At 44.2% G+C, this 115,014-nt stretch overlaps 3 protein-coding genes and 1 long non-coding RNA gene across 8 annotated transcripts; 3 read left to right on the top strand and 1 right to left on the bottom strand.

Annotated features, from left to right (window-relative positions):
- The first annotated feature begins 226 nt into the window (after positions 1–226).
- On the top strand, positions 227–18,932 carry epc2 (enhancer of polycomb 2). Of its 3 annotated transcripts, none has more exons than XM_088606262.1 (14): positions 227–648; positions 3,027–3,186; positions 3,667–3,812; positions 4,799–5,005; positions 5,553–5,701; positions 6,271–6,403; positions 6,563–6,751; positions 7,542–7,631; positions 7,862–8,001; positions 8,497–8,837; positions 15,695–15,825; positions 16,232–16,391; positions 16,939–17,272; positions 17,671–18,932. In XM_088606262.1, the coding sequence occupies exons 1-14, from the start codon at positions 496–498 to the stop codon at positions 17,741–17,743; spliced, it is 2,406 nt and encodes an 801-aa protein (XP_088462388.1). In that variant the 5' UTR covers positions 227–495; the 3' UTR covers positions 17,744–18,932. The 3 variants fall into 3 exon arrangements, with proteins under 3 accessions (XP_088462388.1, XP_088462386.1, XP_088462387.1); XM_088606260.1 differs by having other exon boundaries at positions 15,689–15,825; XM_088606261.1 differs by having other exon boundaries at positions 15,689–15,825; positions 16,939–17,276; positions 17,675–18,932.
- A 2,828-nt stretch (positions 18,933–21,760) lies between these two features.
- Positions 21,761–70,474, top strand: kif5c (kinesin family member 5C). The gene is made up of 26 exons (XM_088606255.1): positions 21,761–22,339; positions 33,448–33,535; positions 35,222–35,295; positions 37,371–37,475; positions 38,461–38,509; positions 39,066–39,121; positions 39,312–39,399; positions 39,700–39,824; positions 40,220–40,324; positions 40,997–41,145; positions 47,927–48,075; positions 50,853–51,028; positions 51,819–51,887; positions 54,128–54,334; positions 55,028–55,174; positions 56,079–56,267; positions 57,643–57,760; positions 58,189–58,265; positions 58,658–58,767; positions 58,900–59,001; positions 59,698–59,758; positions 60,624–60,695; positions 61,117–61,221; positions 62,172–62,388; positions 62,580–62,699; positions 66,566–70,474. The coding sequence occupies exons 1-25, from the start codon at positions 22,214–22,216 to the stop codon at positions 62,690–62,692; spliced, it is 2,877 nt and encodes a 958-aa protein (XP_088462381.1). The 5' UTR covers positions 21,761–22,213; the 3' UTR covers positions 62,693–62,699; positions 66,566–70,474.
- Positions 61,466–71,120, bottom strand: LOC148649485 (uncharacterized). The gene is made up of 3 exons (XR_015926368.1): positions 70,992–71,120; positions 64,051–64,119; positions 61,466–62,796 (listed from the first exon to the last, which is right to left on the bottom strand). It is a non-coding gene; the product is annotated as an uncharacterized LOC148649485 (long non-coding RNA).
- lypd6b (LY6/PLAUR domain containing 6B) lies at positions 71,110–102,234 on the top strand. Of its 3 annotated transcripts, none has more exons than XM_088606256.1 (5): positions 71,110–71,262; positions 98,643–98,788; positions 99,008–99,106; positions 99,347–99,477; positions 100,252–102,234. In XM_088606256.1, the coding sequence occupies exons 2-5, from the start codon at positions 98,668–98,670 to the stop codon at positions 100,420–100,422; spliced, it is 522 nt and encodes a 173-aa protein (XP_088462382.1). In that variant the 5' UTR covers positions 71,110–71,262; positions 98,643–98,667; the 3' UTR covers positions 100,423–102,234. The 3 variants fall into 3 exon arrangements, with proteins under 3 accessions (XP_088462382.1, XP_088462384.1, XP_088462383.1); XM_088606258.1 differs by lacking the exon at positions 71,110–71,262 and adding an exon at positions 77,516–77,634; XM_088606257.1 differs by lacking the exon at positions 71,110–71,262 and adding an exon at positions 91,995–92,406.
- The last annotated feature ends 12,780 nt before the right edge of the window (positions 102,235–115,014 follow it).

Genomic DNA, 115,014 nt, shown 5'->3' with positions numbered 1-115,014 from the left:
CGGGGCAACGGATCGGGACGGTGCTGTGTTGTGTCAGCGCACCTCAAGACTACAGGAGTCCTGTTGGGTCAGCTGGAAGCGGACTGGTCCTCCACGAGCGACTCGCTCCGAGCTCACAGCGCAAGCGGCGGGCTGCGCGCGCCCGGCCGTCGGAGCTCGTGCCGCCTGCCGCCGGGGCTGCGCGCGCAGCGCCCCGGCCCCCGCCGCCCGGGTGTCTCGCGCGGGCTGCCGGGATCGCTCTGCCGCTGTGTGGAAATGTCCGCCATGTTTTCCATGGCGCAGGGAGCGGATCGACCGAGGGAAAACCGCCTTTAAATCCGGGAAAACTCGACCGAAAACGGCTTCCCTCGCTGGATTCCGAGCAAAGGGGAACCCATGAGTCCGGCCGCGGCGGAAAGAACCGGGTCCCCAGTGGTTTTAGTCCGAGTTTTCGAGTGAACTGTGGCGGGATAAATGTTTCCTTCCAAATTGATGTTATTGTGATCGGCGACAACAATGAGTAAACTCTCGTTCCGAGCGCGAGCGCTAGACGCCGCCAAACCTCTCCCCATCTACCGCAACAGAGACCTGCCGGACCTCACCGACTGCGTCTCCATCAACCGGGCCGTGCCGCAGATGCCGACGGGGATGGAAAAGGAAGAGGAGTCGGTATGGCCGTATTTTAAAATTATATTTTGTTGTTATTATTTAGGGAGCGAAGCGGGGTGTTGGTATTCCTGGCAGGTTTACGCAAACGTCCATGCGTAGCAGTCCATGAGCGCCGCTGTGGTCTGCGTAGTCTACGCAAACATCGTTTCCGTATCTGGCGGTGGTCGCCATTTTTACACTCGGTGCGCAAGTTACGCAGATGGCGTAGGGCAGCGGGTCTATTTCTGAGTAACGAGAGGGAAGTAATACGTAGCTTTCTTTGTGAGTCCCTAGGTATTTTGCTTTTGGGGAAATGCTTTCCCGGTTCAGTGTGTCTGTCTTTGTGCTTACGCAGCGCAATTAGCGTAAGGAAATCAGTGAGCCAGTTTCATAAGTGAAGTTAGGTTTGCGTACGTTGCTTTGATAAACAAGGTTTGTGCGTATAGTGTTCCGCCATTGGTCCTGCGCTGCTCATGTTGGACCGACAGAGATTTGTGCATTATTACTTGCAGATGAACAAGCTCGTAGTTAACAATATGCAGTTCACATGCGGGAGCCAGCGTGCCTCTGTGATAACACTGCACAAGTTAGAGGTACTGGCTGTGCACACGTTTGCTCATGCATGCATGCAATGTGAAAGACGTGATTGGTGTAAGTAGGCTTGTGTCAGATAATGGCTTATTAATTAATCCTCTCTGATCAGGATGGCTTGTGCATTGCAGCTGAGCTCGTAGCGTGCTTGCATTTTTTTTTTTAGTTGTTGCCGTTTCTCATTAATATTCTAAACTGTTACATTGGCGGGGCTGCGGGTACTCTTGCAAGATGCCCCAGCCGTAGTAGTAATCGCCACCCGTGTTGTCAGCGCAAGAAATTTCTCAATGGAATTTGTCGTACCTGCAGGGGCCCCGCCCCCTCCGCGCCCTCATTGGCCAGGCGCGCCGGCGCGCTTTTCATTCTGTCAGAAGTCGAGCTGTGAAGCCCTCTGGGGTGAACGAGATTTACACGTCTTTTTTATCATTTTTGTGCCGAACACAAAGTTTCATTCTGTTATGCTGGCTTGCAGGGCGCATCGAGAAGAATCCTGCTTCGTTATACATCTTTATGTTCCCCTAAGCTGTCTTGAAGTATAATGTTTTTTGATCAACCTCTGTTTTCATTATTATTGCAGCCCGGTCTGTTCTAACTACAGGATCTGGTAGTACAGTGTACATTGAGGATGCAGAATAAGCACTTGCTCACTGGTGTAGCGCTTTTATAGCTTTTCCACCAATTTCTTTTTTAATGGTTCTGATACAAAAGAAATCAAAAGGTGATTTGGTCTAATCGTTTGAAAATCTTCATATCAGGCACTTCTAAAATATAAGTTGTGCTCGCCAACAAAGACCTTTTTTTTAGTTTTGCGATGCCACTCAGCTGTAGCACCTGTGAATCACAAACCACATCACCAGATTTAGTGAATTAAGTTTGAATATGTTCCACTGTTTGATATTCAGATGCTTTGCAGCCCTTAATGAATCTTCTAAGGGGAGGAGCTGTGTGCTTTTGATCTCAAGCAAAGTGCATTTTTTTTCTTTTACTCATTGCAAAATAACCTAGATGTCACATCACATTCTGCTTTGTATTTTTTTAACATTTTTCAGCACAGGGTGGTGTGCATCTGTAATCACACCTGCTGCAGCTCTCGGTAGTCACAGGCAGGAGGCCCTGTTAGTTAGCTCTGCCGATACCCCTGGCCAGTGATCAGCCTTTGCCATTTGAGGGCATCGAGATCATTATTGATCACTAGTATTCTAGCAAGCCTCTGCCATGTCTAGTGATTCAGGATTTTGAAGATTTTGAAGGGATTGAAGATTAACTGGAACGTCTGACCAGATCCGTGACACAAATTGCCATTCGTGTGCCAGCCAGTCCTGATCTCTGAGCTCGGACCCAGCTGTGGCACTTGGCTCAGATGGTGGGTCTCTGAGAAGGAAGGCCCAAAATCAGTTAAAGTTTTATGCACGTAGTGATACTGTGCTCCAGAATCGTAATATCTGGATATGTTTTCATTTGCGATACATTTTCCTGATCATTTTATTCAATATTGATTAGGCAAAGCAAGCTAACTGTTGAGCTGAGGGACACGCAGCTCCCAGCTCCCGGGAGCAGAAAACATACTTCACATTCTTTAGAGTCGTCAGTTTTAGCTAAAATGCATCCCATATCACGAAGAGCATAAAGCTAAGAGTCGAAACTGAGCTTAGAGATGCCATCAAGTCTGCAATTTTTAAACATTTTTAAAATTGGGATGTTTTCACCTGTTGTGTTGAAGATATCGCGGTGGATGGTAACCGCCTCTGTGACGAGTGGTCGATGCAGATTTGTCTCTTACAGTACGTCTGGTTTCCTTTCCCTTCCAGGAACACCATTTACAGCGAGCCATTTCAGCACAGCAGGTCTTCAGGGAGAAGAAGGAATGCATGGTTATTCCGGTTCCCGAGGCCGAAAGTAACATCACCTACTATGACCGCCTTTACAAAGGAGAGTTCAAGATTCCCAAACAGCTTATCCACATTCAGCGTAAGTCTCTCTTCGATGCTGCGTGTTTAAATTCCAGCTGTTACTTCTTTCCCCACTTTAATTTGTTGCGCAGGTTTGTCAAGAATCAGTGGTAGGCCTGCCAGGAAACGCATTTCACTGCCAGTGCAGAGCATAGCGAGTATGTCGCGCTGTTCTAGTTCCCAAAGAGAATGCGGGCAGCTACAACTTCAGAATTGTTTCTGCAAAAACTGCCTTAACTGTTAAAGGTTTCGCACACATGTGTTTTTCTTTATTTAGGGTTCCGAAAGTTCCATTGGTAAACCTGAAATCTGTTAAATCTAACACTTTAAGTGATAATACTCTAAATGTGGTAAAAAGTCCCAATTATATCAATATAGCCATTTTAGAGATTGTATAATTTTTACATTTAACATACACTTTCCGGATAGAGGAATGCATTGCTGCCTCCTCACAGTGTGCGCTGCGCGGAAACATTAACTTTCAGTCTTGTCTTCTCAGCTTTTAGCCTGGATAATGAGCAGCCGGATTACGACATGGATTCTGAAGATGAAACCTTGCTCAACAGGCTGAACAGAAAGATGGAAATTAAACCCATTCAGTTTGAAACAATGATCGATAGATTGGAAAATGCTAGTGCGAACCAGGTACCCATGTTGTGTGGCTTCATTATTACTTTAATTTATTGCGTTGAGTCTCGGTAAAGTGTATGAGGGCCTCTTGGGGCCCGTGCTTGTTTTCTTGGCCTTCCGGACACTTGTGTGCATGCAAACAGAAAAGGTTTGGTAAAAGGTAGTTTGTTTATACCTGTTAAATCGCTGTTGTCAGAGCACAGATTGAGCTCTGTGATCACGGGTTCGAGTTCAGGTTAGGTCACTGTGACTGGGTTTCCCCAGGAGGCGGCGCACTGTTCGTTGAGGTGCACTGAGGGAGGGGTGGGATTAGTCAGCCAGGGCTCTTTCTGACACAGTGCCCCCTGTGGACTCCCTGGCGCTTGCAGGCTTGCGGTGTGGTCGGTGAGGGAGGTGCCTCTCCTCCAATCAGCACTGAGCCTCCTGCATGGGGGTGTGGTCGGTGTGACGTGCTGGAAGATGATTGGCTGGAAAGTGGGTCGTGTAGGAGGAAGCTGTCTGCTGTTCCTCGTAACCCCTCCCACCCGCAATCATGGGGAATGTAGATGGGAGCCAAATTGTGAAAAATTAAATCCTTCCAAATGACAGATTAGGTAGGCATACTAAAAGTAAATGGCAATTCTAAATTAATGAAAAAATAGTTAAAATTGGGATTTCCACTGTGTGTAATCCATCACGTCATATTATGCGTGTTGCACAGCTAATTTGTTTTCTTACCCCCTTGTCAGGGAAAGGCCTTTGAGTTTCTTGTTTTTGTGTTTCAAAGATCTGTGCAAGAAATTACCCATATAGGAAGTTCTGCATGCACTCCTTTTACATTTTTAGGTAGAAAAAAGGAAGTTTGAAGAATATATATATATCCAGTTGTCCCGTACTGCATATTTAAGAGTTTGTGTTTTATTTTGGAATGTACTTTTATTAGCGATGCATATATTTTGAGGGCTTGGTCAGCGGCGGCCAAGTTTAATAGAGCTTTTTCTTTTCTTTTTTTTTTTTTAAAGCTCGTCACCCTTCAAGAAGCCAAAGTGCTGCTGAACGAAGATGATTGTCTTCTGAAGTCCGTGTATGACTACTGGGTGAGGAAGAGGAAGAACTGCAGGGGGCCCTCCCTCATCCCCCAGATCAAGCAGGAGAAGAGGGACGGCTCCACCAACAGTGACCCCTACGTGGCCTTTCGCAGGAGGACGGAGAAGATGCAGACTAGGAAGGTGAGCCCCGTTCCTCCTGCGCCTGGCATGTGACTGCCACAAGAGCTGGGGGGCACAGCCTTGTGCAGTTATGTGGCTTTAAATTATTTTTGTGCTCCTAGAGCGGTTCTCTTTGTAACCTTACCAGTACGATGGTGGGAACTGTGACCGGGAATTCAGTGACCAAGTCTGATTGATGTGGTCTCGGGGCACGCATTAGTTGCGCACACTGCTAGTTGGTGCCTTTTCTTGCGGGCGGAATAATTGTGGACTGGTTAACTCCCCTAGAGCAGCTCACAGGAATGTGATCATAAACTGTGCAACACAGATCTGTAGCTACATTTCTGCCTTTGCCCCAGCTCAAAGGTTTGTTTGCAGCCTGGAGCTTTGTGCTAATAAATATCATTCCTGTATGCGATTGTTTTTATGCTTATGTACGTTTCAGAAGAACGTTGTGAAATGCCCCGCGGGCTGTGTATGCCTTTTGGCTGTATTTCAGCTTCGGCTAGTGTCTTTTCCAGGCTTATTACGCAAAGAAGCCTCACACACCTTCTGTTTTCTGCATTAGAACCGTAAAAATGATGAAGCCTCTTATGAGAAGATGTTGAAGCTGCGGAGGGAGTTCAGCAGGACGGTAACGATTCTAGAGATGATCAAGAGAAGAGAGAAATCTAAACGGGAGCTGCTGCATCTTACCTGGGAGGTGGTGGAGAAGAGGTATCCAGCCCTTACAAATCCAAAGAGTTGTGTTAAGCGTTATACCCTTACCTCTCTGAGAAATGTTTTCTTGTAAGATGATGTCATTGGTTATTTGATTTTTGTATGACTTAATTTATTTACACACACATTGTTGGTAGTCAGTTGCACAAAATGGGCTTGTGGCTTTTGAAAGTCAACAGTCTAGTTTTGATAATCTAGAACAGTATGCTTTTTTTGTTATAGTTTAAATATTTGCATTTTGTTGCTGGTGAATCAGTTGTTCAGTTGAATCAGTTGCAGAGGAGATACTGTTTTCAGTACGTCTGCAGCGTGTGTGAGGTGGAGTTAATGTAGTGAGCAGGTCAGTTATTATCCTTGGTGCAAACCTGAAAATTTTACTGGTGCAATGATTCAATAAAAACATTGTCCCCTATCACTCCCCCTCTTCTGCCATGACAGTTTGACATCTGAAAAATGGATATGTTGTTATAGAGTGGCTCAGGAGTTTTCTTTTTAACAGGTCATAAACTGGTGCTTTAATGCAGGGATTAAATAGGATTTTACATTTCCCTCTGTTCTTTGTGTAGATATCAGCTTGGTGACTTTGGAGGTGAAATTCTGAATGAAGTTAAGATTCCTCGAGCAGAGAAACCTGTATATAGCACTCCGGTGTCTCTACACAACGGGACTCATCACAAAACTTCAGAAAGTAAAATAAAGGTAAACAGTGTTTGGCTCATAAAAATGTAGCATTTAGGTTTAGGACTGAGAAGGTCCACCAGTGTAGGTTTATTCAATTTCTTGTTCTTAATAAAAATAATCAAACACATTATCTGGCTTTTTATACTAATGTCATATTGAAAATTTCCCATTCAACAGCATTCCCACCACGTCTCAATCAAAGATGAATCTCATTTTGATTTCGTTCGACCAAAGAAGAAATACTCCCAGAAACTGAAATTGGACTTGTTGCACCAGCAGTCCCATTCTGAGCACCAGCCTGCCGTTAATAAGTGCGACATTAAGCAGTACGACTTCCACAGCTCAGGAGATGAGGAGTATCTGCAGGTAAGGGAGTCTGACACTAACTTGGGATAGAGCTTAAACAGGGTTTTTTTTTGCAGAATTAGTTGCTGAAATGCTTCTGTTAAAGAGCGAAAGAATAGGAGGCTTTTAAGTCCATCTACTCCATTTGGTAGGTAGTAGTTAATAGATCAGTGAATCTCATCCAGCTGTTTCTTGAAAACAAAAAAACAGGTTATTTTCTTCAACAAGGGTAGAAAAGGGTTTATTAACACTAGACAAAGCATCTCCACAACGGTTTAAAGTCACTTATATTTGATGCTTATTTTTAATTAAGTTGACGTCTTTAGACACATCACTTTTCACTCAATTGTCAAATATTAATTTTGCAGGAAACTGGAAACCAATTAATACAATCATATAATACAGAACAAAATAAAAAACTGCAGGCTTATAATATTGCTGTCTGCAGGAGTTAAATAGAGCATTGTAATGCCAGACCACTGTCAGGGGCACCGATATAAAGATGAATCCTAGGGAGGCACTGTCACACTGCGTAAAACTGAATGTTGGAGGCTTCTAGATGTGAGTGCCTATTATATAGTGGCTATAGAAAGTCGCCACCCCCTTCCAAGATGTGTACCTTTTGTTGTATGACACTGAAAATAAAAACAAATTAAGTTAGGCTTGTTCCATTTTTATTGACACGCATTAGCCAGGTGAAAATAAAATTCTAAAACATTCTGAAAATTAATTAATATTGCAAAAGTAAAATGTCTTATTCGGACAAGTGAACACCGACGGATATGAGTTTCCGACGTCCTTTTCCCCTCAGGTACCGTCTCCTACGTCGGAACCGGATGAGGAGAGCGATCCGGATGGGCCTTTTGCTTTCCGAAGAAAGGCTGGGTGTCAGTACCATGCTGTAAGTACTAGAGCCGCAGACGGGGGCTGTATCTCTCCTCTAGGAGGTGGGGGTTCCTCCTTGGGATGGGGTGCACGGAGACGCGCGCCGTGCTGCGCGCTCTTCTCCTCGGGGCTCCTGTGGGGCTGTGCCGGCTGTCCTGGCGCGGACCTTGCCCCGCCGAGCCCTCCAGAACGTCCGGCGCGCCCTGCCGCCGTGCCGCGTGTCTTACACTTGTCCCTCGCCCGCAGCCGCGCGCGGACCAGGCCGGCGGAGTCCTCTGGGAGCAGCCGGAGCTGGCGGGGCTGCGGCACCGGCACTGCCTGACCGCCCTCACGGTCCCCCGGAGGTGCATCGGCTTCGCCCGGCGGCGCGTCGGGAGAGGGGGCAGGTACGGAGGAGGAAGGCGTTCGTCTCGTTCCGGCGTCCTGTCTGTCCCCCCCCCCCCATCCCCCCCGTGTACAGGCTGAGGGCGAGGGCGCCTGGTGGAGTCACCCTCCCTGAGCTCTTTCACATCCCGACTCCACACCTCCTTCTTCAGGAGGGCTTTTCTCCTACTGCTTCTGTCGGCCCCTTTGCTCTCCTGCTGTGTCCCGAACCCTTACTTTGATCGTGTCACGCCGCTGTCTCTTCTCATTGTGTGCCTTTTCTTCTTACCGTGCAGCGCTTTGAGAAGCCACTTTTTATCACATCAGTTTTAGTGTTGTTGAGCGACATGGTTGGTGCAGAACAAGTCACTATACTCGGGAAAACAAGTCCACCCCTACTAAATGACATGTAGTGCTCACCTGCATGCTTAGTTCGTCTTAAAAAAAATGCAGTGAAGTTCTGCCACATGCTTCTCATTTACTAATGGGCTGTTTCCCCCCCTCCCCTCCTCTCAAAGGGTTATAATGGACCGAGCATCTTCGGAGCACGACCACGTTTTAAAGCAGTTGGACCCAGAAGTGTTGGCCTCTACCCCCAGCAGCATGGTCTCAGACTATTCAGACACTTCCACATGGACCAATGCTTCCAGAGCACATTCTGGGAATGTGAACTCACTTACGGAAATTTTGAGCAATATTAAAATGTGCAGGTGGCGGTATTTTCGACCGCAGCCTACACAGGCTAAGAACAATGGCGATAATGGCAGCACGTTTAAGAAACTGGGACAGACTGTGAACAATAAGAGGATAACTGGAGCTTCTGTTGCGTTGTTAAGCCCTAACAAGAATGGAATTACAGGTGAGTACGAAAAACTTTTGTTGAAGTTTTATTTCCGTTTGGAGGTGGAAAGATATTTTCTTGAACCTGTCAGAAGTGTTTCAGAGTGCTCTGTGGATTTGTTTTTGTATTCCACCTTAAACGTGTTCATCTGTTACACAGCTCCTTGCATTGTCTTAGCCATCCTGAAATTGTATGAGAAGGTAAATATTTAAACCACAGGAGGCTCCTGGGTCCGTGAACAGCACTGTAGAATTCTGTTTCAACATTTACACTTTTACTGTTGCTCCTGTACCAAAGGCCTCTTCGGTAGAAATACTTTTATTTTATTTAATGAACTTAAATATAGTAGCTGCATGAGTAAGCGTAAAGAATGTTAGCACCAGTCTTTTGCCTAAAGTTGCTGTTGTATGGTGTACAATCCAGTACCGTATAGTAAAATTAAACATACTAATTAAATTATATGAATAGCGTTGTAGAGCTGAGACTGGTTCATGCCTATCACCAGTGTCGAGGGTGATGGATTTTATGCTGCAGTCTGCATATCGTTGGTGCCTTTTGCTCTTCCTTCCGACGTTTTCGGACTTCTTTTCTTCAGAAACTCCTAATCGAAGCTTTTGACATCCCATTTAAATGAAGAGAAACAGAGATGGACAATACCAAAATGAGATTCTTGTTTTCAGTTAAGTAAGATGGTGATGTCGTTGTAGCCAGGATGATTGCACAAATTGAATCCTATGGATGTTGCGGACTGTATCTTATACGTACACTGACACTGTCGAGGTTCCCAGAACAGAAATTGATTTTAAAACAGTTTGCTAAGAGCTCATGATGCGTAAGAGTCTTTTTACACTAGCAGGTTGTACTGGTGTAGCTCAAAAAGAAAAGAAGTACACTCTGAACTCCTGAGAGAGAAGTGTGAAGAGCGTCACATGGTTTGGTTATTGAGCGGCTCTACTTATCAAAGACACAAAGCAGGTGGTCGCAGGGCTAAACATCTTGTCCTTTTTGTGTCTGAAAAGAATAACCTGTGTCATATTTCTTGCTAACGTCTCCTGGCATCACTGCACCAGATAGGTGAACTAAGAAGTAAGGTCAGGTCTCATTCACTGCCACCATGGATGCGCATTTCAATTCAACTTTGTCATTATACTCATACAGGTGCATAGTATAATGAAAAGTGTTTCTCATCCGTTTCTCAGGTGCAGTATATACAGAACAGCAGACAAGACAATAGAGAGCAAATACAATAACGATGTAAACAACGAGTATGGTACTAGTGTGACAGTACGCATATCTGTTAAAAACTGTGCAAAGGTATGCAAACAGTGCAAAATAATACAGCGATTATCAAATAGGACAACTCAGTCAAGTACAGTTTTAAGTGCAAGCTCGTCTTACATTCAGTTGTCGTCATATTGAAGAGCTGTACGTTTTGTTCAGAAGAAAAGGCTGCTGGTCGCTGGGCAGGGTGCTGCTTCACAGAGGAGGGTTAGGCACAGGGCAAATGAATTCTGGCACCAAACTAACATAGTTTGAGTGTGCTTCTTATCTGTGGTGTTGAGCCTGCTGCCTCCTTACCTGCTTGGGACGACTGGAGCTGCAGGGGCTGGTGTAGGAAGTGTTTCGGACCGAACCTCTTGTTCCAAGGACAGCCATAGCTTTCCTAAGTGTGTGGGTGCCCAGGGCAGCTTCACTCACCCGTGGAGCACATCGGGTGGAAAATGTTCAAGTTCTGTGACTTGACTTGACTCCTTGGATGTGCACTTGTGCAGATCTGTCATTTACGGTTGTATTTGTAAGGTGACCAGATTAAAGCAGTTGAATTGGTGAAATGTACGTGGTCGTAGTTCTTTTGTCTTAACTGCCCTGTGTGGCTGCAGGCTCTTTGGCATACTGCTAGCTGTAACGCAACTTCAGAATTTCATCCGTCTGTAACTCGTCAAGTTACGAGTTTTAGTGGCTGTGCGGTAAATTGTAGGACTACCGTCGCTGGCTCATTTTACAGGCCTTTGGGTGAACAGTGATCTTGACACTCAGCATTTGCTTCAGCACGACACGTTGCCATATAAAAATGAAAAGGTAGTGTGAAATAGCAAGATGATAAACTTTATTTTGTCTAGCACCTTTTAAAAGTGGCTTCTCTAAGTGCTTTACAGAGAGAAAAGGGGTTTGAAATACAGAAGTAAAGGGGCAGGCGGGACCAGTTAAATATAAACCCTTCTAAAAAAGAAGGTTTTGAGTCTAGATTTGGTTAACTCCCCTAGAGCAGCTCACTTACAGGAATGTGATCAGAAACTGTGCAACACAGATCTGTAGCTACATTTCTGCCTTTGCCCTGATTATGCTTATGTTAGTAATAGCATACTATCATAATATCTCGCTCCTCTGTATACTTGGATATGGCTGGACTGACCAATGAACTTGAACACAGCTCATGAACAGTAGAAGCTATTTTGATTGTCACAGTTATATCAAGGTTTACAGCGTGGAAGTTTTGCACTAGTTACCCTAGCACAAATGGGGAAAGACATCACCTTGAAATGGCATTATTGATTCCTACTCCCCTCAGAAGGGTCGGTGTAAAAATGGATGTGTAACTGAAAGACTGTGGGTTCAGATCCCAGGTAAAAGCACTGCTGTTGTTAGAGCAAGGCACTTCACCCAAACCGTTCCAGTAAAGTACCCAGCTAAGTGCAATTGTATAAATTAAATTTCTATAAAATCTAAATAGGTGCAAATGTAAAACGCTTCAGATAAGTGTTTGTGGATCAGCCGAGATAGTTCTACAGAGAAACATTCCTTTTGTCCACTTTCATTGTGCTCTCTTCTGGTACAGCAGGCTGAACTACTTGCTGTAGTACCTCAGTACCTTTAAGATGTCCAAGTAAGTGCAGAAATCATATTGCAAGCCATAACATTCTCCATTACAAAAATAGTTACTCAAGTTGTTTTGTAGAATATTCCCACATTTAATTTGCAAAACCTCAGATGTTGTACCGTGAAGCAACGTTAGAGTACTTTTCTTTTGCAAACTAAAAAAAGGCATTTTTATTGCTCCATTGTTTTTTTTCCCCATATACTGTTTTTCAGTTACTAATATGTCAGCACATCTCATACTGGCTGATAAATGTTTCTAACTGGTTCGGTCCCAATCAGAGCAGTCCGCTTGTTCAGCTGCGATCAGCGGCTCGAATGGTGATCGCCGCCTTTTCTCTGTCATTTTACAAACGGGATTTTCATCTGGCATATTGTGATGACTAATTAAAAGATTTCAGTTGTTTTAAATATATTCATAACTATTGTTACATGCAGGCTGGTTTATTAAACCAAAAGGTAACGAATATGGTAACATTGTAATATTCTCGGTATATCATTGTAGAAGCAAAAATTTCACTCTTTTTATTCCATATCTTGCTTTTCCACAAAGCTCAAAGTCACGGACTCTAGAGTGTATTCCGACACTGTTTTTTAACACTTGAGTCGCTGCCCCACTGTGGCGCTTCTGTCAGCATGTGCACTCTCCCTGCCGGTGAGCCGGTCCAGAATGTCCCACAGGAGCGGCAGCTGACCAGTAGAAACCAGGGAGGGGCTGGAACCGGGATCAGGTTGCGGCAGTGGCGCAGGCCGTCGTGCGCTTCCTTGTGGTGTCATTGCCTTGTGGCTTACGATGTTCTGGGTGGCTCGCTGTGGCTGCAAAAACTCTCGCTGGTGACCACATGTGCAAAACGCTCTTCGGGTCGCGCGTGACCAATAGGGTGACGGTGTATCTGTTTCCCGTATCGCCGTTTTTATATCGCTTAGTGTTCTCCAGCACGGCCTGTTGGAGTGGCAGGCATTTTAATTCATTTCCTGAGCTGCTCACCCAGTAAAGATGCTTCCTGGGCTTTGCTGAGGAATCCAGATGTTGCTCCCATGAGCCCGGGTCTGGGCACACCAATGACTGCTGGGCTGGTGTTGGTATGCGCTGGCCAGGGCTCTCTTGGCTTTCTGTGATCGGAGAGTCCTGAGGCCTGTGGGTTCCTCGGTGACGAAGGGAAGGGAGGCCAGTGACAGCAGTACCTCTCCACCCGTCAGGTGCCGCGGAGCCTGCCCATGATAAATGGCTGTACGGGCTAACGTGAGGCCCATCAATGTCTCCTGGCTCCTAGGCAAGGTACAGAGGTTGCTGCCTAAGAGTCAAGTTTAGGACTGGAGCATAATAATATTGGTGCTTTTGAATATTTTTAATAAAGTGTATATGTTAATGATGTAGTTTAAAAAAAGGTTCTTTGCGGAATGCACTGTCAAACGAGGATGTTTTACTTGTGTATTTATCTAGTCCTTTTTGAATGGTGGTTAGGTGATCCGAAAGATAGGTTTCCAGTTTCAGGAAAATGGCCTATGACGGAATGATTGTTTGAGAAAATGGTTTCATAAAGAAAAATCTAAGGAGAAAAATAGCACTAGGTGAAGTGATTAAACGGAACAATATCCAGTTCAAGGAGTGGAGTGCAGTAAATTGTTACTGATGGGAGGAAAGTGTTACAGTGGAGGCTGGAGTATGCATTTTCTCAGTATTGCAAAAGAACAATGAAGGATGGCGTGTGGTTGGCAGTAATGATGAAAAACTGTTAGACCATGTCCCAGGTTGACAAAGACCAAGTGCAGATTTTATCCAGTATCATCATTGCTAACAAAATAAGCTAATTAATAACAGAGTAAAAGAAACAGGAGCATTTTAGTGATTAGAAGCACTTATGGTAAAACGTCAGTATTCTGTCAGTCATACTTAAGTCTCGTTTTTTTTGCAGAATTAACAAAGCTCTTCATGCACACAAAACAGGACTAATAACCATTGAGTGCTGAGTTGCTAATGTAGCACTCATCCATAAAAAGGGGCAACAATACGGGTTCAAGTTCAGACCAGTTTCCTTTTTCATGCGTGGTTACAGAAGGCGATAATTACACCTGCGCTAGAGGATTATCTGCGCTGCCAAAGGATTCTTGGGCCGTGTTTCCTAAACTGTGCAGTGGAAGTTTGGAATAGTTGCAACTGAAAAAAGTGACTAGAAGGAACTGGTTTTTCAGGGAGTTAGGAACCGGTATGACTCAGATTTTTGTTGTTTGGAGTCCCTGGACCTAACACCTGCTTGGCGCGCGTTGTGCATCATGAATCGCTCGTGTTTGTGACCCTGCCGAGCTACAACGCCTGCTGTGAGACAGGAACCACAACAGTTTCCGTCAGCCTGCATCTGCCACAGCGACTTTGTCATTTCTCAGAAATATTTTTTTTCAGGACAGAACAGATATTAGACCCAACTATTCGTGTTTCTTGATAAGTGTGATTTCATGAAGAGTAAAGACAAACATTTAAAATTATAAAATTAAGGGCTCTGGATACTAAGTTGTGCCAAGACATCTGTTGCAGCTTGCTTTCACATTATTTACCACAGGTGTTTGTGTTAGAACTTACTCAGATCTGAGGGACACATCAACTTAGTTTGTCCCTTCAGAATACACAAAAAAAAAGAACTAGGTTAGAAAATTATTTTAAACTGTGATTTATGCCTTTCTAATTTAGGACTATTCGAAGGAACACATTTCATATAAGTGCTCTGAAAACCAATGCAATTACAGACTCACAAGACTGCTTTGTGATCTATTCGTTTCCTCCTTTTGAAAATTGTGCTGGATCTATTCTGCCATGAAGATTGTTTTCAGGGCTGTAAACGTTCCTAAATTCTGATGCTGGTGTATGGCTCTCACTCTTTGAACAGCAGAAAAGAGATTGCTGTAATTTAAAAAAAAAAAAAACTTAAACTGAAATACAGAGCTGAGGTGGGGATGAATAGTCTCCGGTCCTCATAGACCTGCATAAAGACCTAACGGTGAACCTTGACTTGGAAGGATAAAAAAAACCCATGTACTCATCACGGGGAATTCAAAGTCATTATTACATTTTAAAGGCTTGATTGCAGTGTAGAACTGCAGCACAGTTACATTCAGTATTAACATCTCTGCACTGATTATTAAAGCAGGACGCTGTAGTGACTTGTCAACAATAATGAAAGGAATAGTAGCTTTTGGCTTTTTCCCCTCTGCAGCTTCCATTTGTCTGTAGTTTGTGATCATTAAGTAGAGGGTTATTTTTGAAATATGTCAGATTGGTGGCACTCATTATCTGGGCCCCGGAGAATAAAACCCATCACATATGAAAATGTATGCAATGAAAAATGGTCTGTTGAAGGCTTTTGTTAATGATTCTTATGATAGATTCTTAAATTGCAGGTGGTAGGCATTCACATAATCCTTGTGTATAGAACAGGGTACAAATAAGGGATGAGCGCTCGAATTGTGAATTACTGGAGTACCACAGGGTTCCGTATTGAGATCCCTGCTGCTGTTCCTAGTTTCTGTAACTGATCTTGATTCTGATGCATAGTAACTAGTCAGGTTTTCAGATGACGCTAAAACGGCTAAATTAGGGAATGCTGCATGTAGAAGCTGCAAGGGAAATTAAATGCAAAGGTCAACACCGGGCAAGCACCTGGTAGATTACTTTTAATGTCGTAGAGTGCAGAATATTAGATGCAGTTACTTAAACCAAGTTTTACACAATGGGTTGTGGGAGTCTGGACCAAGCTACCCAGCCATGTAGTTGAAGCTGTTACCCTGGCCTCTTCAAGCTGGAGGTGGATGAGAGCCTTGAACCAAATAAGTGCTAGCAACCAAATGATCCAGATAGGCAATAACCCAGCTGAGAATAATCATGCTTTCTTGTGTCATGAATGATCAGTCTGCACTTTGAGTGGGTTTTCCTAGCAAAACTAAACACGGTCTCTGTTCATAAGTTCAGGTGTTTGCCTTGTCTCATTGATGCTGCTCGTCAGTTGCAGGAGGAATCACGGAGGAAGAGTTCCACACCCACCAGCAGCAGCTGGTCCAGATGCAGAAGCAGCAGCTGGCACAGCTCCAACAGAAGCAACAATCCCAGCATTCCTCCCACCCCGAGCATCACACTATACAGGTATATCAGCTCAATTTTCAGAACTTTTAAGTTATGCAATTTTTATGCTGCGATATGTCTTTACCAAAGTTCTGCTAATATTGAAGTCACTCAGCGACTAAAATGGAACAACACAAAAAATACGTGTAAACTTCACTGATTTGAATGGAATTGGCAACAATAAGCCAACGTAATAATTACGATTTGCATCACTGTCAACATTCAAAACATCTGTTCATCATACTACGTATAAAGAACATTGTTATACCTTTATTTTGCTGATGCTGCAATCCTATCGCCAATGAGTAGGAGTAAATGGAACCAGACGATACTTCTGGTCTACAAAAAAAATGGACATTTTGCGATTACTAAGTGCAGGTTTCCACCAGGTTGCTTTACAAGCTGCGTTGGGTTTGGTGTCTTACAGGTATCGGGCACTTCTGACTGCATGTCCAAGACCCTTGATTCAGCCAGTGCCCAGTTTGCTGCATCGGCTGTGGTCACTGCCCCAGGTCCAGGCTGCAGTGAGGCCAGTAAAGACAACAGACTGCACAGCATCAGTGTCAATGGTGTTGTCCAAACTTCAGGTGATTCTTGACTGACGTACCCCGCCGTCTCCCAGTCGGACTCCGCGAGGTCACGTCTGAGGGCTGAGGCTCGTGCCACTGTTCTTGTAAGCAGTGCGTGCCCTGCTGTCAAGTTCAGAGAGAACTTAACGAGTGTCATGGCCAGCATGAGTCTTGATCGGCTGCATGGCTGAGGTCTTGGATGACGCTGCAGGAAAGGAAAAGCCAGAATCCCGTGTGGTCTTGAGGACGAACCGCGTAGCTCCGGGCTTTCGCAGGGCAGGTCACATGTTAATGGCACATTTGTGAATGGAAAAGAAAAAAGAAAAGTCTTAGTCCCTTTTCATCAAACCTGTCTGTTAATGCACATCGCCTGTTGCAATTGTGTTTGTATTACAAGAAATCATTTTTAAGCTGTTAAGTGAAAAATTATGAAATTCCACTTTTCTTCTTTATAAACGGAGTATATATTTATTTCTTTATTGTTCATGTAAGGGCAGATTTGATAGTCCGGTGTGTGGTTGAATCGCGTAAAAGCTGTTTGGGTCTGTTCCTGTTTGCTTCCCAGGGACGTCTAAAACTCTTCATTCCACCAGCACAACCTTGAGCACCACTCCAGCAATCTCCTCTGTCCAGCTGTTGAGGACTGTCCCTCACAGCAGCACCAGCCACCTCATCCCAGCATTGTGCACAAGTACCCCCCAGTCGCTGCCTGGGAACAGCTCCTGCCTGGCTACTGCGGTTCACCTGAGCAACGTCAGCGTGGTCTCGCCCGTGAACATGCACCTCAGCACAAGGACTTCCGCGCCCTCGCCATCTGCCTTAAAGCTTGCCACTGTGGCAACTCCCCTGGACAGGGTGCCAAAGGTGACGCCCAGTAGTGCCATCAGCAGCATAGCAAGGCAAGTCAATGAGATTTTTTAATATATATCTTAGGCGTTAAGTTTTATAACTCCTTGCAGCGCTTTTCTGGACACTCCACTCCAAAGCGCTTGACAGGCAATGGGGACTCCCCTCCACCACCACCAGTGTGCAGCCCCCAGCCAAAGTGCACCAGTCCGCTCCCCACACACCAGCTCTCACTGGGGAGGAGAGCAGAGTGATGAAGCCAGTTCAGAGATGGGGATTAAAGAAAAACAGATCATGCTGTTTATGAAAGGCAAAGGCCGTAACTGCTTTGTAAGGAACTTATTTTGCCTTGGATAGTGGAGATGTAATAGTCCAAACAGTTAATGTAAAGTCATTTTATCGACTTGTTGGATGTTGGATGTCTGAGGTTTTTTTTCCTCTTCTGTTTCAGGGAGAGTCATGAGCCTGAAAGACTTGCTTTGAATGGAATATCGGAGACCACAGTGGCGATGGAGGTCACATAGCCCACATCACAGACCATGCTCCCATGTCCAGCAGTTGACACATTTCCCAGAATGAATGCAAAACCTGTGCGCCCTCTACAGTTCGCAGGGGGGCTTTACATGGACCTATATGAAATAGCAGCATATCAACATATTAAGTTAATTTGTCAATATATAAATGTACATTTTGTAAAATTGGGAAGATCACTACCTTGTAAAATAGTATATTTGTATCATTAGTATGTTATTTCTGTTACTTGAATTCTAGATATTTGTCATCATGCTTTTGCACTCGAAAATGCAACTGAATGGAAAGGAAAAAATGTGCAACAGTTTGTTTTGGGATCATGAGCATGAGAAAGGATCCTATGTCACTTGTTTTAACTATTTATTTTGCAATGTTTACATTTTGTATCTTGTACAAATCAGATTTTGTGTCTACAAAAATATTGAGATTCGCATAGTTAGCATATAAAGTTCTTGTACTTTTTTTCTAAAAAAATGTATTTCACTTGATTCATTTGGTTTCACAAATTGAATATAGATGGTCTTTTGGTAACAAGTTTAGTGACATTTTTCATTTAGACAGGTATTTTCTATTACTTTGAAGGGGCAATGGGGAACGGATTGCTTTTTAATTTTTTATTTTAAATTTTTATTTGTCCTTTTTTTGAATGTTGTAAAAGTTACAGTAACACAGTTTTTGGTGTAAAAACAAGCTGTTGTATCCATAGGACCTATTTAAATTTTTAATGACAGATTTATGCATTCTACATTCTCATTCTTGCAAATGTATAAAAACAAACTCATTAATATATTTGCATTTTAAAACTTGCCGAGGTCAAGCCAATAAATCTTCCACAGGTAAGGGCAATACTAGTATGTGGGGTATTTGGAGACATTATCTGAAACCTGTCGAACCAATCTTGGGGGGGAGGGGGGTACTTGTCACGACTGCTCATCCTTTCAGATTTTTTGTATTCTTTCCTGTGGCGACAAGGCAAGTAACAGGTGAGGAAGAACATGTCTGATGATCAGCGCTAGGCCTCCCTTAACGTAGTGTAGTGGTGTAGTGAGTTCCTGTAAAAAGATTTATAGAAATGTTTAGGCAACTATTAGTTTATGCACTACTTCAGACACATTTTCCCTGTTACTTGTACTTGGATATATTACGAAATGCAGGGAAATAAAAAAAGTATACATATCAGAATCGATTCCATGTCTTCATTCCTCACCGAAGAATAACTCGCCCTGGATTCTTTTGTTTCTTTAAAGAAACGCATCTAACATTTCCTTGAGCGCCTGTTGGTGGGGTAAGAAAATCAGTTTTGGTTCTGGGAAGCTGCGTTTTTGATTGTTGTTCGTTTCAGGGGTGAAAATTCGGTTTATAGGGATGAGAGAATTGCTGCTAGGATACAGTGCTTATTACCTTGGTTCCAATTTCATACCGATGTTACTGAAAATAAATCCAGTCAGCTATGTTATTACCAGTGGTCTCTTATTATCCCGTATAGCCGTTCTTGTGCAGTTTCAGGAAGATTAAAGTTTCCAAAAGTGTCCGTTTGTGTTATCCTGCACTTCAAAGAATTACGCTTACAGATTTTTATTTCTGTAAGGTGGGAGTGGGGAATATTTGTACACTTGTGAGACGTCAAGAAAGAGCAGGTGGCATCTCCCTGAGATCAAATGACATAATAGAACTTGGCAGTTTTATCCATTATATAGCAGGGGAATTGGGACCACAGAGTTAAGCTTACAGCTAAAGACTCCACATGTTAGAACGATGGACAGTTCTACCGTCAGTTTACAACGGCTTTCTGGCTTTGCTGCCACCTACTGTTGTAACTATAGCTTTAAATCCCGTTCTCTCATTCTGGGTCTACTGGTGCTCAACTACTGATAAGTTCTTTAAGCTTCTTCTCCATGCACTCCAGTCAAAACACGGTGCAGGGTAAAAGCAGCAGTTCTCAAAATGCAGTTGCAACGGGGCTGCTGTCTGTACATTGATGGTTGTTCCTCAGAAGAGAGACGGCTCCTAAACGTAGTATCAGATGGTTTTGCTATTTGGCAATTTTTAAGTTCACCTTTTTTTTTGCATGGTATGGTTTCCACTAGCAGAGAAGCCGAGGTATGATTTTCTGTATTCAATTCCGAATGAGCACCTTGTCATGCAATTTAACCAGTAGGTGGCACTCCTATGAGGAAGCATTAAACATTCCTGATTAGTACTGAAATAAATCTGGATTTGAACAGTATAATTTCTAAACGGCAAGTACTTTTTTTTTTATCTTAAGGTAAAATTCAAGTCGTGCTTTTCATATCACGTTTGCTTCATTCAAGCTCGGCAGCAAGGGGGTGTCAGTGTGGCAGAGCATGTTTCTAAACCTGCAATCGGAGAGACGTACCTGCACAGTTCTCCACGCTGCACATTTTCTCTACAATACAATTTGCTTCAGGACCTCTAGCTGTTTCCAAAGAGGCCTCTTGTTTCAGAGACGTGTCCTGTAACCTGCTGAAAGATACAGTCTAGCTGTATCTGCTAGCGTTCGAGACAGCGCCGGCAGCGAAAATCCCCGGTTCCTGGAAATTGATCCCTTCACGTGGAGTGGCGAGCTTTTTTCTTGTTTGTTAAGTCTTTAAAAACTGTGGCTTTACCAACTGGTATGTAGAAGTGCAATATTTTGTTCATATGTATAACTTTCTGAATTGATATAAAATATATGAGCACATTCCTAAGAGCTCCACATACAGGAGGACCCTACTGCATTCCCCACCTTGGGAACCATGTGGCAGCCATTCTGTGCAGCAAAATGCTTCCTAACTGAAGGGGTCTTTTAAAGACCGAGTAGCCAGGACCTCAGCTGAACCACACGGATGCTTCTACAGCAGAGTAGTGCCCTCTGCTGTGATCGTGTGTCGTTGGTTTGGAAATTCAGAACCACTGGCTGGTCCACCAACACCCTGGTCTGCCATCCCAGGCCTGATCCAGCCAAGCCTGACTTGGCCTCTGCAGTCAGTGAGGTAGACCTCAAACCTTCAGAAAACGCACAGCTGCAAGAATTCATTAATTAAACATTACTTTCCTTAAGATGTAAATCTCTCCGCTTGGTCCCCAAATCCCAGAAAGATCATGGAATTTGTCTTAATTACATAAAAGCCACATCAAGCGAACAGGCCAGTTTCCGCATGTTAAATGATGTGTTTCTTGTGTTTCTAGTTCCCAGAAGGTTTCTGCCTCTTCTGTGCTGATACAGAACTCTGTCCCTCCACTGCCAGAGGCCCCTAATGAGCAGCTGAGTGAAAAACTTGTTCAGTACATCAGCCATTTCCCTCTCCTTGTCTAGACATTTACCAGTTTTGTCCCTAATGGATTTTACCTCATGTGCTTGTTTTGCTTTTGTGGTACTGGAAGAATTTATTCTTGTCTTTGTTAGCCTCTATTACAATATTCCCTTCAATTTCTCTCTTGGCCTTTCTGATATCCTTGGCTTACAATATCCTGTAGCATACTAATTTCATTAACCTGCATCCTGTTGTTTTTTTTTAATCCCTCTGTTTTCACAATTGAGTTGCTGAACCTTTTCAGATGCTGTATTTTTAGCTTTTGCTTTTCTCACTCTCCGGATACATGTCCCCTGTACTCCGGGAGGAATCCGTTTAGACTGTTGTCATCCATTTTCCACTGAGCTTAACACCTGGGCCGCTGTGGAGGACCTGGCGGCTCCTTCAGAAAGGCTGCCGTCTGAGTCCAGGCGAGTACGCCCTCTCCGCTCACGACTGCACAGCGAGACACAGCGGCAACCGCGTCATTACACTGGCGGATGACACCTTGTGTTTTACACCTTTTGTTTTTTGGACAATGGCGAGACTTTCCGTAAGAATCCCATTGTACCAGAACCGGTTACCCACGGCAGTAAAGTTCACGTTCAAGGAAGGTCGCACTGGATTCTGCAGAAGAACTACGTTGCCCAGAATACCTAGGTGAACCGACGGAGTTTATGATGTAAGGCGACGCCACGCCAGCCGGTGTGTGTATGTGTGTGTGTGAGAGAGAGAGTGAGGAGGAGCAGGGGAGGAGGCAGATCCAGAGGAGGGAAGGTGCCCGGTGCTGTTGCTGCGGGGTGACGGAGCGCGAAGGAGGATGCGATTTCTGAACTCCTGAGCTCTGAGCTGCCACCGGCTTCTCCAACACAGGGGGACACTGCATCCCCGCCTCCCGCGGCTTCAGCCTGCCTGCAGGGACTTGAGTGCTGTCCGCAGGAATACATGTCTGTATAGATGCATTCTTGTCACACCTTTCAATGCAAGGAGATTGCAGAGCCGAGCGGCTGGTGGGCATGAAGGGGAGCAGCTGATCTGCAGCAGACGACCATGGTGTTCTGAGGCTGACGCGACTCTCCTGGGCCTCCCCGGCGCAGTCTGTCCGTGCTTTTGCTGAAGAGGTTGTGAAGGAAACTTTGCATTATTGCGCTCTTGCTGGGGTAGACTGAGATGGCGGACCCAGCCGAATGCAGCATCAAAGTGATGTGCCGATTCCGGCCGTTAAATGCAGCCGAGATCGTAAGGGGCGACAAGTACATCCCCAAATTTAAGGACGATGACACGGTCGTTATAGGGGTAAGACCTTTATCTCTGTTTCTCACGTTAATTACCGAACGATGGTTGAGGGCATTGTTAATAAACGGGGTTATAGCTGGAAACAAGGATCACGCTTGCTTTAATGATAATCGGGACGCTTGCGGTCCTATTTATTTTGCGTAATCCGTCAAAAATCACCGTTATTTGTTTCGCACATCGGTTTGATCAGTTAGGTATGTGATTTTGTGGGCATTTAAATCTCCTTTGCTTTTTGACAGTTTCTTGGGCAGCAAGGGCAATGAAATACTTCCCGCTGATCATCTTCACAGCATGAAAATGATGTTTGGTAACGCGTCTCTACCTGGGTGTTTGCGGTGAAGAGCACGTTATTGGTTTTATCGTTATTTTGTTATTTTCTCCAATAAAGGGGAAGCTCAAACACGTGCTTGGTTGATTTGGTAAACGGTTAGTCAAACATTGAAGTACAGTTTGTCCGTGAGGGTCTAAAGTGTGAATCGACGCTGTTCGCAGCGGTAATGGATGTGGGAGAATAATTAATGGTCTGTGAAGTTTGCTTGTAACGCCGGGAGCTGCATCTATTCACAAACGGGAGCACGGAAAAGAAAACACTGTGTCGGAAATGTCCACTTTGTTGCGGATGTCTGTCCGATTGGTCCCGCAGCTTGCAGGAATTGCCTAGTGATGGAGGTGTTCGCTCGAAAGGACCCCCAGGCGGCGGTATGTCGAGAGCGGTGTTGCGGGGTTGCCTCACGGCCCGGCCGGCCTGCTCGGTTGCGGGTCCGGGCTGTCCGCTCGCTGCGGCAGCTCTCGCGCCGCGGTCCGGAGTGACGTCATGGGCGGGCGCTGGACTCTCGCCCATCTGGGTGCCCGCCGGCTTTGTGCTACCTGATGAGACTGCTTTCCATTTTCACTTTTTTTCAAAAAAAATTTGGGGTTGGTGGTGGTGGGGCTGTTAGATTACATAAAATGACGGCTCCTGGACCACCGGCATCCTTTGCTGACAGAGACGGAATATGCGTCTTTCTAATTTAGGAATTATGACTAAAGCGCGCTTGACACAGTGAACCTGCTGGCAAACAAAATTAAATAAACACAAAGCTGTACATTAAATGGTTGATCGCTTACTACAGGCGATGCTGACAAGATGATGGATTTTCGAAAGACTTCTGGAGCGATGATGGATGTGCGCAGATATTTCTGTTCCAGCAATACCAAGAGACTGTACCTTACACAATATGGCCGCACCCTGCCCTGGAGGTAGAAAACACTGCTGTCTGCTGTACAAGACACCCCCCCACATTCCCAGGATTGCCCTTGACAATTACAGTACTAATTAGAGCTAGAAACATTCACGCTGTAGTGACGCCATGCTTATTACCTCCTTCACAGAGGGAAAAACACAAGCAGCAAGTTGTTCTACTTCAGCCAGGAAGCGCTGAAGCGGTAATGGACTTTGGTTTGTGTTATTATTGGGATCTGTGCGCAGGTACAGCAGTGAGAACAAACACCATCGCTTCTGAATCCATTCCGTTTGAGGTTTCATCTTTAATTAACACCTTTGTGTTTTTTTTTTCATGCTGACACTGAACCGAAGCCATAACTTAAAGGCACAACTGCCGTAAATTAACATTGCAGAGACACTCGGTCCATTCTAGGATTCAACATGTCAGTGAATGGGCTGAGATCTAAAGAATGCTGAATCAGTGAGGCAGTCTAACTGCAGCAGAGCTCACTGGTCTGTCACAGAGCACAGACAGTGAAAACACTTATCTCCCCACTGTCAGGGTGAGGTAATTTCGTTGCATTTTGAACTCTTATGTAATAAAAATGAAACGAGTGACTATGAGCACAGTACTCTACTGGGTGCAGAATTTTGCCTCGAGAACTTGGCAGTTTTGTTTCACGTTTAAAAAAATCTGTGTCAGTTTTAACACATGAGATACTCTTTGAGTAAAGAACTTGCAGAAATGCCTGAAAGCACACACACCAGCCTCCTGGACCAGGACTGGCTGACAACAATCTCACCGTCGGACAAAAGGAGACGTTCATCCAGTTTTTTGGGGAAGATAAAGGAAGGCCAAAGGATGCCACAGTGGGAAAGAACATTTTGGAACAGAAGAGGAGGAGTAAAGATAAGGAGAAGCCAGAGAAAAGGAGGAAAGTGCGAAGATGCAGAGAGGAGCTGGGATATGTGATGTGTGTTAGCAAATGTATCTGCCTGTGCGGAGATGGACTTTTAATTGATGATTCTGGACGTCTGCTGTTGGCTTTGGCAATCGTAGCGAATGGAAAGTGTGCTGTTGAAAAAGGCTGTAAAGATGGTTGTCATGGTACCTGAATTCAGACGAACATCGCTGCACCACACATCACTTCTGACAGTCCTGTTGAATTATTTATTTTAATTTAGAATTTAATAACCGGAGAACAAAAGCAATGACCATTTCTGATGTCCATTGTGTTCTGTTAATGTTTAATATTTTGAATTATAGTGACTGATGATTAATAACACACAACTGAACAATAAACTTTCATTCACAGACAAGATTCACGGTTAATTAAAACATAAAGGAAAAGGGAATTCATATTGCTTTATATTTTCATTTCTTTCTTTCACTGGAAGGGTACTGGATATGCATTGAAAACAATTAACAAATAACACAGGTCCACAACAAGGGACAAGCTGGGTTTTTTAACAATACTAGAGTCACAATAAAACTGTGCCGTTTTTTGCATGTCACAGAAGTTAAAATTAATATCCCTCAGCTACCCTCTCTAATGGTGAAGAAACAGCTTTAATTTGCTTTCTTTCAATTGTTTTTGTTGTTTTATCATCTCAGCAATGAATTACAATTATAAGGCAATAAGAATATATTTTAAATATCTGTATAATGTTGTGCAAGTCCAATAATACACTGTAGCTCTTATACCACTGTACATCAAAGACATATGCATATGGCAGTTTTCATTCCCATGCCTAAGTTCTATTCATTTCCCCCTCATTCATGCTGTTAATTATGATTTTAAACCTAATTGAGATGTGTATATCACAGCAGTGAAAAGGATGCTTGCTGCTTTGGAGAGTATTTTAAAGAATCCGATAATTACGATGCTGTGATCAGAATAAGAATTATTAAGATGGAAAAGCCTCCAGGTTGAAAATAATAATGTGATATGCAGTACTTTTAATCTACCAATGGCGAATGTCAAGAAAGAGGTAAAAAGACATGATAACTGTCTAACTCTCCTCTGATTAGTTTTTAAAGTGACCTCTATTTTATCAGCTCGTGGCGTTTGTCCTGTAGGTGCTTTTTGCAGTGTTGAAATGAATCAGAATGACTAGGAAGGAGCTGATTCCATAGAAATATTGCAATTAATATGAATGTGATGGCTTCACTGACTCACGGCATCTTCAGTGCTGTGTGTGGACCTATAGTGTGAGATCTAACTTCATTAGGAGTGTGTTGAAATTATAATTCCTATGCCTTGGGCTAGAAGCCATGTGGGAGAAGGGGGAATAATGAAATTGCTGTTACCTTCCATTGCGACTGCAGCAACCAATATGGAAGAGCTCCAGAGCTGTGTATCGTGAAAATGTCCTCTTGCACAGCCTTTCATAGGAAGAGCAGTTGTGAAGTTGTGTATCGGAGGGACAGTCCGTTACTGCGCCATGAGCACATCCAGAGGTCCTCAGCTGAGGCAACAGCCCAGTCCAGGATGATTTCCGCCTGCCTCCTCACATACTGACAGGCTGACAGATGACTGTGCTGTTGAGGGAAGCACTGAGGACCTCGTCTTGCCCTTCTCTGGTGTTCTGCGGTTGTAGCTGGACCCGGGGCCATTAGTGTTAATTGTGGAATATGACATTGAAATTGTGACCCTCTCCCTCCCTCCCCCTTCAGCACATTCATTTTTATATTCATTTTTCTGATGATCAATTAAACAATTAAGGATCTGAGAGTAGGAACGTACTGTAACACAGTGGACAGGACTGGAAAGGCTATGAGCTGAATAGGTCAGTCCTCAGTATCAGTTTCAGACTCTTACTATAAGGTTATTTCTTTGCTTATTTCCTGGGCACAGAAACTTTATTGTTGAAATATATAGTAAAAGAAGCAATTCTTTATTATGTATTGTCTTGAATGTAAGTCAACTCAAATAAAGGTGTAATCCAAGTTCACATAATCTATAAATCAGTGCACATGGCCTTCAGTTCTTCGTTCGTGGTGAAATCTGCCTGTTTCATTGTGATAAAGACTTGCTTTTATGCAGGAGCGTGATGAACTAATAAAAATCACTCCTACTCTTTCCTTTAAACCCACACAATGACATGCTTGCCTGGGCTGTCTGAGCACTCTGCTGTCATGTGGAAAGGCTGATTAAATGGCGTTTTCAGGATCCTGCTGTCACAGTTCTGAAGTCAGCTCCTGAAAGGGGGAAGGAATGGTAAACATGTATTTGATGTTAGACGGTATTTGGGTCAGTCATTTATCCAGTGCAAGATACTCCCTATTGCCAGTCCTCACTGGCTTCATTTATGTCGAAGGTGTGTCTGGAAGTTCCTTCGAGCTTGGAGTGGAAGTGAGAAGATGGCACAAGTCTATTCGAAATGGGCTTTAGAGCACTCTCCTGTTCTGAACACGACCCTTACAATCAAAGCAGAAGTAAAATAAAGGGCTCGTCACTGAAAAGTGAAGAGAGGAGACTTGGCGAGGAGACGTTGTGTAGCGTTGGACCCAGGGTGTGGCTTCGGTGGGCGATAGAGATGTCGTTCTGCACTTCGCTGCTTCAGCACGTTCTCCTCATCCTCCCCCCGACTGGTCCGGGGCACGAGACACCTGCGCGACACCGGCTGGGGCTGGGAACGAGACCTCGCCGTCAGAAGCCAACAGCAGAGAAGAGACAGAATAGATCCCCAGCCCCTGGGGGGATGAACGGCAGCACGTTCCTGCCGTGTCAGGTGTTGCTCGCGTAGGCAGATGCGTCTGCGGGTATTAGTGGGGACCTGGAGGAGGTGAGCAGCTGTGGCGCTCTGGAGTCTCGAGTCCACAGTCTCTGGATGTTGGCGCAGGTCTTCCTTGCCTCTTGTGCAAGACCTGTTTAGAATTGTGCTGCTGTGGCTTTCTTTTCAGCTTAACTTCTGGCTTTGCTACGGACTGCCTCATTAAAAAACGTCAGCTAGCTAATTGGAGCTGCGGCCTGCTGTGCGGCGATTTCTTATGAATCTCATTAGAAAGACGCTGGGAAGAGCAAGCCTGTGCCCTTTACAGGCTGCAGTCTTTGGCTGATGGAGCACGGTGCCCGCTCTGCTTGACGGCGGGAAATGTAGTGTTGTGGGTACGCCTCTGGCCCTCACTGCAGACAGTACTGTGGCTCTTTGCCCGGGTGTCTCCGGTCCACCCAGCTGTATGAATGAGCACCAGTATACCCACCATAGGCACACATTGGAGCACCAGTATACCCACCATAGGCACACATTGCAGAACAAAGCATGTCAATAAAAACAGAAAGATGTGCCTGGTACCTCATATTAAAGACTTCAAGTCCTGGAAGCCCTGGAGCAAGGACCACCCTCCTTAAAATGAGACTTGTATCCCTTTTGTTTCTCCATAGTGGAGAAATGACCTGTAATTGTAATGTATTGCCTGTAAGCCTGTGACGAGAAGGAGATAGCGAATGGGATCTGATGCCCTTTAATAAACCTTGTCCGATCGTGGTGCACCTGTGCAGTCATACAAGCCCCCAGGTGGTGTGGTAGCACCTCAGCGCACCTCTAGGTTTCAGAGGAAGTCAGAGAGCCAAGACGATTCATGAGCATGTTCTTGTGGAGCCAGCTTGGACTCCAGCTCTGTCATTTTCCAAAAGACATGATGTATGTAGTTTTGAGACAAAAATAACAGAATGATCTTTACCAAAGACTTTGACAGAGACTTTTCCCAAAAAATGCGTAAAAAGTCCACCTGCAACTCAATTGCTACCATCTCATTTTTAACATTTTAGATTGTTCAGGAAAGTCAAATTATTCCAGGTTGTGGGAAGGAGTCAGGCAAGACATCTGTTTTGTCTGGAGAGTCCCTGAAATGTTGGCCGTCATATTGATGCAAAGGTAGTGACAACAAGGAGACTGGCAGCAGGAGCTCTGGCCCCAGTGTACCAGTCACAGGATCTACAAAAAATAATTCACAACTTAGCTTGCAGGAGGAAAAATATGCAGATTTGTGTTGGCAGTAAATCAAACTTTGCATAATTGTGAAATGGCAATGTAAGATACCAGGTATATATTCATAGTTTGCTTGATTACAGAAAAGATATGTTGAAACATTATTTAAAAATGCATACTGTATATCTTATTTCCAGATACTTGTCAGCATTTAAATGTACTGATTGAGTTAAGCTCCGTTAAACTTTTAACCAAAATGTAAAGACCATCTTTGCTGGCTTTTTAATTCATGCCCATAGCTGCCTGTGTTCTCCTCCTGGGATTAGGCAGAGAGCTGTCAGATATTGAAATTGTGACACAAGAGGCTTAATTAAAAACAAAATAAATCAAGCAGCTGGCACATGTACAGGCTAATAACTGTGCTTGGCCTGTATAGTTTGTAATGTCATTACAAAGACAGGAATGAATATCAGCTAAGTGTTGGGGCAGAGCAGTCCTGAAGAGGGACACAGGGAGACTCTGTAGAGTGAAGATCTTGTGACTTATGAAATAATCACTGGCATCATTAACAACAGCATCTAACAACATATAGATTTGCAAATCACTTGTAATATCCCTCTCCATCTGAAACCTTATTTTTTATATCTTGCTGTCCCTCATAAATCAGACCATTTTAAATGTATTATTCATGACTTTATTTTAAGATAAACACTATTTCAATGTTAATTGTCTGCAAGATTGACATATTCTTGTGCCTGCTGCTGTAGCAAATCTAAAGCCATTGAATGAGTTAAACCAAAAAACTCCTGGTGGAGGTGATTTATAGTTATAATACTAATATAAAATATACAATAAAAACTACATGTTAATTTCCAACAAACAATGTAAGTTATGAAGTTTGTTTGATAATGAGCAATATATCCCTGTGAGAGAGTTTTTAAAAGATTAGTGGGATGACTGTAGCAGAAAATGTGTTTTTATTACCCTGTAATCCTTAGATCTATGAACATTATTTGATGTTGAGCAGATACACACCTGTGGATCATCCGGGACTGTGACTGGAGGCCTCCCTGTGTCTGTTAGCTCTTGTTCCACTTGGGCCCTTGATCACCAGTGTTAATTGCTGCCTGTAAGTGATCTGCTTGCTGGGGTAGACTTTTTTTTTATACTCGGCTTCAGAAATACCCTAATAAGAGTGCATTTATAATAATTATTAGCAATTTCAGCACACAGAGCTTCACATGGTCATTCCTCAACTTTCTGATTTATCATTTGCTCCCTTGTGTTTGACTAGATGTCCAGCTGATGATGAACAGCCACGGGAGAATGACACTGTACCAGACCTCACACAGTGATCCAGTGTCGCCCTCCTGCCCAAGTCCAAATAGTTATATATCAGCTTTGCTCACCTGAAACTCACCAGTTAGCAAAGCACTCTTTACCTGACAAACCTCATTCAGCACCCGGAGAGCTGAAAGCGAATTTAAAAAGGGGCAGCAAATAGAAGATTGAAATAACTGCACCTGTGATTATGTAAACCCAGAAGACACAGTGATTACCCTCGACCAGTGCTGAAAAACTCTGTGCTAGGGTATTTCTGAAACCTTCACCTTCTGAATCAGTGCAGTTTAGACTGCTAGTACAGTACAGCTGTTTCAGGCACTGTTTAGTTACTGGGGGTTAAGGGCCTGGTTACAGCAGAACCCAGCAGACAGACACTGTATTTTTCTACCCTTAACTTCAACCTTGGACTACAAATTGTTACAATTACATCAAATAGCACACTTGCACAATGTGTTTTGCAAATCTCGCCTTATTGCCGAGACAGCCAGTAAAAGGAGGCTCTACAGAAACTGGGCAGACCAAACCGGACATCAGCCAGACCAGTAAGAAAGTGAGATCTGCAGCCCACAGCCTACAGCACTTTCACTCTGGGCTGTGTCTGACTCCAGTAGGCCTGTCCCAGGTTCAATCAGGTGTGTTTGTGTTTCTGTTTGAGGTTAATGGTTTGTAAATTGTTAAAAGAATTATGAAGGAACTGTAGTACTGGAAATTGGGGAGCATCCTTTGAGAATATATAGTGAAAGTCATTTACATCTCTTTGTAGTGGTTGATATGCTGTATGTACAGTGAGAGCCAGTTCTTTTCATCCCATGAAGGTGTACGCCTGCAGTGCATAACTTGAACACTTTTGAACAGTGGATTGTGAGACAAAAAGAAAAAATGCATTGTCGAGTATTAGCCTTGCTTCTTTTTTAAAACCTTATTTTGCGGAATGCTGGAGCAAAGTAGAGTGATACTGACCAAGCCCATTCCCTTGTCAGCAATCTGAAACAGCAGCAGCGGTTTCTTTGAGGAGTCTTGCTGTATTTCTGTGCTTGCGTTTGGTCAGCATATTTATCGAACAGATAATAAGGTGTTTTTGTTGCCTTTAAATTGAGAAGCTGTTCAATATCCCTCAGACTGTGCTTCCCTGGGGGGGGGGGGTAATTTTCTTTTTGGATGGCTTGGTTGAAGTGAGGCTTGCAGCTCCATCTGTAATCTGTGTCTCCATGGAGATGTAGGCTGCCATTAAGCATGATTACAGGACATTGCAGTTGGGGGTTTGCGCTGGACACCTACTGAATATGTATTCTCACGATCGATTCCCCACTCTGGCTCGTCTTCCCTGCTAGTGGACTAACTAAGGTATCGACAAAATGGTGTAATCTTTTTCCCTAGCTATGTGAGACACACAAAAGAACTCCGGAAACAGAGCTTCTGAAAACCGATTTAAAGACAGTCTGTTCTGAGCGTGACTTGGCTTCTTTCTGACATGCACATGAAGGAAGGAACCCAATTAGGTCTCATTAGATGGCTCCTGCAGATCTGTCTAATGAAGGATAATGAAGAATAATTTTGAAAAAAAATATTATTTTCATTTTTCATTCCTTTGATGAATGAAGGCCAAAAGAAAGAATTTCGTAGTAAATTATATTTCGTAAAGTCAGAAATATGTTTGCGATATATAGATCTGATGTCAGCTTTGTTTTTTGATGATGATCTGATGTCTGAAAACCATCTGATGTCAAGAGTCAGATAAAGTGTTCAGTGTCTTTTGTGTTCAGTATCTGTGAGCACATTGAGAATGCACTCAGTAACAGCTAGCACGAGGAGCTGGCCAGACAGACTGCTGGCGCAGAAATGGTTGAATCAGAAGCAAAGCTCTCGTTCAGCTCTCAGTCAAAGGTGCTTTGACCCCTGATATTAGACTGGTAGGTGTTCTTGATGAAGCATGCTGATGAAGGAGTTCTGCAAGCAGTGGGGGTTATAGAGTGATGCAGTGCCAGTATAGCCCACCTGTTTCAACAGCATTGAAAACTCAAGTGTTAAACAGCAGACACCAGTGAGGGGAAGTTTATATCATACACAAGCTTGCCACTGAAATTCAGTTATTAAATATCAGTGTGATCTAATTATTTGTTAGGACTTTGGTGTTCTTAGAACATTTGAAGATTTGCGTACCATGTACTGGTGACAGAAAGTACTTAAGTGTTTACTTCATTATTGCCATTAAAGAGTTGCACTGCCAAATACCTTCCTTCATCACTCTTCACTCATTAACCTCACGAGCGTTTTTGTTTTATTGATGTTGGAGTTGTTTCTGGGGAAGAAAACGGTGTATTCCTTTGCTTCCTTGAGAAGGATGTGGTCAGTATAGGGTCACTATGTGGTCAGTGAGGAGCTGCAATTGAACAGCCACTGGTTTTTGTTTCTAACTTATCCTGGTAAATAACGTAGAGAGCTTGCGAATATGAAAAGATACAGTATATAAAATGTTTTAAACCGAATTGTGATTGTCACGGAAGGAGGCAATGTTTTGAAGGGTTCCGGGTGCAGTTACAATGGAGTGATAACCATCGTCTGAAGACAGGAGTCCTAGGAGCTGGAGGGCTCCTCTCGTTGTGCACTGGCAAAGAAAACACGAGCCGCTTTCAAGACAGTGGAGGCAGCTCAAAGAATCCAGTGAGGAACCACGTCCCTGTCCGTGATTTTTCCATGGTTTCCGAGTTGCCACGGGTTACCTGAAGTGGATGCCAGCGGCCTTGTGAGAAGCTGTTTCTATGGCAACGGGGCCCAGCCGGTCTGCTGTCACCCCTGTGACCCCCTGGCAGCGCCATGAACTCGAGAAGCAGGGAGCACAGCAGCCGGCAGGACCCTGTCTTTCACGCAGAGTACACATGGCAGGAACGTTTTTTCTCTTGGCCATTAATATTATATTGCATTTTTTAATCACTGCATTAAATCACTGCGGTTACAAACGAGAGGATTCCACCCATCTGGTCCTTTTGGTAGTTAATTGATCTCAGGATCTCATCCCGCTGTTTCTCGAAAGACCCCGGCGTTCAGTTTTCAACAATATGGCTGGGTGTCTTGTTCCACGCTTCCACCACCCTTTGGGTAAAGACGTGCCTCCTGCTCCCTGCTTGCAATTTTAATTTTAATTATTTTTAAATGGTATTAATTAAGTGTTTATTGGTAACCAAATGGCAGTCTAAGAAATCCTGACTACGTTCTCTGTGTTTCTGCATTTCTCCAATTACTAAAGTAATTAAACGGTAAAGGTGATTAAAACCATAAAGGTATTTTTAAAGTGTTTTCTTTGTTTTCATAATATGTGAAGTAGCATCCCTTCTGGGGAAAAGCTGCTATGCTCAACAACTTTTCGGGATTTATTTTTCTTTGTCGCATGGGGAGAATGGGCAAAGTTATTAAAACGAAAAAGTCTGATGTGCTTGTCGTTCTGACTGTGGGTATGCTAAGGAACAGGTAAAGGTTCATTCCACGCTGAAAGGGAAAGAAAAGAAAAACAACGTTTCAGTGTACTCAGATGACCACCAGGCATAGTCTTCTGTTTTCAGCTGTGTCCTGGCTCTGTGACATGCTGTTATATATGTCCTTTGACTAATGGCATTTTCTTATCTGACAGGGCAAGCCGTATGTCTTTGACAGAGTCCTCCCTCCCAACACGGTTCAGGAGAACGTGTACAACGCCTGTGCCAAGCAGATCGTTAAAGGTGCGTAAAGGAAACAACCTGGATACAACCTGCCTGGTCCTGTCAAGTCTTGAGGCTGCTGTCGGACTGCATGAACAGCTCGTGTACTAATACAGATTGACTGGCACTCTTTGGAAGGTCTTGTCTGGTATATTAAGATACAAGTTTATTAAGATGGCTTTTGGTCTGATAGTGATTGAGGTACTCTTAGCCCCTTGTTCTGACTATAACACAAAGTGATAAAGGGAAAGCAAAACGAGTCCAGAATCCATTAAGGTCTTTGCGTTTACTGAAAATGTTTGACAAACAATACTGGTGAAACAGCACTACTCTGCACCTGGAATACAGCTCGTGTTTTGTTTTAAAATGGGAGCTTCGCAGGGAGTCACCCTTTGGAAGTGTGGCACTTGGCCACAGCTCAGCTGGGTGTCAGGACCCCTCACACAGTGAAGCTGTCCTCTTGCCTTCTCCCCTCCTGACTGCACCTGCTGGACTCAGAGAGGACGTGTTGTTCTCTCGCAGTGGTTTTCCACACATGTGGTTTTGTTTTCGGTTTTACATTACCACACATCCCATGACAAAGGCTGCATGCCCCAGAGCCCGACTCCTTCCCACCGGAGCCTTCCGGGCTGCCATCCATGTTAGACCCACCCTCTTCCCCTCTGAATGCCGGCAGCTGTGGAGTATTGCTGTACTTGTGGAGTATTGCTGTACTTGTGGAGTATTGCTGTACTTGTGGAATATTGCTGTACTTGTGGAATATTGCTGTTCTTATGGAGTATTGCTGTTCTTGTAGAATATTGCTGTACTTGTGGAGTATTGCTGTACTTGTAGAATATTGCTGTTCTTGTGGAGTATTGCTGTACTTGTGGAATATTGCTGTTCTTGTGGAGTATTGCTGTTCTTGTAGAATATTGCTGAACTTGTGGAGTATTTCTGTACTTGTGGAGTATTGCTGTTCTTGTAGAATATTGCTGTACTTGTGGAGTATTGCTCTACTTGTGGAATATTGCTGTTCTTGTGGAGTATTGCTGTTCTTGTGGAGTATTGCTGTACTTGTGGAATATTGCTGTACTTGTGGAGTATTGCTGTTCTTGTAGAATATTGCTGTACTTGTGGAGTATTGCTCTACTTGTGGAATATTGCTGTTCTTGTGGAGTATTGCTTTACTTGTGGAGTATTGCTGTACTTGTGGAATATTGCTGTTCTTGTGGAGTATTGCTGTTCTTGTAGAATATTGCTGTACTTGTGGAGTATTGCTCTACTTGTGGAATATTGCTGTTCTTGTGGAGTATTGCTTTACTTGTGGAGTATTGCTGTACTTGTGGAATATTGCTGTTCTTGTGTAGTATTGCTGTTCTTGTGGAGTATTGCTGTACTTGTGGAATATTGCTGTTCTTGTGGAGTATTGCTGTTCTTGTAGAATATTGCTGTACTTGTGGAGTATTTCTGTACTTGTGGAGTATTGCTGTTCTTGTAGAATATCCCTACTTGTGGAGTATTGCTCTACTTGTGGAATATTGCTGTTCTTGTGGAGTATTGCTGTACTTGTGGAATATTACTGTTCTGTGGAGTATTGCTGTACTTGTGTAGTATTGCTGTACTTGTGGAATATTGCTGTACTTGTGGAGTATTGCTGTTCTTGTGGAGTATTGCTGTACTTGTGGAGTATTGCTGTACTTAGCTGTCGCTGGTGTTTTTCCACAGATGTTCTTGGGGGCTACAATGGGACCATCTTTGCGTACGGGCAGACCTCCTCAGGAAAGACACACACGATGGAGGTAGGCTGTGGTTCGCCCTGTGTTTTCCTCTTTGCTCTGTCTTACAGCACCAGCTGTAGAGGAGTGAAGACAACACCGCAGAAGATGACAGGCAGCAGTGGGTAACAAAGACAGACCTCCACTTCCTGATTTGTACTATTATTAACAAAAAGGCTTTGTGTGCAAAACTAGAAATCCTGTTCAGCACCTGAATAGCACTGATGGGCCGGACACACTGTTCTCCCGGTGTCCGCTGGACAGACCTAGTCATCTGAGTACGGCAGAGCCAATGGGAAGGTTCTTTGGTTTCTTTTTAAAGCATTGCGCTGATCTGGTTGCCTTTATCCACAGCTGCACTTTGTAGAATTGGCACCTTCATGTATAGTAACAGGAGAAGACATGGATTTTAAAAAAGCACAAGCCAAACACAAGAGAACACCTTTTTTTCTGCAGTGTTTTGACAACCTTCGTGAATTTTGTGGTCTTTATGAGGAGTTGAAGACTTTGTCTTCAGTTATCATTAAAGAAAGTCAATGACGTTCGCTGTCACAAATTTAGGAATTGGGGAAATTCTGTTTTTTATTTTTTACTGTTATCAACTTCAAGTTTCAGCTTTGCTACACATTAGGCTGGATAAAGATAAATTGGATTAAGTGTGTGGTATTCTTGTCAGCAATATTTGTGATAGTCTGGTTTAAAGCTTACATTCTTACACTAATGAGAAGCTATAAAATGTAATAAAAGTGATTGTATTGTTGTACAGAATAAATAAACACTCTAACATTAAGTATATCTGATTAAGAAATCAGATCAGGAAATATTTTTTCAAAAGGCAATTATTCTGCCCTTTGTTTTGCTTATAGTCTGAGCTCAGGAAGCCCTGTAGCTCTGTTATAATTAAAGAAAAACTCTACAAGGATTGTAGCTGGTGCAGCACTCTGCCTTCCCACTGAAGGAACTATTTTAACTGTCTTGTACACACCAGACAATAGGATTTCCTCCTTTTCACTGTGCCTCAGATCAGCAGCCTCCACGATTCAGGTTTAAAAGTGTTAAAAGTCAGCAATACGATTATGATGGAACCTACATTGTGAGTGGGTATTACATTGAATCAAGGAATTCGGTTGAACTACTGAGAGCTTTGCTCAGCGTAGAACCCTTCACAAAGTAAAGAGGACAGCTTTGTTGTGTTTAGCTCTAAAAATCCGCAGCATGCAGGAATATAGTAAGCCATTATTCGAGAAATGGTAATGATTGACAGCACATGATCTTGAGATTGTTTCTACAGAGGCTGGAATGATCCTTACATTTTCATTGGCACTCTGTAAGCCCTAATGCAGTACATTCTTAAAAATCATTATTGTGTGTGTGCTGTTCACACAAGCAGATTGTTGACAAAGCAAATGAGTGAGGGCCCTAGGGTGAAAGTCTGGTGCTCCCGGCATGCTTAGTTAAATGTAATTATCCCTTCATGCAACACCAGGGATCTCAGGGTAATCACTGTGAGGGAGATGCCAGTACTAAAGAAAAATATTGAGAGCTGAATTCTACTCGAAGTATTTTTAAACGCCCCTCACAAACCCCAGCACAACCACCTCCTTTCCCTTCAGGCAATACAGATACTTACAGTGAGTTAAGATTTTGATTGCACTGGGCCACTGAGTGGCTGATTTGATGGAAATCAAACCTGAACGAGGCAGCAGTCCATTCCTGGAGCTGTGTGCGTATCTCACTGCTGTGCAGACAATGAAATCAAAACTCCTCAGAGACGCTGGGTATTTTATGATCCATTAATATTGGAAACTGGATTCACAATAGGTTCTTTCAAGAACAGTGGGTTAATTTGTTTTTAGTTGTAGTGTTTAGCTGCATTTTGCCATAGTTTTGAAGCATTGATGAGCTGACACCATTTTGTTGTTCGGTTCTTCAGCCTTTTCATTGGTCTCATTTATTCCCTTTGCTGAGCTCTGGCCTGTTGGTTACCGTGCTGTGCCGGTCCTGTGTTGCTCAGTTTCACGTGTCCAGTTGTTTCTCAAGACAAGCCGTCCCGCCCCGGGATGCTTGTGTGTGAGCTGCTGTCCTGTCCTGTTCCTCAGGGGAAGCTGCATGACCCTCAGCTCATGGGGATCATCCCCAGGATCGCACACGACATCTTCGATCACATCTACTCCATGGACGAAGACCTGGAGTTTCACATCAAGGTGAGCCAGGTGTTAGACAGTGGCTGGAGTGGAGTGAGAATAAGCAGTCTCCACTCTGCAGAGCTGGGTTCCTCTGGTGATGCCTTCATAAGCTGTCATGCTGAATTACTGTATGTGTCGGGGCATTTATAGGCATTTATGTACTGTATTAAGTATGGTGGGAATTTTTCCCAAGTTTTGTCCATATCATTGCAATGGAAGGTGAAAAGTTTCCTACTGATCAAACTGAGTACAAAGCAGGAAGAGGTGGTTTTGCATTTAAAATCAGTGAGCAGGCTTGAGTGTTGTAGACTGAAGATCAGTGAATGGGTCCGAGTGCTACATAGCAGAGCTAAGTGCTGACTGCTGAATATCAGCGACTGGGACTGACTGCTGCACTGTGCACTGGAGACCAGAAACGGGGACTGACTGCTGCACTGTGCAATGGAGATCAGAAACTGGGACTGACTGCTGCACTGTGCACTGGAGATCAGAAACTGGGACTTACTGCTGCACTGTGCACTAGTGATCAGGGACTGACTGCTGCACTGTGCACTGGAGATCAGAAACTGGGACTGACTGCTGCACTGTGCACTAGTGATCAGGGACTGACTGCTGCACTGTGCACTAGTGATCAGGGACTGACTGCTGCACTGTGCACTGGAGAGCAGGGACTGGGACTGACTGCTGCACTGTGCACTGGAGATCAGAAACTGGGACTGACTGCTGCACTCTGCACTAGTGATCAGGGACTGATTGCTGCACTAACGACTGATGATTGAAGCTGAGTGCATCCTGGGTATGTGTCATGCAGTATTACTCATTAGCTGTAAAGTTGTGTTTAGCTTGTTTTGATGCATTAAAACTAGGGTGGCAGTCTCAGCTCATGGAGGGCTATAGTGCTTTCTCAGCTTATAGCCCTAACATCATTCACCTTTGGCTAGTGCCATTAATTGATTCATTTGATTGATATATTCTCTCATATGTTACATTTCCCTTCCTTCAGGTGTCTTACTTTGAAATTTACTTGGACAAGATAAGAGATTTGCTAGATGGTGAGTAGGTGTCCAACAGACAACTCTTTTTATCTCTTGGGTTTGGAAAAAAAAATCCTAAACAGAGGTGCACAGATGTGGAGTGCAGGGAGCCAGGATTACCCCCTGTAGAGGCAGACTGGAGAGGGAAAGTGACGCAGGCAGCACACACCGTGGGCACAGTTCTGTATGTAACACTGGCATAACAGTGCTCTGCGCAAATAAAGTGACCTGACAGATGTAAAGCACAGGGAAGATTGTGACATGTTGAAAGCTGTGAGTCCCCCTGATCTTCAACAAGCTGACATCAAGTAGTAGGAGCTGTTAATGCTGCAGGACCTGACTGTTTTTGCTTGCACTAATGTGAAAATCGAATGACCAAATGAAGGGAAGCACAGTATGTCTATACCAACTTCTTTTCTGTTTCTGTTCCAGCTTCCACAAACATGGTTATTTTAGATGCACACACACGCACAGAGTCTCAGTAGACTTCAGGGTCTAGCTCAGCACTGAACTAGGAGATGAAGATCTTGATCTAAATTAATGCTCATGTGGTTTCTCTTCTGTTTGTTTGAAGTTTCCAAGACCAACCTCGCTGTGCATGAGGACAAAAACAGAGTTCCCTACGTGAAGGTAAGCAGGTTGTGAGGGGTCTACTCGTCTTGTTCCAGGCTGAAAGCCCCACGCTTGTTACTTATTTTCTTCTTTGACCTTGAAGAGTTTTTTTCTGGAGAATCTTGAAAGCTGTAAGGCAGCTCTACAAAGCGGTGTTTGGACGCTCTGAGAAAGTGGAGGCTGACTGGAAGCTGGTGTTTTCCCGCAGGGCTGCACAGAGAGGTTTGTGTCCAGTCCTGAGGAGGTGATGGATGTCATCGATGAGGGCAAAGCTAACCGTCATGTTGCTGTTACCAGTATGTATCACTGACAGTATGTTGCGTTATCTTCACTGCTCTCAAGAAGTTATTTGCTGACTCATGAATTTTCTAAGGCTACAGTAATGCTGGGGTTTTGTATGTGACTATACTAGAGGGGCTTGGTTCTAGGCACTTTTAACTCAATCTAAGAATCTGCCATATTCTAGATTATAACTAAAATAAAAGGCTTTATCTTTTATTAAACTTAACAAGTTTTAAAGATTGCATACTTAGAACATGTAGTTATCATGTTAAAATGACAATTGCAATGCGCACTACTTTGTTTGATTTGCGTAGATATGAATGAGCACAGCTCCCGGAGCCACAGCATCTTCTTGATTAACATCAAACAAGAAAACGTGGAGACAGAGAAGAAGCTGTCTGGGAAGCTGTACCTGGTGGACTTGGCTGGCAGTGAAAAGGTCGGTCTTCTGAACGTAGCATGTACACAGCATCATGATGGCACCACCTTACAAACCTGTCTCTGGTTCTTGTTTTTAATGAAGAGAAGATGTGCATACTGCATTTCCTGGCTGCTGTGGGGCGCCCTGTGAACTCATTGAAAGGAACACTGTAAATCAGGAAAGCTGTTAGAGCTGGACTGCGTTGTGTAATGAGGAGCTGTGGAACTACATATGGATCAGTGAAATGTCAATCTCTGCTTACATCCGCATTGTCTGTCCTCACAAAGCCAACAAATGACTTTACACTGGATGTATTGGAGCAATAAAGTAAGGCTTGTTTGCCTTTAGGAGTGGAAGAACCTGCTCTCTGTCTCTTTCTGGCATCTTATTCTCTCTGTTATTTATGTTCTCAGGTCAGCAAAACTGGAGCAGAAGGAGCTGTATTAGATGAAGCTAAAAATATCAATAAGTCTCTGTCAGCGCTGGGGAATGTCATCTCGGCACTCGCAGAGGGAACTGTGAGTCCTCCCGTCTTCACTCACTGTTATCTCATCATTATTTATGTCTGAGCCTCACAGTAATGAGAGACTGAGGCTCTTTGCTGCTTTTATATACAAGAACGACAATATTTCTACTGAGAGACTTAATATGGACATCACATACCAGGGCAGTGTGATAAACTCTCTCCATTCTGCATGTAAATGTAGAAATATTCTGTACGGTACTGTTTGTTGATAACAATAAAAGGACTAAAATTATTTGCATGTCTTCACGAATACAGGTACTGTAAGGTTGTCAAGAGTAAAAGAGCTAAAACCAGTTCAGTTAAGAAAATGAGAGACTAAAGAACCGAGAGACATCCTCAGAGAAAACTAGTTGATCATTTTGATTCTTTTCCAGCAGTTACAGCAAGAAACCAACTCTTAAAGAAACTCAATGTCATTAAAGCAAAAAGAAAATACTTATTTGAATGTCTAATATAACTTATTATTGGAGCTACGATGCTTTCTTGATGGTAGAATCAGAATTGGTGTTCTGTGAGCCATCCTATCCTTACAGAGCTAAACCAAGTTTTAACAGAGACAGAAAGGCTTAGAGTCCAAGTCCAGTTCTCAAGAATCATAAGACTATGAAAAATTTCCTCTCTAATATGTATGTTTCTGTCGGTGGGCTTGTCTTTTTGCCTGTAGAAAACCCATGTTCCGTACAGAGACAGCAAGATGACCAGAATCCTGCAGGATTCGCTGGGAGGCAACTGCAGAACGACCATTATCATCTGCTGCTCCCCCTCGGTCTTCAACGAGGCTGAGACAAAGTCCACCCTGATGTTTGGGCAGAGGTAGGTGGGGTCCCTGATTTAGACCCTTGAATTATTGGGATAAGGCTCTTAACAGGCAGTGCTGTGTGTTCAGAAAGACAAGTAAAACACTGCTGCCATGCATTTCAGCTTTCTCTCTTCCCTCTCGACTCCCCCAACGCAAAGTATGTCATGAAGATGTTACAGCTGTTAGCCAACAGCTGTTTTTTCCCCCGGTTTGTTAGAGAACCGAGAAGGACTGTGTGTGTTTTGTTCTAGTCTTTGCCAATCCCCAGGACTGGAGTACGAGAGCCACTAGGAAGCGGTGATCTACAGGATAGTTCAGCTGGATGGGCACAGTCTGGCTGCCCTGGAGTTCCCCCTTGATTCAGCAGGTGCAGCAGTTTCTCTCGCCTGTCCCAGATCTGCTGTGCAGCAGGGCTGTGGTGTGTCGCCCGGGTGGGGGCTGAGCTTCAGAGGTGCATAAACTGGGTCCTCTCCCTTATATTAACTGCTATACTGCATTATATTATATAGTAGTTCAGGTGGGCAGCTGCGTCAGCATGCGTAGTCTACAATGGAACAAGTAACAGGTTTATTCCATGATGAAAAGAGAAGAGAGAAAACACAACATTTCGGCCGTGGAGCCTTCTTCAGGTGTGTCATTATATTATAGAGCTGTTGTCAGTTCTGTACTGTAATATAATTTTCAGTTACTGTTTATCCTGCAAGCAGGGCGATGTGTCAGTGTGGGTTGGCTGCAAAGGCACAAGCAAAGGTTAATTCCTTGCTGAAAGGTACAGAGAAGACACCTGAGCAGGGTCCAACTGTTTTATAGGTAGCTCACATCCCCAGATTTGCAGAAGCGACTCTCTGGCAGGGACTGGAGTGTTGTTTGTGCTGTTTGTGCCGGTGGGGAGGCAGAGCTGTTCTGAGTGACACTGCGGCTCCGCAGGAATACTCGGCTGTGAGTGTCTGTCTGCTTGCCTTCGGGCTCAAGAGTCCGTCTGGGCTGATCAGTAATCAGACATCTCCAGCAGAACCCCAGCTCAGATATAACAGTTTCTCTGGAGAGCAGAACAATGATGGGGATTTGATTGGTGCTGAATTTCAGAAGTACCCCCTCTTCAAAAATGCACCTGTCTCCCACTGTAGACTTTTTTATATCTCTGTTTATAGGTCTTTCAATAACAAGCACCTGTGCATCTAACGGCGACAGTCTAGTTTTTAGTCCTTATAGTCCTTATAGTTAATTGATGATTAGTAAATGAGTAAATGAGACCAGTATATTCTCACTCCCTAACACACTGCAGACAGCTTTATAGTGTTCTATAGTGTTTACTCTGTTCAAACACTTTGCTGCAGCAATCTTTGTCTATAACTGTTGACGTGCAGTCTGCACTATCAGTTTAATAATAGAACAGTAACATTTAATTAGATTTTGTCCGTTGTCAATCAGTGTGATATTTACAATGCTGTGCAAAAGTCTCAGATGTTTTGCACAGTTCTACTTTTTTCATGTTCTTTCTTCTTTGTGCAGCAACACAATTCTGTTGTGATCTGCTGAAATTCTAACCATGTTGTTTTAAGATAATCCTGATAGAGCTGTGTTTTACAGCACATAAAGAAGAAGTCGAACGTTATGGATTTCTTAAAAAGAAACAAATTATGTTAATTTAACAGACGCACACGTTCACACACTCACACCAGGGCCAATGTTCACAGAAGCCTATGAACCCACTAGTTTGTCTTTGGAGTGTGGGAGTAAACTGGTGCACCCAGAGGAAACCCACACGAACACTGGGAGAACATGCAGACTCCACCCAGACGGCTCCCCAGGTCTGGAATCGGACCGAGGACCCCAGAGCTGTGAGGGAGCAATCGTAACCACTGCAGCACCATGGCACCCTAATAAGAATCCGAGTTATTTGAATACTGTAGTAGAAAACACTGGTGGAGGAGATGTTGAGTAATTTGTTGGTTATCATAAATAGACATATTGTGACTCCTGATTGTGTCTGAGAGTTGTGCACAGGATTGAATGTAGTCTGTCGTAAGCCAGAGAAAGGGAAGGGTTATTTAATTGTTGGAACTCCTTCAGTAACAAGTCACGGACCAGCAGTAGGCCTATGCTGTGATGTGTAACCTGATCAGTGTAAATGTCATCTGATTTAAAGGATGTCTCACTGTCCTTCAATACAAATGCAATAAACAGGGCCTCTTTTGATTAAATCGGCAATTGAGATTTAGGTCATATACTGTATTTTGAAAGTTCTGGTTTGCCACTAGATAATATGAAGCTATTATGATTTTTCTTTGTGCTCTAAATTTAAAAAGCTGCTCAGTACAGCGTTAAGAGGGTCTCTATGTCATCCTGCTCGGGGAGTCAGGGCTGTTGAAATATGCAGCAGCTCTGGGAACTGGGATGCCTTTCAGCAAGGTGAAGCTTTCTCAAACCGCCCAGCCGATTTAATGGAATTCCTTCAGACCGTGAAGCACACGGATGTTGTTTTTGCTCATGTAGATACAGCAATTAAAGTAGCTCTGTCTTCTAGCTGTATCGTATTAACTATTTGGATTTCTCACGCTAAGCCTGCTGTTATAAAGGAAGGGGCTTCGAGTCCTAAGTAAGCAGCCAGTGTTGCTCAGGGGCTGCAGGCTCGGCCTGGTTTCTGGCTGTGGCTGTTTCCGTGGGGAGACTATGCTGCTGCAGTGACAGGGACGTGTGCTGACGCAGACCGTGCTGCAGAGGTGGCTCGTCTCCTGACGGGGAGCCCAGCACTCCGGCAGTCAGTTACTAAAGAGAGAGGGGAGGCATTCAGATTCACCCTGAAATTAAGTCTGAGATTTTATCGAGCAAGAAGCCGGAGTGTTAGTGAATGGAAATGACTAGAAAATTACTTCCCCGTGAACGTGCACCGGTGATTAGGATGCAGTACATCAGAGAATGAGCACACAGCAGGTTTAAATGGGCTTTTGTTGGGCTGTGAGTGAGGAACTCAGCCCCCACCCCCGGGGACTGAATACACACAAGCTGTAAGCCTGCTGCAGGTCCGTACAGTAAGGATCGCAGGGGGAGGGGCGGCTTCTGATCATCGATCTGATCAGTCATCATTTTCCCTTTTCACTCTGGTCAGTTCTTACTGTGATTTTTTTGTGGTTGCCATCTAGTGAGATTTGCAAGCAAAAAATAAAGAAAAGAAAAGAAACACATATGCTTGAACGTTTGTGATTAATTTGTTGATAAAAATATGATGAAGGAGTCATAGCTGATATGAAGGATGTTTTTCAGCCAACAAAATGGAGACATCTGTAAAACAGGCAGGATTAAAGAATACTACTGGCTTGTTTTAGGATTTTGGCTTATCCTTTTTGCATTTTTACTAAATACTGTCCAGGGCTAAACATGAATCCTTTCCCTAGTCCTGGAGCTCCATGCTGTATCTGTAGTTGTGCACAGGGAGAGGTTTTCCTTTAGAGAAAACAGGGCAATATGATGACACTTTGGCTGCTCTCTGTAGTAAGTCTGTAGTAAGACGAGGAACACGGTTTCTTGGGGACGTTGCTGTGGAAGGGTGAGTGGGTGAGATACTGTTAACTCTTACACCACTAACCCTGCAGCCAGAGATATGGGCTTGGAGTTAGTCCTTCAGGCTAACAGCAGAGAAGAAAGTAGCACAGCGCAGGCTGCAGACTGAGGTACCATTAGAGCATGCCTCTGTGGTTGCCTTCCTTTCCAGGCAAGAGTCCCCCGAGGAGCCATGCTGCCTGGATTCACAGAGGCACCTGAAGCATCTCCCTGCTGCTCCCAGCTGGCAGCTCACTGGAGCTCAGCAGGTGTGAGCCTGGCCAGTACCTGGATGGGAGACTCCTGGGAAAAACTAAGGCTGCTGCTGGAAGAGGTGTTAGTGGGGCCAGCAGGGGGCGCTCACCCTGCAGTCTGTGTGGGTCCTAATGGCCCAGTATAGTGACGGGGACACTGTACTGTAAAAAGGGGCCATCCTTTGGCCTGACAAAGGGCCTGACTCTCCGTGGTCATTAAAAATCCCAGGATGTTTCTCAAAAAGAGTAGGGGTGTAACCCCAGCATCCTGGCCACATTTCTCCCCTCGCCTTTACCCATCATTGCCTCCTAATAATCCCCATCTCTGAACTGGCTTCATCACTCTGGTCTCCTCCCCACTGAGAGTTGGTGGAGGGGATCCCCATTACCTGTAAAGCATTTTGAGTGGAGTGTCCACAAAAGTGCTACATAAGTATGAGGATTATTATGAGTGCCTGGTCAGTTGTCTACTGAGACCCTGTACAGTTTATTCTTGGTAACAAGATAAGCCATTCATAGCTCTGTTATGTGTTGCTTATTTATCACATGAAGAAAGAAAATGGCAGTGTCGTGTGGTTTAGAAAAGTAATTTCTTTTTAAAATTGTTTCAAATGTTCTACATAATAATTAAATCAGAAATGTATCACCTTACAGTATGTTAGTTGGCTCTTTATGGCTTCAGTCATATGGATCTTTAAATTAATTTGTGCCATTAATTAGGTGTATCCTGTACTCCAGCAGGACTGCTCTATTTTCCCTCCACTGTAAAACCAGACAGACTCTGTGTTTGAAGGTGTCATTGAATCAGTAACAAGCAGTAATCATTTTTCTTTTATTGCCACAGCCCAGAGATACAATACTGCTTTTCCCGTATGCCAGTCCCCTGTTTGGCTCTACTTCCTGAATGCTGTGACTAGATCATCTTTCTGACAGATTTGTTTGTGTCACGATTGTATTCCCTCCTCTTAAGGGCGCTCCGGCTCTTTCACATTTTTCTTGATCAAGTGCACCTGCCTCCAATCCTGTCCCTCCTTAAAAGCCAGAAGCTTACTCTATTCCGGGCTCTGCATTGGAAGACGGACGCCCAGAGGCCCGCCTACCACCAAGTCGCCCTACACCCGCGGCTTGAGGTCCCAGGTCTCCTACCGGCGTCCTGACCCAGCTGAGTCCAGGGCTCAGAGCGCCTGCCCTCGTCAATCCCATTTTTATTCCCTGTCCCTGCACCGGATCCCGTTCCGGTTTTTAACCTCGTCTTGTTTTGTCTTGGATGGATCACCCAGTACTGGACTTTTGGACTTCTTCCTGGTTTCCCCTTTCGGATTGTTTTGGACTCATTCGCCTGGACCACGCCCCCCCGAGCACCAGGGCACAGTTGTCACGCTCCCCTGTTCATCAACCTGCCTAGTTCCTCCCATCTCCTCCCCGTGTCTGTTGCACTCCCTTCCAGATTCTATCGTCTGCATAGGGTCCTGATCTACGCTTCGTAACAGTTTATGCTGTGCCTTTTAATTGAACAGTGAAGCGTATATGTGCCATGTACATTCCTCAGCAAGGAGAGTAAATCACTTGCATGAACAATGGAAGTCTATTCAACAGAAGGAAGATTTAATTTGTTGCTCTTGTTTAGTTATAATAATTGCCCATTATTATCAGTTTTATTCCTGATTTAAGGGTGACTTAAAACACATCTCCTGCAGGCTGGAACCAGATTAAAAGTACAAAATACTGTACACATTATGGGAGAAGAATATCATGTCTATCTGAGTAAAAATCCTGTCTCACCACAGCTGCCAGCTCTGTGCCACACAGAAGACACTGGCAGTCATGGGCTCCCAGGTCATGGGAACACATTGATCAAGACATGGTGCTGTGATGCTGTAGTATGGGGTTTCGTGGTTCTGTATCTGTTCTTTGTACTGTGGCCCTTGGGGTGAGTCACTTGAATGAGTCAGGCACTCTTAACAATCCAGTGAGGAGGCTCGTGAGAGTGGGAGATAGTTTGGCAGAGAAGCTGTTCCAGGAATCTGAGTAGGAAACCAATGGCCTCCCCCTCCAGAGAGATTGACAGCACTACTGTCATATAATCCCTCGTGTGACTTTTGTCTGTATTCTAGGCAATGTGCTGGACATGAATGCGCATGGCACAGGTTGATTTGAGTTTTGTAATAATCCTACAGGTTTCTGAGTAGAATTTGCACTAATTTGCAGTAAGTACATTTGAGACAGGCTTCTTGTTGGTACTGTAGATTAGATGCAGTGTCTGCTGGATCCCTGCCTCTTTTCATTCTCTGAGATTCTCCTGTAATGTGAAGTAACTGAAATGAAAAAAAAAAAATTTATTGGCCAAGTTCTGCTCCTCTGCTTCCTGCTCATTAAATTCCCAAGACTGTTTCATGTAGACACAAGAAAGGGAACAAACAGAACACACTGAACAGTTGCTTGTCTGCACGACTGATGTTTCTGTAGCTCTGCATTACACTGTATCATTTTCCTCTGAGTGGTCTGTTCAAGATAATGGACATGGTTTCATTTTATACACTGCTGTACCTAATGGCACATGTCTCCTTTATTTAAATGAGGATGGCTTTATCCCTCTTCATTTTTCTAATGACAGAAGCTCTCCAAAATCTATTATCATTGTTTTGGGTGTTGAAGGTTAAGGGACTGTTTTAATTAGTCCTAGCTAATGTGGAGAGAGAGAGAGAGAGGCAGCCCTTAATGAATACTGTTTAATTAAAGGGACTGCTTGCTCCCTATTCTCAGAAGTATTGTATCCAATAAGTACACTGAGCCATTTATAGAATCTGCCTCAGAAATAAAATGCATTAAAATGATTGAGTCCTTTCAAAATAATAGTTACAGGCCTCTCAGACTGGGTCACAATAACTCTTCTCAGTCCTCCTGTGGGCCAGTCGTGGGCCGTCACTGCCGAGCGCTGGGCGCGCTGTCAGGCGTCTGGGGCCGAGGGGCTGATGGGAAGGGCTCTCCTCTCCCCCCGCAGGGCCAAGACCATCAAGAACACGGTGTCCCTCAACCTGGAGCTCACGGCCGAGGAGTGGAAGAAGAAGTACGAGAAGGAGAAGGAGAAGAACAAGAGTCTGAAGGCTGTGATCCAGCGCCTGGAGACGGAGCTCAGCCGCTGGAGGAACGGTGAGGGCGGAGGGGATCCGTGTCCGGTGGGCCTCCTGGCTCCTCACCCACGTGTGAGGCTGAGCACAATGCAGTGCAGAATTTAATATCCAGGGTGGGGGGGCGTCCTGCCGTACTTTAATTTGTGTCGAGGTTTTCTGTAAGATTGTTTCCTTCCTCTCGCTGAACGTTTTCGGGGTCAAGGCAAGTCAGTCCCCTGTGCCCTCACCCCTGACCAGCGGCGTTCGTTACGAAGGAAGAGCTCCAGGAAGGCTCCGAACAGACGGAGGCTGCTGCACCTGTCTGGCCTGTTTAGTAGTTTCTTGAATTAGGTCAAAGTGTCAGCTTCAACCACGTGGCTTTGTAGCTCGTTCCCCACCCCCACAACCCTTTGGGTAAAGAAGTGCCTCCTGTTCTTGGTTTTAAATGCCCTTCCACATAGTTGGCACTCACAGTGCGTTTCACTGGTCGCTCTGAAGAGGTTCTCTGGGTGGACTCTGTCAGTGCTTTGGAGTACTTGTATCAGGTGCTGTCGCAGTCGTCTCTGTTCAACAGGAATATAGAAGCACAAACAACTACGACGTTTTCTACTTTTTAGATCAACAACTGAATAAACCAGGAGCCAGCTTCCCAGCACATGGGCTTGTCCATTATCTGTGGTTGGAGATGAGATTGTGCATCAGCTTCACTTGGGAGGGAGGGTAGATTATTATAGACATTACAGCCATTGTTTGATTTTTTTCCCAAATCCATTAGGTCTTATAACTGTATAAATGGGACAGGCTGCTGCAAGCAGACAAACATCGTCTTAATGGTTTGTGCACAGTTTTGAAATTTCAGAATTTCAGTGGATTACACTAAAGATCAGGCTTTCGAAATAGTGAGAAACTATTACAGCTCATCATCCATTCTGAAACATGCAGTTGATAGTATGGCTGATGAAATTGCTTTAATGACAAGCAAAGAGCAGGATCCTGCTCATGGAGAACAAGATTGTCAGTCTGGACAGAAACGTTTATCCAGATGGGACAGAGAAAAAACAATTGCAGTGATGCTTCATGCCGGAGCTAATAATTTCCCCTGATCAGTGTAGCAAAAAACGATTTTTTTTCAGAATGATTATTGTGGTTTTGTTTTGAAGTTATTTTTCAGAATAAGATTCTTTCAGATAAGTGTAGCTTCAATGGTTGGGATTGAAATGTGTGGAATTGTAGGTCACCAATGCGAATGGCTCAGATTGTGAGTGTAATAGATGACAAAAACGTCTACTCTCTCAGAAGAAGAATAAAGTCTGAGAGGCAGTAGTGAAAGTTCCAGACCCAAGAATGCAGATTATTCTTCGTGTTACTGTTAAAAACAGCCAGTATATTTCAGGTGTAGGGCAGTGAGAGATTAGAATTTGAAAAACTAAGTCTGGGGATTAGAACTTCTTTGAGGTCTCTCTAAAACTTCATTATGAGATGATTAGGGACCTACAGCTGTGTTTACTGCCTTCAATCTCGCCATGTAACAGTAAGGGATACATAACACCCCGTGTTATTTCCAATTACTCATTACACCTTCCTCGGGTTATTTGTCATTTCGCTAACGCTGCTTGGAGAGAAAAGCGCCATTGTTGGTTTTCTTGTCGTCGCGCTTATCCTAGCCGTTCTCATTGTGACTTTTGAGTTACGGTGTCGAGGGGAAGTGAAGAGAGATGGGCTCTGATGTAAAGAGGGATGCCGTATTTCCCTGGTGATCGCTGTGCTCTCGCAGTCCCGGGGGGTGGACTGCTGTCAGCCTGGTTGTGAGGAAAGGCGTCCCGACCCCCTCCACCGACCCGACGTCTGCTGCACAGGGATTTCCATCATCTCCGCGCTGTGCTGCAGCGTTGCTGTGGAAACCGGCTGCCTTTGGCCTAATTCAAATGCATCGGTCTTTAGGGCCAATTTAGCATTGAGCGTCACTGCAAGAAGGATTGACATTCGCTTCTCTTGCGGGTGTATTTACGGGTTTTAACACGTGATCAAAGCGTTATTTATTTTTTTTGTAAAGGGAGGTGACAACAGACGCGCACCCTTCATCAGCCTTTAAAAAGACGCGCTAAACCATCCCATCCGTTTTGAAAATGACACCGCCAGTGGTACCAAGACCACCAACGGTCCCCATGCTCCTACCAGCGCTGTTAAAGGTTCCTAAAGTAAAACAGCAGATAAGCTGGGGAACTTTTTTTTTTTGGTGCGTGAGGAGCGAGCGGTCGGTAATGGGCCGTGATCAATAGAGAGTGCAGTGCCGTCAGATCCACTTTCTGCTCAGCGCCGATAAGCGGCTGTCAGGCCCCATCCTCATTCTTCCTCCCGGGCTGGCTGCTCGGCTCAGGGTCGCTGTATCTTAATAACATCTGTGCTGGGAGGAGGATTAATGCGGGACGCGCCGGAGAACGCGGTGTGGGCTTTGCAGATTGCACAGCTGACTCTGCGCCGAGCATCGCCAGCTATCTCCCCACGTCCTCTGTTCTTGCGACTTTCTTATGTCACCTCTTTAATGTGGGATTTATTTCGTTTTTATGTGCGATTTATCTTTTCCGCGTGTGTGCTGCGAGGAAACGGTGTCTTGCGCCTTGATCAGAATATCATCTTCGTTGCAGACTCTACGGGTAGCCCGATCGGCTCTGCCCGTTCAGAACTGAAACGACTACTTCTCGACGGAACAAAAACAAAAAAGTGCGCACAGCAACTCCGACGAGTTTTCGTCTGTCGCTTATTCAGAAAGTTCCGCAGTCTCCCCAGCGGGTTAGTGTGAAGTTTACTGTGCCGCAGGTGAAGCCGTCCCCGAAGATGAGCAGCTCAGCGAGAGGGAGCAGAAGAGCTTGGAGACGTGCGACAACACGCCCATCATCGACAACCTGGCTCCGTCCATCGCCCTCGTCTCCACGGAGGAGAAGAGGAAGTACGAGGAGGAGATCAGCCAACTGTACAAACAGCTGGACGACAAGGTGCGCACCGCGCCTACGCGCCTTGTGCCTAAAGCACAGTAATAAAACCGACACTGCGAGAGTATCCCACTGCCACTGCCGCAACTTCCAATAAGGCAATGCGCTTCAACTATTGGGGCAAAACCTGTAAAGAAAACGTTTAACTTTAGTTTTTAATTAAAGACATACCACCATCTCTGCCCGAACCGTTTCTGTTTCCAAGAAGGAAAAGGAGGCGGCTTAGGATCCAAAACCTACAGCTTTTAGGCCCTCCTGATTTGGTCAAACCCCGGAAGAAACACAAACAAACAAACAAAAAAACGTCATACAGCAGATTAAGTTATGGATTGGATAATATGTTTCCCTTAAAAAAAGTTCTGTTGTTATTGTAATTATAGTCATAAAAGAAAATGTCAAGAGCTAAATCATTTTTGTCATGATCGATTTCCAGAATTTGTCCACACCTCTTAGTATTCCTTCAAACCCAGTTGAACAAGCGCAGATCTGCAGAGTGCTGTAGATCACTCTGGAGGGTGCTAATAGCTCCTGAAACATGTGACTTCCTCCTCGGTGAAACCCAGTTGTGGGAGGCAGTGGTGGAGAAGTCTTAAGACTGGCCCTGCTGCAGGTTCACGGCCCTCTTACCTTCCTGAGGCAGAAGGGGGGAACGCCCCTCTGACTAAACCTGCCTCTGTGCGTGTGAACATGGAACCGAAGTATTGCCCGGTACCCAGGAGCCTCGCTGATGACGTTTCCCAGCTCCCAGATCCGTTTTGCTTAAACGAGCTGTGGTTTCTTCCGTTTGCTGCAGGATGATGAGATTAATCAGCAGAGCCAGCTAGCTGAGAAACTGAAACAACAGATGCTGGACCAGGAGGAGGTGAGGTGGGAGTGGCTGTTAATCCCGTTAACAGTCTTGTCAGTGAAAACGGGGGTTTCTAAGAGCTGTCTTCTGAAGAACAGGTAATGAGCGCTGTGCACTGGGTTGTGGTTTTTATAAAAGATGACAGAATCCCCTCGGATTTGATCGGAGCGAAATGTGCTTAGACGCTGAGAGGTCCGCTCAGCTGTGCTAATTGATAACAGCTCACACCATCGCCTACCAACATCAGTCACTCAGGCTGGGCACGTCAGTCGCTGTTCTGATTCTAATCCAGCACAGACACTTCAATCTGAATTATTAGGTGTCGCCTCATGAAGGCTGGAGGCATCTCTGTGTTCAGACACATTCATATTAAACAGTAACACAGAGGTGACTGAGCAGTGCTTAGGGTTCTGGACTGGAGGGTTGTGGGTTCAGATCCCGAGATGTGACACTGCTGCTGTACTCTCGAGCAGTAAAATATTCAGCAGTATTAATGGATGCACTTTTAGAATAAAAGCATAAGCCAAATAATTGAGTAATTGTAATTAGTGAGTTTGGTGAAAGCTTTTGACAAAATAGACATTAGTCCCCACCCGGCACTTCCTGAGACAGGAAAAAGTTAAATAAATGGGCTCTTCTTTTGAAACAGATGAATGAATGGATGAGTTTTTTATAGTGATATGTAGTTATTGGAGGGGTCATGGTGGCACAGTGGTCAGCGTTGCTGCCTCACAGTGCAGGGGCTCTGGGCTCAGCTTTGCTCCTGGGGTGCTGTCTGTGTGGAGTTTGTATGTTCCTCCCGTGTTCAGGTGGGTGTCCTCTGGGTGCGCCAGGGTGAGTGTGTGTATGTCTGTCAGCCCTGTGATGGACTGGTGTCCCGTCCAGGGTGAGTGTGTGTATGTCTGTCAGCCCTGTGATGGACTGGTGTCCCGTCCAGGGTGAGTGTGTGTATGTCTGTCAGCCCTGTGATGGACTGGCGTCCCGTCCAGGGTGAGTGTGTGTGTGTCTGTCAGCCCTGTGATGGACTGGTGTCCCGTCCAGGGTGTACCCCACCTTGCAACCCGGAGCCCGCTGGGAGAGGCTCAGCCACCCCTGCAAGCCGAAGTTAGTAGAAGCAGTTATACTTCCAGTGAGACCTGGGGTTTCTCCTGTCCACGATGCTCTTGATGATCACAGTGTGGTCAGGAGGGTAAGGATGTCGGTGGTCTTCACACACAGCCCTGACAGAATCACATGAGGACCCACCACACCCATATACATGACACATCGGTTATTTACAGAGCAAGGATAACAGTGGCAGGCTCTCGCCACACACTTTGTCAATTCCCTTAATTTCACAATGATTAAAACACGTGAGGGTGGCACATTTTCTTTAATAAAGCCATTACTGTGTGTTTTACTCCCTCTAGTGGATATAATGCACAAGCCAGTGCACTTCCATTCCCAGAGATTGTTCATTTTTCTGATTAATGAGCACAGTTGGCTTTCTAGCAAATGTTTCTAATTCCTCCCTTCTGTGTAATAATTGTTCTGTTAGTTTTAAGTATTTAACTTTCTTTAATAATTAAGATTCACGCTTTTTTTTTTAATCATACACCCTCCTCAACTGGAATCACCAGTTGTGACTTTGTCTCGACCCACAGCAACGACCCCTCTGCTCACAGGGGGAGAATGAGGAAGTGCAGACAGGCTCCTCCTACCTGCTCTGCTGTAGAGCCAATCATCTTCTGGCCCACTATAAGCGCTGCAGGGATGGCTGTGGGCTGCAGGGGGCGCCGTGTGGCCGAGAGCCATGGCCGACCAATCCCACCCTACCCCTGGCGGTGCTCAGCCAGTTGTGCGCCACTGCTTGGAGAATCCTGGCCACAGTGGGCTAGAGTCACAGCCCAGGCCCGAACCCTCATGGTTGGGATCACACTGACCTTGGTCACCGCAGTCTCCCTTTACCGACTGAGCCTCTTCTCTCAGGAAGCAGCTGGATGAGATCCTTGGATCAGTTAGTCACCAGTGACCTAGATGTGCTGAATGGCCTCCTGTCGTTGTGCTGGCCGGCTCAGTAGCGCTCAGCAGTCTCCACGTCAGCCGTATACTGAGCCTGAAGGAGAGGAGTCAGGGAAACTCTGTCCTCCTGACACACCTGGGACTGGGGAGCCGGGAGGAAGATCAGACTGATGTGACCAGTTCGAGTAAAAAGAGTGCGAGGGGGCTGTCCATACCGCAAACGAAGAGTGGTTGTGTGTGCGTGTCTGTGGCAGCTCCTGGCCTCCACCCGGCGGGACTACGAGAAGATTCAGGAGGAGCTGACGCGCCTGCAGATGGAGAACGAGGCGGCGAAGGACGAGGTGAAGGAGGTGCTGCAGGCGCTGGAGGAGCTGGCCGTCAACTACGACCAGAAGTCCCAGGAGGTGGAGGACAAGACCCGCGCCAACGAGCAGCTGGCCGACGAGCTGGCCCAGAAAACAGTAAGGGGAGTGTGGCTGGCTGTGGCGTTGGTCTCCCAGGGAAGAGCACGCTCGGATGACCGTCAGTTAGATAGGTCTGCGAGGCCTGGGAAGAAGTCAGGGCAGCCTGTGCTTGTATTTCCTCTGGCACTGTCAGAGGCTGAGCAGGGTGTGCGCTTGGGGGCCAGAAACTGTATTTGATGTTTTAAAGTTTATTTTGAAAATAACAGTGGCTTTCCTTCGTCCCATAATGTCATTCATTTTGGTTTTAAAAACCTTCCAGTATAGTGTTGTTATTTCAGTATGAATAGATTGAAGGGTGGGAAAGGAACTCCCTGCTTACTGTCGTATGGTGAAACAGCTCTTTGCCCTCCCTGACATTTCCTCTGGGGTGCAGTCCAAGAACATTTTAGTGGTTTTTAATCTTCTTGACTCCAGGAGCACTTTGGTGCTTCAGGATGTTACAGTATTTGTGCGTATTAAGCAGCGCCTTCCAAAGAGAACACTAGAGGGAGAAGTGACATATCAGACAAATCATTCGGTCTTTATAAGCAGGAGACCTGGAGGAGGCAGAACACAAGCAAACACAGTAGGCAGCAGGAGTCTGGGTGGAAGTCCAGCCTGGAGCAGAGTGTTCTCACACTGAATGCCCTGAGGGACCCGGGTCGGACCTGTGTAACCACTGCTGTTGTTGTTTTGTTCACCGCGCCGCAGACCTCCCTGTTGTCAGTCCAGCGGGAGCTGCACCAACTGCAGGAGCTCAGTAACCACCAGAAGAAGAGAGCAGCTGAGATCCTCAACCTCCTCATGAAGGACCTCAACGAGATCGGGGCCATCATCGGCACCAATGACGTCAAAGGGGTGAGGGCCTTGAGTCTCTGTGGGCACCAAGGTGCCAGGGGTCGTGGTGAGGGCTGTGGCTCTCTCTGTGGACACCACTGTGCCAGGGGTCGTGGTGAGGGCTGTGACTCTCTCTGTGGGCACCACTGTGCCAGGAATCTAGAGTGCTCGACGGTTGTTTTTTTCTTTGTTTCCTGCTGTTTTGTGCAGGACAGCTAATTAAAGTGTCTAAGCTACATTCCCTGCTGCAGTTCTGGCTATCAGGCCACATGTGGCCATTGCTTCTGGATCTGGATTAGCTTCTGCAGTCAGGTTTAGAGATGTTGCATCCATCAGAGTTGACAAAAGTCCCAGGGCAAGTGTCCTGTCTGACTGGGCTTTCCGGGCTCAGTCTGGGGAATTCACTCTGTGTTTCACAGAAATGTGCAGCATCTTGGACTGTAATAGACATGAAATTATTAAAAATCAAGGTAAAAAATTCCAACAAAATTATCTGTATTTTTAATCTGTATTTTGACAAAACAGAGCTGAAATCCAACAGTGAGAAGTCCAAAGACATTGAGGAACAAAGTCAACAGACAAAAATTAAGTGGCAGGGAGCTCTCTTGTGGTAGAGAAAGAGACTGCAGCCTATTCACAATTGTCTGTTACTGTTACCCTCGGAATAAGAATAAGACGTCATATTTTGTATTTAATTGATCTCAAGTGTCCGTACAGAATAAATGTAGGAGGTTATTTTCCAGTTGTGGATTCACCTGTGAAGTAATCTAACCAATCTAATAGATCTGTTGGGCCTTCAGTATAAATTGATAGTTTTAATTTTTTAGCAAAGCACTCCAGCGTGCTGTTTGGTGTTCCGAGCCTGGAGCCCCCTGGAGTGTCTCCGCCGCTCGAGGCGAGTCTGACTCTCCCACAATGCTTCCAGATGACGGAGGTGAACGGCGTCATCGAGGAGGAGTTCACCATGGCGCGCCTGGCCATCAGCAAGATGAAGTCCGAGGTGAAGTCGCTGGTGAACCGCTGCAAGCAGCTGGAGACCTCGCAGGCCGACACCAGCCGCAAGATGCAGGTCAACGAGAAGGAGCTGGCCTCCTGTCAGCTGCTCATCTCCCAGGTAGCAGCCGGGGGAGACATATCCAGCAGGCAGCCCGAACGAGCTGTTCCCTTCGCCTCGGCAGGGTCTGCTCGTTAGAGCCAAGCAGTGACGTCCTAGTGTCTCGCTTTAAATCGTTTCTTGGAGGATTTAAGCTTCTGTTTGTCCAGCAGATTTCGTTAAACCATAGACTTCCTGTAGGAGAACGCATGCCTCCAAATGTGTTTTGTTTTAGTGCTTTGCTACAAGCACACCAGGTTATCTTAACACATATGTTGAGTTGTGCTCTTGTACTTGTTGAAAATATCACCCTGCGATACTCAGGGTATTTATCTGGTGAAACATCATCTGAACCTGATAACACCCTCCAGCTGAAATACAACGGCCTGTTGACCCAGATCGTTATGTACTGTAGTCCCAGGCTGGACAATTCAGGCAGTGTGTCTTGTGCTTGGCTGCTGAAGTCATCACTCAAGGTAAAAAGTATAATTAACAGAAACAAACCTGAAAGCTGAAGCTTTTTCTACCATCATTTCACTTTTTTGTGATGACCTTGTGAAATTAGTTTTTTCCCTTGATCTTTATGCACTTTATGCACTTTTTATAAAAAACCCTAGGCGTCAAACATGAGCCAGGCCGTTACAGCACTGCCTGTTGTCTTTACCTAGATCCTTGCTGGAATGATGGGGAGAGGAGTTTATTTCCTCATATACATGTACAGTGGGATTCCTTCACGCGCCTTTCTCCCAGGACGTGCACAGTACAACAGACAACACCACACATTGTCGACAGTACCTTACAACAAGTAAACTGAACTGGCTCAACGGAGTCTGGGGTAGTTTATATATGACAATACCAGTCTTTCCAGAGCTTCATGACCAGTGGAGTGAATGCCACTGGACGGTAATTGTTCTAACAAGTTACCTTGGTCTTCTTGGGCAGTGGCACAAGTGTGGTTTTCTGGAAGCACCCTGGTATGACTGACAGAGAAAGAGAGAGGGTAAGAATGTCTGTGTATACAGGAGACAGCTGATCGATCATCTGGTAGAGATACATCGGCAGAGGAAATAACGCTGGTGATGCCCCTGTAGTTCGTGACAGTGTGCAACCCTTGTCTCATGCGCTTTGAGTCGTACTCAAGCTGTTTTTCCAGTTTGTCCTTCTTTTCTTGTTTTGCCAGTTTGATGCCTTTCTCCAGGTCATACCTTGAGTTTTTATATACTGTAGTTCTCTGTCGCCTGATTGAAAGGCAGCAGACCGCATTTTAGGTTTGCAGTGAATCCAGGGCTTGTGACTGGGGTATATCTTCCTGTTAGCTGCCGCGGGTGGGAAGCACTTCTTCAGGCGGGAAGATGCGCTTGCGTTGAGTTCTCGGTGTGCTGGCTTGCTCCCACAGCACCAAGCCAAGATCAAGTCCCTGACGGATTACATGCAGAACATGGAGCAGAAGAAGAGGCAGCTGGAGGAGACGCAGGACGCGCTGACCGAGGAGCTGACGAAGCTGCAGGCCCAGGGTAAGGCGGGGGAGCGGAGCCGCACTCTGGAGACCCATCCAGCATATTCCTCGAGGGGTTGGAATACCAGCTCGGCTGTCGTCTTTAGAGGATCCAGATGTTTTTCGGCTCTGATTGTGTGAGGAATAAAGTGGAAGTGTGGCTGCTAGCAATGAATGCTGTCTGCAGCTCTGGAGTCGTGGTAGTCTTGAGTTCGATTCTGGGCTCTGGCTTCTGTGTGGAGTCTGCATGTTCTCCCTGTGTGTCGATGTGGGGTTCCTGCAGGTGCTCTGGTTCCTCTCATCTGCACAAGGTGATATCGGTTCAGTTCATGAGCGTCTCTCAGTTGTGCGTGTGCGTGCGCCCCATGCCGTCCCCACTCGGTTCCCTTGAATGTCTCCATTGTGCGAAAAGGATCATGCAGAACGAAATATACTTGATTTTTTCAGAGAAAATGCATGAAGTCTCGGTGATGGACAAAGAGAAGAAACACATGAGCATGCTGCAGGACGCAGAGGAGATGAAGGTACGTTTGTTGTATTATAAATTTCATTCTGTGTTCCGTGGGAAAGTGAAACTAAATATAAGTTTACCCTTGTGCTTTTAAAATAGTCAGACAGTTCTTATGCAAATGAAATGTAGTGAATATAAATTTGGAGCACATTGCCTGCTACTTTTGAGAACTGTTTGATATTGAGGTTAAATTTGAATCGTATGTGTTGCTGGTTTAAAAAAAACTGCTTGTACACAACCATGAGGAGTGTTAAAAACAATATATTTGATGAGGGTGGTTTTATTCATTCAAGAGGTGACTTTTCAATATGAATGGCGGTGTCTTTGGACAGCCTGCTGAAGGCAGAATCTGTGTGCGGACCAGACACACTCGTAACTGAACATGACCCGTTTCTCTATGTGCAGAACACTCTGGAGCAGCAGATGGAGAGCCACAGAGAAAGTCACCAGAAACAGCTGTCCAGGCTGCGGGATGAAATCGAGGAGAAGCAGAAAATGATTGACGAGTTGAAAGAGTAAGGAGACTCCAGGGCCCTGAGGCGCATGGCTGTGGTGTTTGCACCACTCCTGGCATTTGCTCATTTGTACAGATAGTACCGAACTTGAGGTTTCTCCTCCTTTGTGACACCTGTTGTTTGACAATTTAGCTTGAACCAGAAGCTGCAGCTGGAGCATAACAAACTGCTCTCGGACTGCGAGAAGCTCAAGGAGGAGGAGCAGGAGAAGGACACGAAGCTGCAGAACCTGATGTAGGTTTTTACACAAATCTCTTCTTGTTGCCACTGGAGCAGCTCGACCCTTGTTGCCTGTGTGTAGCTGTAGCCTTGGGAAACCACTCTAGAAGATCAGGCTTATTAAACTCTGCAAATTCAGTGTGAGTGACTGTGCATGCTCTGAGCTTCTTAAACTCAGATTCATTGTACCCTGTACCTCAGGAATTTAGTTTAGTTAGATAAGGAGCAGTTGGAGACAAGACATGTGCAAGTGCAGGAAACAGGATACCATGACATGTATGAAATGCAGCAAGACCTGTACCACTGACGTCAATGACTGGAGCCTGGCCAAGTACTCGCTGGCTGTGACCCCGGGGGGTACCGTCCCAGGTTGTGACCCCTACATGTGAGACCCCATGGGTTTTGTAGGCTTTGGGTTGTCAGTGAGAACTGCACCCTTCACCTGGTGCCAACTCTGCTGGGCTCACAGTGTGCAAAAAAGGCAGATGGCACCAGAGATGTGTTATTGAGGAAAGAAGCTTATCCTCCCTGGGACAGAGTGAGAAGCACATCTGGAATTTCAGGCGGTAATTCCCCGTTGAGAGAAAGAAATAAAAGGATAATATGAGGTATCAAACCGGCGGTTTAAAAAATGAAAACTGGAAGAAAGATAACTGCTAAGGAACACTCAGTTTTTATTACAGCTCCTGTTGCTGTTTTTCTTTTATTCAGCATCCTCAATGAAAAACGAGAGCAAGCAAAGCAGGACCTCAAGGGTCTGGAGGAAACAGTGGTAAGAAAGCCTGACGTACAGTATGAGGAAAACCTGTGGAATGTCTTGTGTTTTAAAATAACTCGTTAGGGCTGATGTTGTTGCCAGTGTGAGGTAGGGCTCTTACTTCACCCTACAGAGCCTTGAACAGAGCTCCCTCCGATAACATAATTAGTGCGTCAGTATTGTGTCAGCCCTGCAGGCCTGGCCTGGACCAGACTGGACAGATACCAGCAGGGTCTTTAAAGGACTGAAAGCTACTTTTGAGTTTGTACTTGACCAGTATTTATTGACTCCTGGGGAAAATAGGCATAGTGAATTTGGAATATTTATGTAATAGAACGCTATTGGGTTTAAAATCTTGCAATATCTGTGTGGTCTTTATGAGGGAATTAGAAATTATTCTTAGGAAGTTTAAAGTTTTTTTTTTTAGAATCTTTACCTTTGGTTGAGAACTAATTTTGAATGCTATACCAGCTCTGCAGGTTTTCTGCCACCAATCAATGTTTTTTTATCTAATTTCTTCATTTGTATAAACCTGCTGTATAATTGTATAGGATGGGTACCGATTAGCTGGCATTTAATGACAAAGTTTAACGCAAATCTCAAGGACATTCATTGTATATACAATGAAATAGTACACAAACTAACACAGAACTCCTCAAAAGAAAGAGTGAACATCACTAACTCTTGCAGATTTAAGGAAATGTTAGATCTACTGCAAGAAAAGCACAATTGCTTAATTTCCTCTCTTTCAACAGGAAAATTTCAGTACCCCTAAGGTCTTTGTTATCATTGATTTGTTGGTATGATTATTTTTCCTTAGTGTTGGACGGATGTGCCCATTTTCTGAAATGATCTTCAAACTCCTGTGTTTGTTTTACAGGCCCGAGAGCTCCAGACACTCCACAACCTTCGAAAACTTTTTGTTCAAGACCTCACAACCCGTGTCAAGAAAGTATGTTTTCATTTTTTTTAACCAGGGAAAGTAATAACTCTTGCTGTCAGTCCCTTCATGTGTATTTCTGCAGGCATTTTGGTAATTGCCCTTATTAAATGTTACAGACTCAAGGCAGGGATTCCTCTCTGTAGTTTTGACCTCACTGTTCGTCTGACAACACAAAAAAGCTAAAAATAAGCTGAAAACTCAATATATGTTATGATAGAATTTGTTCATTTGAAAATTGCTATATAAAGTTAAAATTATTCTAATTTTGATGACGCAATAGTTCTGCCCCGTATTTTCTCAGACAGTATGAATGTCGGCATCCTTGAGCTGTATACTTCTGTATGGTTCTGTGCCTGTGGGCACTCAGGGTTTTCTCTTGCTTGCCTCGGTGAGTCATGCCCCGTGTGAACAGCGATCTTCCTTCTCACAGAGTGCCGAACTGGACTGCGATGATGGAGCCGGGAGTGCCGCACAGAAACAGAAGATATCCTTTCTTGAGAACAACCTGGAGCAGCTTACAAAGGTTCACAAACAGGTATGAGAGCACAAGTGCAGCCTGTTCTCCCAAAAAGGTTTTTGTGGGGGCTGGCTTATTTCAAAGTCAGGTTACTATTCAGGATAAGGGCTCATATAGCCCATTGCAACAACCACGAGATGATATAAATGATATAAAATGATGCATGAGGAATACATTCACCTTGAATATTTATTAACACATTAGAAACATGCAAATATGATACTCTTAGATGCAAAAAATAACATTTTTGCAACAGTAGGACTCTTTTTTTATATTTTATTTATTCTTGTAATTGGCATGTACAGTATTTACACATGAAGGGTTTCTTAATTCAGGTGCTCAGTGAAGACTTTTTGTTATTCATGAATGTTTATTAAGGTAGTTATGATTTAACTGTTAAGTCATACAGGTTTTCAGTTGTATACACAGTATGATAGACTGTGCTAAATTGCCTTGTGGTTGAATAAAGTATTTTGAATTGAATTGGACAGACCTATTCCTCTGCATCAAAGTGGGATTTTCTCTTCTTCCAAAGAACTTTATTTAAAAATATATAGAATCACTTAACTACAGCCTTGCTAATAAACACAACTTAACACTTTGTGTAAAATGAAAAGCGCAACCTACCTTTAAACATGCATGAAAGTATACATACTGGAACAGATCAGTGTTCCTATGTATGTAGAAAGGCGGTTCAGCTACAGTAACTGTTTTTCTAGTTGTAGTAGTTTAAACAAGGAAATAACTAAGCAGCTGAATAATGTTACTCTCAAGGGTAACAGCAGTGTCTGGTTCAAGGGAACCTGTAAGTTTGAGTGAACCAGCTTACTTACAGCGCAATGCTGCCACACAAGCCAGACTCCTGGGCGAACCAGCAGTGTTAAGAGTGGCTGACGCCTGTATTTACTTCACACACGTCTGTACCCACGGTGTGAGACCCCGCTGTGCCCTCTCCTTCCTCCGCGCAGCTGGTTCGTGACAATGCAGACCTGCGCTGCGAGCTTCCCAAGCTGGAGAAACGTCTGCGAGCTACAGCTGAGAGAGTCAAGGCCCTGGAGACTGCACTGAAGGAGGCCAAGGAGAACGCCATGAGGGACCGCAAGCGCTACCAGCAGGAGGTGGACCGCATCAAGGAGGCCGTGAGGGCCAAGAACATGGCCCGGAGGGGCCACTCCGCGCAGATCGGTGAGGACCGCCTGCTGAACCTGAGCCGGCTTCCCTTTCTCGCACTGTGTGCAGCTGCGGAGGTGGAGCTCCGAGAATTGTCAGGATGAGCCTTTGCTCTGCTCGGAGACAGAGACGAAGCTCTCCTTAAGCGGTCCTCGGCTCGGCCAGCAGGGGGGCTGCGTGTGACGTGTCTGTTTCCTTTCCTGCAGCCAAGCCCATCCGCCCAGGGCATCACCCAGCCTCCTCACCCACAGCTGCCCACGCCCTCCGGGGAGGTGGAGGGGGGTCATCAGGCACCAGCTACCACCACCACAACAAGTAGAGACAGAGTGAGTAGGCAGCGCAGAGCCGCCGCCGTTCCTGGGGCTCGCCGGAGAGGGGCCTGCGCTAATCGCTGCTCCGCTGAAACTTCCATCTTCCAATAGGCTGCAGTAAAAAGTTTTGAGGGAAGTATGAGTGAGCATTTGAGGAGATTTCAGGGTAGAATGTGAAGCGCAGCAGGTGTGAGCCTGGTCAGTACCTGGATGGGAGACCTCCTGGGAAAAACTAAGGCTGCTGCTGGAAGAGGTGTTAGTGGGGCCAGCGGGGGGCGCTCACCCTGCGCTCTGTGTGGGTCCTTGCCTTGAAACCCCAAAGATGAATTGCTCAGCTAGTTTTTTGTGTTTCAATGATTTTAAAACCATGTGAAAGGTATTAATCAATTTAATCCATTTTGATATTGCGTTGTAGTATGTTTGTTTATTGTTTTGCATTTATCTGAATAATTTATATTTTTAAAAGACTTTGTGCAGCACAGCAATGTCTGCTTTAGAACAGGTCAGTCACAATCCGTAGATGTATTCTGTATAATATAAGAAGACGTACAGTGGACTCAGTTCACAGGACCTTTCTAAATTGATATATCACAGAATTCAAATTGACTCAAACACATGTCCTACTCTACAGCTCTGATAGGCCGTATAATTAATTTCATGGATCTTAGAAACTATTTCTTCGTGGAGTTTTAGTGGAAATGTACTGATAGAAAGAGTGCTGTGTGCACGTACAGGATGCACACCCAGGGCTGTTTCTGCAGCACGTGTTTGAGGAGTGTCTGTTTTCTGCTAGGGATTAGTGACAAATTAACAGATTGTCCTGCAGGCTTGTCGATGGGTCGGCTTTTTCTGACAGAGGCTGTGTTTAAAGACTCGGGGAGATTTGTCAGGCATGCAGGGCACTGCGCTGTTGTGTAATGATCCCATGCTGCTGTCTAGCTGTTGATAAGGATACTCTGTGGTGCTGACTCATTACAGCGCATTAGACACTGATATGTGAGGTGCGAGGTAGCCCTGCACAGACAGGAATTACAGGTGGGGGGCAGCCCCGTCTGTCAACAGACTGGCTCCAGACTCTCCATCTGAGGCGGTGTGTGGAATGTGTGTTGAAAAGAAAAACACATTCACTCCCATTCTTCAAGAAACGGCTCAGTGACATCTTCTAATCGCTGAGCTATTAGCAGCCAAACAAACAAGATGGGCCGAACAGCCCTGACCTTAACCCCGGCCCTCTCACCTGTAACCTTTCATTTAGGTTTTGTGTTCGTTGAAAAATGAAAACAGAAGGTCTGTTATTAAAACAGAGTTTCAAAACACCACGTTTCTGTCTAAGGTATAAATTTCACTTTTGTTTTTTTATACATACCTGCCAGTGAGATACAGACACAGACTGTTGTTGAAAAGTCCGATGCTGGCTGATTTGGAAGGGAAGTAGCTGAGAAAGACAATTGAAGGGTATGGATCAGAGGAGACCAGAAACAGGGCACCAAGCCCTTTTATTTCCACAAGTCTCCACATGGGGGCAGCAGATCGTTGATATACCGCACTTGCATCCATCCGGTGTCAAAAAGCACTTAAAAGAAGAGCTGCAGACCCAGGGTCTCAGACCGGTTATTAAATCTCAGAAACAAACCAAATTCACCGACGGTATAGAACAAATTCACAAATTTTGAATTGAACACAAAATTGAGGACTTTGTGAAAGTGCTGGATAGTCGCTGTGTTGTTGAAAACCCCTGGTCTCACAAGAACAAGAGGTCCCACAAACTGCGATGTGAAGCAGCCCTTCCTGCTCACTAGTCGCTGTAATGACTCATGTAATTCCAACACGATCTGCATGCAGAGTTAACAAATAAGTTGCATTTATTGGCAAAACCATCTCGAAATGAAAAGCAATATTTCTATTGGATGTAAAGAGGTGTATTCACAAGCCTTCTTGTTTACAATGTAATAAGGCTGCTTCACCTCACCGGAAGGTTTGTTGCCTCGTTCTGAATCACAGACAATGGCAGCAATATGGTGCTACGCATACCTGGAAATTTCGTCTATTTTATTATGTAAATTTGAGGTTTTGTTAGTGTAAGTTAGTGTGTACATTTCACTTGTATTGAATTGCACTCATCAATGCAGACTCTCTTTAGCCCCGAAACATAAAAACAGCGTTGCAGTTCTAATCTTTAATCCCATACAGTGAGCTGGAGGTCATCCTGCAGTCCAAAAGGCAGGATATGCCAGTCAATCAGAAAGCCGAGGGAAAAATTATAGAGGCGGCAGCAGATCTTTTGACTAGGTTATGCCGACGTCTCTGTAATTCCGTTCCGATAATCACCAGGTCCGCCAGTTTCCTATGGGAACATGTGAACACCTCACAGTAGGTACCCCAGGACTTGAGAACTATAACAGCAGCTCGGAGCGCCAGGTCGAGTCTCCACCCTCATCTACCACCTCGTTTTCTTCTCTGTTCTGATTTAAGTGGAGAACACGTAGCGTACAACACCGACCTTCTCCACAAACCTTTGAGGTGCTATAAAATGGGCAATTTTCTGATAAACCTTTCGTCATTATCGGTTCAGTAATGGAATTGTACAATACAAATTCAGATATGACTTAAGTGTCAGTGGTGTGGCTGTTTTCTCACACCTTCATGTCTTGAATGAAAAAACGGAAGCTGCTCCTAATTACTGCCTCCTTACTGAACGAACTGATATCACACAGTTCAAAAACCATCCATCTGTCTTCTACCCTGCTCCTGAATGCATTTTCTCAGTGATGCCATTCAATTTCCAAATTTCGGAATCTAAATGTTTTTCCTGGTAAGCTCTTTTTTCTTTGAAATCGGCTTTAGAGAGTAAAGACGCAGGAGGATAATAAGCATAAGGATAAAGAGGACAACATCCTGTTTCTTTCTCTTCCCACATCACGGTGTGAAAAACCTTCTTTTGTGTTTTATGGCTTCCAAACAAAGCTCTTACTGAGGGGTGATCCTTACTGCCTGCATCTCTTCCTGTCTGCCTGGGACTATGGCAGGCTGAGCAAAGGTTAAGGGACAGCAGCTAGGTTTATCGTAGTACTTCACGAATGGGAGGTCTTGTTTGCCTAGGGATTGTATCCTGAGAGTGAACAAAGTGTGATTTATTCCACCTGCCTTTCTTACCTGTTGTTATATTGTAAGAGGTGACAAAGATTATCTTCATTGTTGTCTGTGCTCCAGCTCTTAGCTCCACTATCTGTTTCTGGTCAACACTAATCAGAAGAGTTAACCTTCCCAAAGACTTTTGGAAAATTGAATTGATCAGTGTGCAGGGGAGGGGAAGTGGTGTTGTATTACAGTCCACTGAAAAAAGCAGTCAGTGTATTGAAAGTTTCCCCCCCAAGATCAGGATTTTAAAGTTTATCAGTCAAGCTTATGCTTTGGTTGACCTGAACATGTCTTAATGCATTTAATAACCTGACTCAGCTTGTGTCTGTACAATTCCTACACATAAAGATCGCTGCCTGTGAGAGTTTGCCAGTAGCCTACACTCCAGCAGTGAAAGTCCTGGTAGTGGGGGAATGAGGCCTCCTGTCTTCCAGACAGGGAGATAAAGATCTGAGCGCAGGGAGAGGCCAGCAGACCAGAGATACGGCCTCCAGATGATTCTTCCCTGGATTTGCAGGAGTTTTCTCCGGGAGCTAGTTTGTCTCCTCTTCTCACAGAGCTGCGGTCGAGGCTGGGCTACCTGCCTGCCATCGTGTCTTTCTCTTCCCGCGATGGGGAGTGCACGTGTGAGTGGCCAGACCCCTCTCGTGCCCTCGGTTTCCGGGGCGGGCCTCGCTGTGCTCACGACCGATGGGCGGAGACGAGCTCAGTACAGTGAGGAATCTTTTCTTTTTCTTTTGCAGATAGAATCTTGAAAACACACGCACAGAAACACCTTCTCATCAGATCACATTCCTTGCTTCAGAGTCTGCTGTCCTTCCTTCTACCCCAGACTGTCGGCAAGTCTTCACAGTGTCTACAGAAGCTGCATTCCCTCTCCGCAATCTCAATGAGCCATCTGACATTGCTGAAACTGTAGGTTGTAGCCCCTCATGAAAAGATCAGTTCAGCCTTTTGTTCCTGAAAAAGTGTTTTTTCTCCTCTAACTTTATCAGAAAGCAGGAAATGAAGAAAGCTCCTTATATCATTAGGCAGGTTGGTGTCTTTTAAGTCTCTCTTGTACAGTATATTAAACGGGTGATTTTCATGTGTTTGGTCTGATTGGGTAAGTGTGTCTAGTAATGCTGCTGCTTATCAGGGTGTGACTCAAGTTTGCAAAGGTAAAAACATACATTAAATTGGACTGGGAACTACTCTGTTCTGTTTGATTTCTTGTTAAATATTAAAAGGGTTTTATTGGTCATAAGCGCCTGTTTGCAAACTCACTTAAAAGGAGTTGGATTCTTTCATACCGAAGTAGGGAACTGGTTACAAAAGCTTGGCATTAAGAAACAAACAGCAAACAGTGTCTTTATGTCCTTAAATCAAGATTAGAGGGTTAGACTGGCTCTCTGTTTTATTGCCAGGAGGCTGGAAGATTCCCCAGCCCATATTCCAGCTTGCAAGTCAGGCAGCACTTTCAAATCCTTTAAACTCTTGGAAACCTTTTTTTAAAATTTTATAGTTTATATTTTATCTTGGAATTCGTTTAAATTTTTTGTATTAAATTGTACATTCACATGTTTCTGATATTTTTGCTTTTACTTTGTTTTATGGTAAAGTGCCTTGAGATTATGTTAGGAAAGGCACCATATAAAATAAAGATGATTATTATTTAAGCAGCTTTTTTAGACGTAAGTACATTTGAGAACAACAAAAACAAGCAAGAAAGAGTAGAGTGGGAGAGATTACCATTATTGAGGCCGTCAGTTATCTTACAAAAAAGCTGCTCTTCAGTAACCTCTTTTTTAAAGAAAATTACATAATCTGCATATACAGTATTTGTCTTTTATTATATTAATAAAGATGTCATATTTTTGTATGTTTGCTTTCAAATTATTTTTCTTTAAAGACTTTAATGTTGTACTTTTTGTTTAAAAATCCCTTTTGCCTCATTGCTAGAGAGGAGCATAGATCACTTTCACTGTATTGATTTTAAGGTTGAGTGTAATGTTTTTAAAGATACTGAAGAGTATAATTACATCAGTCTGTGAACATTTACTTTGGTATACAGTACAGGGCATGGTAAAAGACCATATGGACAAGCACGGACAGGTTCAGGAAACCTTGGTCCAAAGCATGGATGACACAGCAAAGCAGAGTTAAAGTGAAGTTTCGTCATGGTAATGCCATGGGAAACCACTAATGTCAGTCAGATTTACCACACTAAACTTTAATAAGTTTCTAGATGTGTCTAGAGGTTTAAGGAGGTGACTTAAGTGTTTTGCAAAAGTACTGCAGAGAAAGGACAGAAGCCCACGTAGTGATAATTTAGGATGCTGTCAGCCCTGCCCTTGAGAAACCATTCCTTTTAGGGATTAAAGGCTCTTTGTGTTTGACCATTCCATCTTTCATCGTTCAGAAAAACACACCCAGCCGGACACTTAAACTGAAAAATGTGAGCCGGGATCTTGGTATGAACAGATAATCCTCAGAGCCTAAAACCGCAAAAACACGACCGCTTGACTGGTGTTCAGGTCTTTAGAGGAGGAAAAAAAGGCTCTCGGTCTCAATCAAAAATAAATCCTCTTCCACTTAATGCATTCTTTTACTGGAGATATAGGATTTAATATTCTGAGACTGTGTAGGGCACTAGAAAAATGGCAGAAGAAAATATGTTTTGTTTTAATACCAGAGGAGCCAGATGTAGTCTCCACTGAACCAAGTCACTATTCACAGCCTTCCTGATAGTTACAGAGTATAGATCCAAAATGTCTTTTGTGCTATGATGCTGATCAGCCATTCAGTCCATCAAGCACTGAGCTGAAAGGAGGGTTTTTTGTCACTTAGACAGTAGTTACTTGAAAAGCCTTGAGCTTCAGAAAGAAACTGGCATGTTTCAGTCTGTATGACAAACTGCACATTGGATAGCAATTTGTCATGTAATGTGCCGACCTTTCCAATAGGCACAGGCTGATCCAGCGACACTTAAGACTATCTGCAGTGAAGCCGTTTTGGTTCGGTGCTCCTGCACAGATTGAAATAGCCAGGCGAAAGAGCTGTAACGCCCTGCCATGCTTTGCACAGAGCTGTGTCTCTTTCCTCGACGGGCTACGGAAGGGGCCTGTCTACCACAGAGCGTGCCCAGCAGGCCTGGCCTTGTGCTGCGGCCTCCAGTGTGCTCCTGTCCCCTCTGTGCGCAAGCAATGGGGTCTGTCCAGCTCTGCCCATCCTCAGATCTTTGATTGGGTTTTTGAACCTCTCTGCTACATGGTCAGTGTTTCATGCGTTCAAAGAAAAGGAAACTCTGGAGATTAGCAGACCTGGGTGTCATACTGCCCTAGTCTATCAGGGTTAATAGGGTTGTTTAATGCACTGAAGGACAAGAGTGGTATTGACTCCAGAACGACCAATTTGTGAGTTTCAAGAGCTTTGCTCCTCAGTTGTACTGTTACAGAGAGAATCTGGGTCCAACCCACATACAGTAGCTACTACATGTTCACAAGCTGTCCCATTTTCATTTCTTCCTGTACAGTTCTTTCTTATTCACAATAACAATGACAGACTAAATTCTATTAGTTACAGGGATTCATAAGAGTGAACAATAAAAATGTAAACTTCACATAAGCAAATTATTCAGGGCCATATTAAAATGGTGTTTTGATTCTATAATATATTATTGTAAAACTGTAATTTTGATTTTGCAAAGACAATGTTAAAATGGCAACTTCTGAGCTTGCTTCAAGGACTCGGTTAAAAATAAAAATACCTTTTACATGTGCAATAGGCAAGGAGATGGTCAAATTAAAATCTGTGCAAAATGTATATGTATTATATTATATGAAGAAGCAGTGTTTTGTTTTTTTATGAAAACGTTTTTATTTTTTAGAAATAGTTTCTGTACAAATAAACTAAGCCAACCATTTCTCATAACTCTGAATTTTTACACAAAGAGGGCTTCTCAGCGAATCTGATCTGTGCTGCTCTCTGTGTCTGATCACTCCTCTTCGTGCCATGACCGATCTTTGGGCAAAAACTGAAAGTGGAGTCCTTTTAAAACGTCCTTTGGAATGGTGCAACAGTAATGCAATGTTGATTTGTCATGATGTTTCTGAGGTTTTGTGCTGGAAGTGAGTTCTCTTTTTCTACTTTGAAATTTGCCAGGAAAAACAATCTACAGTTCATTGTGTTTCTGCCTTTTCTGGGAGAAACACGACGGTAACAAAGCAAACTCTAGAAGTGTAAAGATGCAAACAATTCTCCATGGTCTTTCCAGTAATCAGCAGGCAGATAAAAGATGGAATTAAAGAACAGAATCGAATTCCACATTCTGTTCTTGTACAGGCTTTCTTTCTCTGTCCAGAGTAGTTTGTTTCTTCAAAACGAATTTCAACGTGTTGTAACATTAGTCTGTTCTCATTTGTGAAATGTGTGCTTGTGTGTTGCAAACAGAGGATGGGAGGGGGGAAAGGCCAATTCAATTATTTATTCAGGCGCACGGTCTGGTCCTTACAGACAAATGATGCTGTAAGGTTCTGCTTCACAGCTGAGTTTAATAATTAACAGGTGGATGGCTCTCAAACCACGCTGTTCAGTAAATGGGTGGACTACTGCATGGTGTAAAATTCCTTTTGAATTGTCAAAAGTACTAATAAAGTAAAAGTTCAACTTTACAGCTCCGCATTTTTTCCTGTCTCCATCATACGCATGTTGATCGTTCTCTGTCTCTTCTGCAACAGGGCATTCTGGCTACAGCTGTGGGTTTTCAGATCCTGACCGCTAGAAGATTATGGTCACGGCAAATAATGGATCATAACATAGTGCCTCACATGCACCGTTTACAAGTTTCCAGCAAGCTAGAACGTCGACCAAATTCTAATTCTATAATTAAATAAACGTAATACAAAAAAGAAGTTTAGGAATTAAGAACTCCAGCGGTCCGCACTGGTTATAATTCAAATAAAGTCGAACAATGGAAATAACACGAGTGTAACAACTTCCCAAGTCCGGCAGTTTAACAACGTGAAGTGCACGCTGGAGAATCGATGTAAGAAATTCAATGTTTTATACCGTGCGCAGCGTACTCTGCTACAGCCATGCGAGACGTGCGCTGTCAGAGGGAAAGGTAAGAGAATTCAGACACGTTAGTCTTGCTGGTTTTCCTCCTGCCGTGGCTGTCAACGAGCCTACCTGTTTCAAAAGGCTTCCGTGCGCCCGCTCGCTTGGTATCTCGGTGTGGACTCCCATCTGAGCCAGCAGGTCTGTAGCAACTCCCCTTCTCCGCCAGCGCCGCCCCGCTCGGCCTCACCCCCGTCTCCCCTACACCTTCCCGCACACAGCCCGGGGATCTGCGCTGAGGACCGGACAGCGCAGCGGGCGGGCTTGCAAGATCGGATCCTGCTCGGATATCGCCGGTTAACCAGACGCTTTGTCCTATTTCGAGGTGTCGAACCTCTGAAAGGTAAGAGTAACAATCTTACTTCCCCCTTCATCGATCGCATCGGGTTTCTGACGGAAAGCTGCAGAACGGTTCAGGACGAGCGTAATGTCACTGCGCTTAATTGAGCTGCTGGGGATAATTGTTCCATTAGGAAAAAGCCTGGCTATGTTTTTTTTTTAACGTGCCTTTTTCCAGAAGAAACAAAAATATTCTTTGAAACGACCTCAGATGGTACTACTGGTTTGAAAAAAGCATAAATAAGTTACATCTCTTTGACTTTTGTTTATTTTTGTGGGTTTTTTTTTAAAGTTTCACTTTAGCAGCTCAGTCTACATACAGTACGGTGTAGTTGAGTGTTTTGCTCACAACATCTCTAAGGAAGAAGCTTCATTAAAAAAAAAATGTGGAGTGGGCTGAATGATAGTCCACTTATTTCAGAAAGGCGTACACTTAATAAGAAGCTCGTTTGTTTACACGTCTGTGTGAACTGGCGGAATAGGAGACGACCCGAGGCTCGAAATACGAGCTCCTATACATATATTAAGCTTAACATTTTAATGTAAATTTTTCTGCTAGAGCTGGGGACAGGCCTGTCTGACCAGAACTGCGCCGTGTGTGCCTTAATAGTCAGATCCTGGGTTCACCAGAGACGGGAGTCTCGTCATTAGCTGGTGCATGTTGTATCCTGAAAGAGGGAAGAGTTATTAATTTCTAGTGAGTTAAAAGCCTGTGTGAAAAACAGGGCTGTGATGGACCCATTTTCTGTTCCTGCGGTGCTTAATGTTCAAACAGTTAATGCCGCTAAGGCGTCACAGATGGGATCCCTGTGTGAGGTTTGTCAGAGACGCCAATGTTAAGCGACTGCTGACTTCCGGGGGACTGTTCACTACAGTTGATTAATAAGAAATTCACTCTTTACTACAGCTGAAGGGACAAGAAATCATTTTCCACCGCTTTTAGAAAGCTGTTACCTTTGCGAACAGCCTGCGTGAGAACTCTTTTTAGGGAATTTTTAAGCCAGGAAATGGAATAAATTTCCACGAAGTGTTGGGCTGATCGTTTTGGGTTAGGGATTAAGTTCAGTCTCTTTTTAATGCAGGCTGTAAGCACATTGGTAATAAATCAGCACCTCTGTTGTATTGTGTCAGTCGGCATTGCCAGCTATAAAAATAGGCGCTTCTTTCAGTTGTCTGTGTCAGTATCTGTACGGTAGAGATGAATTGGCTCTTTAGTGACATGAACTTGACTGGTGAAACACTGTTCACAATCTGCAAGTAAGATTAGAACATTAATTTCGGGCCAGTAAAGTATTTAAGCAGTCTCAATACTTCACGCTTGTTATATAGTAGAAGGGAAACACAATCGTTCTTATTATCGTATTATTCTAAAAATAATTACTGAAGAAAATATTAATTCAGTTCAGTTAGGCTATAAAGTAAGCTGTTTAAGTTAGCCGTTACAGTCATGAGAGTTTGTGGATACAGACTCCTGCTTTCTAAGGGTTCAACTATGCAGAACCAATTTTAACAAGCGAATCAAAACAGGAGATCGTTTGATAAATGTTCTTTAATAAACGTTTTTCACTGTACGCTCTGGTTTATCCAAAATAATTTAATATCCTGTATCGCAATTTAAAAAAAAATATTTTAGCTTTGAAGTGTGCAGCGTTAAATTAGTTTACACGAGACTGGCAAATACCGGCATATACTGTATATATATATATTTTTTAAAGATCTGAAATGTCCCATTTTGTTCCTGGTTATACAAAATGCAAAGCTTTTAATTTAAAGGACAAATGTTGGTACATGCTCTTAACATCCGAAATGTGTTTCCGAAGCCAAACGTTCTCGGATCTGCCTGGCTAAGATGTCGTACCACTCTTGATTTTCCTGTGCTGTAACTGTCGAGCACTAACCAGCAGATCGGTTTAGCCTCCTCGCCGACCGCCTCGTCCTGGTTAGTCGAGTTCTGCCCCTCCAGTATTTGCTGATCGATGGGCAGCCCGAGACTCACTCGCTGTCAGTACTACACTACTGTCAGTACTACATTGATTGAGCGGCGCCGCAGCTGAACTAACTGGCTCTGGTAAATATATCTCTGGAATTCGGCAGCAGGTCTTTTCTTTTCATTTTCTCCCCCCCACCACCCCAACACACACAAACACACATTAAAAACAAGTGTTTACGATTCTAAACTTTTTTTCGGACATACCCCTGTCGTTATCCGAGATTAAACGGTGTGGCTCGAAACCTAAAAACTAAAATGTGACGTCTTTTGACGATTTTCCACGCGTATATTACGGAGGAGCGCAAGACGGCGGCTGTCAGGACAGTTGACTGTGTGAACATGTTTACCGGGGGAGCACGGCCTGTCCGGCATGGTCATCTCCCACAAGAATTGCAAGGTGAGGACACTGCTTAATGGCATCATTAGTGGCTGCTGATATTGATTGTGATCAATCACGCAGCTCATCTGAATTTGACAGTAAGGCGCTGGAAGTTAACCTCCAGCAGTACTTAGTACTGGCTTGCCAGACCCAAGATTTATGCACCTCTGCAATAAATTACCTTAGAAGTGCCACATTTGTTATAAATGCTATATTATTGCTGTAAGTGATACTGCTTTAGTAAAATAACAGGTATTCAGTCCAGAATCTGAATTTGCCAGATTTTAAATGATGTGCCTTAACAGCTGTGCACGCTGTCTTGAAGAATATCTGAACTCTTCATGAAAGATTGCATATCGGCCTCTCACTTTTTCAGTTAACTATGGAACATTGCCGGTGAAACAAATGATTGTGCTTTGAAACTTTTACTCTCCCGACTTGAAAGGAAAAGACAGAAAATCAAGATGACCAAGCAAAGATGAGGAAAGAAAAAAACTCTTTGTATTGAAATAGAGTTTCACTTAATAAGAGTCAGATATTGTGAATAGATATTAGTTTGGAGTAAGATGTTCTACAGAAGTGAAATGTACTACAGGTTGAGAATCCCTTATCCGAAATTCCTGGGACCGAAAGTTTTGCGGATTTCGGATTTTTTCGGATTTCGGAATATTTTTATATTTGCATCTATAAAATGGAACAGTTTGGGGATGGAACCCAAGTCTAAACACGATATTCATTTACATTTCATAATATAGCTTATACATATACCCTGAATGTAGTTTTATATACATTTTAAATAATTTTTTTAAACATAATACCATCAGAAAGATAACAGTCTCCACCTACGATGTCATGTTTTGATTAAAAGGTTACAGTACACGTACGCCATTTGTATTTTATTTTGTACTATACAGGTATTAAGTTTTATGTAAGGTATAAAAACAAAGCATTGAATATGATTACAGGTAAATAAAATGAAAACTGAAAAAAGTTAGCATTTTATTTTTAAAGTAATGTACAAGTAATGACGCTAGTCAAGTTACACTCATTCATGAAGGTGAAATTCAAATCTCACGTAAAAATAACGTTGTGTACTTACTGTACAAAAAAAAACAAAACATGATGATCACAGACTTACAAACTTACAAAGCTTACAAACTTGAAGATAAATGCAGCCCCAGACATTACAACTACATCAGGTCCGAGAAACGTGAGGGAGAGGGTACGTCATCGATGACATCACAGTGAGCTGGAAAGTTCGGTAAGTTATCAGTATCCACCTACGAAGTCGTGTTTTGATTAAAAGGTTACGGTACATAAAGGTTTTTTTATAAAAACAAAACATGTAATTTGATTACAAGTAAATGTAATGAAAACTGAACTGAAAACTGAAAACGTCAGCATTATATTTGTAACGCAACAATTACGCTAGTCATGTTACCTCATACATAGCGTTTTACGTGGACGTGAAAGCGGCGCCCAACAGGTGTACGTGGTGGAACCATCCCGCACTTTGTGGAATTTTCCATTTGTGGCGTGTCATGTCAGCATTCAAAAGTCTTTCGGATTTTGGAATTTCAGATAAAGGATTGTATTATAATTGGGTTTTCTAAAATTAATCAATGCTACTTAATCAAAGAAATATGCATTTTATCCAGAAAAGGTTTTGTAAGTGTCCTGGGGTTCGTGGAATAAAGAGATCTAGTCATCAAGTGACAGGACACTGTGTCTTGAGTTTCCCCCAGCGCTGGTGTGGTGGCGCTGGCCACTCCCCTGACAGCAGGCCCTTGTTTCCGGCCTCTTGATCAGTGAGCCTCGGAGAGCAGGCCCACACTCATTTTCTCGGGCGGCCAAGAGTGAGACTCTGCCCCTGTTATCAATCTGTCAGTGCTCTTGGCTGGCGGAGGTAGCGAGTGACTGACCCGAAAGATCACAGACCGTTTTGTTCCGTTTGAGGTGCTGCTGATTTCTGAAGAGGGCCTTTGCCGAGAGCTTGAAAGTCATTTTCTACAGTGGAAATGACTGAGGGTGGAGAACCTCCTCCGCAGCTCCACTAGAACTCCACTTAAGCAGCTTAGGTCAGCATATAGATAAGATCAAATCACTTTATTGGCCATAAACAATTTCTTGCATTAGGAATTTGTCTTTTCTCATACCCCAGCTTGCTCTCCATGAGACACACAGACAGGGAGAGAAGTTTGGGGTCAGAGTGCAGGGTCAGCCAATTATACGGCGCCCCTGGAGCAGCTGGGGTGAAGGGCCTCGCTCAGGGGCCCAACAGAGTAGGATTCCTCTGCCAGTCGCAGGATACGAACCGGCAACCTCCCAGCCGCAGGCACAGATCCTGAGCCACAGAGCCACCACACCGCCCCAGATATAACCCCAGCACTTGGCTTGTATATTGAAGGTGGAGCCCTGTTATTTGACCAGACGTTTGGTCTTTATTCAGCTATGCCTGGTGTTGAAAAAAGCTAAAAGTCTCTTTCAGTCTTGCATTGTTGTAATATGATGTCAAACAGTGCACCTTCTTGCATGTATTGGAAAGGAGCATCACCTAGACAGCTTACTGTATAAATGGAAGTGTGGCACTTGATTTAATCACCCATAATGCAAATTGAGAACATTTTTCAGAAACATCTTATGAGGTGCTCTTGCAGAGAGGGGTTTGCACAAGAACTGTCTCTCTTGCCATGTGGTGCTAGCCAGCCACTTTATTAAAAAATACCTTTCCAGGTAAAGGGGAACCCATTAACCCATCTGCACCCTGGGGGCAGGATCTGTTTGTGAGGCCCAGGAGGTGCCATGTTCTTAATCTGAGGGAATCTGACAGGCGGAAGCTGTAGAAGGTGATCCAAGGATCAGACACGGTGTGTGTGGGCTTGGAGTCGATCTCTCCGGCGGTGTTTCTGCCCGATCTGCTTTACCAGGGAATTCCAAGTATGCAAAGAAGGACAAGTAAAGTTAATAAGTGACTGAGTGAAGTCATTAAGAGCACAGGTAGAAGGAAATGGGAAACCCAGGAGGCTCTACAGGACCAGGGGTGAAGAGAATGAATTTTCAGCCATACCTGGGGAAATAGGATCCCGGAGAAAAAGATGTCAGATTGTTGTAAAATGGTTGTGATTGTTGCTGAGCTATTTGATGTGCGCTACCTGCATGTGCCTGGAAGGGGAAAGTTCAGCATAGTCCTGAGGGGATACTCGTAAAGGTTTATTTACGTTCTTTGGGCCACTAATATTTTTTAAAGATCAAATATTATTTAAACTGATGTTATCTGTCTGGAAATGGTTCTTTGGCTCATGAATATTTCTTCATGGTCACCTCAGCCTGTTGGCAGTAACGCGGAATGTATCCGCCAGCCGCCAGCTGGTTGTTTCTCCTGCCTGGAGTCCCTGTCTTGGGCCCAGACTGCTCGAACGCTCCCGCACTCGTGCACAAACTGGAGGGAGGGTGCAGCCTGGAGGTGATACTGCAGCTTAAAAAGACCAGTATTAATGGATTTTCACGGTCTCTCTAGCCTAAATATCTCTAATTAGAGGCTGTCTTTCCTTATGCCGGGTTCTGGGAAAGAAAAGCCAGCGACAGGTGGCATTTTCACTTCGGCTCGTTGTCACACAGGACAGGAGTCTTTCACTGACACTGCGCATCGGGTTTCTGTCGAAACAGCAGCTGCTGGGGCTCCTTGCTGTGATCTGAATAATGTCCTCGGAGGGCGAGGTGAAATCACCCCAGCATTGTGCCGCAGTTTCCAAGCAAGAGCATGGGTAACATTTGCGTCACATAAAGGACCTTACATATAGCCTTAATATCTTGAAGACATCATCTGTGCAGCAGACTGAAGTAATAGGTTACTCATTTGCTCAGGCTTAGTGATATATTTACTGCCGTGTGGAATCAGACCATACAGTTCCTCAGCTGCAGCTTAACTTTATTTAAGAGCAGTTCTGCTTTGCTGATGAGCTCTGCTAAGGAACCGTTCTTCATTCATGTAGAAGAAACCAGGATCGGTGAGTATTCGTGTTTACTCAAAATGTCCTTTTTTTGTTAAGATTGTGGACACTGAATATGGCTTATAATATCACATTGAGAATAAGAATTCGTTTTCAAAGATGCTGAGGACATTTGTTTTCCTGCTTGGTGGTTCCGGAGGCTGTCTTTGGGGAGAAAAGGAGCCGACACTGGGAACAGGTTTGAAATGCAGGTTGACTTCAGCCCTGGCGGAGCTGGATGAAAAGAAACCTGACTTCATCCTGAAGGGGGAAATATACAACACAGTTTAAAGGTTCTTTTCTGGAGTTACAACTGTTAATTGAGAGTCAATCTTTAACCATTCTGACTTAATTTAGCAGAAATTGGTATAGGAAAATAAGTCTTAGAATTCAGTTTTCTCAAAACAGCCATTAGAAAAGGTTTATGTAATTTAAGAAAGCTTTAGTACAAGTCAAAAAGATGTCAAGTTTTCTTAAATGGTTGTGTTTGTTGGTTGAACTATTTGAATTGTGTGTTACTTGAATGTGCCTGGAAGATGAAAGTTCCTCAGAAACTATTACTCCTAAGGGGATTCTCTTAAAAGTTTATTTCTATCTAAGAAACTAGAGTGTATAAAGAGTGAAATAACATTTCATTTAACAATTGGTGCTATATCACCATAGAAAGGGAAGGGAAATTTTTCCCTCTAAATTTAACCTTTTGCCTTCTTGAAAAGTGCTGAATTCCCTTGAGAGGAATATTTTTTTCTGATTTGAGAAGCTCATAAATTTGTGTTGCCAAAGCAATAACAATTAGCTGAATGTTAACAGAAATTTACAACAATCAACATTCATTGTGAGGCTTGTTCTGTCTTCCTCCGGCTGTGACAGGAGAGCACACACTGAGCTGCAGCTCTGCTGAGATTCCTGCGAGCTTTCTGGTTCTGGCAGGTGTCAGAATTCTGGGATTAGATCTGTTATTTTGGGGAAGAATGTTTGTCTAATCCCAGAGTATTTCTTTCAGTGTAGCAGAAAGTGCATCTCTGTCTCTGTTTCTCCCTGCTTGCTGTGGGAATATAGCCTGCCCTCTCTGGGTAGCCAGGTCTGCCTATGTCCAGTTTCCATGGCCAGGCTGTGGTCTGTGAGCCTGTCCTCCACGGGAAACCAGGTCTGTCTGTGTCCAGGCTGTGGTCAGTGAGCCTGTCCTCCATGGGAAACCAGGTCTGTCTGTGTCCAGGCTGTGGTCAGTGAGCCTGTACTTCTTCAGGGTCTGTTTCTCCTTGCTGGCACTCACCCTGGTCAGACACTTTGTCAGTGTGTCTGGTCTTTTTAGGTCCTGGTAGCACTTTCCAGGTGGTGTCGCAGTGGGTTGAGGCAATGTTGTTCGGCTAGTGCTGCGATTGGGTTGACTCCAGAGGCTGGCCAGTGTCAGCGCGGCTCAGGGCAGTGAGGGAGATCTCCTCAGTTCTGCAATTCTGCAATTTCCCTCACGGGATCAATAAAGTATCTATCTATCTATCTCAGAGGTCAGCTCTTGGCTCTGAGGGCCATGTGGTGGCTGGAGTTCTGGTCACTGCTTTGTCGATGTAGCCAGCATTTTCTTTCTTTCTTCTGTATATTGCTTAGCAGTGGCTATCCGCCTAATCCCTCTCTTGGTGGAATCCGAGTTTGAAACTTGACTGACAGGGACATAGAATTGACAGGTGCAGCAGAGGCTGAGCTAAGCCTGATTATAAGGGCCCTCAGGCTATAAGGGCTCTAATCTGAATGGAGAGTTTGGGATGTCCCAGGGATATCTGGTCTCCAATCTGGGGCAGACAATAGGAGAGGGTCACTTGCCTTGTTCCAGAGTGAGAGGTGGCCTGAAGACATGAGGCCTGTCGTTGTGTCTCATAAAAGGAGCACATTGCTTCTCTCAGTCAAGCTTTGTGACCCCCACCCCAGTACCTGGAGGGGATGATCTTCCATCCACACGGTGAGGGAGAGCGGATCGCATGCCTGGCCACCCATGGGCAGTGCGTCCACTCAGTCTTCCTTTCCAAGAGCTCAGTGCTGGCAGTTAGTCCCGTCGTTAGTGCTGCAGTCATGCAGTATGTACTGTATGGTACGTGCAGGTCTGCTTTATTGCCCTGGAAATATTGTATAAGGTTTGTGCAGGTACCTGTGAGTAATGTAACTGCCTTCTAGGCCTTTATTGACTGTAGAATATCTAACTCTGTATAATGCAGTAAAAAGTCTATAAGAATTATAGTATCACAAGGACTTTTTTGAACCATGGAAATAACAGTTCCAAATCAATGGTCACCAAAAACGGCAGTAGGAATAAAGTTTAAAGCATTCTCTTGTGCTGTTTTTTTTTAATATTTCCTTTATTAGTTTTCATAGGCAATCTAATCCCTTGAATAATAACCCTCCCCATCACTGCTAGACAAACCAGTTTTGCTAACCGTGATGAATGATAAAGATTGTTTTTTTTTATATATCTTCGGCCTGGGAGTTCATTCTAAAGGCAATTCTGGAAAAAAAAGTTTGAAATTTAGAATTGGTTTATATTGAGTTAAGAACACTCGGATGGTTTAATATCTTGGCTAAAAAATGTACAAGCAATGTACGGAGAAAAAAGTCTAAAGGCTCATTTTAAGAGTGCGTTTGTGCAAAATGCAAACTGGATAAAACTGTAAATGTGTGTTTGTAATTACCAGGGGAGTCTAGATCAAGGTTGTATCGACATTTGTGAGGTATGGAGTTATCTACTGTATGTTTTTATTTGTACATATAAACTCATATTTGGACCTAATATTGTAACAGTTGAGTGTACATTTACTCCCAGTGAGAGAAGGAGGAGGCAGCCCTCAAGACAAATGACCTATGTGACTTTGTATCATGCAGAGGCAATAAAGAGTGTCAGGAGTCATTGCTTATGGGTGAACTGTATGTGCCTCTTAGGGAAAATATAATTTTTTTGTCTGAATGGAGCAGGTTTTCTGTAACTTTCTCAGGAGGTTCCTCCTGCTGCTTGCAGCCTAAGGTACAGTAGGCGTGTACATACTGAAAGCTTCCTTAAGGTGCTAAAGAGGGTGCCTCACAGAAACCTTTCAGCCATACATTATTTTCCAGCTTTGTGGTTGTTGCATTCAGGGTAGCTAATAGCGAGTAATGGTAAAGCTTGGTCACGGATTTGCCTCTGAAAAGCAGATCATTCAGAAGGACATTGTGCATGCCGTTTCTAGTCTCTGGAGTGTTAAGTGATAAATTCAGTGTTTTCAGAACCACTCGTTCTCTGCATTTGACCCATTCAGGCGCTTCCTGTGAAATACAGTCAGCATGTCAAGACTGCAGGAATCATGGGTCTCCATACGCCAGGTCAGACAGGCACTCCTCTCTCAGAGGCTGCTCACCTTCAAGCACAGGTCTGCTGCGCTACTGTCAGCTTGCTGAAGAAACGGGTGAAAAAACAAGTAGAAAATGAGCAATGCCTTCCTGTTCAGATCTCTCGGTACCGGGCAAGTACTGTTCTGAAGGCCTTCCTATGGAACTTTTCCCCCCACTTTTTTAATTGACGAGAAATGCTGCAAGCTGTCAGGTGCAGACCCCTGTAGAAGAGAGGATCATAAATCATGACAGCAGGCTGAGACGTTCAAATGCCAACTGTTTTGTAGGCGTCTGAAGCTATGCAGACTGCAGATCCCCTTAGCCCGCTGGATTGTTGACTCAGAACAGGCTGAAAAAAGGCTTGGGCATTCAGCACACGAGCAGAACAGACACAGCTGATGAGCTGAAGACAGGTACAGGACCTGTTTAGGCAGGGCTGTTTGCGTCCTCCATTTTGTACCCCTCTGCCCCATCCTGCTGGACGTTTTATCATGCACTATCAATCGCTATGTCCACTCCTATGTAACTGCTCCTAATATCAGCTGACAGTGAGCGCTGGTAATGGCGCCTCATGCTGGCTCTGCTTGGCTGCTCCGGCTGCTCTCCGTGTCCGGCTGTGCAGGGAACGTCCCGAGGAAACTCTCCCGATCCCAGCCAGCGCTGCGCGCCTGCACACACTCGTCACGCGCGACGCCACGCTGTGTCCCTTCTGGTTCTGGGCTTTTAATGAGAAAGTCTACAGTATATGTTTTAAAGTCTTTTAATATTAAAAGTTTTAAAGCCTTTTTAACTGTGTAGCCAGTGAAGGATTTTGAAGTGATAGTTTGCTGAATGCCTTTGTCATTTCAAGTAACTATGGAACAAAAGAAAAGCACAGATATGCCCAAGATATGGTTGTTTTTTATGACCAATTTCTTGTATTACCAAAGTCTTTCAGAATGATTCAGCTTAAGCACACTAATATATTTACTGAAATCCTGGGGTTCATGAATGTTATTCTGATAACCCAATCAAATCGTAGGCTTGAGCTTCTCCTGTACTGTATTGTGTTGATGCAGACGGAAACCTGCACAGTGTGTGTGTGTGTGTGTGTGTGTGTGTGTGTGTGTGTGTGTGTGTGTGTGTGTGTTGCTCTCGAGTGTCAGATGTGGGACAGAATAGTTGCAGTTTCTGAGAGCAGTTGGTTGACATTTACTTAATCATTTTGGCACAAATCCTGGTCAGGACATCTGAAGGGTTATTATTAAACCATAATGGTTAAGAGAGCTTGAAGCAATACAGGGGTCTTTCATCATGTAGGGAGATTTAATCTGTTCAGGAAAGTGCGACTGACAAAACAAAAGACTAAACTCCCAGTGACTGAGACCAGGCATATTGGCCTTCATGTAAATGTAGAACTTCTTTGTGTTTTTTAATCAAAGCTTTAGAAGATCTTTTCTTGAGTTAAAAATGGTATTAAAATGAAATAAACTTAATAGCTGCTTTAAATTGCTCAATTATACGCTCTGCTTGACAAGGTAGGGAGAACTGTGGAAAGATGTTCATTTAAATTAATGGCTTTTCAGGTAGGATAGAAGTAAGCTTTTGTATGTCGTTTTGTTGTACTAGAAGAATTTAGTGAAGCATTTTGATTGATTATTGCATGCAGAAAACATGTATTGCGTTCTGAATGATAAAATATGTTATCATGTGTAGAAGAAGTAATTCTTTGCAGGGCTGTAAATCTTTTACATGACTTTTCAGTGTGGAATTAACCATAATATGGAATTAACATATTTACATTCTTGGTGAGCTTTCGGTTTTTCATTAATCAAACTCTGCTGGAGTGGGATCCTCTGATGTATGCACACAAGCAGGTTTTGTTCCATACTTGTTGAGTGCATTGTCGTTGGTAGTTCATGTCCACACTGGTAGATGCTGAGTTCAAATGGTCATACTGTTGACGTGCTGATTGAGGAAGGCCCAGCTCACTGCTTTGTCCCAGTAATCATAAAACAAACTAGCAAAAAATCAAAGCCCTGAAAGTCTGGTCATGTAACCACAAGATATGATTTATATCATTTTAGCTTCTGTATTTGCTGTCTGGAGCTCAGGAGCTGTTTTGGCAACAACCTAAATTCCAAGCTTAGCCCTCCATAAAAATGGCATTGTTTCTGTAATTATATCTCCCACCTGAGAGACTGACCTTTTATATTCATGAATAATTTATCTTCTATTTAAATTCTCCCATAAATCCCTGCTCAGGTGTTCAGTGAAATGAATAGGCCAGTGTGTCGTGTGTGAAAGGCGGTTTTGTTCTAAAACCTTTTTACTTTCTTTTTCACAGCACTGTTGCTTCTGCTTCTTCTACAGATACAGCCTCGGGTGCTTTCATTTTTCACTACCAGCAGTCTTTAGTTTTTATAACGAGGGTCTCTGATCCCGGTCCTGCAGAGACCCAGTCCAGTAAGTCTTATGGGTCCCCCAAAGGCAGGACCAGGACTGGGGTCGCCCGCTATAGATACCCCGTCCCTCCGCGACCAGGACTGGACAGCCCTATCAGAAGCCATTCATTTCTTAAGACTGGCGACAGTTGTAAGTTGAGGGTCACCTATGAGACCTGCCAGGCAGGACCAGATGGAGAAGCCTGGTTTACAGTCTGAGCAGCTTCAGTGCAGTACTTCCACCTTTTTATAGCTCTAAAGCAAAGGGACACAGGAGACACCCCTGCCCCCTCTGAAGGCACGGCTGCAGAGAAACTGTTCTTCAAGACCATATAAAATCCATATTCTGCATCAAAATCCACTTGGGGAGAGGGGAGGAGGGTTAATATTCATTATGATCAAATTAAAAAAATTCTTTATCTTTTTGGAATTTTCCAGTTCTTATTTTCATGAGATACATTGCAAAATATGTTGACACATTGGATGTACTGTAATTGTCTCCAAGACGAGCTCGTGAGTCTGCCCGCTATGTTGTGGTGGCAGTGCATTGCTGCAACAAGCTCAAAACCTGGGAGAACACCAGCTTTCTTTCCACTGTGCTGGAATCCTTAGTTCCTGTGGCATAGAAAAAACTCCTCCTCTAGTTTAGCTTTTAAGATCTAGCTTGATAGTAAGATGCCTTTCCTGGAGCCCAATCCCTTGAGTTGGAGACATGCCACCAAGATCAACAAAGCCTAGATTTACCTGTGGAATGCAAGTCTTCGATATCTGAGACATCCATTTTTCCCCCTTTTTTTTCTGCTTTGCCACGGTCTTATTAGCAAATGAATGAAAGCATCTCCATTTCCTGTCAGGACGCGTACAAAGGCAAGCCTTGTGTGGGAGATGCAGCTCACTGGGATGGTGGCTTTGTGGTTCTCGGCGTTTCTGAGTTTCCAGGCAGAGAGAAAGAGAGATGTAATCAGGCGTCCAATTAAGGTGACCTCGTTTCTACCTCTCCTTGTAATGATGTTACTGGAGCAGTCTGTAAATTTATGCAGGCGATGTAAAGTTGTGTTACAGAGGGGACTAGGTTAAGTGGTGCCAGGTGAGAAATCAGGGTTTTGGGTTTCTTTTCGTGTGAAGGATTGTAGTCCGCTCTATAGGAATGGAGGTGTTTGGGTTTTTCTCTGGGGGAGGGGGGTGTCTGCTCAGTGTTCACTTTTATTTCAAGTTAGCATTGAAATCAGTGCAGTTCCTCCCCTCATCTGTAAGACTATTTGCAATGATGGTAAAAAGTGTTGCCGGGTCTTGGAATGGTAAGTGATGGGCAAACAAGTTTAAAAAATGCAATTTCTTCTGAGGCTCCAGGCAGCTGAACATTTTTTTTTAGGTCGGATACAGCTCTGAAAATATAATACATTGTTTTTATAAATGTAGCCCGACCTTTGATATACCCGCTGAATTGCCAATGAGACCATGTCACTTGCGTACTTGAAAAGTTCTTGCTGTTTGATCTCCAGTTTGGAAATTATGGCTGTTTTTATTTATTGAGTGTTTCTAAGATGAGATCTTGAAAAGTGGTGGATAAAGATATTTTCTCTAGAAATGTTTGGTTTCAATGGGAGCTTCAAAATGTTTCCTCTTTAAGCTCTGTGATTGTACCTAAATCTTTACATAAAGTCCTTTTCTGGCATGTTTTCAAAATCCCGTGAACGCATTCCAGTTGCTTTGAGATGTGCAGCTCATTTTCTTTGTAGCATTCATTAAATGTTTATTATCAGTTGACATAATTGGAAATACTGTCTTTATTGTCGCTTTTGACTTAAGCCTAATTGGGCGTGAATATTCTTTCATGTGTTGAGATAAACTGTTACACCTCTGCCTTCACTCTTCAGAATTGTGTGTGTGTTACGCCTCTTCCCAGCACTTGCACTGCGATTAAGAGGGGCTTCATATTTACCAATAACAATTTCAACTACTGTTGCAGTCTGCTTTCTTCTGTGGTAGGGTTTAGAAATAGGTTTCATGCTGAGATGTTCCTTTAAAAGATGCACCAGAGGAATGGACTGATTTTCAGTTGTTTCCTGGTAGACCTCACAGCGAGAAACAGCATAATCATATCAAGTTACACTTCCACATAAAGCACAGTGATTAATTATTCTAACGCGTCACCCTCCTCTGATACCAAACGTAAAGCACCTGAAGGCAGTGCAGCACAGTGAATATTGAATGGCAGTTCCCTAACACTGGACAAATATCATGGGAACCAGGCAATTCAATCTGTTGAATGCGCAGCTCTGCCTGATGGGCACGAGCGTTCCTTAGAAAGCACAAGGTCACTTTGAAGACGAACTTCAGGATCCATTCAGAACCTATACCACCTATTACAGCTGTAATCATTTCTCATCCTTTTCACCTAAAATTTTTCTTTTGAAATCATTTTCAATATAAAAACTAGAATGCTGGGAGAATTTGCCTGGAAGAGTCTCATTTTTTGTTAAAATTTCTCTCAGTTAACGCAATGGAATACAAAATATGTTAAGTTTTGTACACCACCTGCTTCTCTGTCAGTAACACAGTATTGGTAAACATTACAGTCTGGGCTTCCTAGGTGTAATGTGATGAAAGAGGAGAGAATTGCTCTGAACCTTGTTCTGAAGGCATGCGAGATCCTGGCTGTGTACAAACACTTGCAGCGCCTATATCTGAGGTTGGGCGCTCCACCTCACTAGGAGGAGGACTCCAGGTGAAGCTGCTTGTTGAATGAAGTCTACGGCTCTATGGCGGAGACGCGCGGTATGATGAATGTGGTGGAAATAGATTTGGGATGTTTATCTTGCAATACTGCATATAAGCTCTTTCAGCAAGCGAGCTCGAGCTTGCCGATTTGTTTTTTAATATGTGCTGTGCTGTACCAAACAAAAGATGTGATCTTAAACCATCTGACAAATTGAACTTCTCATGTTCTTCCATCATGCACCTGAATGTTAGTTCAATGTTAGAAAATTACACTAAGTTGTATGAAGTGTTTGCTTTCTAAGGGATTTCTAAAGTTGTTTCAATGTCTTTGATACATAGCTATAGACAAGAGCACAGGATATGTGATGTTTTTTGCTTTGTTCCAGTGTTGAGATTTCGCCAGCTTGTCTCTGAGATGTCTGGTAAAATCCTGGCGTGTGCGAGTTGACATGAGCTTTTGTGTGACCTTCCTTGAATGCATGATTAAAAATTCCTAAAAAGAACGCACACATTTTAATAAAATTCTCTTTTTCCACAGAAGCAGACAGTTTTAAAGGTGCTGTCAGCTTCCACAGCAGAGGAGTTTTATCACTGTAATTGCTGGAGAAGATTTATATCGACTGTGCCCTTTCTCGTGCACAGTTTCAGCTGTGCTCAGTGAGGGATACCTCTGGCTTGAGGTGTGATTTCCCCAGCGTGCACACTGTGGCAGAATCTAAAGCAGGAAGTAGATTCATCTTTGACAGCTTCCTAGGAATTAGTTTGGAGAAGTTTAGAAATAAGTCATGTTCAGCAGCGTGGAGTGGTGATTAAGGCTCTGGGCTCATCATTGGAAGGTCTTGGGTCTGGTTCTGGGTGGGACACTTCTGTTGTGTCCTTGGAAAATGTGCTTCACTCACACAACAAAAAGCACCAGCTCAATAATATAAATACTGTACATCCTAAAATATGTCGCCTTTTATACAACGGATATCTCCTTACAACTCATAACTGGCAGCCCACTGAATCTTAAGCAGGCGTGACCCTGGCCAGGACCTGGAATGGGAGACATTCTGGGAAAAATTAAGGTTGCTGCTGGGAGAGATTATCACTCTGCTCTCCTCCCCACTGAGAGCTGGTGTGTGGGGAGCGTACTGGTGCACTCTGGCTGCCATCACATCATCCAGGTGGGGCTGCACACTGGTGGTGGTGGAGGGCTCTAGTGCACAGAACCATGTTAATGTGAAAATGCCATTGTTGCGAAAAGCACACCCTGAGACAAAGAGATAAATCCTGTCCTTCTAAACGCTATATTAAACCTCGCATGTAATGGGTTACTGCGCGCAAGGCGTCGCGCGTGTCTGAAATAAGCTGGAGAACGGTAAGAAAGCATCTAGAGCTGGCAGGGTTGTGTGCTGTGTGCTGTCTGTGGGGGAGAGGTTTGTGATTGCAGACGCCAGCAGGAGCTCCCTGGGCCAGCAGGCCTGAGCTGCAGGTTGTTTGAGCACCCCAAGTGCTTTACAGCAGTTTGGATGGTTTGGACACAAAACGGCCATAAACTGGAGAAAGGGATTTGTTTTATTTCCCTGCCTGTAGGCTGTTTCCCCCGGGAGCTGTCACTTCCTGTTGTCGTTGGCATTGATGAAGCGCTGAGGGTTTTTGTTTTTATGGTAAATATTCTGTTACCTGTGAACATGTGCATTTTGGTAGCGAGAGAGAAGAGTTCTTTAGCTGACTTTTCCCCCTTTCCCTCATAATTGAACATTCCAGTACTGCCCTGATGAAGTTTCAATGATCAATCTCAAGTAAAAGTGACAAAACTTGAAGGTTTTAAAAAGATCCCGAACTGTGATGATTATTGTTTATTTTAAGTGTTGAAGTATTAATCTTCAGAGTTGTGGTGAATGAAGTGGAGAGACGGGAAATACTGTAACTACTGTTTGTTGTGTATAATCAAAAACCGTCACAGAGTGTTACGCATTCGCAGAATAATATTTAATTTCTATGAAAATCAAAGAGCTCCTGGGTTTATTATTATTTTTGATTACACGGGAGGTTGCTATTGTCATAGACAAACCTGGATTCCATTTTTGTTTTTAGTGCAGAGATTGAAAAATAGCTCTCTTCTACTTTCTGCACTAAAAAAAAACAACAAATCAAAACTAACACAACTAACAAAACTAAAGAATTATTGTGTTACACTAAAACTTGCATATGTGGCAGCTTAATGTTTTAATGTTATTAGGAGGCCACGATCGGTAAGGGCCTATGGGAAATTTGGCCAGGACACTGGGGTAACACCCCTACTCTTTTTGATAAATGTCCTGGGATTTTTAATGACCACAGAAAGTCAGGACCACATTCCCGATAACTGTCGGAGCTGGTCCAGTCTCTGGCTGGGCTGTGGGCTGCGCAGTTCTGAATGGGTCTGTACTGCCACACCTTGTTCAGAACTCGCCTAGTGAGTTTCATCTCTCTTACAGCCGAGGTGCTCATGAGCCTCATTCATTGTATTCACAGGCTGCTGAAATCCTACCAGCATGGTGCTCACTCACAGGGTGTCATAATAAGAAACATAAAAACAAGTGAATATAAAATGCCAGAGCACTGTAGGGGTTCCCGATGCCTGAATTCCTTTATTCTGCAGGTTCCCAACCCCGGGGGAACGCAGTCTGTTCTACAGCTGTAGCTTTCTGTTCTAGCTGAGCTCGGCTTCCTGGGCTTGTTCAGATTTTTATTTCAACTTCAGTTCTTCCCAAGGGTCAAAAACACCTTACTTCAAGGGTTCCGTTTTCAATCACACCGATCTCAATTCAGCCTCCCCGTTATTTCAGACTTGATAACAGCGTCGGACACGCCCACCGCGCGGGGGGGGGGGGGGGGGTGACGCTGCGTTGGACACGCCCACCGGGGGGGGGGCAGTGTCGGACACGCCCACCGCGGGGTGGCACTGAATCCGAGACATGCATAATGAGTGCTTTGTCCTTCTGCGGTTCCGCTTAGTTACGTTTCAAGCAGCACACCTGAAACCTGTTCTGGAAGAAAAAAAATGGGTCTAAGGGCGATACCGATTACCAATCCCATTTGGCTTTTTAAGAGCAAATTCACAAATATACCCTAAATAGAAAACTGAAATCAATGAGCCCGTGATTAAGGACCCAGCTGGAGCAAAACTCAGAAGAGGGTTTTCCTTCAGGAGCGGGGCTGGGAATCTCTGAATAAAACATGCCACTGTGTGCTGGGACAAGCACAGAACGTTTTTCATTAGTTTTTTCTTCTCTTCTTTATTTTGTGGGAAAAAAAATTACAAATACTGAAGGCAAAAACTTATCTACTACATCTGGGAACGTTGTAGTCCTTCAGAGGAGACGTTATTGTTTGAAACAGTCTGCAGATCATATGAGATGAAGTGATAAGCACAGGATTCATTAATGTAAGTGCTGGAGTGGACAGGCTTTCACAAATCCATCCATGTAACTGGACTCCACGCCAAATCCCTGTTGTTGAAAACCATTAGTGGAGAAACTGGACTTCCACTGCAGCAGGTTACTCACTTCACTGAGATGGACATACTCGTAGTGGGTGATGGGTGTCTCAGCAACCTGATATAGTTACTTCAAAAGATGTTTCACTTGTTATGCAGCCTGCGTGGTGCTTTGTTTTTTTTTTCCTGAAATCCAGTGGGGACCTTTTTGTTTTAAAGTATTTCGTATTGCGTTTAGAAGAAAATTCCCTCTGGGCACATTTGCTGCACTGCTGATACGTGTGAATTGCAACAGTGACTGCTAACGAGCAGTCATTTTAACTAATGCCTTAAACCTAAAACCTACCGCCCTAGAAGAATAAGATCTGTGATGCATCTGTCAGTGTGTGGTTGTTGTGATAATTGGTACCTTTACTGCAATTATTTCACATTTTACTATGCAAAACACTTTCTGAAGAAATCTGCATTCCATTGTGTTGAGAAGACTGAAGGCACATTTGTGCGGATAAGACTTGGATTGATCAGACATTTTGTAGACCTGTAACAAGAAGAAGACTTCCTCAAAGACTTTTTACTGAATGTGCATTAAAGTCTAATGGAATTGGTGTCATTCGTCTCTCTAGGCGGGTTTTTGGTGACTTCTATTTCCTCTTAATCCGTCTGTTTATTGCAGAGTTTGTCAGCTGTGGCTCTGAAGAGCTGTGATGTGGCACAGGACAGCCTTTCCAGTTTTCCTGCTGTCGGTTTTTGTGGTTGAGAGTGGCTCAGATGACGAGAGCTCCCCGAGGCCCGGCCTCATCGCATTTCACGATTCCTTTGTGTTTCTGAGACCGTCACAGGGCCCCGGCCTGACAGCAGACACGCAGCAGCCTTGTGGGGTAAAATGGTGATCTCTTGAATGGTGAATTTTCTCCTTCGGCCTGGTTGGAGAGGAGAAGTTATTTAGTTCAGCTGCACATTTGCAGGTGAAGGTACAAACGGCAATGAAAATGTTCTCTTGAGCAATGGGGCACACAGGGAGTGCTCTCATTGCGCTCGGCAGCTGTCGTCTGAGGGCCGAGACCTGTATGCTCTGCTCTTTGTCTACCTTGCATTGGGAGTCGGAGACGACTGTATGGTTTCTCTTTTACGCACTAGGACTTACTATAATAAATGGGGAAAATCTAGGGAAAAGTGTTTTGTTCGATAACAAAGAATGACAGCAAATGAGATGGACATTACAATGTGCTTCATTCTCTATGCACACGGCCTGCAGACCTCCATCACTTCGGTTTTACAGCATCGTGGGTCACAGTTAATTATCGGACAGACTGAGATGCAGCTCAGCATGGAAAGTTGCCCGAATAAATGGTTGTTTTTGGCCTAGTTCACGGGTTCCTGAAACAAAGTGCAATGCTGGAGCTGATGGCAGAGGTCAGGGAGGTACGGAGGAGGCTCTCCTGTGGGTTAGTGTCACCTGGCCACAGTGGAGTAGGATACTTGGATGAAAGAGGTGTAAAAAGAGATCTTCAATAGCCCTTCGAAAACCCCAGCCAGCTTCCAGTGGAGAAGGGGTCTCCACTTTTTGGCACCACCCTAGTACCCTAGTATCTGAGTAGCTCAGGGTCTTTTCCCAAGGCCTGTACTGTGAATCAAACAGGTCTGTCGTGAGAAGAATGGGCCTGATCCAGCAGTCACTGCTGCCCTGTGGTCCAGGGTCCAGTGTGAGCAGGAAGAGTGAAGGGTCTGCACTTTGCAGGGTGGTTGCTGGATGTTTTTCACTTGTTAGGTGATTGGATCATTTTCTCTGGAAAGCAAGGAAGATGGACATAACTTTAGAGGATATTTTAAAAAAGTGATCAGGCGTCATATTATCGGGCCCTCAAATTACTCCTGTCTCAACATTTGCAGTGGTTAGAAAGGGAATATACAGGCAGACGCTGTGCTTGTGAGGTGGGCTTAAAGTCTTACCAGCTCTGCGCATTGAAAAGGCCAGTGAACATGTGCTGTTTGTGGGCATTATTCCTCATCACGTGTTTCGAATAAGACAGAAGTACATAGGGGTGTGTAATTTCACAGAGAGTTTTGTCTGGAAAGCAGTGGAACGGGGGAGCAGTCTCCCCACCGTGTTCTCGCCTGGTGACCCCGTTACTCTCTGTATCCGGCCTCTCTTATCAGTGGACACTCTGCCACCGCCGACCTTCAGGAAAGCAGACAGGAATTCCTGATCAGCATTTAGAAGCCGAAGCGGCAGAAGCAGCCAAAATGTTCAGGATTGTTTTTTTTACCAGATACTTGATATCATTGTCCAGTGCTGCACTGAATTTCCTTTTTAAATTTTAGGCTTCACTGTGCAAACACGGTCTTATCAGAGAACACTTTGTTTCCCTCCACCATATTTACAGCGGGGGTGTGGGCTAGTAATTACTGTGTACATAAGGTACAAAAAATCGAAAAAGCTTTTACACTGGAAACCTGATATGGCCTTGTTTGTATGATGTGAATCGTTAAAAGTTCGAGCGTATAATGGGTGGAGTCTAAATCCGAAATCCTCTGACCATGTAGCTATTTATGTATTTCCAATAAAAACGGTGAAGAATGTAGTTATCAGACGGTGCTGCGAGTGGTCAGTGTGAAGTGTGAAGCAGTGAAGACCAGCAGCTCCCTGAGAGCTTCCCACACTGTGGAGCAGTGAGCCGCCTGTGTTTTCACCTGCTGTGCAACAGGTGTACTGAGTGATATGAAGTGAGGGTGACTGACCGTGTATTGATAAGAGCCAGAGTGTTGAACTCGTCTGCGCTGTGCGTTCCCAGAACTCCAGTTTCTCACACGGCACACTTGTCGTAGCCCCAGGTGAGTAAGGTAAGAAGGGGCTATAATTTTGGGTTTAAGGCCACTTAAGCCCTAAATGCCATTTAGAAGAACTGCATGTATCTCCCATCTAACGTCCGAAAGCAGTTTTAAAATTCATAGCTCAGAGCTTATGAGTCTACGTTTTTATTAAAGATAGGAAGACTTGAGGATTTTCTTTTGAGCAATTGTATTCTCTGTGTTTGTATCCAGGAGCATTTTGCATTTTCTGTTGCAATAAGTTTTGATTACTGAAAAATACCGAGTAATGAGGTCTATTACATACAAAATTGACTCTCAAGCTCATTGCATACTCGTAGAGAATATTAAAATGAAACGATGCCTCCAGGATAACTGAGCAGGAAAGAAGAAAGCATGCTTTCACTATAGTCTGTTAGTTGCCGGAAATAATATAATCGCTAAGTTAGGTGGTGTCATGAAGATCAGACACAGACAGAAACCCTTCTGTGTAAAAGACTAAGAGGAGTGCCTTGGTCAAATTCCAGCTGCATTTCAAAACACTCATTCTGTGTAATTGCTCTGACTCCTTATCACACTGTAAGGGCTTTAGGACAAATTTGCTCAGTGCCTTAATGGCAGGCTCAGTAAAGTTACCATTGTTTTGATTAGTTAACTTTTGACAGTGCTGATGTGAGGGGGGAAAGGTTTGAAAGGGTTTTTCCCAGACAGTGACAAAAAAATCAGCCCTTGTAAAACGTATTGTGTGCTACCCCTACAGATCTAGTCTTTTAACATTTTTTTGTAAAAACAGTGAGTCAGAAACATTGACCTGTGGCTTAGAGCTAAAATGTTACCGTGAATATCATGGTAGTTTTCTGCAGGGAATATTTAGAACGCATTAATTGGAAAGTATTCTTAAATTTATTAATATTGAATAACATTCAGCAACATTTGTACTGTGATGGAGAGTATCATGTAAGATAAGATAAGATGGGTTTTTTATTGTCCCCTGCGGGAATTTTTTTAAGGACACCTAGCACTCCTGTACATATAAATAGAATGCAAACAAAAAAAAGAAAAGAAAAACATTGCACATCACTCTACTGCACATGTACAGTTTAACACATAACAACATGTAACATTTATAACGCATCACAAATCATATTGCACTCAAGTAGGCTGTAGGAGTCAGAATTGTGTTTATCCTTGACATTTGCGTTGGCAACTTTAATGGAGAGTGGAACAAGATGTGCAGGTTCATCTGCCCTGAAAGATAAAGGTTTGAATGAATCTTTGTTTTTAGTGGTTGCTTGGAAGTGAAGTGTGCGTGTCTGTAGGAGTGTGCTTCTGAACACACACTACAGCAGCACTGCTGCAGTGGAAATGACATATGAAACTAAGGCTAGGAAGGAAAATGGCATCTAAGGCACAGCTATTGTTAGAGCTTGAGAAGTGTAAGAGGAGGAGTTGGGGAGGAAATGAAGAATTATGCTTTTACTGGCGGCTTCCATAGAAGGAAGTGTTTACTGTTGCACAAATGGTTTGTGCAGTATTGACAAAGGCGCTTCAGCAGTCTTCGCTCTAGACGCGTATCTGGGACCTGTCCGCATGTGTGCAGCTTTTCTTACTTTTCTCACCTAGATTTGGCCACAGCTTATTGTGGGTATTTGTCACCTTCAGCATATTAATTTTATTTCTCCTGATTTGGCCTCCCTGCACAACTCCAGAATCTCTTGCGTGACGCGCTGCAGGCTCGGTGCTGGTGGGCTCCTCAGTCGCACCTGAAACCTGCAGTGGTTTTCAGCTGGGCTGCATATTCGCTGCCCGAGTCTGCTACAAGAACGTGTTCTCCAGGTGGCAGTTAGTACATTTTTATTGCTGTAATCTTAAGCAGCACACAGTGAGTGATGGGCTTGACAGCTGGCCAGAATGTACTGGGTTTTGCATGGCTTGCAGGTTTCGCTCTGTGAAATTCACTAGAGAGTTTAAGCTTGATTTTTCTGAACTAGGTCCAAGAAAAGCAATTTAGACCGTAACTTGTAATTTTTCTCTCTGCTGCATACACCTATGATGTGGTTGCTGTGTTCTTACATTTTTTTTAATGTTTTGTAAAGGAATGTTTTAATTGAGAACTAAAAAAATTGATATATGACCCCTTTTCCTGTGTGCAAAAAATCTTTTATGTAACGAGGTAAACCAAGAATGCCTTTTGGATGAATCAAGACTGAATTTGTTGGCTTTGACTTAATGGTATAATAGATCAGTATAATAGGCTGATGTTTAGCCACGTGTTCAGACACTGACGTGATATTTTGAACTGGTTTCATTATATTTTAAGCTTGCACAAACACACATGGTGTGTGCAGGCTACCGGTTTGCCTCTTGATTTTTTTGTCATCTGAATGTTATCCACGGTTGTGAATTTATTATACCCTTTAGTGACCCTGAAAGGTTTTTGAATTATCTTTTTTTTTTTTGAGAAGGGGTTCTGTTGAAAAGTCTTATTGGGAAAAGAGGGGGTTTTGTTGAAATCTCTTATCATGGTTGATCACTCCTCGTTGTCAAGTCTTCCGTCTTGCTGTATGGTGCTGACGGCCAACGGACAAACATGCATCACTCTGAGAGATAGCAGCCAGCTGCCTTAAGGGGAAAAGAAATTGACTCAAGACCTTCCTGTCCAAGAAGGGGTGGTGTTGACCAGGCTGGCTCCACCAGGGTTTGCAAGGGGAATTTTTGCCCTGGGGGGTTGAAGTCATAGGTTAAAAACCTGGTTGCAAGTCACCTAAACGCTGTCTGTTTCCTACGCGGCAGAAGGGGCCGACATGTTTATTAGCTGTCCGGCAGCTGTGGTTGATTAAGTCACGCTGTGACCAACATTTCGTTTATTTCGTGGAGCTTGTCTTGAGTGCTGAAAAAAGAAAGGTTAAGGGATATAAGATTTACACTGTCTACATAGGCTTGGGTGTAGAGTTTGCAGAAGGCCGAGCAGCAGTTTTGCATAATCACAGGCCCAGGTTTTTATATTGCAGTGCAAATGTGGTGTTTTGCACCGTGGAATTCGAGCAATGTGAAAGAACCTGCCACACTTCAAGAAAAAAACATTAATACTCAACTGCCTGCATATCATCCATTCATCAATTTCCCCACGGGATTAATAAAGTATTATCTATCTATATACAACTAGGAGGGGGCCCCATCTGAGTGCTGCGCCCCCATCTGAGGGACAATCCCGCAGAATCACAATCTGCTCGAGTGATGCATCAGACAGTGATGTTCGATATTTAGATTTGACAGATTTCATCTCTGAAAATTCACACAAATATGTGGAGGCAAAGACAGAAAACAGTCCTCGAGTTCTTAAAACTCTCTTCAGGCTGTGATTTATAGACGTTTAACAAATCCTTTTCCTTGAACAGATCCCTATACAAGTCATCCCCAGCAAGGTCAATTACTTTGAGCTGCAACTCAGGCTGAAGATTCAGTTCAATTTATTTTTATATAGCACCTTTCACAACAAGGTTGCACCAAGGCACTTTATAAAGCTGTGTGACAATACATGACGTTATAATACAGAAGATCTTCAACTTCACTTGTAAAAGGGTGCTGGAACAATCTTGTGTTCTTTTGAGATACTTGTCACAATCTTGAAAAGGGTCCTGAAATTGCAGCTTCAAATGTGAAATCACGTTTAAAGCGAACGGAATCAGAAAAGGTTCGTCACATTAATTTCTGTACTTTTCACAAGTTGCAAAATGAACAAAATTGTTAGCTGCCACCTCTTTTTCAAAAAGAATGATTTGTCTGAAGGCTTTTACATGTGAAAACAAATCTGAAATGATGGCATTTTCGCCCTGAAGTTTCACATTCAGCTCAATTATATATGCAGTCAAATCCACAAGAAAGGCGAACTTCCATAACCAAACACTGTCAGAGAGGGCATTAATTGGTCTAAGCCATGAAAATGTCGATTTCGGTGTGTAATTCAAAAAATCTCTTTGCAGTTTAGCTTTGCTGATCCAGCGAACCTCACAGTGGTATTCACTCTCAATTTCAGATAGGAAGATTTTAAACTGACGATGATTAAGGGAGGACCATCGTATAAAATTCACTGTCTTTACATCTATATCCATTACTTTAGATAATTGTACATTTTTACCCCACAAAGCCTGCTGATGAGTGACTGATACAGTGCAAAATAATCGGTTTTTCCCCTTCCGTGCGACGAGCAACTGAATTAGCCAACAGACGTATTTGCTTGAACAAAGCATCTTCTTCTGGACATAGTTCATCAGCAGCCTTCATAATACAGGTTTTTATATGCTGCCCATCAGTAAATGGTTTCCCTGCCTTAGCTATAACAAGGGCTATTTTGAAAGTTGGATTCTGATTGTTGTGATCGCTTTGTGAATATTTCACGCTGATTAAATAAGTTTTTCTTCAGTGTTTCTACTTTATCTGAACGCATGTTGCCACTCTTGAGTACTTATCTTCGTATCGGAATGCCTTCGGATACTCGACCCCTTGAGAACAGCGACGGTTTCTCTGCATATTAAGCACAACGCTTTGTTATTGCTTTCAATCACGAAATAGGTTTCAGTCCGCTTCTCATTAAAAACACGGCACTCTTCGTCAACTTTTCTCCTCTTAGCTCCTGACATTTCGATGTAAAATAAATAAACAAACAATGCAAGAAAACTCAAGAACAACAAACAAGTGAGCCTGAGGTCAAGGTTATTTGACTTCTTCTGTTCTCCGGACGGATAAAAATACTTCGCCCGTGGGCCGTAGGTTGAGACCCTTGCGTTAGGCCATTAATTGTGAGAGGTTAAACTGGGCACCCTCAGAGACTCTGTGGAAGGGCTCTTCCTGTTAGAATTGTTCCCTAGTGAAATTAATCATTAAGCTTTGAGACAATGTCCCATTTCCTACCAGGCTATTAAGTAACAGTTCTGCACAGGTGTGAAGGTATGTTTGCATGAGCACTTACTGCACCCCTTTAACCCCTTGACAGCTGGGATGGGCACCTGTATAAGTCTGAGGGTATCTGAGTGCCCGGACCGGTTACCAGCGCCCCAGTAGGGTGACCAGGGAAACAGTGCTGGGAGATGCGCCGTCCTTCATATGGGAAATTGAAAATCGATGCCCTGAATATTTGGCCATTAAGGATCACGTGGCATTTTTTTGAAAGAGCAGAAGCGATAGCAATTTTTTTTTTCTGTAGTCGGAGTGTTTTATTTTCCGGCTGTTGGCTGGAGGGTCGATACGGAGACGTTTTCCGCGACTGTGCTACAGTTTCACAGGCCATGCTGGCAGGCTGTCCCTGACCCTATTGACATCGCAGTGCCCTGTCAGGACTAACGCTGCCTCTCCAAATACTGGCACCACACACTGACATGGTGAGTCACAGAACTGCCCAGGACGTTGTCTCCTACCAAGCTGACGTTAGTATGTACAGTAGAATGGTTTCACATACCAGGGCATATTTTTAGTATGATCTCTTGCATTGAAAGATTTATTTGACATTGAGGTTTCTAAATGTTAAAGCCAAACCTAGGAATGTTTGGCTGCCGGTGATCATTCATTCCAACTCTTGACTAGACAGCCTGCACCAGATTCTGTGTGTAGACATGGGGAAAAAAGCTGCTATGCTGGAGGAAATCTAACCCCACTTCTTTTGATTCTGTTCTCGGTAATTCTGACAAAAATTCAATTCCAATTTATCAAACGTTTTATCTCGCACACCAGCCTTTTCAGCTCATTTTGCTCTCGGCCTGTTCCCTGGCTCCGTCGCTGCTGCCCTCTCTCCTTGACCTGCTGTTACCTGTGAGATGTTAGATGTCGGGGCCTCCAGCATAAGGCCGGCGCTGCGTGCGGAGCTGCATGGGGGTCAGTGCTGCACAGACAGATGGTGTCCTGGGGGCTCTCGTTAAGAGGAACTGCACTCAGGCAGCTCTCGTTTTCTTTCGCCCCCCACCCCCAAGGCCAAGATCGTTGAAAAATGACAGAAATTCATACTGTTTCCTCACTTAACATGTACTTCAGACTGTATATCATGTCATCCCCGCCATACTCTCACCTTCTCTCCGATTAGGTGTGATTGATTCTTTGCACGTGGCGTAAATCAAAGTGAAAAGCTATCCCATCGGGAGGCAGTCGGAGGCTCCTGAGAGTTTGTTCGGGGGCTTGTTCTAGAGGTGGGCGATCTGGAATCGGAGACTGTGCGTCCGGCGCCTCCGTGCTGCTGCCGTACCGGTAAACCAGGCCCCCCTCTCTTGCAGGAGTCCGGCCGGCCCCCCGAGGAGGATGGTGCTCTTCCTCGCCCTTCCCCAGGCTGCTTTGCTCCCGGTTCTCCTGCTTCTCGCCACACAAGACGGGGCAGCGGCCAAGAACATCAACTTCTACAACCTGGGGCCGCCTGCAGACCGTGAGCCTCTCCGCCGGCGTGACTCCCGCCAAGTCCTGCTGGGCTTCCAAGGACAGGCCGGATAAATGCGCAGAAAATAATTATGATTGTTACGTGTTTTGTAGGAGTAATAGTCATTGCGTGTTTTGTAACAGCACTTGGGAATCCAGTTGATAATAACAGGGAAGTTGGCGGGGGCACTGGGCGTCCCAGAAACGTCTGTCCCTGTTTGTTTTGCAGCCACCCCTTTTCCCAGCAGCTTCAAGTGCTTCACCTGCGACCGCGCTGCGGACAATTACGACTGCAACAGATGGGCTGAAGACAAGTGGTGCCCCCCGCGTGAGTGTCCAGCCGCCGAGCGCACAGTCGTCGGACACTGACCGCTGGACTGTGGAGAGAGTTCCCACTGCAGCAGGAGGGGCCCGGTCATGGTCCAGCTCTCCATCCCCACTAAACCTCGAGACCCCCTGACAAGTAGTTGAGGGCCAGGAACACGCTTCAGATCAGCGTCTGTTGGCATGTGGGGTGGCGCGGGCCCGGTTTTGACCGCTCTTGCTGTCTTCTGGCTCGGATCCACAGATACGCAGTACTGCCTGACGGTGCACCACTTCGGCAGCCGGGGCAGGAGCCGGTGGGTGACGAAGAAGTGCGCGGCGAGGGAGGAGTGCCAGGCCGTGGGCTGCCGCCACCACACGTCCACAGGGCACACGGTGAGTCCTGCTGGGCTGCCAGGGAGCTGCCCGCCTCAGCGAGCCCCTATGGGCCCGGTCGATTAACTGCAGGGCTGCTGAAGCGGAACAGTTAATGCAACAGTTACAGTGCTAATGGACATTTAGAGACATGACAGGAAACATTGCTGTGAGACGGGCTCACTGTCTGCTCCTCCGACACGGCCAGAGCTGCTGCTTGACCTAACCTCCAGTCCCAGTAGGCTTGGGAATTTGTTACTTAAGGGAAGAATGTCTAATCCTGGGGTAGTTCTTGCTGTGCAGTGTCTCTGCTGCTCCTTGCTGGCTGTGGCAGTATAGTCAGCCTGTCCCGCCTGGACAGCTAGGTCCGAAATTGTCCAGTTTCTATGGCCACTGAACACCATCTCCTTTGCATTGTCTCCCCCAGATGGTCAGTCTCTGTTTGTTTTTTACGGGGGAAGGGGAGGCTTTAAAAATGTGCCAGGTGACAGTGAAGGGTGAAAAATGTCAGTGTTAAGTTATAAGAGTTATATGTTTGTGGACTGAAAGGAAGGCATTTTGTTTTAACCAGCAATTACACCTTTATCATGCTAGATGGGTACTTCTGAGCAATGATCTCTTCATAAGAACTTCATCAAGGAGTTCAAGAGTTTGGGAATTGGATGATTGTAAACAATGTGGCTGAGTGCAGCTCATTAGAGTTTAACAGCATGATGCTGGTACACAGCCGGGCACACTACTGGCAGACTAACCTGTGTGAATTGTGCTTGGGGGCTGTCCTCTCTGTGATTCCAGGAATGCGTGTCTTGTTGTGAGGGTATGGCCTGTAACGTGGAGGTCCCGACAAACCGCACCAACGCCGTGTTTGCGATGATGAAGTCTCGCGGTTCATCAGCTCCCAGCGTCCGGACTTGGAGCTCCGCCTCCTTACCCCTCGCGCTTTTCACAGCACTGCTGCTGTCGTGACGGCGAGGGGTGTCGTCAGTCCAGGGTGTCTGAAGGGTCACCGTGACCAGCAGGAGTGAACTTCCGGCAGGACGAGTTCCTCGCGAACCCGTGTTGGTCGCGCGACGGCGTGCCAGCCTGCGCTGACGCACCACACTAAACCTCCGCCTAGAAAACTGAAAAGAGAAGATGGGCTTTGGTGCACAAAATGGAAGCTCGTTTAATTTTGGCTGCAACGTATTTATGTGATAGATTGACAACTCCTCAACTGCCTCTCCAGAGACCTTCGTCAGCTGCTTGATTGTCTCCCATGCTCTTTTGTTAAGTACTAGGTGGTCAAAGAAGCAAACATGAGCATCTGAAAGAAAGTTTTGAAGATGCTTTGGACCCTATGAAGAAAGGGATAAACTACGACAGAATTGCATTTCTTCATGGGGGACTTGTCCTTTTTGTGTTGCAACTCAGTTGCAAAGTTATTTTTTTTCTCACCCCAGTGACAGTGTTGTTGGTTGGGGCTGTGAATGTTGGTTTCAGCAGAAGCTTGCTGTGGAGTGATGTGGAAACTTGGAAGCTATCGGCTCTTACACTGGGCAGGATCTCGCGGTGGTCCAGCCCGTTACAGGTGTCTGCAGAGCAGGAGAGAGAAGACTTCCAGCACTTTCTTTATTTCAGAGGAAATTCAAATTGTTCGTGCAGTGGTACTGTACTGTATTTTAAAATGAGAACTGAATGTAACTGTGGCACTAATCGTTAAAAAAAAAAAATAATGCAATTTATTCTTTGAGAACATCATAAAGTAGCACCACATGCGTTATTAACTGGGCTGTTTAAAATATATGCCATCTATAACTTGAGATATAAGGGATAGTTCTCCTTTTGTATTTAAACCAAAAGAATATAATCCCTCTCGATAAAGCAATTATTTTGGTGGTGGGCTACATAATGCTTTATTGAAAACTGATCATATAGGTCAATATTTGTATTTTTTAAAATATGTAACCTTTAGTCTGTTATTTCAAGGCAAGGTCTGGTTTAGCTGACAGCTGTGTGATTTGCTGTCACGATGTGAAAGTGGCTTCCCCCAGGCAGGAGTGTAATAACCTAATAACATCTGGGTGATGTTATATTTTAAAAGTGGATAAGACCCATCCACCTCACCTCTCACCCTGATGTTGACCTCCAGCAAGCTTGTAAAAGACTGGTAAATCACAAGATGAAGGCCATACCTAGCCTTTGACATGGGACTGCAGCCTGCACCATCTCTAAATGACGAAGAGCGTTAGTGAACGGAGATTCTCCGTGCTCTCTGGCTTGATATTACCAACTGGCTGCAGATCTGAGATAGAGAAACATTGGAAACGTTGTGCAAACGAATGCACAATGTTTCCAGGTAACAACCAGAAATTTGAGACCCTGTGTCAAGATTCACAAGAGCTTATTGGAGAGCTCATTGATGGTTCTTGCTTGGGAAACATTGTGCTTGATTGTAAAGATGCATTGAGGCAGGCATGTTGTCCTGTGCCAAGCACACATGTATGACTGCAGTGAGCAGTGTGTTGTATGGTCAGTCTGGTGTGACAGTGACTGCTTTTGTTTGGGAGACTTGTGATAATGGAGCTCTTCTGTAATTGCTCTCGCGTGTCAGGTGTTAAAAGGTGCTACTGAAGATACGTTGTGTGATTTACTGTCCCGTAATCACAGGAGTAAATACCTAATTTAACTTAATTCTGGCACCAGCTCCCACTCTGTTGCCAGCCTGACTGTATTAAAACCATACCAAGCCCTCACTGAATTCTTTAAAACGATTAAAGACGCATTTGGATAAACATTAAAGTGCAATTGATTCTTCCGTGCGGCGTGTTGAAAGAGAAGCTTTGAGCAAGAACAATCATCTGCAGTTCTGGATCGCTTCTTAGGAAGCCAGTCTGATTCGTTCCCGTTCCTTTGGCTGGCCCGCGGTGCACGGGGGCTGCGCTTGGTTTACGTAAACTGTGTGTCAATGCGGTAAGCAGTTTATTTGCATTTTTCAGTTAAATCCCGAAGGGTTGAAATGGTGGTGGGGAAAAAACCCGGATTCTTCTGGACCGAAAGAAAGGTTGCAATGGTGAGGACGCCGTTTGGCCCATCTAGTCTGTGCCGAGGGTAAGATAAGATCACTTTATTGGCCATATACAATTTCTTGTATTAGGAATTTCTTTTCACATACCCCAGCTTGCTCTCCATGAGACACACAGGCAGGGAGAGAAGCTGGGGTCAGAGCACAGGGCCATTTACTGTATGTGGCGCCCCTGGAGCAGCTGGGGTTAAGGGCCTTGCTCAGGGGCCCACCAGAGTAGGATTCCTCTGCCGGCTGCAAGACTTGAACCGGCAACCTTCCAGCCACAGGCGCAGATCCTGAGCCACAGAGCCACCACTCCGCCTTTGCATGACTTAGCCAGGGTGTCGGCTTCAAGAGACCGGCCTCTCGCCGTGCGAGCTGCACCACGAAGCAGATTTCTGTCTCCCAAGGTGAGGAATCGAAACCTACATTCCAAAGCACTTATTGGTGAAAATGAAATTCCACAAACACGGAAATCACAAGTAAGCCACTGGTAGCGTCAATTAAGCAGACTGCTAGGAATGGGATGCTATTTAAATTGTGCTCGAAGCAAGAACAGTTGGAGCAGTGAACTTGTCAGTCAGCATGACTCCTTTTTTTCCACGATTTGCCTTTTTTTTTTTCCAGCACGAAGTGATTAACTGCAGTCGGGTTTAATGGGGACTGCTGCATACACACAATTCAATTTCAATTCAAGGTGCTTTATTAGCATGACCGATTGGTACAATCGGTATTGCCAAAGCAAATAAAACTAATACAATTAACATGAAACAAAAAAATAAATAAAAATAAAATAAGATCTACAGACGTATTACAGACATTTACAACAAAGATGTATCATGAAATATTTACATATACTGTAAACATATGGGGCATTACTGGGAGACAGACTCACTGTTCCTCAGGAGATCACATACTGAGTTCCCTCCTCCCTCTCCCAGTAGGATCGGGACCCGTTGTGATTCTGGCAGGTATGGGAATTTGGGACTAGATTTCTGAATTTAGGGAAGAATGTTTCTCTAATCCCAGAATATCTGTCACAGTGCAGTAGGAAGTGCACCCCCGTCTCTATTTCTCCCTGCTGGCACACAGCAGTGTGAGGGGATTAGGGAGCTGCTGGTGCTTTTATAAGACTGATGAGCCTCTCCCAGTTCGTCTGCGAGCAATATTCTGAGGATGGGAAATAACCGGTTGTCTGTTTAGCCACTTGAACGTATGAGCTTATAAATGAGAAGAGGCTGTCTGGCCCATCTAGTTCAATGGGTTTCTTGTTCCTGCATATTCCGAGCATCGCTTCCAGCTGTTTCTCAGTCTTCTGAGGATCTAATCCATTTTTTTGAAAGAAGCAATAATGTTGAACGCTATGGATCTGATTGAGATGAATTACTTTTAATTTAATTTATTTACATTTCTGAAAATATTTCTTAGGAAATTTCTTCATTTTGCTATGCTTGCTCATTAAGTGGAGTTGCCTGTAAAGTACAGCAATAAATTCACTTTGCCTTTTGGTCTTAAGGGTGTGCTGCAAGCACTGAATGTCGTCTTGAGCTATCAAATGTCTCATTAAACTGTTGACTTTGATTGCACAGCACCTCTGGGTGTAACGTTATGGCGTGCTGGGCTGCCCCTGACAGCCCCAACCTTTCATTCGCACTCCAGAGATATTTAGACTCCTCACAAATATGAAACTAGGAAAACAAACAGCGTTTTGAAGTAATTAAAAGACGTGTCATGTTTGCTTCAGAAGTCTCATTCTGGGCCCATCTTTAAGAGGTGTGGCTGAACGGCCTTGCGTGACAGATCAGCACTGCTGACAGTGATGAATGCTCCCTCTGCAGTAATGAATATACAGCTCTGTTAAACTGAAGAACTGCATTGCGACATCTAGCTGAATCTTCTCACGTTTAAGGACTTTAGACAGGATGTTGCCGAGATCTCTGCTCGCTACCAATTGTCCTGTCATTTCATATTTGTACGTTTTTCAAAAAGGGTAATTCGGCTTTTATGAGCTGCGACTTTCTTTTCCAGTGTGAGTTACCAGTGTTTTAAACTCTGACCACTAGCTGTAAAAACAAGTGAGCATCACTTGCTATGCCTGTGTTTCCATGCCTGTGGAGCCGTTGGCTTTGTTTTTAATGTTTCAGAAATGTCAAAAGCTCTCCAGCTCCAACGCTGCTTTGCTTTTGAAGAAGATGGCTTTAAGGGGAACTGTAGCTCTGTTATTACATGCCGGGCTTGTAAAGAACTGGCATTGATGAGTGCATTTCAAACCACAATAAATGTACAAATCACACTGTAATGTGTACAAACTCCACTTTACATCGCAACATAGGCAATATTTCCAGGTATGTGTAGTACCATTTTGCTGCCGTCGGTGATTCTGAACAAGGCAAGAAAACATCTGGTGAGGTGAAGCGGCCTACTTACATTATAAACAAGCGGGATTGGGAATACATCTCTTTTACTCCAATAGAAATCTTACTCACACCTGAAGAAGGCTTCACAGCTGAAACGTTGTTTTCCTCTCTTCTCTTTTCAGCAGGAATAAACCGATTACTTGTTGCTTTGCAGACTGCACATGCTGACGCAGCTAGCACCTGAAATATTGCTAGTGCTCCTAAAACCACTTGATGCACATCTTTACTTAGATGTTAAACATTATTATGATAAAAAGGATCACTTAAATGGTGAAGGCAGTCTTTTCTATTCTTTTCTTAAGCACTGATATCACCCTCTCACTTCATTCTCTCTTCGTCTGTTGCTCTTTATGGGCAAACATGGTAGGCACCTGGTTTGAGCACATGTTTTGGTTCAGTGAAATTAAAATTTATTTCATGTTACACACTTTCAGGCTTCATAATCCTGTAAACTCCAAAGCAGAGCAGATTTCAATACATAACCTGTATATTGCTTATTCAAATGTTATTTGGGAAATCAACTTTGCTTACAGGTAATAGTGAGCAGGAAGGGCCATTTTTTTTTTGGTACCATCAGAAACTGCATTGATGGGGAGGATTATTTTTTTCAGGAAGTCTGAGAACAATACCTTTGGACACGCTAGAGGAAAGCATCTCTGAACCAGCCATTTATTGACTGAAGTGTTGTCTACAAGTCGTTCAGACAATGGCACTTCTTTGTTCAGAATTGATTGGGGAGCACTGTCTTGGGCACATGACCCAAGATGAATTGACTCATTTAGACTGGTGTTGTGCTGAAGTGACAGTGATTCTGTGTGTTATCTTTATGGATCGCTTGCCTGTCATGTACTGTACGCTCCTGTGTACATATCACCCCCCGTATCCCATCCTTCACATCCAAAGGGTTGGAATTTTGTGTGATGTCACAACAAACGCCAAACAGAACAATATTTCAGAATCTGCCGTGCCTCTCTAGCTCAGTAAATGTCACACAGCAGTGTTGTAATTGCAGTCTGTCTGAAGGACCGAACTGGAGTTGTTTTGGGGCCTGGGGAAAGAATCTGTGTGTTTTTCTGTTTGTCTTCCTTTTCATTGCAGTGGCAGAAAATGACAACAGATCCTCTTTTATCTTCTCACCTGGCGTTGTTCCCCTGACTGTATGGTTCATAGCCAGTACTTGTTGTAGTAGGTGTATCCAATCAAGCCTAACCTGCGTGGGAGGAAACTGGGGCTGCCAGTGAAAACCCATGTGAACACATGGAGAATATGCAGCAGGCGTCCCGAGTTGGAATAAAAAACTAGACCCCAGCAGCCGCTAGGTGCTGCCCCCATACTGCCCTGGGTGAACATAAACACATGCATGACTAGGGTTTGCAAATACCATCTAAATCAAGCAGACATGCCTGGAGCAACACACCCCTCTTCGTTCGAGAGATTCAGAATTGTTTAAAGGTGAAAGCTGAGTTGAATTTAGGGCTTAAAAGAAGAAAGGAGAGACAAGACGAAGTACTTGACATTATTGCGCTTCATTCTGCAGTTTGACTAATCCTTTCTAGATTCATTACATTTGGTAATGGAAAATTAAAAACAAAATAGAAACAAAAAATACTAATTGAAAAATTTAATAAAATAAGTGTAAGTGATGAAACATCTTCCTGATATTCTGGGCTAGTGTTCAGTGTTCGTGATGCAAAATATTCCCTTTTGAAAGGGAGCTCATCCCTGCTACCAGTGAGTATCAGTTACAGTCTTTGTTTAGAAAATGGCTTACCGTTTTCTTGTGAGGAAGATGGACATCTCTTGACGGAATTTTGTTTGCTTATCTCATTTCTGAAATCTGCTCATTCAGCTGATCACTTGGAAACGTATCGGTACCACGCTTTTTGAAGGTGCTAAATCTCTGATGTCATTAGGATTAACATTCCTTCTTGGGGCTAAGAGTTCACTGGACTAATTGCTGTCAATGCTATATAGTAATTCCAGCAGTTACTTCTGGTATAAGGACATTAGGTCTAATAAAGTGTGAATTGTAGCCTCACAGGTGGAATTAACCTCCTCACCCCAGTCGTGAGCCAAGATATTTTCCAAAGGTGGATGAGACCCTGTGAGCACCGATGTTTTAGACTTTTTAAAGTAGAGAGAAATTGGAAGTGATTTTTGTGTTGGAATGCTGAAGTAACCCCAACTTGGGAAGCTAATGATATCCAGATTTGGATCTTTTGTAGTTAAAAATATTATGATAAAAAAATATTTTAGAAGAATATTTACCTTATAGTAAGTATGTGGGGGCGGTACAGTGGCCTGGCCGAGCTGGGGCCCTGGGTTCAGTTCCGGACCTGGGGTGCTGTCTGCGTGGAATATGGATGCTCTCCTCATGTTTGTCTGGGTTTCCTCTGGGTGCTCTTTCCCCGGAGGAAAGACACTGGTAGGTTAAAACAAAGCACAATTGAGAAAATCTTCGGAAATGACCTCTCCTGTTGTTGAATTTTTAAAATCTTTATTCCAGTGGATTTTTTTCAGTCCCAAGAATGAAACACAAACCAGAGAGCACCACTGGAAACTATGCTGAAGTGCATTTAAAACTGAGGACGCCTTACACCGAGAGCTTGTGGGAGTGTGGAACAAGCTTCCAAAGCCACGTTGTTCAAGCTGATACTCTGGCTCCCTTCAGGAAACAGCTGGATAAGATCCTGGGATCAATTAACTACCAAACAGGACACTTGGGTCAAGTGGCCTCTTCTTACAGCCTGTTTTTTAATTCTGCCATTTCACAAATTTACCCTGAGGAAGTTCAGCACTTATTGCCATAATAAAAACCCCGAATAATTCCACATAGTACCATAATATTTTACCCTGGATAAGATTTGGACACAGCGGAAGCTGCTGAGGAGTATGAGCCCATCTGAGCTTGCCTTCAGGCAGGGGCACTGACAGGTACAGAGGAGCCCGGAGACGGGGGTGTGTTTCAAGAGGGGGATGGGGAGATGAAATCCGTTGCCTAAGTGGGTGTGTCGGCAAGGAAAACACATCTGGTAGAACCACAAGAGCACATACTGTACATACAAGGTCTCTGCTTTGTCACCAGTACTCGGCCTGAAATAAAAACCACGCTAAACCGCCAATAAACCGTTGATGGGCGGCTGATGGCTGTAAGGCGGCCCGGACAGGTTACATCAGCAGGGCCCTCTGCCCTGCGAAGAGAGCTTCTTCAGCGCAAGTCCCTGCAGATCCCCTGCTCGTCTTGTCCTCTTCACTTTCGTCAGCGAAACTCAGAAATGTGCCAAATGGCTGCAGGGTCGGCCCTGCATCTGGACAAACAGGGGAGGCCGGCAGCTGCTGACAGATTTCGGCGCATGTGGCGTTTGCCGTTTCATGTCGTCTGTGTCAGCTGGAAGGTGAAGTACCCGGGTCTCCTGCAGACAGCTCGTGCGTGTTTGTAAGAACTGCAGTCTTATCGGTTTCTTCACGGAAACGTTTTCAGCACCGGGTTGCGTATTGCTGTAGTTGTTTCTATGCACATATATTGTGCTTTTTTCGTTGTTTCGTTTAATTTCCAAGAAAGGTCTACAAGGAATGTGTCCTGTCGATAACCAGAGTGTTGAATTCAGTTCCATTCACAGCCAGTGGGAAGGTTTTCCCTCTTATTAGAAGTTGATGTCTCGCAGTACTTACAACATCTTGGCCATGCCTGACCTTTTCTTGCCCCCCTTGTTGTAAAATGTTTCTCTCACACCACATTAACCCAGACCTTTTGCTTTTAATATGTCACTCTGTAACTCCAGCAGATCTGTTCTATATCAGTGGTAGAAGCCCTCTCCACCTCCTCAGTTCTGCTTGAAGGTTTCAGATGCTATCTGAAGCAACTGTATTCCGTACTGTGGGTTATATATGAAACACTGAGGTAAGTTTGTGTTGCAGAGCTCTTATTAGTAATTTTTTTCATTATAATCCTGGTTTCATTTTTTTTGCTTTTTGTGAAATGTCTTTCCTGACTAACGTTTCCTGATTTTATTCGTGTAAAATGTAAAACCACAATGGAAAGGAAAACGACAGCAGCAGCAATGGTTAGGCTGTGTTTTGGAAACGTATTACCTCACGGTCTATCGAAAAACTCACCTCTGGAGTGCAGATGATTACAGCCATTTGTCTGCTGTGATTAGAATGATCGTTGCATAGAAATAGTCTTAATGGTTCCATTCTTCTGGAAGAGCTTGTTCTAAAAAAATTGTGCTTGGTTGATATTTTTTGTTTTATAAGTAGGCTGTTATTACATTGAAGCAGCTTGCTTTGAACATTTTGAACACGAATACATTCAGAACTAATCAGGAGTGCTACAATTCGATGATTTAGAAATCCAAAGCTTCAGTTTTGAAACACAACAGTTGTTTTTCCCAAAATGTCATGTTTAATGGAATTTTGGGATCGAAGCAGATCCTGTAGCTGTTGATGCTGTCTGAAAGGAATTATCGTCCTCAGATCTTACTTATTGAGGTTTGTACAGCCATTTTGCAGCTTCTGCCAAAGGGGCCAATTACCTACCAAGGGGTGACATGGGCTGAATGGCTTCCTTTAGTTTGTAACTTTTCTTGTGTTTTGATGGTCCTAAATGCATGGAATTATAAAGAAATATAATGTATATCTCTTGATCACAAGGCTAGATTGCTTGCCTGTAAGCATAAAATAATATCTTTGACTTTGCTGTGCCGATACTTTGGGAGGAGTCTCTGTTAAAACCAGTTAATACGTTTCCGCAGAGCCTGTTTACAAAACTTCTATATCTTTGAAATAATGACCTGTTCTACCTAATAAAGGCAACCAGGTTTTTAACCCAAGAGTCAGTCGCTGCATTAACTTACTGTAGGTGTTTAACTGAGGCAAGGAGAGGGCTCATTCAGTGTGCCAAGACTTGAAGAATTAGAAGACAAAAAAGGATGTTCTAGTAAACATGAAATTATGATGAGTTAGCAGATGAAGCTTATGCAGTAATATTGCAAACAGGTTTTAGTGCTTGTCATGCCACAAACATTACTGTTCCAGAAGGGAAAATGTGACAAGTTGCTGCAGAAAATGTAGAGTGTTCAATGTATAACTCAGGTCATAAACTACATGTCAGCCGTTAAAAGTGGAGCTGGGAGGACAGTGTAAGGGCTCATTCTTTGAAAGCTGCAGGTGGCCTATGCCAGCTGATCTGTTTCTCACATGCGAGTGCGCCTTGCTGTGAGAATATGGTGAGATACATGGACAGGGGGCATCTGATCCGCCTTCTGAAAATTAGCACAGTCTGGAGTTTGTCACTTAATCCTGGGTCTCAGCTTCCCCGCACTGTGGGGGCCGCAGCAATGGGGACCCCTCCACCCAGGCCACCCCAGAGCTGAAGGGCGTGGTGTGCTGTGGGTTTACTTATTCATGTGCCGTGTGCACCATGCTGGAGAAACAAACCATGCAACTGGATGCAGCTGAACTCTCTCCCTTTTTTAATATGAAGCTTTTACGTTCAGTGTTTTTTTGTGATAGTGGTAGAAGTACAGGTACATTTTTTCCACTATAAATGATGACTTCAGATGGAAATATCGAGAAGGCAGATTTGTTTTAATATTTGATGGAATCTCGCTGCATTTTTGACTTTGCAGAGCTAATCGGCAGCGTTCAAGTTGTGTGAGAGCATTCCCTTCTGTATAGTTCATTAGGCCCTCGTGCCTCATCTGACTGTGTTAGCTGATCGAAGCATCAGATCCACGGACAACATAACATATGAACCCTTACAGAGTTTAAGGTGGTTTCAAATGTTATCATGACCTCAAAAGTAATATATCACTGTGCAGAGACAGAGATAATTAAAATGATTAGTTGCTTGGAGCGTTTTTCAGCAATCTAATCAGAACTCAGGAGGCCATCAGTTTTTTTTGTAAGGTTCTAGTGAAGCAAGGGAATTCTGGGGTCTTCTTTGAAGTGGCTGTACTGACAGGTTGTCCAGATCCCAGGGTGGGTCTGTCTGGGAGCTCTAGAGTCTAGCTGAGAGCAGAGTAGAGCTCTCTCCTAAATTGTCATAAAACTGCCAGAGCTGATGTTAAATGTGCATATTTGTCTGCATTTCCTTGTTTCCTTGCACTGATAGATAAGATGGAAAGTACCTTGCAGGGTGACGTATCTTACAGACTGTGGAAGGGTGCGTGAGTGGGAATGGTCATGCCTTCTTCCCTGTGAAACACCAACCACAGACCTCCAGACATCAATCACAGCAAGAATAAGTTGAAATGTTTTCTGATTTTTCTGTTCTGGATTTTCTCTGTTTTACTGTGATTCTTGTTTAATTAATCTAAATGAACAGTTACCCTTATCCAAACCAGGAATGCAAAATGAAATCTTTTGTGTGCCATCATGGATATGTGGTCCAAGTTCGAGCCCTGAGTTTCATTTGGTACTTAAAAGCTTTCCTAGGGACTTTTCTAGGTACAAAAACGTGAATGAAGAAATAAGAGGAGAATGATTAGCAGGATCACTGGTAGGACCCGTGCTGTGTCTGCCCTTCTTCAGTCTGGCACACTGCTCTGTCTTTATCTGAACGACCGTGACGATCTCCTGAGTTCCTGCTGTCAGCCTCCGGAGGGCTCTGAGCTTTGTGACGGGTGTTAGCTTAGATTGCTTGTTTCAGCAAGAGGGGGGAGTCGAAGAGGTGCAGAGAGAGGGTCATAGGCCACTCGCCCACAGCAGCTACTGCTGGGAAGGCTGACTGGGACTCGGCCGTTAACTCAGGGCTCTTGACACAGGCGGCAGCGCGATGTGTAATTAAACCACAGAGAGCTGGTTTTAAAGTTCGTGTTATTTAGGAAATGTTAGAGCTTGTACTGAAATGCATGACAAAACCCCCATGAAATGCCTTTGAGTGCTCTAGGGTTCAATTCCAGCTGAGGGGGTTTGCCTGGTTCCTTCAAGTTCAGAGAAGTGCTCTCTGGGTGCCACAGCCTTCTAAAGATACACTGGCCAGGTTTGATCTGCTATTCTAAACTGGACCTTTCACACAGGCATTTGATGGACTGGAGAGCTGTCATGTGCTCTCTGTCCTGCCTACCAGCCCGGTCTTCTGGAATAGGCTCCAGGAACTGTAGCTGCAACCTCCTACTGCACAGGTAGGCTGTCTGCTAGCAGGTGGATGTTCTGATCTGTTTTGTTACATTTTACATGATTAGGCCTTGTCTAACATTCACATCTACTGCACTCACAAAAACAAATCTCACAGCTTCAATGCATCAACAAACCTGTAATTCATAGCTTTCGCCTTCCCTGGTTCTGCATCACCATTAAGAGAAAGACAAATAATTAAGTTCTGGCTAAGAATATGGATTTCAGGTGTGAATTAAAAAACAAAATTCAACACATTTCACATGAGCACTACCAGAGGAATCTGTGCTCCACCAAAGGCAAGTACATTCCTTCTTTTGTTAAAGTACTCAAGGTTTAGGATTTTTTTCGCTAATTATGTCTTAACATGTTTGTGTATGAATCTTTTTCGGAGCGGATATTTAACATGAGGCAAGGACGGGTGGTGCTTTAGTGTAATCATGGTAGGTGTTCTAATTGTAGATCATTCTTGTGCCGATGAATAACTTGCCACCTGTTAAAGCTTCCTAAGGACCATCGCTGGTTTTGTTCTTTCTCCGATGAAACCGGCTTGCTGGGGGCCTGCATGCTGCGTGTAGTGGCAGAGGTCTGTGCTGTGGAGGGGTCTCGGTTCCCTCTCGTGTTTTCACTAGCTGGGGCAGGAGGCCCGGGCTGGAATGCTGAGTGTTCATGTGGGTGTGGGTGTATGCAAGGTGTGTCAGAAGCAGTGGGGGTCAGTTCAGTGGAGGGCAGGGGCCGCTAGACCTGTCTAAATTGCTGGTGGTTGCTGTGCAGGGTAGGACCGATGCCAGTGTGGCATCTCTCTTTTCAACCTCAGTACAGTACTGAGAACCCCTGGGCCACGGGTCCGAGGAGTGGTTTGTGTGTGAAGGTCCCCATGTGGCTGTCCTGTTCTTCCACAGCACACACCAAAACGCAGCAGATATGGGCATCAATACATCTTCCTCTTTTACAGCATAGGCCCAGCTATTGTCAGGTTCAGACCAGGCTATTTATCCTTCTTACCACATGAGTAGTTAATTCGTTGTTTTTTATCCTAAATGATGCACATTGTGAGTGTTCTACATGTAGGAGGGGGGTCCAATCTCTCCTGGACTGGAGAGCAGCCCCACTACACAGCAGCTCGTTCAGAGAAGTGAGAAATCACTTTGCCAATGAAGCAGGAATCAGCCAGGACACTGGGCATCTTTAATGACCAGTTAGTAAGGCCCTTGGTTTCACATCTCAAGTGATGGCACCTCCTTCAGCACTGTGTGTCCAAACGCCACACTGTCAAGATGCTTTGGAAATTCTAGTCCAGAGGGAAGAGCACCACCTACTGATCTGCCAGCTCCACAACTTGGTTTTCCTTCGAGGTCTCCCATCCCAGTATTGATCAGCCTCACCCTTGTTTAGCTCCTAAGATCTGATGAGATCAGTCTAGAAGGTGGTAATGTCAAACTTACCACCATTGCTGATGGGTGAGCAAATAGAAACTCCCATTTCTCTACCTCTGTTCTAAACCAGGACACCCCTCACTCTCTCCACATGCTTTAATGTAACTGAAAGATAACTTGGATCTTGGCTCCCTGCAGTGGCAGAGCCACATGGGGTTGGCTGGTCTCACTGCAGCTCAAGAGATGTTGGCCGTGTCTTGTGAGACCTCCCTGCCCTGGTGTCTCAGGGCCGTCTCGGTGTCATTCATGAGGAGCTCCACAGTTTGGGTGTAAAGCACTGCAGTGTGTGAGAAAGTGTGGATGGAATTCCTTGCGTGTCTATAAAACAATGGCTTCTACTGAGGCCACTCAGCCAGTCACATGGTGACAGTCACATGGTGAAAACCACTGTCCGCCCCTTTTCCTTCAGACTTCTCAGAGCTCTTTTTTCACTTCTTAGATTCTGGTTACTTTCTGGTAGTGTCCTTCCACCATGCTCTCTAAAATGTGTATGAAAGGTACATGGCGACAATATTAGGATCGGATCCCAGTGTTTCCTTGCTAACAGAATCCTTGACTACCGAGCAGGTGTTGAATGTGTCTGCCTGCACTGCATGCAGTATAATCTCAGGTAAAACCATTATACTTGGTTTTACAGTATATATACAGTATAACAACAGAATATTACAAGGGATGAATTCCCCTGTACCCTTTACTCCTAACATTGTTAGGTGTTACACCAAAATCCCACAGTGAAAAAGTTCTTCTCTCTACATACAGGTACTGTAGCTTCACAATGGTGGCAATCTAGGATAAATACTCCTGTTTGACAAGGTAGAGAACAAAGATTAAGATTTTCAAAACAAAGCATTGAAATTGTTTCTCAGTCAGTTTAGCATGTAGATTATCTAACCAGAAAGACCTGAATTTCCCAAGACAAATAGCACCTATTCTCCTTTAGGAGCTGTTTTAGCTCTTAGTCATTCTAAAAGACAATCTTTCAGGCATGGAAATGAAAAGGGGATGTTTCTTTCACTTGTCTGAGGACTGTAAGGACAGGATGGACAAGCTGTGTTTTATAACTGATCAGGTTTTATAACTAAAAGATTTTATTATATGTGTATATACTGAATATTAAATCTTATTATAGGACTTTTACTCCCAAATGTTTCGGGAGTAAAAGTCCATGCATATGTTAATTCCCATTCATTCCTAATTTCTCATTTGCTTGGTTGGTTATAAGAGGTTTTTGCCAGCAGCCATATCTTGCACAACTGGCAGCCCACAGAAGCAGGTGTGAGCCTGGTAAATACCTGGATGGGAGACTCCTGGGAAAACCAAGGCTGCTGCTGGAAGAGGTGTTAGTGGGGCCAGCAGGGGGCGCTCACCCTACGGTCTGTGTGGGTATTAATGCCCCAGTATAGTGACGGGGACACTATACTATAAAAAAGTGCCGTCCTTCAGATGAGACGTAAAACCGAGGTCTCTCTTCAGAAAAGATGAGCTATATTCAAATAGAAAGGGATCCAGCAGAATCTGCAAAAAGAGCTGAAGTAGGATGGAG

Source organism: Lepisosteus platostomus, chromosome 14, assembly GCF_059453375.1.
Source record: "Lepisosteus platostomus isolate fLepPlt1 chromosome 14, fLepPlt1.hap1, whole genome shotgun sequence".
Lineage (NCBI taxonomy): Eukaryota > Metazoa > Chordata > Actinopteri > Semionotiformes > Lepisosteidae > Lepisosteus > Lepisosteus platostomus.
The sequence above is the reverse complement of the archived record's forward strand: the minus strand, read 5'-3'. Positions and strand labels throughout refer to the sequence as shown.

Excerpts from the sequence above, each read along its gene's own strand:
- epc2 (XM_088606260.1), top strand. The coding sequence starts at position 496 with ATGAGTAAACTCTCGTTCCGAGCGCGAGCGCTAGACGCCGCCAAACCT. Across the intron at positions 649-3,026 it reads TGGAAAAGGAAGAGGAGTCG|GAACACCATTTACAGCGAGC; the intron begins GTATGGCCGTAT and ends TTTCCCTTCCAG. Across the intron at positions 6,752-7,541 it reads GAGATGAGGAGTATCTGCAG|GTACCGTCTCCTACGTCGGA; the intron begins GTAAGGGAGTCT and ends TTTTCCCCTCAG.
- kif5c (XM_088606255.1), top strand. The coding sequence starts at position 22,214 with ATGGCGGACCCAGCCGAATGCAGCATCAAAGTGATGTGCCGATTCCGG. Across the intron at positions 48,076-50,852 it reads GCTCAGCCGCTGGAGGAACG|GTGAAGCCGTCCCCGAAGAT; the intron begins GTGAGGGCGGAG and ends ACTGTGCCGCAG. Across the intron at positions 59,759-60,623 it reads AGGGTCTGGAGGAAACAGTG|GCCCGAGAGCTCCAGACACT; the intron begins GTAAGAAAGCCT and ends TTTGTTTTACAG.
- lypd6b (XM_088606256.1), top strand. The coding sequence starts at position 98,668 with ATGGTGCTCTTCCTCGCCCTTCCCCAGGCTGCTTTGCTCCCGGTTCTC. Across the intron at positions 98,789-99,007 it reads CCTGGGGCCGCCTGCAGACC|CCACCCCTTTTCCCAGCAGC; the intron begins GTGAGCCTCTCC and ends TTTGTTTTGCAG. Across the intron at positions 99,107-99,346 it reads AGACAAGTGGTGCCCCCCGC|ATACGCAGTACTGCCTGACG; the intron begins GTGAGTGTCCAG and ends TCGGATCCACAG.